The sequence below is a fragment of the Coffea eugenioides genome, chromosome 2, assembly GCF_003713205.1.
Source record: "Coffea eugenioides isolate CCC68of chromosome 2, Ceug_1.0, whole genome shotgun sequence".
NCBI classification, from domain to species: Eukaryota; Viridiplantae; Streptophyta; class Magnoliopsida; order Gentianales; family Rubiaceae; genus Coffea; species Coffea eugenioides.
Genome location: NC_040036.1, coordinates 14630290 through 14747695, shown reverse-complemented (window position 1 = coordinate 14747695; position 117406 = coordinate 14630290). Strand labels below are relative to the sequence as shown.

Sequence of the window (117406 nt, the reverse complement as noted above, 5' to 3'; positions counted from 1 at the left end):
GAAGGAACACATCCATCTTGCCAGTCCTCACAAGCAAGAATCAAGGCAAGATGACCATTAATTAAGGAACCAGAGGTTGACTTGAACTGTTGCTTCGCTGGTCAGCTCTTAGAAAATCATTCAAATCTCTAAACCAAGATTTCTAGGACAAAGAAAGTATTCTAATTAGTGCATTTCCAACTTGCCGCCAGATTCTTGCCAATTGTTTGCAATAATAGGCAAAGCCCGCAAACACTCAACCATAGAATATAATGTGGAATTCAGTGAATTAAAGCACTGTATTAGTTGTTTCTGGCTTAATCTCTAAGCTGATGACATCAGTTGACCTTGAAACAGCATAACCTTTTCGTCAGACAACCTTAATTAAACAGGTCAGTTTAATATACTAGTTGAAAAGTTGTTCAATGAAGTTTGGGTTTTGGTCCCCTTTCAAAAATTGAGCTATCACATTTACACCTTCACGAACGGTCATAATCACATTTAATTTCAATGTTTTATAAGAGACCATAAGCTCCATTGATATACAAAATGGATGGCATAAAAGCAAAAGGTCTTTGGCAAGAAGTGTAATAAAGTGACCTTAATCAACGAAAGTTGGTATCTTGGATTAGGAAATATCTGCAATTAAATTGACCTTCATGGTTAAAAATCCTCCTACTAATTCGAGTTTTCCAACGGAATCTGACAAACTGAGCTTCTCTCTCTCTCTCGCTATACTTTGATGGAGCAAATTTTAGTTTTTTTTTTTTTTTTTTCTGGTAGAAGGCAAATTTTAGTTGATAAAAATCAATATGCTCATAAGTGAACCTAATTTTCCAGTTTATGCTTTCCAGCTGTGTTAGATGATAAGATTGTAGTAGGATGACCTTCATTGATCCTACTCAGTTCTCATCCTTCGGCAGAAACAGCCATATGATGATGCAGCGGATTCCTAATAAAATGAGTGTGGATTTGGATGAGTTTTCGAGGTGATCCCTAAAGCAATCGATTAGGCTTTAACAAATTGCAAATCTTGGTGCACCATTAAATATATAATTGTACCTAATACAGATAATCAGGCTGCCAAATGTGCAAGATTATCCGATCCTGTCATTTTATCATCTGACTAGAATAGAACAAGACAATAAGAACAATTGTATGGTCGTCTTCTCGAACTAATATGAACCCACTTTGTCCTTGCCTTTGCAACCGCATTGTACGAAAGATAATCCTTTTCTTTTTTCTCCCGTAAGTTTTATAGAATAGCAAGGCAGTTCAGAATTCAGATGCATGGATGTGGATCAGATTGAGTAGTGCTATTACTCTACTATTGAGGGAGCCACTATGACCATTTGACGTAAATATGTAAACACAAAAGTCTTCTGCGAATCATCCAACAGTTAAAATAGATCTCTTTTTTTGGCAGAACAGTTAAAATAGGTGCCTTGGTCTTTGAAAAGATTTAATGCTTTGCCAATTGTCGCACAACCATTGATCTTTTGGTTTTTTTTTGGGGGTTTGATAGGTCTAAGTTTCCAACGTAATCATAAATTGAATGTAACGTGTTCACCAAAATGTGCGAGTTAAAGTTAGAAAATATATCGAGGTGGGGGCAAATACACACTCCTTTACGCTATAATGCACACCTATTGCAGTCATTAGAGGTCAATACCTTAATTAGCTCTTACAATTTGGCAATTGCTTTACATGGTATATGTTAAAAAATATATATATACATCTACAAAATAAAAAAAAAGGAGCAATAATTTATTTCCTAAAGAAACTTATGTACACCCTAATTTCCTTGTTTATTTTCTATAGAAATTGCTTTACATGTTTGTTGCATTCAAAAAGCCAAATTACACTGAACATAAACATAATCAGATGATTTACTTGTCCTAATTCTTTTAAAACACTAGTCTACACATAATCAAATAGCAAATCTTTTTAAGAACATATTTACCTTATTTCCATCATAAATACCGCTTGGAATCTAATTTTATAGTCTTGTGCTTTTTCACGTTACCCTCCTATAGTTTAGAAATTTATACGTACATAACCCTTGTACTTAGAATTGAAGTGTCAAGATGACAAAACCCATTCTTTGTCATGGATCATGATGTTAATTTACACATCCCTTCTACTTTATTGCATTTTATTTTTCATTTTTTTTTATTTGTATGGCTTCATAATTAGTCGGAAGGTGTGTAAAAGCTAAAAATGGTACGTGAATATAAATTTTCCTATGAAATATCAAGCAAAATGATATTATTGTAACTATAGGATGCATGGACTTAGACATTGAGAGCAGTCCTATTCTAAGTCGTTTTGGGTCTATTGGTTCTAAGTTTCCTATCTCAATTGATTGAAACAACCACGTTTAAACAAGTTAATTAACAAATAAGATAAAGAAGATCGACTTTCTACTTTATTTTGATCAATTAAAAGCAACTTGATGATTATCCACAGCTGCAGGGAACATGCTCACTAAACCTTTCCAACACATCCATTATGCTTTAGGGTAATTTAATAATAATAATGTTCTTTGTTGGGACACAATATAGTAATGTTGTTCTTAACAAGATATTTTGCAAACCTATTAGAGCACCCAATATAAGTAATAAGGCCGTCATGGAATTTCAACTAGAATTGGTATCTCCACAAGTGACTCAATCCCAAATTGTAAAGTGAAAGAAGAATCATCCATTAAACGAGAACCTCATTGGTCAATACTTGTTTTTGGTTTCACCATTCAGTTTAAATCTCTAGAAGATGAAACTTTGGTCTAATAACATGATAGATGCAATAATAAAAGATTTTAAAGTAACCATACTTTTTCTACTCAGACACTATTTCATGGAAAGTCATATTTATTAGCTACTCTAATCGTATCATTTTTTTTTATAATTACATACATTGAAATTTGAATTGCTTATTCGAACCACTCTTTTTTTGTTTTGTTTTTGTTTTTCTGACCGACCACGAAACTTGATCCACCAAGTCTTATTTCAATGATATTCTCATCATGAAACTTGATCGGCTATGGTTCTGATTTGGTGCTTTGATCGATTATTACCTGTTTCAAAAACTTTATAAGCAACAAAGAGTAATGAATTCAAGATTTACACAAGAATCATTTCCAAATTTGATAAGTTTGATCTTGCAATAATTATATAAGCTACGTAAACAGTACGTTGTACACTAATCAGTTGAGAAAGAACCGCAGTTTCTCTTGAAATCTTATTCATTATAGACGACATTTACTGTGGAAAACAGCCATGGACTAGGGTTCCGTTCTTAATCTTATCACCAGGACCGTACGCAGTTCTATAAATATAAAACAAATCAGGCAGCTAAGGTGGGGCTTCCCATTCCCAGACCCAAGAGCCAAGGAACCAGCAGCCTAAATGCATCCATATCAGGTTAAGTCCACTTTTCTCTGTTGCTTTTATGCACTTAAATATCTTATTATGAAGACTGACTATAAAGTAACCTAAAGATAAAGCATATGTCTTTCCAACTAAAGAACTAAAATGCTTGTTAATTGCCATAGTGGCAAAAAGCCATTGTAAATGAGGCTGCTTTATTGCTAAATCAAATAAAAAGTGACACTTTATTAAAGTAAATCTCATATCAAACTCTCTACTTTGATTGCAATATTGCGACTGAAAGCTACCCGGGCCACAACATACAATTTTAAGTGGTGAAAAGGTAACAACAAAGTCCTCATCAAATCCATAGATGCTCTAAAAGAGAAGACTTGAAGCCAAAAGGAATAGCATTACCATAACAAGCATCCAACTATTGGGATCGATTCTCCCTTTCTTTGTCAATAATAATATTAAACTGTCGCATATCACATTTGCATCACTGCCCTTTATTCCATTCATAAGTCATTATACATATATACATACATATAAGCTTTTTGTTGAGGACCAAAAGCTAGCTAGCCAAATATAATATCAAATAACACTTAATAAAAACACTCAAAAAAAATAAAAAAAAATGTCACGTCTTTTTCCCCCCGCCCACCACCACCATCATCACTCCCCTCCTCCTCTTTCCTCTTCGCTTCTCTCTCCTCCTTCCCCGCTGCCACCCTTCCCTTCTCTCTTCGAAACCACCGTCGATGCTTCCACTGGCCCAACCTCCACCGCCTACACTTCCCTCTCCTCCCTCTTCTTCTTTCCCCTCCCTCCCCTCCCCTCCCCTCTACCCCTTCCCCTTCTTGTACCCGACCAGATTTGATGGGGAGTGGAGGTGGGGGTGGGGCGGTGCTCCAGCTTGCTAGTGGTGGCTAGGAGAGGGAATGAGAGAGAGGGTGGTAAGTGGTCGTGATAGAGAAGCAAGCGAAAATATTAAAAATACCTAATAAATTTTTAAATATTAAAAATACCCCAATATACATCTACAGCGAAAGTTTTTAATATATAAAGTTATAGTAAAATTTAATTGAAAAAATACCTCTAAAAAATCTGACTCATAAGAACCTTTAATTTTCTTTCCTCTGCATTTTGTGTTACCAATGGATTCAAACGAGAGCTTACATAAGGAAACGCATAAATAGGGAATTAGCTGTGGAAAAAATATTGCATTTGAAAAGTAAAAAGTTAATTGGATGATTGCTACTCAACCAGCAATGAGAATCCAACATAATGAGATAACCTCTAAAATGTAGAAATATGGTCTACCTCAAGCGGACTTTTGCTTTCTCACCAAGTAAGGTGTTAATTAAATAAAGTATTAAAAATTTCTTATTCTTTTTTTATTATTTAATTTCTCACGCAAAGGAAAAACGATTTTGCCGAAATGTCTACTATCACTTTACCTTACCTTTTCGTGAAATAAAGATAGAAGTACGTTAATAAAGCATTCGTTCTTTTTCCCTTCTGGTTGGTAAAATGACACTTTCCGTCAAACAGTAACGTTTACTTTTTCCGTTTTCCTATGTGATTGCAAATTCAAGAAGGCAAAAGTACAAGATTTTAGGCATTTGTTGAACTTTACATTTGAAAGTTCCAGTTTGCAATTATAACATGGTAAAATTACATTTTCTCGCCCTGAAAACTAATGAAAACCAAAAAGCCACCCCTATAAATTACTCTTACAAGTTTACCCCCATAAACTTTCAAAGTCCTGAAAAAAAGAAATAAAACTTTCAAATCCCTGTTTTGCCACACATAAGCACAACCATATTCGTTGGATATACACTGAAATCCCTAACAAATCAAGGCGGACGTAGGAAGTAGGAAGTAGGAAGTAGGAAGTAGGAAGAGGGAGGAGGGATGGCGAGAAAGAGAGAGACAGAGATAGAGCTCAAATCAATCTACACAAATTCATGCCAAGATCCAGCAAAGTGTTACCTAAAAAAAATAGAAGAACAAAAGGAAAAGAAAAAGAAGATGTCAAATTCCAAAAACTATTAAACAATGAAAATTCTTGTACAGTTGGATTGTTTCAACATGCTTATCTAAAAAGCTAACAAAAAGTGCAAGATGGAAAAAAAGAAGAAGAAGAAGCCCAAGTCAATTTCTATCATTCCAGCCAAGGCAGAAACTATTGTGGGTCTTCCTCAATATGCCCTATATAATAATTCAAAGTGAAACAAGTGCTGTTGTTCCATCTATTTAATATTCATACAAAGAAGAATCAGGCTTTTTTTTTTTTTTTTTTTCAGAAAAGAATCCGTGCTTCTGCACCATGCACATGTAAATATTTCATTTTCCAATCCTTCTTCATGTTCTTGGAGCTTCATGGTTAAGTTTAAAAGTTCATGACGGTGATGCGTCGACACAATCTTAATCTTGATCATCTATACAAAGCCAAACCAAACCAAATTGTACTTCTTATATACACATACATATATATATATGGATAAATATGTGTTAGCGTATAATTGTGTGGATAATCAATTAAATTAATCAAATCGAATGAACTTTGAACTTTGAACTTTTAGCTTTACCTCTTTTATCTTTATGCTCCCACTTTCAGATACTTTTAGACACAACCTAACCCGGGTGCGCGGCCCACCTGGAGAGACTTTCAACAAAACAAGATGATGACGTGGACAAAAAGGCTCAGCATCAACTTTTTTCCGCCCGGCCCCACTTTGGTTTCTTCTGGCGGCTCTCATTATCTGTACATGAATTTTTACGTTTCCTTTGGTCTATTTATGAACTTTTCGATCCGTAAATAATAATACATTAAAATAAAATACCAAGCTCCATCAAAGTCGGGATAGGACAATATGTAGTTTTGATTTATGTGGTATAAGATAATTTTGGGAGTTTAATATTAGATTTACCTTCTTGCATTTGACGAGATTAATTGTTGTGATGTCTTATAACACGAAAATTAATGAAAAACATAAACCACTAGGTTAATCAATAATTGGATATTTAACTATTCAATATCACAACTTTTTTTTTTCTTTTTGAGCAAAGAGAGTACTTTTTCTATACATGTATATATATATATATATGGCTCATTGAGCCTCCACTACTTATTCCCATCAACCCAAAAATTTACTCGCTCTATCCTGCAGACAAGTAGAAAAAACCAACCCCAACCCATCAACCTCCCTCTTGTAAATTGTGTGCCTGTTTGTCTATGGCATACAATACAGATACATGTACATAATGTCACATAATACATATATACGTCTCTCTATGTGTGCATGTATACTCTACTAAAAATGTCTTTTCAAGTATACGTGGAGTTTTATGGTCTTGTATTACCCTTTTGATCTGTCTCTCCTTATTTGAATTCCATGACATCCTTCACTTTTTGCTTTTTTGAGAGCATATCTTTTTGTAGATTACATGAACCATCTATATATGCAATCTCCGAACTCCCTCACCCCTCAAACCTAAGTGATTGTTCCTTTGTCCTAGACAAAAAACATAGGACATACCATCTAACTCTCCACCTCTTCCTCTAACTCTCTCTCTCTCTCTCATCTCTCCCTTCTCATCCCTCTTACATCTCTCTCTCTCTCATACACACTCGCTGAATCACACACACACACACAAACATTCATATGGCTGAGAGCGGTGGTGGGATCAAGCTATTTGGAGCAACAATTGCAGTGCAAGTTAGACAAGCCAAAGATGAAGGAAACAAAGGAGAAGAACAACAAACGGTAGAAAAAAGGCCAGACAAGATCATACCATGTCCTAGATGCAAAAGCATGGAAACCAAGTTTTGTTATTTCAACAATTACAATGTTAACCAGCCAAGACACTTTTGCAAGAATTGCCAGAGGTATTGGACGGCTGGCGGGGCCCTTCGAAACGTGCCCGTTGGTGCCGGTCGCCGGAAGTCTAAGCCTCCGGGCCGTGGATTCGTGGCTGGTTTATCAGATGGTTGCAGCTTGTTTGATGATGCTTCTGGGGTGCACCAGTTTGAGTTTGATCATCATCATGGGGTGGTGGAGGAGTGGCACGTGGCATCAGAGCACGGCGACTTTCAGCACATTTTTCCGGCGAAGAGGAGGAGGAGCAGTACATCATCAAATAGTCAACCTTGTTCATCTTCTACTTTGTCTTGTAGTTGAATTATCCTCCAAGAAAATAAGAAAATGATAGAAACACAACAAAAAAGGAAAAAAATATTTGCTAGTTGCTTAGCTTCTTGTCGATACAAGCTGTCTTTACTTTTTTAATAATTCAGCAATCGTACTTAGTTGAAATGTTCCACAACGCTATCCAATATTCCAAATTAATTTTTTAGGTCAGTACTGCCAAAAATTGGACTAATCAGTGATCTAATCCTCCAAAAATAACATGAAAACAAAACATCGTTGTCATCTAATTAAAGGGTTTCATAGGAAAAAAACAGTGAAGGAAAGCAAAAGAGAACATATAAATATTGACACACTACCACTCTGACAAAACTTGCATTAAATAACTGAAATTTGCTCATGGTTTCAACAGATTGGAAGATAAACTAAGGAGCTCTAATTAATGAATTGTAGCAAGTTGACAATCAACAGTACTATGGGTAGATGGTATTAATTTTCCTGACCTAAGTGTTTCCTTTCTTGTTCTTTCCTTGCCATGGTCTGATTAGAAAATGTTAAAACTATGCAACTTTGATTTTGATTGGTATTAAATGTCTCACACATCCTTACATAACTTTTAGTTAATACAGTTTATAGTATATTTAAAATTCTAATTAGGGGGATGCAAGATTATAACACATCTTGCTTTGTTCCTTTGTTCTTGAACTAGATCAGTTTAGGTAACAGGTTTTCTTTGTTCATTCAAAATTTTCTATTAACAAAGATAGAACTGTAGTGCTCATGCCAAACTTCCCACTTGGATTACAAGAAAAAACAAAGATATATACCCATAAAATACCAAAACAACAAGAGTATGTTAGATAGATGTGTAATCCATTTAGTCTTTCTTTATCCTTTGCCAAAGAGAAAATTTTTTTTGCAACTAATGGGGGCTAGATATGATGACTTGCTGCTATTAGGTGCAATTTGACGTAACAACTTAACTCTTTTTGTGACTGGATACATGATTGTTCAAATTACCGTTGGGAAAAAGCTTTGACCTCGATAAACGAATTAAAGTTGTTGTCTTTTGAAAAATTAAAAAGTTACCTAATAGAGTCGTACCAAACAGGTCTTTGTAAGTACCAAAAAAGGTTTTTATAAGTACTAAAAAACTGACCTAGTATTTACTCCAATTTTTAGTGTATACTATTTGCTCAATCAATTTGAGTTATTTAATTTATACGTTTTTATTCCAGTTTCAATCCATTCCAGTCTTTGATTTTATGACGACATAGAGAGAGTATATATAGGAGCTAGGTTAAAGGGTTCATTGCGGCTGGCTTATCAAATTAAATTAATGTTTATAATATGCCACTATAAGACCTCAATTTGAACCTCCTCATGATTGTGTACAAAACCATAGATAAAAAGGGAGAGAAAGTTTTCCTTTTCTAAAGCGTTTTACCTATCTTCATAGGGGAAAAATGAATGTGTCTTTCTAATACGTATGCTTTTGCTGCTAAAAAAAAAAAAAACCTGTCTCATTTAATTTCGTTTTGTTACTCTCCAAATTAATCAACAAGAAAATCAGCAATTGCGAATGAATTAAAAAAAAATGGAAATGGTAATATGCTCTTTCTACACTTTAAAGTCCCACCCCTTACCTCACCAAAAAAAAAATAAAAAAATAATAATAATGGAAAAAGAAGAAAGAAAATAACATTGTGAGATCTTTTTAGTCATGAACTTTATCTTTATAGGTATTAACCATTTGGTGCAATGATGTGAGGGAGAGGAAGGAAAGGGACAAAGAACCAAAAAAGAGTGCATGTCGAGTTAAAAGCCATAATTCTTTCCTCAATATTGAACGGCTAGGACCACACCTTGAGATTATTCGAAATGTAATCAAAGAATTTTGCTATAAAATAATTGCAGTTTGTGGAGTCGTCTCCCAATCTTTATTTGGTTGCAATTTAAGACTTGAAAGAAAGCATATTAACGGAATCTGATCCAAGAGCACACACTCAGAGAATTCTCACAAGGATTCTCGTGCTGAACACATGCACTTTAGTATCAAATTTTCTTGTAGAATATGTTTACATCACTACAAAAACTGAGGACTTGAGAGCAATATTGATCTGATAACTAATACAATGGGGAGTGTCCCTTTTTTTTTTTTTTCTAATCTCTCTTTTTTCAAATTTTTTTTTTTTTTTTTGGAAACAAGAGAGGGGTTAGACTTAAGAAGTGGAAAGGGGATGGAAAAGTTGAATTTGAAACTTTTAATTCTTAAAATCTCAATCTTAATTGTTAGATCAAGACCTCCTTGATAAAATATCTCTTTCCTAAGCTAACAAGAAGCTAGTGTCTAACTTTATCAAATGCCTTTTGCTTTCGTGAAAAGTGTCCTTCTTCACACTTTCGTGAAAATTTTCTCCCAACCACTCAACTTTCCACCTTTACGCTCTTTTGGTCGACGTGTTATATAGGGGCACAGATCATTCGTTGAGTATAGCATATTTTGGACGAGTGATCCGGGTAGGTTTACGATATGCATGATATTATTTTTTTTTTCAATGAAAAGGAAGATTAATTGATCAGTTTAATATGTCTAAACGCTTACCCTAATCATGCTTCGAAGTACGTAAAAATTATCTTATTATGTAAGTGGTCAATTAGTTAATAAGTTGATAAAGCTTAAAGAAGTTTCCTTCATTTCAGAATTTGTCAGTCATTAGTTAGAGGCAAAAGTTTAAATAGAGATCACCATGCTAAAGGGTCCTGCCGCTGCACATCATAGGATTAGTATGAGTAGCTGCTTTTTTTTTGGGGAGGAGGGGGGGGGGGGTTAAGATATATATAAGCAGCTTTAGTATGTTTATTTCTAAAACACAGCAAATACTAGTGTGCTTAAATAATAGTTGGTACATATGATATGACAGTTTAATGCAGATCTTTTTAAGAAGAATGGAAAGATGGCTGCCTCAATTCTTAACAAGAAATATTCGGCATGCTGAATGAGAAGACTCTATTGGTGCATGCTAATGTTTAAGAAAGAAATTATTACCTTAATTTAGAGCTGAAAATTTTCATGGCTTTTGGTGTAGATTAAAAACTTCACTCTTGTTACATACAGAAAAGAGCTAGATTATACTAAAAATGAATTGATCCCGACTCCTACAATCAGATAATTAGCAGGTATTCCACTTCAAAACAGAGAATATTAATTCATCCATCGATAGCTAGATTTCAGACATTTGCTACCTTAACCATTTTGCCAAAAAAAAAAAAAAACCACTCAGGCATGCTACAAAATCCATGTGTATCTCTCTTACGATTTCATTAATGTCAAGATCAAGAAAGGGAAAAATGGTTGGGAATAAGCAAAAAATGTGGTTCAAGTTTAACATTTCAACCATTCCAAGTTGCTTTTCCCCTTCAAGATAGCTCCTCGGGAAGGATATTGAGTTCCTTATAGACAATTGGGGCAGCGAACCTAATCAGCGATGCCATTGTTGGATGTAAGGCTAATTCTTGAGCTGGCTTGCGCCAACCCTTGTTAAGGAATCTCACTACAATCAGGCTCGTTGCTTTTCACAAGTACATCTTCACAGATTTCATCTTCATGATCTCCTTCTACTTCTAGGCTGTATATAGTGGATGCTTCAGTTTGTCCTTCCAAGCTGTATGTCAGGTGCCGTTCTTGAGGGTCTTGGCATTCCAGTCATACTGTGGCACCTGCATGCATGGGGCAACAAGCTTAGATGAGATGTTCTACTGCACCAACAGAAAGTAAAGGCTCCGGTGAGTTAAAAAAATAGTTTAAGTCTGTTTGGATTGTAGATTGTATGAACATTTTTTTTGTTTATGATACAACTTATCATGATGTGATATATACTTGTGACACAAAAAGATTGTTCAAAAAAAAAAATGTAGTTAAAGAATTTAACATTTCTTTTTTTTGAATAATGTCTGTCCGGACAAATTTAGTGTTTTTTATTGACCAATATTTTGACAAATCTACGTTAAATGTCAGAACATTGTACATTTTTATTCTACATTATCAATTCTCTCAACAATCATATGACAAAACAATTTTGATTGGATAAAAAGTAAGATGTCCACTTTCCAATAACGATTTGTATATTTTAGGAACAGAAGAAAAATAGTAGTATTTCTTTAATTCTGAAAAAAAAAATTATCTATGTATATAACTGAAATCACCAAAAATAATTCCAATTCCCTACCCATACAAGGGCAATTCTAATAGACATGCATCCTGCAACTCAAATGATTTGGTGAAACCCAATCATGATTGTACTTTGTTTCCGAAGCAACTTTAATCATGTGATGATCAATTTCTAAATTGAAAAGCAAAAATGGTTCACATGGCATGGAAAATGGCGCAAGAGGTTCAAGATATATGAAGTGAGATATATGGCAAAAATTCTTTTATTGGATCTGCAAAAAATTCAGCGTCTGGCTTCGGCTATATATGAGGAAAGTTTTGTAGAATCTTGTTAATGTTGTCTTACCATGCCTACTTTGCAGTTAGGAAAAATAACTTTCTCCCACCGTTTCACTTTAATAGTATTGTTTTCCATCTGTCCCAAATTATAGTTCACTATTCAATTGAATAATTTAGTTAACTTTTAATTTATCTAAAATACCCTTATTTAATGTACTTTGTTATCAATGAATATAACTTGACTTATTCATTAATTTCTTTGATTCATATTTTGAATGGTGCAAGTTTTCATCAATATTGTTATTGCAATTAATGTAAAGGTATAATGGTCAGATATACTACTAATATTAATGTAAGAATATTTTAGAAAAATAATAGGTTAGGTTTACTTTTCCAATAAAGTTAACTAATTTTTTTTTTAACTGTGTGGGAAAACAAATCAAACTATCAAAGTGAGAGGACGGAGGGAGTAGCTCTCTTTTTGCTCTTTGAGCATATGTAAAACCATACGTAATTCTCTCTCCTATTCTTATTTCCTTTCCTGTATGTGTGTATTTAGGGTGCTTTCACCACGATTTTAAAGAAAACACCTTTTTTTCTTAAGCATTACTAATATTATTATTTTGGAGAGATAATGAGTAAAATGAGACAATTAGGTTTATGAAAAAAGAAAAAAGAAATCAAATAGGTTACAAGAATACAAAAGAACAAAAGCTATGGGCATTCATAAAAATTTAAATATTAGTTTTTTTGGTGTAAAATTAATGAGTAAAATGCAACAGTACCGCCTTTATAGGCTTTTTAAGAAATCAAATGGGTAACCAAAAAAAAAAAGTAGTAAGAAGAAGAGAGGCATTATTTGAATAAGAGTTCACGATATGTCTAAACAATATATACAAATACAGGAATCTCTAAAATTAAGGAAATGAACCATCATTTAATTTATATCTATCTTACAAGTTATACCTCACTTAGAGTAGAATTTTTCATTTGAATAATTTTACTTCTAGCACATGTTTACTTTATTTTATTTTATTTTATTTTTTGCCTTTCATAAGACAAGATTAGAAATGTCAAATACTTTTTTTTGTCTTTCAAAAGAAAAGAAATGTCAAAGTTGGAGAGACGAATGTTATGGTATGAGGTGATAATCAATCCTCTTTCTAAAATGACAAACTATATAATCCTTAACTACTACATTCCCAAACGCGAAATCTGTAATCCTTAACGGCTACAGTGTAGTATCTGATTTTCGAGTTACAACCAATATCTTTTCAAATGACTCGTAATGCATATTAACCAATACTAGTGCTCAATACACACCCAATGTGTGTGCAATTAGAAAAATGCATAATATTTATGATCATATATTTTAAATAAAATTTTTATTACTGAAGCAAACTTCAATCTTTTAAATATTTTTCATAAAAAAATTTTATATTAGTAGTTATAATATTTGCTGATAGTTATGTTGAAAACTCATATACTTAAATAGTTAAAAGTAAAAATACTCATATGTAGTTATAAGTAGTTAAAGTAAAAATAGTTTTTATAAGGGTAAAAAAAATTCATAAAATGACGACTAATGTTAACTCCAAACTCCTTCTTTAAACTTTATATAGAGTATAGATAAGATACAAATCCTGTAAAATTTGCAATACAAAAAGAGTTCTACCTTTAAAAGGAGATGTACGTCGGTGTAATCAATATTTTAAGTGCAACCTCATTTCCTATCCTACAAGGAAATTGGACAGATATTTTGGACCGAAGATCCCGAGCCCCAACTAGAGCAGGATTAACTCTGACCAAACACACATATATAAGCACAGTACACTTTCACGTCCAACATATATCCGATGACAATGTGAACTTTCACGGTTTTATGCGTCTAGGACAACAACCATCCCTGCAAAGTGAGTCCAAAGAAAACAAAAATGGTGGACTATTTGTCAATAATTTTACTACAAACAGCATATACAAAAGTTATGTACAAAAGCTTATTCTAATTTGTGGCACAAATAATTACCACTTTACAACAAAGCGGTGCTCATGGGATTTGCAAAAAGATGTTCTCGGTAAATTAATTTTGATTTCTTTGTGCAGCTCCCTAAAAGGCTACGCAGAATTGCAGGAGGCTCCGGACATGTGGTCTGGTGCACCCTGCGCACTATTATATGCTTGTCCAGAATCAGTTTCTCTAGCAATTTTCTGCAGCTCTGGAAAACAGTAAAACATATTGTCAAAGATCCACCAGTACAAGCACTCGTATTTCATGGAAGCATACCAGATAGAAATGTAAGCATGTTTATGCCGTTTCAAAACTTTTAAAAAAAAATAAAAAACTTCATCAATAAAGCTACAAGAGCTCAGGCAAAATATTAAATGACTGAGTTTTTTCTGTTAAATTATATGCAAATTTAGTGGCCAAATTTTTTAGGAAACTATAGTAGAAACGTAATCAGTGGAGTAATAACAAAAACACTTTTCACACCAATCACTTTTGAGTGATAAATTGATTTCAATGGCTCTCCATTTCCCCCCTTCTTTCACAGACAGTAAACAAAGAGGGAAGGGGAAACAGAAAATGAAAACCAAGCTTATCAAAATTCTGTATATCCTTCCAGATTCTTGGCAAACATAAACATCTCTTTGCATTAGAATTGAACCCTAAAACCTTCCAAAACCAATTAATTATTTTTGGATCTTCCTAGGGAAATAGAAGTGCAACAAAAGGCACAGGAATATTTGCTTCACCACAACATTAACAACGTACCTGAGGATTTAATGCACCCATTTGCTTTATTATATCATCCTGCAACAGACAAAAAAGGATGACATTCAAAAACCAAGTTACAGCAGTTTTGCATGTGTATGGAGATACGTAATAGCTATTACACATGAACGACGATCGTGATCCCTAAGACTATATGAACAGTTGATAATCACCATGACGAGCATTTAAAAGATCTCTTGGCCTTAAAGTACTTTCTGAATACCTAAAAACCAATAAAACATGTATTTACAATTTCCTGCCACCATCGGTCAACAATTTTAAAGTTGTCACATAGCATAGAGCAATTGGAGGTTGACTCCACCAAACCTGAATTATCATCCCCATTCACCTTTCCAATAACAACAAAGATAAAAAAACAGATTTCTACCCAATTGATGTTACATAAGACAGAAAAAATGTGTTAATCTCCTGCCTATATGTTCTGGATCCACTGCAGAAGTAGATACCACTTCATGAATGCAAATTACCTGAAACCTATTCCAGGCAGCGAACTTATATAATTCCAACAGAATGTACATTAACCAACACAAGTTAGACAGTTTTCTAACCAGAGACAGCAACAAGGAGTTGAACATTGTAGAAATCATGCTTTGAACAAGCATTTACAATTCATATTGCAAAACACTTACTCTTAAAATCCCTGGATTTTGCATCACGATACCAAGAATGCGACGTACAAGCCCCTTGTAGACAAGTTCATTGATGGTCCCATCTCCATTAATCCAAGGAAGAATAGGATATACAAAAGGATCACAAGATCGAACCTCAAACGTGTCGACTCTTGGATTCACTTCAGCAGAAATTACTTCAGAATGTGCACGGTCTTCTACTTCATTGGATCTCTGAATTACACTTAAAGGTTCCGTTAACTCTTTAGGATGATTAAGAATTGTAATTTTGTGGACATCATCAGTGTCTGTGCTTATCTCATCTTGTAAGCCAACATCATCTTCTTGACTTCCCACATTAATGAGCTTACGCTCCTCATCACTTGTTCCTTTGGAATCTACCAAAGAAGTTGCTTGAGGATTTTGATTAGATTCAGCCACAGAGGCCAAAAAGTACTTGGATCGGTACAGAGAATCAACAACATGGATGGCATCATAAGCACTGACCTATATCAACACCATGAATTGTCAGTTATTAACAAGTCTTTCTTTCTAGCTTTAATTGTTATACTCTATCAGTAATCCATTCGGTTCCCTCCATGCTAAAGTTGAATATACAGAAGAGTGAAGACAGATAAAAAAAAAAACATAAAAATAAGAACCTGTGGAATATGGGGGTTTTCAAGAAAAGGAAGCAGTTTGATCATACTTGTCAATGTATATGTTTTTTAAGTTTGTAAACTAATAAATTATTCTCCTCACTAACAGCTTCGACTAGGAGCATGATTTCCCTATGGGTTATTTTACTACTAGAAGCATCTCCAGTGTATAAACTTAACATATATATACTACAAAACAAAAATCAACAACATTTTCCTTGCAAACAAAATGTCGTCCAGCCATAGAACTTTTATTAGCCTAAAGTTGGGGTGTAACCAGATCCTAAACATGGCAAATCCACAGCCTTCTCTAAGATCTGGACACAAAATACAACTATTGTCTAATCCACGATAAGCTGTTCACCAAACGGCATGGCCTTTGCAATTGGTGGAAATAAAGCACATAAATGCTTTTTATTATAATTCTCCAATAATCCTAAAATACAAAAACTGTTGAAGCGTAAAACATCTTGACTTAAAATAAAATGCAATTATACCCCAGCAAAAAAATGAAAAAAAAGTTAGATAAGGTTTGAATAAAAGTAGAATGTGGCAGAAAGAATAAAATCAATTAAACGAACCTTAAAAGCTCGTCCAAATGCTTCAAGCACATCAACAACAATTTCTAACTCCTTTTCCCCTAAACATAAACATGTTGTTCTGATTAATTTCGAAATGATATACAACTTTAACACTTCTGTAAGTTTAAATTCAAACATACAAACAATCAAGCAATTACCTGCTATGTTCAAAACATTGGCAATTTCTTCCATGCTCAAACCTTGGTCACCAGACTTCTGAATGGCAGAACAAATAGTTCTAAATAGCTCTGCATGAAAAGGAGAATTTTCCCCATCATGAAACGAAGAAACTAGATGATCAGCATAGCTTGTCATAGATTCCCAAGGTGACTTATGGGCAGCTGTAGCAGTGCAGTTGATTCCCAAATCATATTTTGCCTCATTCAGAAAGGTACATTCATCAGAGAGAAATGAGGTGCCACCACTTTGTGGGCGTGGGGAATTACTTTGATCCTTGTCACAGAAAAGTGAGACCCCAATGCTGTCCTTGTCTTTAAACAATTCTAAAAAGCACATTCTTGGAACTGTCACACGACTCAAGGATAACCTTATTCCAGGAAAACCTTTTTCTCGCCGGCATATAATCTCACCCTCGCCAGGCATTGATGTTTTTAGTCTCTTAGACTTGTCACCACAATATTCACTTGTATCATTTTTACGTTTAGAAGTTCTGGAGTCCTCAGCCTCTCCAATACCATCCTCTGGCAAGCATGGTGTTATTGACAGTTCGCCTAGAGAGATTAAAGCGCACAAATGAAAGATGTCTCCACATTGTAAATCTGCAGGAAGTTGAACTTCCTCTTCCATCAAATCCTTCTCCCTTTTGTCAAGCCAGCTAGCAAACTTGGAAGCTCTTTTGCCAGCATTTGGTGGAAATGGAGACAAAGATATGCTGTGCAAGAAGTGCTGAGAAAGTGCAAATGGACTTGTAGCATTGCCACCAATCTGCCAATTGGAAATAAATAGCTCATTTAGAAAACACACACAACATTCCAAAGTAGCTTGTAGAATAATGAGGCATAAATATCAATAGGACCAAGTATACTCTAAATGACCACTGGAAGAAGCAAATAGCTGCTTTTAGCTTTTCCTCCTTCAGCTTTGGTCCAAGAGTGCATAAGCATGCCCTACCACCTCTTGACACAAAACACAGAACCCTTACCTCAATTAAAAAAATTCCAAGCTGAACACAGTTACAAGGATGCAAAAGAATATATAAATGAACATTTTATTCCATTTGAAAAGCCCAAAAAGAAAAAAATAGGAAGAAAGACCACAAATTTTATCTTAAAAGCCAGGACTTTTGAAAGCACATTAAACCAATAGAAAAGTGCTAATAAAAAGTAGCTTTAACTTTGGCACATTGAAGCAGTTGAGAACATATAACAAGACGGAATTTGCCAAAACAAGCTTCTTTCACAGTGGATATTAAATTGGACACTAAATTGACACTATTAGCACAATAGATATCTTAATTGCCGGATTTTGTATTTGACAGGAAATTACATACAGATTTTATGTCCTTTAGTATAGCATTATTGCTAATACAAAATAAGCATGGAAGAAGAATACCATAATCTTCTTTTCCCTGAGGGAGCTAAAAGCAGCAAAAAGATCATGCTGAGAATAGCGCCTCAATGTCTCAGCCAGCAATATTGAAGCCTGTGGAGTAATTGAGGTGCTCAGAAAAATGAGCTTAAATAATTCTGCAGCATTAGAAACTGCAACTGATCCATATATTCGTCTACTAGTAGTATTGCCCTCGTTTAAAAGCTTGTTATACTTTTGAACAATACGATAAGAACTTGATCTTTGAGCAGAATTTGTACTTCTTCCACCACAAATCTGACCCTCTTGACAGACTTTATCAGTATTAAAGGGGTCCTGCAAGCATAACAGTAAAATTGTGAACTTGATTTGCTGAAGATTTCAATGGCTAGTGCCTATAACAATAGATTATTTTAGGCAATGCTAAAGCAAGACACTTTGTTACAGACTTCAATTCAGACAAATTTTTTTTTTTTTTGGCCTGAAGGAGAGGGGGGGGTTAAGTTTCACAACGCCAACAAGAGATGAGAAGGCTTACTCATGTAACATTAAGAATCTTAGCACAGTCACCTAAAAATTTCTAGTAGTTTTCCTATTTGACTTGAATATCATTGGTTACTCACTCAAAAGCTCAAATTACTTAAATATACTCAAAACAAATCCTGCAATTAATGTCTCTAAATATATACTGAAGAAGCTCAACTGCAAAAGAATCTGCAACTTACCTGTCCATGAGACCATTCATAAGAATCAACTCGCTTGGAGGTGTTCGATTTAGCTATCGTCTTGTATCGTAGAACATCATCCAGGGCTATCTTTATATTACAGTCATCAAAATTATCCCAACGTGTGTGAGACTTTAACTCTTTATCATGTTCAGAGCAATCAAAAAGGTTCTCGTTACGGTCCCCTACCATCATGGCTTCCCGAACCAGTGGTCTTCCATCAACCAAGTTTAATGAGTTCTTTTGGTATTTCTCTAGGCACTTTTCATATCTCTCTGCAAGCATATTGCACAGTCTAAGGACAGCTTTCCTGAACTGTGGAGTACTATTCAACATCGCCATTCTTCTTCTGCAGGTCTCAGGAGGTGCAGGCAGATTTGAAAGAGAACCCCAATCTGTGCGATGATATTTTGCCCCCAGCAAAGCACGATTCCTCACATAATCGATCACTAATTGCCTATAATCAACCAAAAAACTTTACCATGTCAAAGATCCAGATGGCAAGAAATATCAGTATCAGAATACAAGCTGTAGTCCACAGCAAAAAAAATCATCAACCACATATTGACCAATACAGCTAACCTCAGAATAGAATGCTAAGAAGCTACAGAAAATCAAAATAGATATTCCCCGGTATCATTAGCTCTCAACTGTTAAAGGAGTACCACTAAAAAAAAATGCTTATTTACTCCATCAAGCAGACTGGTTTGGGCTTTGCATGTGGAATTGTCACTCTTTACCTGTCAGCTTCTTCTGTCCATGAAAATCTATTCTGGCGTCCTGTTTTCAGCTTCGATAGAGCATATTTGTGAATAAAGAATTGATCATGCTCATTTTCTTCATTTGATTCTTGCTGTTCTACAGCTTGCATCTGATCATTAATATGCTCTTGCAGCAAATGACTTCCATAATCTCCCAAGGAAGTTATGAAAGTATCTTCTCTTTCTGTGTCAGATATTTGTGCAAGCCTGCCCTTACTCCAATATCCTCCCTTGGTTTCAGACTTGGCATGCTTTGGGGACTTCCCTTTAGAAGATCTTTTCCTTTTGCGTGCAGAAGAACTAGATGTATGTCTCAGTGGATCAAATTCATCGCCTTGAGCATAAGAATCTCCTCCAAAACTGGTGAAGCGCTTTTGTCTCTTACCTTGATAGACACGAAGCACCTGAAAGTAGCAGTTCTTACTTGATGTTCGCAAATGAATTGAACAATGCATCATCTAAAGCCTTCAAAAAACAGATGGTGGAACCATGTAAAGAATGAATAATGACTTGCTTTTATGCATTGATAGAAAACCCAAGTTTTATTTTTCAATCTTCTGTGAGTCCTAGCTATAAAATCTCACCTGTCTCCAAGTAGGTCCCAAAGAGGATCCAGTCAAAGTAACTACCCCTTACCCCCGCCCCCAATGCACAACAACCTGAGAAAGGAATACAGAATTGTCATCTTTGCATTAGATCTAAGCTACTAACTCTTTTGCATACCAAAGCATCATGACTTGATTCATTCAGGCAAGCAGTAACAGGCAGCAACTAGAACCAACTAAATCAAGCATGTGGGGAGCTCAAAATTACAGCTAAAAGATCAATGAGTTATGTACATAATTATCTGACAAAAAATTATAACAAAGCCGAAATGAAGCAAAAAAACAAGACCAAACAAGGGAGGAGGTTTTATAATGTAAACAAATAGGTTGGTTTGCAGCAGATTTCACAACAAAATGGACATGTTCATGAAAGATAATGACAAAATGGATCACTGGGGGGAAAAAAAGCAACGCAGTTTAACTAGGTGATGCTATTAGGCAGATTTAGCCAAAAGGTTTTATGACAGTTGATAGATAGTGCAGGATAGTGGGTCACGCCCAAAAAAAAAATGAAAAGCAGACAAACCTGCTCAACGGTCAAATTAAGATCATTGGCAATCTCCCGACATTCTCCGTATGACAGTTTTTTATGTGGTTCATCAGTTACAACACGCTTGAGGAGCTCAGCACGCTGATCAACTGTCATAACCCGAGCTGAGGCCCATGATCGGGGGAAGAATATCTGACAAATTTAATTTCAGTTTAAAGGAGAGAAACGAAGTAAAGGCTGGGAAAGCAAAGTTTGTAGAGAAAAACATGAAACCATACAATTTATTATGTCCACTCATTATTTTACAATAATGATTTGCTAGGAAAGGAAACAATAGTACAGAAACTTCACTACAAAATGTCTACCGAAAGGAAAGCTTGATTAGTGCTACAAAACCAAAAAAACCCAAAGGAAAGCTTGACTAGTGCTACAAAAAAAAAAGGAAGCCAACTAAAGGAACCTGATTATAAACTGAGTTAATAAATCACCGATTTAAATCTAGGACGTCTCTTTTGCATTGCCTAAGAGAACTAACTTCTCCAGCCCTAATAAAACAAACAAAATAAAGTAACACTTCCAATGTGTAAGGTGCACTGTACAAAGTATTAAAGAAGTCAAACAAACTACTCTAACCTATCATTTCAATCATACACCTAATCCAACAAACTGAAAATGAAAATGCCGAGGTGAAACAAGGAAAAACAGAATCTGTGAATTCTCCGAGATACCAAGTATCTTAATCTTTATATACACAAGAACACATTAAACTGGCATATTCAGTAAGGAACCACAATTATTCCACCACAGCACATCAATAGATTTATAGCTAATTCACTGCAAAAGGTAGTTAGGCTAAACAGAAACTCAAGAGAACCATACATGTTTCCTGCTATAACCACCAGAAACTGGTAATGCAAATCAGACATCAACAAGAACCAAAAAATGGAGACAATACCTCATGAACAGCAGATCCAGGGAATGCATGTAAAGCAGCTTTTGAGTCAGCAGCTGAATAACAGTACTCTAAAGTGTTCCAGTACTCATCCACAACTTTTCTAGTCGAGAGAACAAAATCATGCCGGACATGAGGGCGAAGATCAGGAAAAATGAAACCACAAGTTGAGGCTACTATTGATACTGGTTCCTCAATGTAGGGTTTAAGTTCCAATGCATGGACAAGGGTGGTGATATCCTGAACTTTGGCTTCACCATCAGAATGCCCCGCTCTTACAAGGCGAATCAACTACCCAAGAAATTCTTAAAGTTAGGAATAAATCGTAGAATATAACAAAACAGGAAAGCTAATAGAATCCTTCGGGAGAAAAGTTACCATGCTTTTTCTAAAGGAAGACTCAAACACAATGCCAAAGAAACAGTTTGTAAATGTCATCCATTTAACTGGGGGCAAAAAAAGATGATCACTCTAAAAATTAAATCAACTAGGAAAAAGGAAAAACACACAAGAAATTCCATATCTGGTGTAGCTCCTTGTTAATTGAACCAGAATTATGGGTAATAAGGTTTTAGATTCCACCACAGATGCATCATAGTCAATAGAATAAAGAACAGATTGAAGCCAAAATCCAACAACTTCAACACTTTGTCTCTAAACACATGCATCAAGCAGATAATTCCATATGTCTGGTAAAAGCATCGGAAGGTGTAAACATTTGACATTCTTCTTAGCCCCTCCCCAAAAATCAAGCCCTTGAGTTAAGTAAACTCATCAAAGGAAAAGGATAAGCAATGAAGCACCCATAAAACTTCTCTTTCTTCATTTAACTGCTACTCAACCACCTGCAATAATTTGAAATTTTTGATCTTCCAGCACTCCAATTAGTACCATTCAACATTATTATAAGGCAAAGCTCCTATTAAATATTCAATTGAAAGCTTAAGCAGAATTTTATACTTAATTTAAAGTTGCCAGGATCTGTTAAAAACCATTCTCCATGTCAAACTTCCACCCCTTCCAAGCACATTGATGTAGTACCTTGAAAGAATTTATAAAAGGGAGAAGAATGAATTTCCAAGTTTTTTACATGTTAGACTCCTTCAATAGAAGCATCCTTGTGTAGTCTATTGAGTAGCATTAATTTCTCAACACATTTAACAGATACGAACCAGCATTTATACACAATAAGCATTACAACCCAGACTAAGCAAAAGATTTTTTTGTTATCACGTATTACAGACTATACCTTCAAGCGTAGCAAAATGTCAATCAACCTTGATAGGCGCCCTGTTGCTTGAGTATCCATCAGACACCTATACTCTTCCACTGGAAGATCAGAAAGGCGCAGACCCATCCTACATTTCTCAATCAAATTCTCGAACTTTTGGGTTGAACCCACAACCTGTAAGAACAGCTCAAGAGGCATGGCCTTGATGGCAGCATCTAGACCAAACATTTTGCTAGTGCTATGAGGATTTCTCATGTCATGCCCATTTTTTTCGATGGATAAAGGATCATTCCAACCATGTGAACCCCTGAGGTAGTTCCACAGAAAGATGTGAAGCAGCTTTGTACGTACCATCTTTGCCAGTACATATCCATTAGCAAGCCTTGCTTCAGCTTGCTCAGCTTGAGTATCCGAATGTACAATCGTCTGAATCCTCTGGACACTATCCAATACAGGAGTTGACTGTCCTTTCTTCATCCGAGAATAGCATTGGCGGCGTATTTGAATCTCAAATAACCTGTGTCTTTCTTGAATTTGACTCAATACTTGATCAGACAAGTTAGAAATAGAAGGGTGCAGGACCACCTCTATAGTACGACTGGCACTACAGTTTGAGATGGCAGGCATATGAATAGGAACGCATCTACACTGACCTTCTTCCTGAAGCTTATTTAAACTACGTGCTAAAGTCCTCCTGTCCATCATTGAGCTCTTTTCCTTCTCTAGATTCTCAATCTCAAGCCTTCTATGCAGTTCAGCTTTTATTAAGAACTTCTCTTCCTGCTCCAAATAGAAAGAGAAAAGACTCATTTAAGGTAAATGTAAAGAATACCTAGGCCAGTCAACTTAAGAAAAAGAGAGTTGATACATAAGTAGAAAACCTTCAACAGCTGAAGAATCCGCTGCTCCCTCAGTGCACTGGCTGCACCTAAGGCAAGACAAGGATACTTCTGGTATGAGCGGCGTCTCATGGGCACTGGCACAGGAGGTGAAATATTGTTTTGAATACCATTTGATGCAGTTGTATTCACAATTCCTAGCTCCATAGCAGGAACCCTTCCACTAGCCTCAGAGGCTGGGCTCTGTGGATTGTTCAGTGTAAGCAGCATTAAGTTATCCTCTGCATTAGCTGTTGAATTATAACAAACTTCTGGCTCATTTACAGTGGCATCATCTGCAACATCTTTGGAAGTGGAGGAATCTACCTCTTGAATGGTTGGAATGAAGCTGTCATCAGTTTCCCAAACCACTGGCTGAGGAACACTTTCAATATTTTCATGCATTACCATTGCTGTATCACAAGGGATGATATTAGATGCTTCAGAATTGAAGTTACGAGATGTCCAAAACCGATATACATAACTCCTTTTACAGCTTTCTGCCTGCAAATGCATCCCAAACCTAGGGTACATATCAAGAAGGCGATCATAGTACTGCTTATTGCATATACCTAGCCGTCTGCATACCTGTTCACAACATCACAAATCCCATTAAAATTAAAGATAGGCATTATTATTAAGAGTCAACACTTATAGTGCCCAAACTCATAGAAAAGGCACTTCAACACCTGTCACCACAAAAAGTATACGAAAATGCATCAGCTACATTTTTTCCTCATATTTGATGAAAATTAACAGTCCAATATCTAGTTCCTAGTTTGATTTTGGCAAATACAACCGCCAAAATGGACCATTGCCCATAAACCTGTATAAAGTTCATGAAATCCTAGCAAGAGTGTAAAGATTAAGCACCTCATGCATTATCAACTCAGGAAACAAATTGCAAGAAAGGAAAGTTGGATGACAATATTGGCCAGGACATAACTCACTCCATCAAAGGGTTTGATATAAATGAATGGTTATCTACTAGTCCAAGCTCCTACAAATATCTATAAAATGATACACTCTAGAAGACTTTTATGGTGCAAGTTATGACTTAAATCCAAATGCTTAAAGCTCATTTTGATGATCTAATGCCAATATATAACCTCAAACAAGACTAAATCAATGAGAACATTAGTATTGGATGAGATTAGATGAAGATCACTACTTAATATTCAACAAAAAACAACCACTAGGTCTACAGCGCTTCAGAATTTCCTTGAAGATAAAACTTGTTCAAAAGGATGTGAAATGCAGAATGCAAAAACAAAACCACACCAGCGTACAAGTATTAACTTAAGAGCTTTTCAATAAAGAAATGGACGCACTTCAGTGAATGTCAGCCCTTTGGAGCCTTCAGCATCAATCATATCGTAAATTTGATGATCAATAGGAAGTTCTACAAGCTGATCTGTGATTTGACCCCTCTTTCCTAATTTTGTTGTTTGTTCCACATCAATCTCATCATAACCTTGTCTAGATAATTTTGGTTCAAAATGTTTCGGTGAAAACTTCTTCAACAACCGCAAACACTTGACTTCCTGCAGAACACACACAACATAGTAAAAGTGACAACCTACATGAACATTTATTATATAGAACAATCATAACTGATGGACTTTTCTTCTATAATATATTATTTCATGAATTAACTTGTAGACATCTCCACAGGGTAGTTGCTTAATTATTAGAAGTTGTGCAAGTAAAATGCCACAATAAAGAGCCCCAGACCCTCTGAATAGAAAATAAATATATAATACTCAAGAAAGGACAAAGGACTCATGGATCCAAACCACTGAAAGTAACACAATGTACTCAAGACATGTAAAATATTTCCCTTACCAGTTACCACTTTCCAGAAGAACTAATCAGGCAACCATCTGAAGCTATCCCTCAACTATTTGCCTACATGCATACAACCATAGGTCCTTAAAAATGCTAATACAAAAAATGTTTCAAATGAATTGAAACCGGGGGGGGGGGGGGGCAAATTTTTTTTTTTTCTAACAACCAAGATATGCAGTTCTCCTCTCTGTCTTGGAAGAGGTTCTTTCATATCAATGACTAACTCCAAACAAATAAAAGTAAACTTGTCTGCAAGGAGGAATTGAAAAACAATGACAACAGTAAAAGGTATGCCTGATGTTAACTTGTACCAAAAATTAAAATACACCGACTTGTTTAGATTAATCCTCTATTTCTGATTCTCATCCAAATTTGGGTAAATGTCAAAGTTTGAATTGAAAACAGAATTAATAAAACAGAAAAAAGTAACTTGTATGGAGTTTTCTGTCCACAAAGCACGTAGAAGAATCCACAGAGATGTCAAACTTCTGAACCAAAGATGAACGGCAGTTAAGAACCATGATTAATCAGATGATTTTGTTTTAATCTCCAAGAAAATCACTCCCTCCCAATCCTCCATCGAAAATGTAACCAAATTAGTGATCATTCAAACATCCTACACAATTTTGACATGTAGAGATGTTAAAACAAATAACAGCACATCAAGGGAAACAAATTCCAATCAGCCAAAAGCAACATCTTGACCAACTTACAAGTAATTTTAAATCATCAAACAAGCACTTAATACAGCTACAAAAGCGTGCCCAACATCGTTAAAACCATAAAAATTGGGAAAAACATTGATGTGCATCACATTATCCAAAACCTGTGTAGCCCATTTACAAGTACTAAAATAACAGTCTGAATATTAACAACTTGAATATCTTCAAGTTGATCTCTTTTAAGCTTTCAACCGACAAGCAACATTCGAACTTTGTACAAACTCCTTTAACAGCTCGAGAGAAGCCTCATGATACTCTAACACAAGCTACGCCATTATCACCTTGTTAAAGGATGTGACAACCAATATTACAAGGAATCCAACATAAAATTCTAACAGAGGGCCAAAAGAAGAATGTATAAAATGTTACCAACAGAAAAAGTGATTCCGTGAAATAAAAGTTAACTCTGAAGCTAAGTGATGATATTTCATGCTAATGAATTAACTGGAACTCAATCTTCACACTAAATGCACAAATCTACTTACTTTGTTTTTCACTTTAGTAAAACATTCCTCCACAACACCAGCATCTTTCAACCTGGGACATATCTAACAACAGTTGGAAAGAATGATGCAATTAGAATGAACAAATATACTCTTATAAAAACAAGCAAAAGAGCAGTTGAAAGAAAAAGGCAATAAGACCATACATTTCTCCAAGCTCTATGCCCAGAAGTTCCCCGATAACCAAGGTCCTGCTTAAGATCTGACACGACAAGAACCTGGAAAGGCAACAGTCGGATCACAGTCATGCTGCACAAGAGAACATATAGAAGGATGAACATCTCAATTTAAATATGCTTGACCTTTCCATCAGCCTGTTCAAGTTTATCACAAATAGCTTTTAGTGCTGGTAGATAGTCTTTTACATTCACATCCTCTTTAACAAGTCCTTTGGGAAAGCCAGCACTGTTTGCAGCAGTTACATCTGCAACATCACTGTCAACTAAAGGTATATTCTCTTTAATGATTTCAAGCCTCTGTTGATATCCCAATTGCTTTCCATAACGGTATAAGTGCAGCATGTTGGTTGCCACATTCGAAATTGTTTTTTTCTGCCCTTCATCACATGCTTCTTTAGTCTTCACCACCGTTGTCTGCTTCAAAATCAATCCTCGGCATTCCAGTGCCTTCAATATGTAAAAAATGTCCTTTCCTTTGATACCAAATTCCTTAGCAAGTTCACTTTGTGTAACTCCACTAGTTCTGCAAATGCACTAAATATCACTACCTGTTTTTGATTTGATCTGACATTGTACAGCGGTCCAAAATCTTAACTTCACTTATACAAATTAAGCAATTTGGTCCCACATTTTCTAAATTAATGTCTCTAGATCTCTATAGCTTAGAGCAAATTGTTAAGGGCCCAACAGCACTTCATAAAAAGACATACACGATTAAAGAAATACTTGCAAAGTTCATTGCAATACCAAGCAAAGACCACTCACATTCTGATACAATTCTAGCAATGGGTAACTGTTCAAATCTAGGGTACCTAGATTTGTGATTGTTCTGGAACATAAGACTTTAGCTATCACGACCTATGATCGCAGGCACTAGGGTTAGGGTTCTTTCAAGTATTCGCAAGGTATGAAGATGGAACTTATCTTCCGGGACCATGTAAAGCACCATCAAACATGATATTTTCCCATGCCATTAAAGAACAAATATCTTACATTCTTTAAAGACTTATATGGGACACCAAAAGTTGCGTGGCAATCCATGTTTCAATTCATTCTACCCAATTCTGAATTTGCAAGCACTACAGTTGTTTCCACTAAAAATTTCAACTTTTAAATAATCAAAATTAAATTAACAAAACAGCAACAATTTCAAGGGCTCAAAAATTCAATTTTTTTATCCATTTTAAAACACAAAAACATTGCCACTGCGGCTTTGGTCCTTCAGCTAAACAACTGCCCCAGGAGAAAGCGGTTAAAGTCTCACTTCAGTGTATGAATGCTATTAGCATGTGAACTGACACATCACTCTCTTCACATTATAAATTCTCTTCTTGCATACATGGCATGCATCCAAACTCGGTAGTGTAACAAAATTTTAAACTGATACTGTAGCAAACATTTGTCCTTTGTTTCATGTACACAAATGGTTAAAACAAAGTATTAATGTCGTCATGGATTCTATTCTTTATTCTTCTAGTACCCCATTTAGGAGAATAACAATAAAAGTGTAAACCAAATCCTATAAAAAGGGCTTAATCTCAACTGATGCTGAATTTTGTAAAAGCTTATTTCTGAAAAGCCAAAATCAGAATTCGAAAAGCAGGTTTCTTCTAGCTTTGATTCTGGAGAAGAAAGAAAAAGCGTTGAGAACAGGTCGAATATACACCGATAGCACCAAAATCAATTGAGAACAGGTCGAAGATACGCCGATAGCACCAAAAAAGCAAGAAAGCAACATTTTAAAAAAAAAATTAATGAAATAGTGGAATTCCCAAATTCCTATTTCTCCTTACCGAGCAATGGCAAGGCGTTCGAGAGTCCGGCGGTGCTTTTCATTGATTTTAGAATCAGAGGCCTCGATATCAGTAATTCCGATAAAATTACTCCGAAGCCGTTCGGAAGCGACGATTTTCATATTCATCTGCTCACATTTTTCAAGAGAATTGATTAAAGCATCTTGACAATCATACGCGTCGCCTTCGACCTCGAATCGGAGGCCGGGAACGTTGAGGAGGTTCGACCACAGGGCAGCCTTGACGTTTGGACAAAGAGGGAGGCCGTGGGCGGAGAGAGATTGGTGGAGCCTCGGCCATAGATTTAGGAGGCTCAGCCCACCGCCACCTTGCGAACATATCTCCTCTATTGCTGAGTGGACAACGGAATCCATTGGAATATAGGTATTAAACCATGTGAAATTCTCGGTGGCGTTGGACGGTGAAGGCAGGAATAGAAGGCGGGAAAGGGGCGGCCGGGCGGCGGAAGTATTGTGTATTTTTTGTTGGGATTTTTGCTGCTTACGCGATTCGAAACTTCAATCAGTGACCTACTTAGTTATCTGGGGAAATAGCACAAGTAGTCCCTAGCGTTTTCGACATTAACTTTTTCCGATGCCTTAAATATGAATAATACATTTTGGACTCCCCAAAAGGTATAGGTGGCAAATCAACCTATTTAATTAAATTTATCTATACCCCGTCCATGAATAGATGGATATGTGTATCTTAATAAGTTTATATCCATGAATAGATGTATATAAATGGGTTAGCCCCTTATAATAAGTTTATACATGATTGGTTCAACTGCCTATACTAATTAGTGGCAGTTCGACTGCGACCTACTTCCTAACTCTTATGCTTTCCCCCTCTTAATTATTATTTACTTTCCTGGTTGAAGGGGATAACATATATATTATTGGATAACCCATCAAACCCAATTAATTCATTTAGAATTGTCTTTCCCCAAATCTCCTCTCTTTCCCCACCCTTTTTTTTCTCCAAATTTTTCATTTTGTCATGATGTTAACTATTTTTATTTTATTATTTGTTGGTTTTATCTTATCATTTTATTTTCTCTTAGTTTGTTAACTTGCTCATTTTTCAGCATTACCAATTTATGATAAGTTTTAACCTCTTTTCCTATCTTTCCAAAATAAATTTTAAATTTATACATGAAAAAATGTTAAGGGTTCAAAATTTTTTGATTAAGTTTTTATGTTAGCTTTTATAGTACTTAGTTCAAATTTTTATATTCTTATTATTCAATTATTAAATAGCATGTAATTTTGCAACATAAAAGTACGGATATGAAAAAAATTGATAATTAGGCTTATTGAATATTATAAGTAAATATTTAAAACTAATGATGGGTGCAAAAGGCGGTATAAATTGATAACTTAGTTTACAAAAATGAATTTAAATGAGTTTACAAAAATTAAAATAAATGGGTAATTAGGTTATCCAATTCATTTTTTGACTTACCCATTTATACTCATCTAATTAAATGGATATAAATGAGTTGACTTATTTATACCTATTACCCATTTTACCTAATCCAAACCCGTCCAAATCATCCATTTTGCCACCTCTACCAAAAAGGCAAAAGGTCAAAAATAACGAAATAGTTTATCATTTTCTAATGCCTTAAATATGAGTAATAATACATTTTGGACTCCCAAAAGGGCAAAAGACCAAAAGAAGATATAGTTTGGTCCCAAATTCTACTTTTGGATCACATTTTCGCATGGAAGAATTGTGTTCTTTGCTAGTAGCTACTTGCTAGGCAGCTGCAGGCTTCTTTTTCTTTTTTCTTTTTTTTTTTTGTATAGAAAAAAGATTTGAAGAGGTTCGGCTTGGGACATGCCCTATAGGGTTTATTTACAGGGTCTATTACAGATCGCTTGTCAAGCACTTACATCGGCGCTCCGAATTGATTACAGAAATTTTTACACATTGTCCACCAAAATAACCCTTATATCAACAGTCTCGAGACTATAGATAGCTTATAAGACTTCTTGCAAATCATCCATCAATACAATTTTTACATTTATAACGAAAACACAACTCGCGCATTAGCATTACATTGACAACGAACTCCAAACACAATCTTTTGTGAGGTAATAATTTGTCCTTATTAATTGAACTAACATGCAGTTAAAGACTTCTCCTTAACATTGCAAGTAAACGCGCACATTGGCACTCAAATCTCGATCCAGATGACAAAACACCAGATACTTTTACATATGCATTTTTTTTTAATCTCCTTATTTAAAGCACTCAGCCACCCTTGGAGTTGGAGAAGGGTTTTAGTTCTGCTTTCGAAATGCCTTTGACAACCAGATAATAGCACTAAAGACTCTAAAATCTAAATCCAATACAAAGCATTTTTGAATATGTACAATAAATAAGAAGTTTCTATTTAATTATTAGTAGTTTTATTGGAGTCAGATTTTTGGTAGTTTTTTAATCCAAGAATTTATGTTTTATTTGATAATTTCTTCACATAGTTGTTTTTTATTTTACAAGTCTAGTAAGTTATAAATAAAGTATTTGATTAAATATTTTCTCTGTAAAACATAACAACTCAAGTTGACAGAAGAGTTAGAATTTTATGTTTTAATTAGTTGGAGAGTTAAAACTTATCAGTTAATAGTTAAAGGGTCAAAAACTGAATTTCGTAATAGTTTGCGAGTCATTGAGGCATTTTGTGCCCGAAAAATATGATCTCCGAAGTTATGCAACACTAAACAGTAAGCACTCATAGATAAAATCACACTTACCTTGTCATATCTTAATAGACAATGGAAAATACAATTATTAAAAAAAGAAAAAAAAAAAAACCCCATGATACATGGAGAAGTATCACCAATTTGAATGAGCAAGAGAGGCATGCAAGATTCTTCTTCAAGTGCTTCAACTAGCGAGATCAAGCTTTGAGTTCAAATGGCTACTTGACAGTATATGATCCAGCCAAAAGGCAATCTGATTGTCCTGTTTCTCAAGACAGGCGGGGTTGTGCGTGGCCCCTCCGGTGTAACTCATTTCCCTTTAGCATCTCCAAAATAGCCATGGCTGCTTTTTTTTCTGCTGCATCCTTGTTTGCCGCAGATTGCTGACATGTGTGAGTAGCACCATTTGCATCAACTTCAAGCTCGACGGATATCTCACCATTGTCATATCTGACAGCCTCCTTCATGACAAATTTTCCCTTTGCACACAATTCCTCCAGTTCCCTCACAGGTTGGAGCTTTAAAGTCTCAGGGGTAACCAGAGGCTCGAGAAGCGGCTTTATGCTTCTAAATACAACCTCTTTGTCATATCCAGAATCAACGTATATTGCCCCGGCAAGAGATTCTATAATGTCTGCAAGAATCTGAAAAATACGAGGCTGTTAGCAACTAATTACTCAAAGAAATATCAAGAATTAGCTCATGATATCATCATAAGCAACACTGTGCAACAGCTAAAATACTAAAGATACCTTGATTACTGGCTCTGACTCCCACCCAAAAGTCGAGTCTTGTGATGATTGCTCAAAATTTTCAACAATTGCAAGAATGCGCCGCCGCTGGGCTTGTGAACCATGTAGAATGTGCTTATGAAGCCCAGCTTTAATTGCAGTTCGTGCATAGCAGTCATTGTTCACAGAAGCTGACCTTAAATCTGTTAATAATCCAGAAGACAGATTGGGATGCTCATTGTGGAGATGCATGGTGATGAGATAGTCCAGCACTGCATCCCCAAGAAATTCCAGACGCTGCAAATTCCATTGAAACGGAAACATATGTAAACATGAAAGATCCACAATAATATCTTTACTAGAAGGCATGCCAGTGATATCTGCAGTTTGGAACTATTGGCAAATTCAAACTAGTGCATGATATAAGGATCATGCAAGCAATCTAGCTATTGAAGAACCAAAACATGCAAACCCCTCCTATGTAATATCTAGTTTTGCACCTTATCGATTAGTCATGCGTGGAGAAGCATATATCTCCAGGGCTATGATCAACTAAACAAGTAATAATATGACTCCCCCTCTTAAAGTGGTAGTCAATTCAGATTTCATCTGGTGGCTCCAAAATATAAATGGTAATTCAAATAGACTTGAATGATCTAGCAAATCTGTAGATAGCTAATCAACTCCACCTTAAAATACATCTAATGATACTACTTTAAGTATGAAATATGGCACTAAATGTCACCACACCCATCAAAGAGATTCTGTTTGATGCAATATATATATCTTGAACCACTAAATTCAATACCGAGGAAAAACACTAAAGCCAGATGAGGAACATTTTGCAGATATTTCAGCAGCCGAGAATTAAGTGCTTCACGCTTTTGCAGGAACATTTGACACACCGAAATGACATGCCTATGCACAATCAAATCAAGTTGAGATAACAAGACAGAGGAAACAATGAAGACATCTCCAACAAGATCATGAATTCGTCAAAAAACAATTAGAACGGGTTACCTTCAAAACAACATGAGAAAAAGGAAGGGAAAAGATTACCTTATAGGATGTGGGGCTCTCGGGTCGCACGTAAGAACCATGAGTAAGTGCTTCAACAAGGAGAGAAGCATCACGGAATGAGTATTGATTCAATAGAGACTTGAAAAATCTGAGATCAACCAGCTTCTCTGGATTTGCAGCGACTGGCCTTTTGTACTGAACATAAACGAAGTCAACTTCAAAACCCATCCATTTCATAAACGCTAAGGCTGCTCTTTCACTTGTCGTACAAATGAATACACCAATAAGGGCCTCAATTACATCAGCAACCGTCTTAATTTTAATCATCCTTTTCTCCCTGCCATAAACAATTATTCTAGTTGAAAGCACTTCTTCCCGCAGTGTATAGGTTTGAGAGTTATCACCAGGAATTCTCCATGTTTTAGGGTCAAAACATTCATTGCGGATAAACCCCTGAAGTTTAAAACTGAAATCAGATGAGAAAAAAAGCAAGGATTGTATGTATTGTTCAATGCAATAATTAGCAGAGCAAGTCAATATAGTGGATAACGAATGTAACCATGAAGAGGCGGAGATAGAACACTATTGGTGATGCTCAAAAGATAATTAACAATCTGACACTCAAAAGTCATAGAACAAAAAACAAGTGTTACTATAAGCTGAAAGAACTACACGGGACTAAACTCAATTGATCAAATACATATAGGAAATTGAGTTCACTAAGTCGGTTATTACCCTGATCTAAACCGGAAAAACTTGAAACGACAGTTTTCAGAAGAACTCATATTTCAAACCGAAGTAAACGTAGATAACTCTGCTTTGTGGTACTCTCGTGGAAAAGTTTAAATATTGTAATGATGCAACTACAATATGCCACCAACCTTCCCTCCTACTTTTCATCTATCCAAACTATTCAAGTTCTTAGTATAATCCCTTTTTCATTTTAGACAGCTTGAAATTAATTGCAGTTCAACTCAATTTCTTAATTTCACCACAAACCAGACTGCATATCTCTTCCTTGTGTAGACTTTTCTTTACACCTTTCTTCCTGAGTCCTGACAGTCTCTCTTATGAAAAATTCATAGTGGACACTATAATACAACAGTAACTTAAAAAAGGAAATTTTACCGATATCTTCTTATCGCATCCCAGCTTGCATAGTGCGAGGTTGGAGACGATTTTTGTTCTCTCCTCAGTAAGAAGACCATTGTTGTGATTTTGATGTGTCTTGAATAGTTGTTGACTTGTAGCATATTTCAAGAAGGAGTCTCCAATGGTTGCCAATGATGTCAAATGAAAATTCTCTCGGCAATTTTTAGTCGTAATTGCCTCTAAGACCTAAAAGCAGAAAAACATATTAGCACTGGGAAAATCTATTGAAATTCTCTTCAATGGTGAAAGTCTTATCAGATTTGTCAGGAATATTTGACTATAAAATGCAGGGTAGAATAGTTCCAAAAGGAACAATATGGACGTAAATGTACGTATGTCAATTTCAAAATATTCATATGGCAACTCCTAGCTACTAGTTTCGACTTTGGTCCTTAGCAAACAAGCCTATTAATCACCAAAAAAAAAAAAAAAATTAATGAATGCTTATTGCAAATATTCAAGGGCAAATTACATTTTACCCCCTATGATTTAGTATTTTTTATACATAACCCCTCTATGGTTTCAAAAGATATACCTAACTCCCTCATGATTTGGATTAAAGTGTTAAAATGACGGAAATGATCATTCGTAACGAACTTTTAAAAATATCTAAAATGTTAAAGTGACCAAAATATATAAACATAATATATATGACGCATTAACCCCGTATGATTTTATGTTTTACCACATAACCCCCTTATAGTTTAATATTTTATCATATAATCCCCTTATAATTTTCAAAATATACACATAACTCCCATGTGATTAATAAATAATTTTCAACTTTTCATGGGGGTATTTTTGACATTTTAGGTGACTCCATTATGGATTGCAAATTCTGTTACTTTGACGCTTTTTAATCCAAACCATGAAGAGGTTATGCATAGCTTTTGAAATCATAGAAGAGTTGTGTACAAAAAACACTAAACCATAGGGGGGTAAAGTGTAATTTGCCCTTTATTAAACATTTAAACTGAACTTCTGGCTTTTATTATCTCCCAGTTTGCTTTAGCTTACAAGTTACAACCAATCCTAGTATGCAGACAAAATTATGCAGCTTTGATCAACAACTAACCTCATCCTGTTTGGTGAAACTGTTCATTTGCTAGTGCAGTTTATGTCCTTATATAAAGGTACTTGTGCTTTGCAATAATGAATTGCAATGATTTCCAAAATATTGCTCATCAAATTCGTTTGCCATTGAGCTAAAAAGGCTGGCTTTAGCTGCAACAGTATATGAATAATGCAGAGCTAGGAATCATGTATTATTCTAGCCTATAGTTTGTTCACCTGTGTTTATAGTTAACAAGGAATTGTATCAGCCTTAACAAGAAACATTGAAACTGGTATTAGAATGGAGGAATTCCAAACAGCTGTTCCCCAGTAATTTTTATTGGAAATGAAGATATTGTTTCCCACAGAGATAGCTAGCATATGTGCAATGTATGTTAGAGAGCCGTGTTCTCTGCAACTCAATTGCAACATGCTAATAAAAGTTTCTACATACCGCCTAAAAGAAAGATCGATGAAATTTATTGTAAGTACACAAACTATACCCTTTGCTATTGTTATTCTCAGTAGATTTTCAAAGCCACAGTTAGGGGGATGAACCTTGATGGTCGGAATCATATCATTGAGCATGCAGTCGGCCATTAGCATCCTTTTCAAGTTGCCAGCTATTAATAAGGACTCTATCCGTTGTATGATGGATGGAGCATATGAGAAGGAAGATACTGAACCAATGGATATAGGAGACATGATCACTTCACAAATTTCTGGAGGCAACTCAACTGATGCATTAGTCGGGACTACAAGGGTAGTAGTACAAGAAAAAGAGAAAAAGGTCAGCAACCATAAGAAACTGCAATTTTGCGCAATCTGTTATGCATAATTGTAGAAATATAAATCCAAAGAGTAAACTCGGACAATGAACCCTTTGTAACGTACAGACATATCACACAATCCTTTTAAGAGTGTGAACAATCAAACAGAGAACTCAAATGGGGAGCAACTTAGAGCTGTGCAGCTGGTCTGGTCAAAATATGGTTGCAATAGTAGGCAATTCTATCATACTTCAACTACGTATCAAGATATTCTGCATAAAGGTCATCCTATCTAAAATCAAGCTTATCTTATTTGTCACTATTTTCCTTTTGTTTATACTAGTATCACACTAGAAACAGCATGTTGCTGCTCCATCATCGCAGTCAGATGCTTTTAGCCAGTTAAACTCGTCATCCATCAACAGGGTAGAAGCCTGGAACATCAAAACTATAAAGATAAGGAGATGTCTAACAGCAGGGGATGTTGAACTTCTCAATGAAATTCATAGCTCAATTAAAATTGAATGAAAGAATATTCTTTAGGTCCACAGCAAGCAACATCTGCAAATGAAGCAACAAAAAGAAGCTTGGTTCCAAATTCTCTCAAGCTGGAGTAGGCATTAAGTTTTGATAGCCGTGAACAGGCTAATTGCCTTATTTAACCCTTAGTGTTGAGATTATAGACTACAAAATTTGTGCTTTACAAGTTCCTTTGAGGCACTTCAATAAACATAAAACAAGTACAGACGTAGAGCAAAATCTAAATTGTAGCTAAATGATTCACTAACCTTTTGTCTTTTGATTCCTACATCCCAGAAGAAAGTTCTGCACCATAAACAGATGTTTTCCTTTAATAAATGGTTCTCCGTCGAAGCACAATGTGATGCCATGCCTGCAGTGACATTATCACACTTAACCTTGACTTTAAACTACAAAATTTGCATATGAAAATTTAGTTGTTACATACTGTTTCGCAAAGTATGCTTTATAAGTAACAGATCCCCCTTTTCTCAGCATTAGCAACGAATTGCTGTTCAAATCATCCAAAGTATCAGTAGTGCAATATATGATACCGTTATGAGGAGTCACTACCAAAGAATTCTGCAATTTGCAGCAGCAGATCAAGCCATTTTTTGTGTGCACATAACGGCCTTGAACTCTATTAGAACAACAATCCATATGCTTATCTGATATGGTTTCCTGAGGATATAGAACAGATCTGACACACGTCCAATCAATTGATGGATTTTCACGCGAGCCTGTAGATGGAATCAGAAGATAATCAAGGAAAGCATGTTCAATGTTCTCGTTTGATCCGCTCAATGCTTCTTGCAGCTTGTTCTGATTTTGATCAATAAGCAGCCTAAAAAGTGTGACTTGGAACTTCTGACAAAGAAGAACCTGGCAAAGGATAAAGATGTTTCATGATCAAAATAGGACTGATTATTTGTCTTTTTAGTTAATATGTGATAGGAATAATTATTTTGGCATTGTCATTTTATATATTTACCTCTTCAGACGTTAGTTTAATATGTCTAACATATTTCATTCGTATCTTTAAGCTGCCTCTGGGCACGTCTAACTCAAAATCCAGAGTCTCATCATCAAATTCAAGCCTTGCCCTTGTAGCAAGCAAAATATCGCGAGGCATGGTGTTGCAACTAAAATCAGGCTGAAGAGCAATTAGGTAGCAATGATACAATATCTCAGAATCATTCCCAGGACGACCAACCAATTCCGGAGGGACATACTGCATCTGTTCCTCCTCATATGCTTGATCACCTATTCATTCAGATGAAACCAATTATTAAAAAAAAAAAAAATTGGAATTGGTAACAACTATAAAACTAGAAGGAAAAACAAAAAAAGAGCAGTTCGATTTTTTCTTTTTATATTGGTGTAAATCAATGAGAACAAAAGATACTCAAAACTTACACTGCTCTGGAGCCTCTACGTTGTCATCAGCTACAATATTAATTGATTCCATTAGCTTCTTTTGTTCTCTGTATTTCAAGAAAACATTATTTAGTCAGAACCCTGAACAGAATCTAAGTAAAAAAGAATTTGATTTCAACAATTGAGAATAAAAAACAGCTGCTTTTGCTTGAACAGTAAAAGTGACTAATCAAACTTACACCATGATTTCTGATATGTTATTGTCACACCTTATTCTATGAACAACAAAGATATATATATGTATATATATATATACACACACACACATACATCCCTTAATAAGACTAAAGGAAAAACTAAACAGATTCATCTTTAGATGGAGTAACAAGGATTCAATTTAGAAACTGAAAGAAACTGCTCCCCAAAAAAGAGAGAGAGAGAGAGAGAGAGAGATAGAGACTAGCTATAAGTGCAATGCACATAAATTGATTAACTAGCATCATATCTTTCATGCAGCAAATTATTGAGAGAAGCAAAAGAACTAATAAACTTGATAATGAGGAAAGCTTTACTTACAATAGTACAAAAACCTCAGTGCAGATGCACACAATTCGCACAGATCACAGGGAGAAATGAGGATATATGGGCTTACTTTGCTTTGGCAACAAGGAAGATACAGTTAAAGTAACATTAAAGTGGAACTGAAGTATCACTAATAAGTCCTGTTGTCTTGATGTTGAAAGTGAGAGGGGCACACTTCAGCTCGAATTTTGCGTTTGTCCTGCACTTCAGCTGGTGGACAGGAACTCCAGAGAACATTTCCTAAGGCTGTAAGCGTACGAGATTGTTTGTGTTGTTTTGAGCTCTAGATTCTACCAGAGATTCTCAAACGTCTTTGAGGATGACATGTAACTATGTGCCTAACTGTGAATCCAATGCCAATTAGATTTTCACCACTACACATTTTTGAATTTTCACATTTCTCAAGTACTGCTCCATATTATTACATAGTTGTGTTTCCTTGTCATTTACAAGGGTTGACCCAAGCGCTACTCGCTGGCGTTTTAATATTTATTAAAAAATTTTTCACACTACTGGTAATGAGAGGAGAATTTGTAAAAGAAGTGTAGTTATGCAAGCGTTTCATAGTTAATTTATTGAATTGCATAGCCATATAGACGCAGAATACACGCTGCATAGCAGTTTTAAAAAGAGAATAGCAGTTTTGGTCTCAAATGCTTGGAGTACGAATGCTTTTAGTCCTTAAAATTTGAAAGAAAACAAATATAGAAAACAAATGTTTCAATTTCTAAGTGCATTTAGTTCTATTGATTGATTTTTACAATTGCTACCCGAATCCTGTCATGTGCTATTACGCATTGACAATTAATTTTTTAAAAAGAATTAAAAAACTTGAAAAGAATACTGTTTTGCCATAATTTAATAGTCGAAGAGGACTAGTTACTCACATGATGATCATTTGAGTAAATAGTCTTTAGTCCAAAAATATGAAAATTTGGTTGGTAAAAAAAAAAAATTAGGTTAAAGACTAATTTCTCATGTGACCAACATATGAGTAATTAGTCATTTTTTATCACAGTTTATGGTTAGTATAATATTTTATTAATTTTAAAAAAAAATTAAATAGTTCGTTGTTGCTGGCACATGACTTGATTCTGGTAGCAATTCATAAAAATTAGCGATTAGGACTAAATATACATAGAAACTAAAACATTTGGAGCTATATTCATTTTTATTCAAACTTTAAGAATATTTAAGACCAAAATTGCAATTCTCTCACAGTTTTAAATAGGTAAAGTTCTTTCATGTGTTTTCCTTCTTTGCCCGTAATTTATTATTGGGCTGAAATATAGTAATAATATTCTTTTTTTTTTTTTCCAAACGTAGTAATAATATTCACACAAGACAATTTTCACCCGAGGGCAGTCTAATGTTCAAACTGGATAGATTATTTGTAGAAAATATCGATAGAAGAAAGCATAGGATACTGGTTTTGTGTCTTCAAGTATTGTTCATTAGAAATTAGTCTAGCTTTACATAATTATACTGGTCAAAAACACGAGACAACTATTATCTAAACTTGATTACTGTGCTAACTGAACTTGTGCAGAGGAAAACAACATGTTCTTTAAGTTTTCTAGATCTTTGTGAGGTTGTTGCTGTCTACCTACTGCTTCAGAGGAACTTGCAGGTTTATGGATAACCACAGGCCTTTGCATTGGTGGATAACCAGATGGTCGCGACTAGCTTTTAATTGCGACCGGTTGCGACTAGATATGAATCTCTGGTTGTGGCCCTCTAGTAGTGACCGGTCATGGAGGGGGAGGGGGAGGGGAGGGAAGGGTGGCGGCGGGCAGAGGGAAGGGAGGGTAGGAGAGGGGGGAGAACTGAGAAGGGAGAAGGAGGGGAAGGGGAGAAGGGAGAGAAGGAAGAAGGGGAGAAAGAGAGAGGGAGAGAGAGAGGAGAAAGGCAGAAGGAGAGGATGGTAGCCGCGCGTGGGGGTGGCGAGTGGTATAAATTTTTAAAAAATATTCAAAATAATTTAAAATTTTAAAAAATTTTAAAAACATCCTCAATACATTTATAGTAAAAGTTTTTAAATATAATATTATAATAAATTTTTTGAAAAATACTCTCAAAAATAGCTAATCCTTAGGGGGGGGGGAGAGAGACAGAGAGAGCAAATAAACTAGATCTGCAAACAAATCGAATCAACCCCATTCGTTGATCAAGTCGAAGTCGATCTCAAATTCGAGTTTAAAAATACTAAATTCATTTGCGAGCTCAATTATATATATATATAATATTTTAATAGTAAAATAATATATATATTTCTAATATTTTCTTTTTTAACTAGCGTTTGAACTTGACATTTTGAACTCGTCAAACTCGAGTTCGAGTTTTATAAAATTAAGTTGAAACTCAAATCAATTAAATCAAATCTCGATTCGACTCGACTCGTTTACACTTCTAAAATAAAAGTACCTCCCTAAACAGCTGCACAAATGCAAACTACAATCAGCTGAACCAACAATCTTCAGTCTTAATAACTTCCATTATTGTATCCAAAAGAAACTGCCCAAAAAAAATGCAAAAGAACTCGAAGGCGACTTCAGTTACATTTGTAACGGCCAAGAAAACTAAAATTCTTCACCTATTACACGAGTTTATTTTCACAATGACCTTCTCCTTCGAAATTATTGCATTTTCAAAATTTATTCCCTTGTTAATTTACTTGTTGCCATGATTCACGTTGTCGTCTTATGTTCTTTCTTTATGATAGTCACAATCCGCATCGATTGTTAATGACATTTCAACGGTTTGAATTTTACTACTTATGACAATCTCAAAGGTAAATAAAGTTATTTCTCCATTGTTATGAAACAATTCAAAGTGTGGATGTTCCTTTGTATTCTCAAGAGGATTAATTCATGATTTATGACTACATTATGTATAGAAGTTACAATCCATAATTCTATTCATGTAGTGGAAAAACTGTTTCACAGGTTTCTTCATATTCTTGTAGTAGTGGGTGTTTAATAGGATTGATGTACTTTTAATCTTGTAGTACCTATAGAGGTACATTAACACCCTTTGGAAAGACTTTTGATTAGTTGGAACAATAAGAATATCACTCTCCATTTCTCTACTTCTTTCTCCAATATTTCACTTGATATTGTAGTAGTTTATTTTATTAGTTTTACAACATCCATCTATTAGTGAGTTAATTAGTATTTTCTCACATTAGATTGGCTCATTTAATAGTGTGTTAACTTGGGTACTAATAATGACCTAGTTATATTCTATTTTCTCTCTTTTTTTGAAATGGTTTTTGTTATGAGTCCAAAAATTGTAAGAGAATTTTTTGTTAATTTTCTTTTCCCCCTCCAGTGGAATTTTTGCAGTTCACAAAAACTATGATCATCATATATCTTGAAATGCTTACTCATGTGTCAAACAATTTGAATTTGTACAAACTTCTTAAAATGTGCAAAGTTAGGAGACCGCGATATATAACATTGCATGTTACAAGAAAAAAGATAGGAACTTGTAATATAATGATAAAAAAATAATACTAAGGAGGAATAATGGTAGGGAAAAAAAAGTTCCTCTGCAAATTTGCAATTTAGGAGGTGATCGATAATTTTAAAGCACTAATTGTAAATCCACTTTCCTGTTTCAATTTGCTTATGTAATGTCCCTAGGGCACCAAACAAAGAAAAATCATGTAATATATGGAAGAAAAGATCTACAAGTGATTCTTTTCCTTTGATAAGGAGCCTATGTGGCAATAACTAGATTAACAAGGGAATAAAAACTGAAAGAGCATTACTTTGGATTATTTTTTGAAAAGTAGGTTATTTTAGCCAAAAACTCCCTATTACACATTAAAATTGTCTTAAACATGATTCAATTATTGATTTGAATGAGACCTATTATTTCAATGAGTTTTATTAGACATTACGGGTTTCCAATGATTTTTAAACTGATGGGCTGCCTCTTTTCTGCTAATGAAAAAATTAATGGTTACATTAGAGGATAAGCTAGTCATTTTGCCTCCATAAACACTATTTAAGATGCTGATGCACCACGCACCAATTACATAAAAAGAGGGTAGTACAAATGTTATGCTGAAGCCCCGTTACGGCTAGGACGCGGGGCTGGAGCGGTTGTCAGAACAACCGCTGCAGAAGGTGTAACACCATTTGTACATGGTGTAACATCATCTATACAAGGTGTAATAATAGAACAACAGCGAGTAACACTAGAACAACATTTTTGTGGGTCCCACACGGCGTGAAAATCGAGTTACAAAACGTGATGTGAGCCGCATAAATTTTTGAGGCCTCATCCAGGCCGTTGTCCAAGCCCCTCGTCCTTAGGGCTATAGATGAATCGAACCCTTAACGAATAGTTCGGCCTCGATTCCAATTCGATTGTCAACAAACTCGAGGTTGAATGCGAATAAGAATTAAGATTTATTTATAGTATCAAATCGAGTTCGAACTTATAGATACTCGACTCAGTAAGGCTCGATTTAATTCGAATAATTTTTAATATTTTTATTTAAAATATCAATATTAGTAATAATTTAATATTAAAATTGAAGAAGTATATAAATTTCCGAGCCCTTGAATTGAGCTTTAACCCATTAAATATTAAATCAAATTGATCTCGAGCTTAGATTTTGAGCTTGTATAGGATTTGAGTTCGAATTCAAAACTTTAAATCGAACTCGAACTATGAAAAGTTTGATTCGATTCGTGTATAGCCTTAGCTCCTATCACAAAATTGTAAAATAGTTCAACTTGTTGAACCAACGTACTTGCCATTCCTTAACTATCCTTAAAAGTAACATCCAAACTCCATTTATATATGCATACGAATAAAAGACTTTGGCTAACGGGTGACCCGGGCCAATCAAGAGGGTTTCATGTGATAATTTTTTAGTAAAAATGAATTAATTTGAGAAAGTGTAATATATGCAGGGGTATAATTAGTGTGAGTGTATGTATTTGCATCACATCTTTCTCGAATTTCAATTGTACCTTTATTTTCCTTACTGCAAATGGTTGCTCTTCTCATGCTTGGTATTTTCATATTTGATGTAAATTGAGACTCAATTTTATGGTTTCTTGGACTCTATTTTGGGCAGTGATATTATTCTGGAAGACCATGACTAGAGTCTCTTTTTTTTTTTTTTTTTTTTTTTTTTTTTTTTTTTTGCTCTTTGGGTTTAAACCTGGACGAGTTCTTCTCTGATAGCAATTTGTACTGAATCAACCCATTTTTAGTAAATTCTCGACTTGCCAAAATAATTGGCTAAAACATGAGAGGTCATTCGACATTGTCATGAATTATTTCACCGAATGAGTGGTTCCTATTAACGCCATCATACGGTGCCAAAGTAGTTGTCTTGGGTCTAATTTAATTTTGCTTTTCTTTTCAATCATAACCACCAAGAACATGACCAAAAAAGAAAAAACTCTTGCCGGGAACAAGTACCCTCTGCCTCTCAAGTTTTCCACTGAAATCCTTTGTCATCATTAATTTCAGAGGTTTCAATTGCAATTAGTCACATTCAAAATTCTTGATTTTGCTTGCAAAAATTTGTTCCAAAGTATAATTTACCAGTGCCGTTACAGAATACAATGATGGAAACCGTGAAGGCGGCAAAAACACCAACAATCTGAATCACCTTTCCGATGATGATCATGATGATAAGCAAGTTTTTAAATTTTTTTTGGAATAAAAACATCATCAGGATCTTATATGATCCAGCCAAAAGGCTATCTGACTTGTTTGATTTCACAAGACAGGCAGGGTTGTATGTGGCTCTCCCCGGTGTAACCAATTTTTCTTTGGCTTCGCCAGAATATCCATGGATGCTGTTTTTTTGGCTGTCTTCTTGTTTGCGGCAGTTAGTGTACGAGCATAAGGGAAACCATTTGCATTAACCTGAAGCTTGCCATCCTCCTCCTCCTTGACAAATTTTTCCTTTGCACACAATTCCTTCGGTTCCCTCACAGGTTGGAGCTTTTAAGTCTCAGGGGTAGGCAGAGGCTCAAGAAGTGGCTTTATGCTTTGAAGTCTCAGGGGTAGGCAGAGGCTCAAGAAGTGGCTTTATGCTTTGAAGTACAACCCCTTTGTCATATCTAGAATCAACGTATATTGCCCCCGCAAGAGATTTTATGGTATCTGCAAGAATCTGAAAAATATGAGGTTGTTAGCAACTAAATACTCAAAAGAAACATAAAAAATAAGCAACACTGTGCTACAGCTAAAATAATAAAGATTGTTTTTTTAATTTTACATCAAAGATGGAGGATTACCTTTACTGGTTCCGGCTCCGGCCCCGGCTCCCACCCGAAAGTCGAGTCGTGTGATGATTGCTCAAAATTTTCAACAATTGCGAGAAAGTGCCGCTGCAGGTCACGTGAATCATGTAGAATGTGCTTATGAAGCCCAGCTCTAATTGCAGTTCGTGCACAGCGGGCATTGTTCACAGAAGCTGACCTTAAATCTGTTAATAATCCAGAAGACAGATTGGTATACTTATTGTGGAAGTGCACGGTGATGAGATAGTCCAGCACTGCATCCCCAAGAAATTCCAGACGCTGCAAATTCCATTGAAATGGGAACGTAGGTAAACATGAAAGATCCACAATAACATCTTTACTAGAAGGCATGCCATTGGTAGCTGCAGTATGGAACGATTGACAAATTCAAACTAGTGCATGATATAAGGATCATGCAAGCAATCTAGCTATTGAAGAACCAGAACGTGCAAAACCCTCCTATGTAAATTTTCCCAACAAACATATAGTTTTGCACTTATCAACTAAACAAGTAATAATATGACTTTTCCCCCTTAAAGCGGTAGCTAATTCTGATTTCATCTGGTGGCTCGAATGATCTAGCAAACCTGTAAATAACTAATCAACTCGACCTAAAAAGCACAACTAATAACACTGCTTGTAGTATGAAATATGGCACTAGACTTCAAAAAGCTAATCTCTGCAAGCAAATAACATCAGCATACACATCAAACAGCTTCTCTTTTGGTGCGATATCTATCCTGAACCACTAAACTGAATACTGAGGAAAAATACTAAAGCCAGACGAGCAACCAAAAAGATATTTCAGTAGATGAGATTTAAGTGCTTCACAATTTTCCAGGAAATCAAAGTTTGACATAACAAAAAAACATGCCTATGCACAATCAAGTTGAGAAAATAAAACAGAGGAAATACTGAAGACATTCCCAACAAGATCATAAATTGTTCAAAAAACAACTAGAATGGCTTACCTTCATAACAACATGAGAAAAAGCAAGGGCAAAGATTACCTTGAAGCATCTGCAGTTCTCAGGTCGAGTGTAAGAACCATGAGTAAGTGCTTCAACAAGAAGAGAAGCATCATGGAATGAGTATTGATTCAATAGCATCTCGAAAAATCTGAGATCAACCAGCTTCTCTGGATTTGCAGGGACTGGCCTTATGCAAGGCACATAAATGAAGTCAACTTCCAAACCCATCCATTTCATAAACGCTAAGGCTGCTCTTTCACTTGTTGTACAAATGAATACACCAATAAGGGCCTCAAATACATCAGCAACCTGCTTAATTTTAGTCGTCCTTTTCTCCCTGTCATAAACAATTCTTCCAGTTGAAAGCACTTCTTTCTGCAGTGTGTAGGTTTGAGAGTTATCACCAGGTATGATCCATGTTTTAGGATCAAAACGATCAATGCGGATAAAGCCCTAAAGTCGAAAACTGAAATCCGATGAGCAAATAGAACAGTTTGTGTATATTGCTCAAGGCAATAACTAGCAGTGCAATTCAATACAGTAAATGATGAAGTAAACCATGAAGACGCAGAGATAGAACACCATTGATGATGATCAAAACATGATTGACCATCATATGCATCAATGGAGTAGCCAAATACAAAATCCAATACTCAAGTCATAAAGCAAAACAAAAATTACTGTGAGCTGAAGAAACTTCACGAGACTAAACTGAATTGATCAAGCATGTATAATAAATTGAGTTGACTGTTGAGGTCGTCTTGGTCTAGTACCGAAGGTTGAGACCCACGAATTAAGGGCCTTGGGTTCAATTCCCGTCTTCCCCCTCCCCGCTTCGCAAATTCCACCCCTCTCCTACTGAAAAAAATTGAGTTGACTAATTTGGCAATTCTCTGGTCTAAACAGGGAAAATTTTGAAAAGACAGTTTTCAGCTGGACAAAAATTTCAAACCAAAATTAAATGAAGATAACTCTGTTTTGTGGTGCTCTCCATGAAAAAGTTTAAATACACCAATTGTGATGTTTTGATGATGCAATTACAATATGCCTCCAACCTTCAATCCCCACTTTTGATCTATCCCAACTATTCAAGTTCTCAGTATAGTTTCTTTTTCTTTTAGACAGTCCGAAAGTAAGTGCAGTTATTATTCAATTTCTTAATCTACCTAAAATTTCTCAACAGCCTAGACTGCATGTCTCTTCCTTGTCTAGACTTTCGTTTACGCCTCTCTTCCTGAGAGTCTCTCTTGCGAAAAGTTCATAATGGACACTACAATAAAACAGTAACTTAAAAAAAGAAAAAAGTTACCCGTATCTTCTTATGGCATCCTAGATTGTATAGTGCTTTGTTGGAGATAATTTTTTTCCTGTCCTCCGTAAGAAGATCTATGTTGTGATTTTGATGTCGCTTGAATAGTTGTTGACTCACAGCATATTTCAAAAAGGAGTCTCCAAGGGTTGCCAATAGTGTCAAATTAAAATTCTCTTGACAATTTTTAGTCGTAATTGCCTCCAAGACCTAGAAGCAGAAAGACATTAGCACAGAGAAATCTGTTGAAATTCTCTTCAATAGTGCGAGTCTACCAGATTTGTCAAGAATATTTTACTATAAAATGGACGGTAAATTAGTTCCAAAACAAAAAATATAGACATAAATGTGCATATGTTAGTTTCAAAATATTTATGAGGCAACTCCTAGCCACTACTTTCAACTTTGGGTCCTTTGAAGACAAGCCAATGAAGAAAAAAGAAAAAAAAAAAAAAAGAAGGTAAGAATGCTTTGCATACAGATTGAGATATTCAAACTGGCCTTCAGGTTTTAAAGTATCTACCAACTTGCTTTACCTTACAACTAATGCTAGTACACTCACATATTTATGTAGGTTTGATCGACAAATAACCTCATCTTGTTCTGTCACCTTTGACAAGCTAGGCTGTGCATAGCTTATGGTTAAAATTAAAAAGCCTGCTGTAATGCAATATAGATTCTACCTATAAGATCAAACCTTTGACATTTCATTCTAACAGCTGTTTTTGGTAGCAGTTTTCTAAAATAAGCTTATGCCTATCCGCGTGTAACTAGTTAGAGGATTTATGAATCTATATCCAGTACAAAAAAAATAACCATAGTACTATTTTTTGAATCACATTGAAGCAAGCTTGCAACACAGTTGTGTTTTACTATGATTAAGTTATAGGAAGATGGGAACAGAGAACAAGAAAGGAAATGACAAGGAAACTTTTCATTTTTTGGCTTGAGTGAAGAACAAAGTAAATAAAAAGAGTGCAGAAACCAAATTCTTCTCCCTTTGGGCCCCAACCACAGTTACACAGTCCAGCCATGAGCAAAGCAGATCAAAGTTTGGTGAAACTGTTCCCTTGCTAGTGCAGTCTATGTTTCTTATATAGAGGCTCTTATGCTTTGCAGCAACGAATTAATGGTTTTGCAGAAACGTCGCTTCGAATTCGTTTGAAAAGGTTGGATTTAGCTGCAATTGTATACGAGTAATGCAGAGCAAGGAATTATGTACTATTCTAGGCTATAATTTGTTCACCTATGTTTATACTTAATCTGTAGTCCATAATGTGAGACACATGGTGGCTTCATGGAGGAATGTCATCCTTTCATCCTTAACAAGGAAAATTGGGACTGGTATTGGAATGAAGGAATTCCAAACAGCTGTTTTCTGGTAATTTTTACTGGGTTTTATATTGGAAATGAAGATACTCCTTCACAGATAGATAGCTAGCATATCTAAAATGTATGTTAGACAGCTATGTTCTCTGCAACTCATTTGCAACATATTAATACATGTTTCTATGTATCGCCCGAAAAAAAAAAAGGATTCGTGAATCCCTTTGCTATTGTTATTAGTCTTCTCCAGTTAAAAGGGGAGGAAATGAGGCTTAAACCCTCATTATTATATGATGTAAAGCTCTAACCAACTCAGCTTGTTCACTGCATGACAGAAAACCTTTCTTTGTTCAAGCATGGAAGGATCTCAATGCAAGTCTTTCACTAGTCCTAGTTTGACAAGCACACAAGAAAAAAAATAAAATAAAATGAGAGACCATCATAGTATACTTTCTAAGCCACAGTTGGAGGATAAACCTTGATGGTCGGAATCATATCATTTAGAGTGTAGTCGGCCATTAGCATCCTTTTCAAGTTGCCAGCTATTAACAAGGACTCTATCCGTTGTATGATGGATGGAGCATATGCGAAGGAAGATACTGAACCAATGGATATAGGAGACATGATCACTTTACAAAGTTCTGGAGGCAACTCAACTGATGCCTCTCTTGAGCCTACAAGGGTTGTAAAGGAAAAAAAAGAAAATGGTCACCAACCATAAGAAATTGCAACTTTGAGCAATTTGTTATGCATAATTGTAGCAACATAAAGGGAAAAAGAGAACCAAGATACTGAACCGCTGGTAAATAGCAGATGGACTATACCACATATAATCTTTGTGAGTATGAACAATTAAACAGAGAACTCAAACGTCCTCTGAATCAGTAGTTTAAACCCAAATATGGTTGCAATGATGGATGGTTAGCCAAGTGAACCAATCAAATCAATTACACCCAAAAATCAAAGTGCACCTCTGACTCAGTAGATTAATGGGTTTCTATCCAATATTCACAATCATTTTTGACAAAATATTTACTCCAGTCTCCACAGTTAAAAAACAATAGGAAGTGATACATCTTTGATGATTGTGAATATAATTAGATTCCGTACCAGACAATTCTATGACAATTCATCTGAATCAACCATATATCTAGATATTCTGCATAATGATCATCCTATCTAAAAGCAAGCTTGTCTTATTTATCCTATTTTCCATTTCTTTATACTTTCACACAAGAAAATTATATGATTATCCAACCAGTTGAACTACCCTATCATTGTAGTCAGATGCTCTTAGCCAGTTGAACTAGTATCCAAGAACGGGGTAGAAGCCCCCGAGAACATCAAAACAATAAAGAAAAGGAGCTGTATAACACCAGGGGATATTCAACTTTCTTAGTCATATCAATGCAAGTATAACAGATTTAGGGTGAGAAAACTAAGAATTTAATCTATAAAATTGAGATACAAAAACAAAAGCCTTGACGAACTTGAATGAAAGAATGTTCCTTAGGAAATCAGTAACATCTTTAATCCTCAACAAGCACCATCTCCACCTGCTAATGGAGTAACAAAAAGAAGTCGGGTTCCAAATTCTCTTTATTGCAGTAAGTTTTGAAAGATGTATGCAGGCTAATAGCCTTTACTTAACCCATAGATTGAGATTTTAGACTACAAAATTTGTGCTTTACAAGTTCCTTTAAGGTACTTCAGTAAACCTAAAACAAGTACAAATGTAGAGCCAAATCTAAAACGCAGCTAAATGATTCACCAACCTTTTTTCTTTCGATTCCTGCATCCCAGAAGATAGTTCTGCACCTTAAACGGACGCTGTCCCCTAAGAAATGGTTCTCCCTCGAAACGCAATGTGATCCCATGCCTACAATGACATTTTATCACACACAGCCTTGACTTCAACCTACAATATTTGCATAAGAAATTTTTTTACATACCGTTTTGCCAAGTTTGCTTTATAAGTAATAGATCCTCTTCTTTTCCGCTTTACAATGCCAGTAGTGCAATACATGATACCATCATGAGGAGTTACAACCAAAGAATTCTGCAATTTGCAGCAGCAGATCAATCCATTGATTGTGTGCACGCAACGACCTTGAACTCTGCTAGAACAAGCATCCATATGCTTATCTGACATGCTTTCCTGAGGAAATAGAACAGAACTAACACACGTCCAATCAATTGATGGATTTTCATGCGGGCCCATAGATGGAATCAGAAGATAATCAAAGACATCACGTTGACCGTTTCGATTTAGTCCACTCAATGCTTCCTTTAGCTTATTCTGATTGTGATCAAGGAGCAGCCTTAAAAGTGTAACTTGAAATTTCTGGCAAAGAAGAACCTAGCAAAAGAGATGTTGCATGATCAAAATAGGACTAAATTCTTTGTCTAATACTTAATATGTGAGATGAATAATTTTTTTGGCATTGTCATTTTATATATTTACCACTTCAGACGTTAATTTAATACGTCTAACATATTTCATTCGTATCTTTAAGTTGCCTCTGGGCACGTCTAACTCAAAATCCAGAGTCTCATCATCAAATTCAAGCCTAGCTCTTGTAGCAAGCAAAATATCGTGAGGCATGGTATCACAACTAAAATCAGGCTGAAGAGCAATTAGGTAGCAATGATACAATGTCTCAGAATCATTCCCAGGACAACCAACCAATTCCGAAGGGACATACTGCATATGTTCCTCCTCATGTGCTTGATCACCTATTCATTCAGATGAAGCGAATTATTAAAAGAAAAAAAAAACTGGCAACAACCATAAAACTAGAAAAAAAAAAAAGAACTGTTATTCCTTTTTTTAGGTAAATCAATAAGAAGGAAAGGTACTCAAAACTTACACTGCTCTAGAGCCTCTACATTGTCCTCAACTCCGTTTGGATTCGCCTGTTTTTCAAATATTCTAAAAATTTGTAAAAAGTACTCTAAAATTTTTTTTATTTTTAAAAGACACCCCAAAATACATTCCAAAAACACCTTCAAAAACATCACAAAAAGTGTCACAAAAACCATCACAAAATACGTCCCCAAAATATATTTCAAAAACACCTTCAAAAGCGTCACAGAAAACATCTTTGGTAAAAATTTTTAAAAAATGCTGCTATAGTAAAATAATGCAAAAACACCTTTAAAAATAGCTAATCCAAACGGAATCACCAATTCCGTTAGCTTCTTTTGTTCTCTCTATTTCAAAAAAAAAAAAAGATTGTGTCAGAACCCTGAACGGAATTTAAGTAAAAAAGAATTTGATTTCAACAATTGAGAATCAAAAACAACTGCTCTTGCCTGAACAGTAAAAGGGACTAATCAAACTTACACCATGATTTCTAATATGTTATTTTCACACCCTATTCTAAGAACAACAAAGATATAAACATCCCTTAATACGACTAAAGGATAAAGATATGAATATCCCTTAATACAACTAAGCTGAGACATCTTTCGATAGAGTAACAAGGATTCAATTTAGAAACTCAGAGAAACTACACAAAAGAAAGGGTACAAGTATAAAGCAGAAAAATTGATTAACTAATATCATATCTTTCATGCAGCAAATTATTAAGAGAAGCAAAAGAACTAATAAACTTGGTAATAAGGAAAGCTTTACTTACAGTAGTACAAAAACCTCAGTGCAGATACACAATTCGCAATGATGAGAGCCAGAGGGAGAAATGAAAGGATTTATGGGCTTGTTTTGCTTTGGCAGCAAGGAAGATACCGTGAGAGTAATACTAAACAGTGGGACTGAAATACCACTAATAAAAAGTCTCGAAAGTGAAAGGTGGAGACTTCAGCTTCACTTTTGCATTTGTCTAGCACTTCAGCTCGTGGAGAGGAACTTCTCAGGACACTTTTCCAAATGTGAATTGTAACTATGTGCCTTCTTTTCCAAAAAAAAAAAAATTCCCATGTGCCTAACTTTTTTTTTTTTTTTTCCTTCCCCCTCCCCTAATCCCTCAGGCAGGTTTGCATGGCTGTGTTCTATTATTATTTAATCAAACCATTCGGTTAACCGGTGTCCCGTGTCAATTGAGAGGGTTTCATGTATTAATTTTTTTAAACAAATCTGAATTAATTTAAGAAAGTATTTTAAATACAAGTATATAATAAATAGGGTGTGTGTATTTTTACATGATAACCTCAATATATAATTTAAATATACTAACGAGTGCTTTGGAGCACTCGCTGAAAAAAGATCCTTAAATTAAAAAATTAGACTTGGGTTGAATGGAATTAGCCTTTCTCCCATGTTCCTCGACCACTTTTTTGAGCGGTGATATTTTTCCTGGAGGAGCATGACTGGATTCCATTTTTAGGTCAAACGCGGACGAGCTCTTCTCCAACTGCAATTTGTACTGAATCAACCCTTTCTTAATAAATTCTCGACTTGCCAAAATAATTTGGCTAAAACTCGATCGAGAGTTTATATGATGATATTGTCATGAATAATTTCACCGAATAAGTAAAAATGGTTCCTATTAACACCATCGTACGTACGTTGCCAAATTAGTTCTCTTAAGTCTAATTTAGTTTTGCCTTTCTTTTTTAATCGTAATCACCAAAAAACGATCAAAAAAGAAAATTTCTCTGTGGAATATATAATACTCTCTGCCTCGATCTCACGTTTTCCACTGAAATTCTTTCTTTATCATCATTAATTTTTTGAGGTTTGCAATTAGTAACATTTTGTTCCAAAGTGGTATGATTTACCAATGTTGTTACAAAATACAATCATGGAAAATCATGAAGGCGACGTATAAACACCAACAGATCTGAATCTCCTTGGCAGATATACATCCTCGTTTGAAAAGTAATTTTTTTTAAAAAAAAATTTTATATTTTTCATAAATATATTTTTATCTCATACACATCGCAGAGAACCGGGAGGGGAGACGAGGACCTATGGGTTTGTTTTGCTTCAGCAGCAAGGAAGATAAAGCGAAAGTAACATAATAATACTAAAGCAGGGCTAAAATACCACTAATGAGTCCTTTTGAGTTTTGTCTTGATCTTGAAAGTGAGAGGAAGAGACTTTAGCTTGGCTTTTGCTTTTGTCGGGCACTTCAGCAAGTGGAGAGGAACTTCAGAGGACATCATATCCATTTCCGAAGGCGGTAGTGGTACGAGAGTGTCCGTGTTCGTTTGACGTCTAGATTCCCAAACATTTTGAGGATTTTCACATTCGCGGATTACGTGTGATGTAACTACGTGCCCAACTGTGAATCCAATGTCAATAATAAAGATTTTCACATTTTAGGATTTTTCATAGCTCTTAAGTACTGCTCCATGTAATTACATAGTTGCGTGTTTCATTGTTATTTAATCAAAGGGTTTGGCAAATGAGTGGAGAGGGTTTCATGTGTTAATTTTTTGGCAAAAAATGAATTAATTTGAGAGAGTGTTTAAATGTAGAGATATAATAAATGTAACGCTGTAGTTTCATTTATTGTTGCATGACCCTCTAACGTCTCAAAATATCCACTTTATCCCTTATAATTTTATGTAAAATGGGATCTTGACGGAAAATAATCTATGCAACGTCGTCAATTGAAATACCAATAGTGTCTTTACTTAAATGATAAATCAATCAATAGGTTAATTCCCTTCCCTTGCATGAAAGTATACGGGGATTACGTGGATAACTAAAAAAAATCACGAGAAGGTAAAGTAGATATTTATATAAATTATAAGAGAGTTACATAAATATCAAGATTTTATTGCACGTGCTTTTAGAGTGCATTTGATATAAATGCTATAACTGATTGTGCATTCCGTTCTTTTTTTTACTTTACATAAAATCATAAGAGAGTTATGTGGCTATTTTGAAAATTTAGGGGATTCATTTGGCATTACATAAAATTAGAGGGGTTAGAAGCAATTTACCCTTAGGATAACGGTTGATTCCAATAAACCTCTCAAAAAATCTCTCTCACATCACACCCCTGAATGTTTAATTCAATCAATCGACTCTTGTATAAAATAATTTTTTTTTGTCTTTCATTTTAAAACGTTAACTTTACGTCCTTACAAATTCAATTTAGCAAATTTTAGTCTTAACTTAGGTTTTCGACCACTTTTTAGTTTAAAATTACCATGTGACTCACATGTAATTATTTTTTATGTACAAAAAGGTCATATCTCATTTTCTAATGACAAAATGAATATGGATTGGATCCCACTTGCGTGGGTGAAAGAACGGATATGATTCAAATTAGATTTTACTTTTTTAGGAACAAAAATGAATATAAATCAAATTATTTATTTAATTACAAATGGTATCTAAACCTTTTTGCTCCTAAGAAAATAACTATGTGTGAGTCACATGATAGATGTAAGGTAAAACATGATCAAAAATTTATATTGGGATCAAATTTTACTAATTTGATTTTATAAGAGACGTAAATTTACTATTTTAAAAATGAATGACGAAAAAATTCATTTGATAAAATGTAAGAAACATTTTTAATGATTTTCCCAAAAAGAAAAAGGTATTAACATCTTAAAGGCCATTATGCGTAAATACCTCCAAGAACCATTAGGCATTCGAAAGCATAGAATTGGCATTATTATTTTAAGATTTATGGCCTGTGAAAAAAGAAATATGAAAATTGGATAAATTATTGTACTAATTAGTCCGGCTATGTTTACTGTTGAATGGAACCTTCACATGGAGACATAACGAGGTTGCGAATGAGGGATCGCTATCCACTCCTGTACCTAATACTCCATAAACCATATGGTTTGATTCTTGAGATGTCAATCAATCCTACTGCGTTGAGGGAATTCAATGAGTGAAGGGTCCGAAATGACGAGGAGTATAACAGACGGACTACGGCTTCGATAATTTGCCTCCAAGACTTTCGATGCCCAGGTGTTGGAACGATCTTATTAGGGCCTATGCAACGTCCAAGGGAGGTTTGCAAAGAGAGGCCCTACGGGTTTTCCTGTCAATGCGGCGTTCTGGAGCTTTGCCCAATGAATACACCTTCCCGTTCCTATTCAAGGCGTGTGCTTCCGTCTTAGGCCTCTATGATGGGAGGCAGATCCACGCTGATGTCAAGAAGCGTGGTTTGGATGCAAATGTGTACGTCCAGAATACTTTGATTCACTTTTATGGGAGCTGTAGGAAAATTGTTGATGCGCACAAGGTGTTTGATGAAATGTCCTACAGGACTGTAGTATCTTGGAATTCAATTCTTTCTGCTTTCGTTGAAAATTCATGGTTCAGAGAGGCAATTGAGGTTTTTTTAAGCATGAGGAGTTCTGAGTTGGAGCCGGATGAGACTACCATGGTGATTCTCCTCTCAACTTGTGCAGAGATGGGCAACTTGAGTTTGGGAAAATGGATACATTCTCAAGTTATTGTTACAGCTATGGTTGTTAATTGTCAGTTGGGCACAGCTCTCGTTGACATGTATGGAAAATGCGGCATTGTGGATTATGCAAGACTTGTTTTCAATGGGATGAGCGACCGAAATGTCTGGACTTGGAGTGCCATGATTATGGGATCAGCTCAGCATGGTTTTGCTTTTCAAGCCCTTCAGTTCTTCAAGGCTATGAAGAACAACAGTTTGATTGAACCTAATTATGTAACCTATCTGGGGGTCCTTTGCGCTTGTAGCCATGCTGGACTGGTGGATTATGGGCGTCGCTTCTTTTACGAAATGGAACACATTCATGGGATCAAACCCATGATGGTACATTGTGCAGTCATGGTAGACATCTTAGGCCGCGCTGGACATCTTGAGGAAGCTTATAATTTCATTTTAAGTATGCCGACTATGGCTGATGCAACTATATGGAGGACGTTGCTTAGCGCCTGCAACATTCATGACATTAATGATCGTACTGGGCTGGCAGAAAAGGTTAGACAAAAGTTGCTTGAATTAGAACCAAGGAGGAGTGGCAATCTTGTAATGGTAGCGAACAAGTACGCTGAAGTTGGCATGTGGGAGAAAGCAGAAAGCCTACGAAGAAGTATGAGGAACGTAGGACTAAAGAAGACGGCTGGGGAGAGTTGTATAGAGATCGGTGGTTCTATCTTTAGATTCTTTTCTGGGAATGATTTTTATGTTGCTAATAGGGAAATCTTGTTGTTAATAGACCGACTGAATTTGCATACGAGAATGATGGTTAACTGTCACAAATGACTCTTAGGAGAGAAAAAAAAAAAAAAAACCACCAGTGAAGCTCACAATGATGACCCTTTTTGTAGCTAAATCTTGCACTGGTCCTCGCATCAAATACAGTCGAGTAACATGGATCCCGATTATTGTCATTGTAAGCCGCTGCGTACTCCTTAACGTTTACCATGAACCAAGCTTCTGATTTAAGGTAAAAAGAATTGAAACATTTTTTTGAGGGGCTACCAAGTGACATCTAGGTTTAGTTTAGAATAAAAATAATAATTTCTTGAAAAGTAAAATTCTTACATATGGGGAGAAATTTTCATTAATTTTAAGAAGGAGATGCATATAGAAGTGTGAAATTTTGTAAATTTCTCAAGTGCCAATTCGGATTAAAAAATTTTTTGAATGGAGGGGCAATAGTGTACTTTTATAAAATTCATGGGGGTGTAAATATGGTGAAAATTAGAAAATTTTAAACCTTTTACACAATTTTCTAAAACTTGAGGAGGGCCAATTGCCTAATCTCAAGTATATGTGGTTCCACTTCCACCGCGACACCATTGCTGATCTGCAAGAATCCACAACCCCATTTTGGCAAGTGAGTTTTTTGGGTGTTTGTCTAAAACTTTACTGTAACTTATTGTAGAAGTTTTTTAAAATTTTTTTGAAATATGTAAATTTTTGAATATTTTGAAGTGTATAGTTTAAAAAGTTTGAAAAGTTTTTTGACATTACTGTAGTTAAAATTTTTTAAAAACTTGGCAAAAACTTGCCTGGCAAACAAGGCGGTTTCCATCTTCTCCTCCTCCATGTCACTTGTTTAGCTAAGTTTGGTTTTGTACGAAACAAAGCAAGAAAAAGGAAACCAAAACCCGAGGCCCAGGAAGGCGGAAGAGACTTTTGTTGAGTGACCTTTCTAACTGATCCCTTGCACAAAATTACGGCAGTGAGGCCTTTAGATGGATTGACCATACAATCCTATGACTGAAAAAATTACATCGAAGTAACAATGGGAGAGCCCCCAACGATGCGGTTCGCTGGTAATTATATGCGGTAGTGTCCCGTATGTCACCAATTTGAAACCGCCGTCATATCGCGTTTGCATTCTTGAGCCCTTACAGATTATTTGAAGGTCAAATGAGAGAGTTAAAATCCATCTAATTAATGTCCATACCACCTAAATTGGTCATTAGGGCCCTTACAGAGTATTTGTCCATACCACCTAAATTGGTCATTAGGACCTTTACAGATTATTTGCCCTTCCTAATCGTGATAGACACCCAGACAACAAAACAGCAAAACATACTTGAAGTGTGTATCACAGAAAGCATGACAGCATATGTGCAGCCCATAGTATCACAAGACGGTCCAAAGGATCGAAGGCCTCACAGGTTGTGTTTTGTACAATTTTACCCGAGTTTGTCCCCAGTGTGAATCAGAAGAATTTCGGTATAAATCATCTTAGGTATCCAAAAATTAGAGATTAGTGTTAATAAATTGGATTTGAGTGTAAACAATTTGAATTTGGGAATAAATTAGGTACAATTGATTTGTCATCATCCAAAGTTCTGGATTCTAATCTCCCTTTCTCTTTCCGCCTCATAAATCCCTTCTCTCCTTCGCTAGAATTTTTTTTTTTTTTTTTAAAAGTAGAATTTGGTGTACCTTTTACTAATTTACCTCCAAATGGCACCAAATTGAACCTGCGAGCCCGCCCCAGTCCAAAAGCGGCCCGAGTCAGTATAGAATATTCATCAACATATTAATTAAGGTTGCTAGCGAGGCAGCGATGGTTACAAGACTCTACTAACTACGAATCGAGGATAGGTGCGGCTATAGACGTTTGGTGTAATTATCCAGTTGCTGCACTTCTCATGCATATAATATGGCATGCATGCTCTTAACTATATATACATCCAATGTCATTTTGAGATGTAAAAAGCTGCTCAACTGCAGGAATTCATTCGGCAAAGCTCAACCCTCTTGCCACTGCAATCTTCCGTCACATTATAGAACAACCATGAGCATTTTCATCGCTAAACATGTCCCTGGTCCTATCATCGATCACAGTCGAGAAAGGTGGTTTGTGATAGTAACCATGATCATGGCCATTGTATCCATGCACCTCATAATTGTATGAAGAGAAAGAATACTTGTCATGTTTGGTGAAAACGGTAGCCTCAGAGGCGAAATAATTCTCCGGATTAACGCTGAAGTTGGTTGCCGGATTTCTGTAGTAGTGACTGTAGTATGCATAGTTGAAATCATGATATTCAGGGTTGTATGGAAATGGCCATAGCTCAGCTAGTCTTCCGGTTTTTCTCACAGTTTTGAGAACCTTTTCTTGGTCTGCATAGCCAGTGACTGTCACCTTTTGCATGCCCATGTCCACATCAACGTTATCAACCCCTGATTATACAAATTCAAGTGAGTTTTCCAGGAACACTCATGGCTCCAAGTTCATGAATTTTCCGTTCTTTTCTTTTACTATGCTCTTTCACTATTGATTACTTTTGTATCCAAAAAAATTCACCTTGTAATATTGGAAAAGGAGTTTGTCGGTCATGGCGTTGTACTATTACTATTATTATGATGTTGAAAACTCCAAGTTAAGACAATAGGACAACAGGGGGTGCTTACTGTGGCCTATTAGCTACAAAATAATGAATATGCGCAAGCCACATTTTTATTGAACTTCTGTCCTTAACATAAAAGCCAGAACATCTAGGTGATGATCCACGAACAAGACAATTTGTTTGCTTTTGAGTTGTGATCGACGTACTATATAAACAATTTATGTTGGATTGGCTAGCTAGCAAGATTGCCAAAAACAGGAGCTAAGTTATTTAGTTTGAACACTTCAAAATACTATTTCAAAGCAAGCTGGCTGCCTAGAGAACAAGAGTCAAATCTAAGCAAAAAATTGTTTAGGAATATGTAAGGTAGCTTAACTTCCGTACTTAAATCTTTGCTCGAAGGATCAAAAGCAATTAGCCAGTTAAATAATCTGTTCTAAACAAGTAACAAGCACATCAAAATCCAGTAAAAAAAATTGATTGTACAGAACAAAAATAAAAAAAAAAAAAATCAGAGAAATGTTTTTATTGTTTAAGGGGGTTTTGATACCATCAAGTTTCCGTAGAGCTTTCTTGATCTTGCTTTCACATCCAGGACAGTCCATGTGCACTCTCATCTCCACAATCTAAACCAAAATCGAAAAAAACTTCATATATATTCACTTCAATGATAGACAATTTTTTTTTTCTTTAAAAATATTTGATTGAACAAAAAATTATTACTTCATCCTTTTCAAACATACATATATAGCTGGCGTGGAGTTTTGACAAAGGCCCAAAGCAACTATATTATGATGTATTATTGGCTACTAACTAGATAATTAATGACCCCACTATTGACATGATTACTTATAACCAATATAAATATATTTTTTGTAAACTCGGACAAGAATTTTCACCAAATGACATCATAAAGGAGGGTCTTGTAGGCACTTAATAATTTAGTTGAACAAAATTATTAATTCGATTCCAAAGCACAAGGGCAAGATTTGGAGGAGCCAATTATTGTTTTCTGCTATTTTGGAAACTTTACGAACTAAAATTAGCAGAGGCGAAAAATTGGTTCAGTTAGATGATCAAAACGAATGATCATTTAATCACATAATTCCTAAGGGTAAGACTTTGAGTTCTCTATACCAAAAATAATAATTATAACTATAAGATTCAGACCCCGTTAAATGTTTATTTTCCCATTGGTAAAATTTTATTTGTTTCTAATTAAATCGCTTTTATGTTCTTATTCTATTTAAATTTCATGCATAAATCATGAAGACTTGTACTACAATACTGCATGAAACGAATCAATTACTTGTAATCGTTATAATCCAAACGAAATACTGCATCAAGACAGTTTATCAATTCTAAGCATCGATCAGAAAAAGCAAACACAACATCAAAGAGACTGTGTGTGCAAATATTGGCCGATCGAAGAGACCTTGGTTTAGTTACTAAGGTTGAGATTCCAAAAATTAGAGATTTTGCATTCTAATTTCCTTGCTTCTTTTTATTATTTTTTTAAAATTTCATCCGTCCCCCCTGTTAGGAAAAAAAAATTAAAAAAAAAAATGGTTGCAAATATTGTCAAGCGTACGTGAGCTAGTCCACTTTTGACCGACTGTTCCTTAGCGTAGACTTCTAAACCCTCGTCTGATGGAAACAATAAATTGTGCTCCAAGGAATTTCAACCTAGCCCTCCATCTTTAATCTATTTATTTCTGTAGAAGAAACGTTTTCTCTCATCAAGCTGATATCAGTACTGCACGCACAGAGTTTCATTTATCAACTAATTAATATCCATCCAATATATGGTGGTTCTCAAAGAAATTTGACTACTAAATTTAACAGTTTTCTGAGCTATGGCAATTGACTATCAGATCGAGTTAAACTTTTTACTTTCACCCTTCAATATATATAAGAAGAACGGATTCATTTCTTCACCAACTCATCCACATTTTTACCTGAGGGGGGATAGGTTTATGATGCTTATGATCCATATTTTCAAGGCTACTTTGTACATGAACTCGAATGCGAAACCTCACAGATTCTCAAATCTGTGGATTTATAATAAGCCCTTAGAAGTGATGAAAGAAATGCTTCAGCCTCCACACGACACAGTAAAAATTGAAAACGCAGAAAACATAAAAAAGAAAACAAAATCGAATATGTACGTACAGCTTGCTCTTTAATTCTCTCTGTTGCGACGACTGATATAATGTTAATCCATAAACTGTAAAAACTTCACATGACGTATAATGCTAATATGAATTTTGCATGCAGGGACGATAAGCCATAAAAATTCACCAGAATCAAGTGGATTTGTAAAAGCGCATGCATAGCCATAATCATGCACGAAAGTTGTTCATTTTACAATCTCACACACGAAATTTCACTAGATTTGTATACTATTATTACTAAATCAGGTCATTCGTCAGTTGAAGTTTCCTATTTCAAATAGAGATCATTCACAGTTTTAAAAAAAAATGGTTAGTGTGGATGCCACGAGTATGGGTTACATATAATGTTATCAAAGAAAAGACTTTTAGTGGTGTCACGGACAAGCTTAATTCCATCATTTCACTGAATAAACATACGCATGAATAATGCAACACAAAAACAAACATGCATGTTAAGAAACACTAGTCTAAAATTTGAAACCATTCGATTCTGCGTCGACTTAACAGGTGAATGGATAAATACACAAGCTCTTGCATAGACACATGTTTTTTAGTATGATAAAATGCAAAACAGAAATTGGAGTTAATTAGAGGAAAATCTGACCGTCATCTTGAGGCTTGAGGCTTACTCAATCTAGAGGAGAGATATCTGAAGCTTTCTTTGCTGAAATACTGTAAGGGATGATGAAAAGGGCAATGTGGAAGCAGATCCTATTTATACAGCTTTAGAGAAGCATACATGTATTAATTATAATGCAAGTTGTAACAAGGGATAGAAAGAAGTATAAGATAGAATAATATTCAATGGTCCGACCCGCTATTTCTTACACTTTTCCTTTGGCTTGCTTCTTAGAGACAATTCTTGTGGAGGGACCTGTGAGAAAGCTCACTGAAATTCTCTCAAATAAGTCCACTCTGTTGCTATCTTTACAGTTACAGTATCCTCTAAATGGTCCACCGAAACAATACAATGCAGAAATTCTATTCTATAGCTAGAGACGAAGAAGATAATTGATCAATTGATGTGTCACCAACGTATGTCTTTGATCTACCATTTTACCTCTAAACTATGGCTTTAAGTTCAGAAAATTAAGTCGAAAGAATTTCTTATATATAAGCTGGTTATCAACCCTAATTTAACCGTTAAATAATTTCATGCAAACACAAAAAGATTAGTACAAATTCTACATTATTTCTAAAATTAGTTTGCCTTTCCTGATTGGCTGAACCCACAAGATGGTTTTGCCCATGCATGCCAATGACACCGTTTTATATTGGCAGCAACTAGCCTGACAATTGACAGTGTCAAAACGTTGAAAACAGGTTATTTTCTAGGTAATTAACATGATAGCGATCCTCCTAATTTTTAAATCAGAGCATCCAATAAAATTCATATTTATGGTTGTGAATTATTCAAATTTTTGTGTTGTCATTTGACCACCTTTTTCGAACAATGTCATCAAATTACGCAGAAACTTCAAACTTGTATGATGAGAAAAAAATATATGTATAAAAATATTACTTAAAGTGTAATTTTTCCCCTGCGTCATCTCAGACTTAGGCTTCTTTTAAGACTTCAAAAGTCGTCGAAAATGCATTGTAAATTACTGGATGGTGACTTGCCTAAGCAGTTTCCCTTTCGGCGTTACAAGTTGTAACCTACCAAGAATTTTCTCATGGGATTTGTTCTGAAAGTCGTCAAAGGTAGAAAAGCAGAGTGTGAAAGAGATAGTTTGGAAAATACCTTAAATGGCAAAAAAGGATTCAAAAAGCAAGGAAACTTTTATTGCATATCTTGTGAATATCTGAAAAAAAAAAAATCTTCAACTTGATTTATAAGAGGACTATATCAATTATGCGATTGGCCAAGAGGGAATGTTTCTGATCTTCCTTGAGTTAATTTCTTTAATTTATGGCATCATCGTTTTGTGACCAGGTGACCTGTGAATTGAGCCTTGGAACTTTTCTACAGGTCCAAAGTATCTTCTAAGACATTGCCTCTTTATCCCAAAAAGTTGCCATGGTTATTTATTTATTTTTAATTATAGTTTTCGGAACTTATTGGTTACTTAAGATAATTGAAGACTTCTTGTTTCTATAGAGTAATTTATGATCAAAATTTTAAATGACTTTCTCTATTATGTGTCGTAAGGGTACACTAAAATTAGGGGTGGACTCCCTAAGGATTTTAGCATTATTATCTATCATCCATCCCCTAAATTGCTAATATTCTAATGGTTAAATATTTTGTCTTTCGCGGACAAAATAACACCCTGCTTCCATCCAGACATGAAAGGAAAAATGATTTTAAATGTTCATGCAATATCCAGACATTTTTTTTGCAGTAACTACTTGTATAAATTTTTTTTATATGAAAATATTTAGATAGGTTGGACTTCGATTACCATCACACGTCAAGATATACTTTCAAGAATATTAGGTCACTTAAATGGATCTTATAAATCACTCATCCGATGTGTGGGATCTGTTATTGGACAATCTATTAAAAAAACCCTTTAAACAACTTTTGATTTTACAAGTATATTTTGACCTGTAATGATGACCAGAGTGAAATCGATCCTATCTTTATCTCTTAGTAAAAAAATTTGAGCTTGAGAACTATCATGCAGTCTTGCTACACAGTACAAGTGAATGTGAGCCCATGTCTCAGGAATAGTAGTAGGAGCCCTTTTAGATGCTCGCCAAACAGAACACATCTCTGCCTAGATTCCATCTTCAATGGAGAGCCCAATGCACAAGCTAGAGTTGTATGGTAAGTGCAGCACTGCATTAAAATTTAAATTCCTACACAACTCAGATTTCTATTTTTTTTTTTTGGGATAATAAACTCCTTAAACCTTTAAGCACCAAGCAACAAAGCATCCATGGAAAATTACTCTGGATGCATCTTCATTCTTCTCTACCACTTTGCCTCCTTTAGATGCAAATCGCTGTGCAGATGGACTTGCAAAGATAAATTGAGATCTTTTGTAATCGTTTTTACTATTTTATGACGATTGTATAGGATAATTTGTTGCCGAAAACTAAATCGTTTAGCAACTCTCGTTGTAGTATGATTAATTGTGATATTCTATTTTACTACCAAAAGAAACAAATTGTATTTCACTCCTTTCACCTCATCAAAATGATGCCATGTGCTTTTCAATGACAATGCTTTGGTTTACATGAGGTATGACATAATTTTAATTCGTAATGATTGATTAGTAATGTTATAAGTGATGTACGCAGTAGAAAATGCTTAACCTAAATAATATTGCCTATTCAAATGACTTTGAAAGGTCTCTTACTATATATACAACTTCACCAGACAATATTCCATGTGAAAAAAGCGGATTAGATTCAAGTTTTCAATTTGAATTCGTATGGGAGGGGAAAAAATCGGAGCAGTTTCTGAAAATACAAGAAAACAGACCCTGGATTGCTCATGGCTTGAGGAAATTCCAAATGCCTAGAAACAAATACTATCCTCGAAGCCTTGGAGCAACGCGGCAAGCAACACGAATAGATTTTGCAGAAGACAAAACTTTGGATTAAAAAGACACTAAACTACACTGCAATCCATATTCTGATGGTTGATACAAAGTTGCGAACTTCGTTTATTTCACCAAACCTGTCTCGAAAATGTCATTATTCATCACTATAAATAGAAAGCTTTCGTGGGCTTTAAATCAAGCTACACTAAATCAAATTAAAAGCGCAGATTTCAGAACCCGAATCAACAATAATGGGGGAGAAGGAAGGAGGAGTTGTCAAGAAGGGTCATGAAGAGGGGCTGAAAATGGCCGTTTCACTTCTTGAAGAGTTTGAACTTCCATTGGGACTTCTCCCAATTGCTGATGTGATTGAAGTAGGTTTTGTGAGGAGCAGCGGGTACATGTGGATAGCGCAGAAGAAAAAGGTTGAGCACAACTTCAAGATGATCAGCAAGTTGGTGAGCTATGGCACTGAGATCACCGGTTACATTCAGAAGAAGAAGATCAAGAAGCTCAAGGGAGTGAAGGCTAAGGAGTTCATGCTATGGCCTCCAGTCGGTGAGATAACTACTGATGATCCGCCCACAGGAAAGATTCATTTCAAGAGCCTTGCTGGGATCACAAAGACTTTCCCTGTCGAGGCATTTGCTGCAGGCCAGTGAGCAAAAAGGCCTACTAAAATCATGCATGATCTATGAGTTACTGCACTTTTCCCTACTTGCTGTTTTTTTGCAGCATTGTCTTTTTGTTGTAGCGTGTAATTCTTCAGGAATTAACAGCAGAATGCAGTAGAGAATAAATGTTTCATGCACAATTAAACTCTTAAAGATGATCTGCTGATCATGGATTACACAAGAAAATCTGTTGGGTTTTTGAAGAGTTGAATTATCCATTTACCTGGGAGTTTAGACCAACATAGCAACCTAAAAGAATACAGCATGATTGAAATGCAGGAAGAGATTTTTTTGCATACTCGTGCGAGACCGATTGTCCAAAAGCTCACCTAAATGCATAGGCACCTTCCTTGGAGGGTGTTCGCGATTGGATCGAAGGAAACAGTTTCATAATTATGTTGCACAAGAACAGGCGCCCAAATGCATAGACGCTTTTCTTAATTGGTGCTGTCTCAAAAACAAACAAGGATTTGAAAAAAAAAATCAACTCCATCGACTGATGACCTTTGTTAATACTTCCTATACGTTACGTGTTTGGATAGGACATTAGCTGAAATATTAGTTGAAATAATTACTATATCATATTTTGCGATGTTATATATATGATATTATATATATGAGATAAAAAGATGATTGAAAAAATAAAAAATTTGTGTTGAAAAATATATTTATGATGCAAGCTAATAATTTTTGACCAAATAAATGCTATCCAAACACAATTTAAAAGTGCATAATCTTAATCTCTTTACAATTTAACCCTCCGTCATGAATGAAGAACACACTTTCTAAAAGAATACCCATCAAGTTTCTTATGCGATGAATGCTTTTTCTCTTCTTCCCTCCAATTCCACTACATATCAAACAACCAAAGTTATCGCTCGTGCTTCTGTTTAAAGGCGTGCTTTGCAACCTGCTGCTCTCCCCTTCCCCAATGCGCCAAAGCTTGAGCTTCTAATGGCAGTTTCTGAGGTCAGCCACATCTAAATTGATTGAGGCAAATTATCCCCTCCTGTAAAAACAGTCCTCTTTGACAAGATAAATTCAAACAAAGAAAGTATAGATCGCTGTGATGATCATCATCTTCATTGTCAACACCTAAAATGCTCTCAGTGGCACAACTCCTTTCAAATCTGCTGCTTTTAAGGATCTAATGCATTGCTGGGAGCGGTGAAACTTCACCTGAAATGTAACTCGTTCAGAAAAACTCACAAAAATTCCACATATACAAAATTTGATGTTTAAATTCAAATTCAGATGATGTGAGATTCATCTAACCCTGTTAGTGTATACATTGACAGTGTAGGAAAGATTAATCCTTAATAAAATAGATGAAAATTTTCAACTTCAATGTCTTGTCAACACTAAGCTCCACTTTATATAAGCAATAGTTGCATAGGGGTGACAGATACACAAGTTTTAGGTTTACAAGCTGTTTTAATAATTGACTATTCGAGAAACATATTTCTTCATAAAGCATACTTGTATAACATCCACTTTACGCTTGAGATTGTTGATAAACCCCAGATGGTACTTGCATTTGGAGTTTCAAGAGTAGTGCAGTTCTGGTAGAAGGTTTTGCCGAAGCACATGATTGGCTTACAGGGAACCTGGGGTAAGAAAAGCAATGCTAAAGAAAGTTCGGATGATTCTACGAAGTTACTCACCTTGATGCTGCCACAGTATGTCTTTTTCATGTCATCGATCACTATAAATTGAAACCTTACAAAGCTCAACTTGACTCATTTGCTGGTATAGAACTTCAGAACTCAGGTAAGCGCCATGAAGGATCAAGTCTGAAGAAGGATCACAAAGAGGGGATGAGACGGCCATTTCACTTCTCAATAGTTTTTAACTCCATTAGACTCCTCCCCCTTTGCTGATGTGAGTGAAGTTGGCCTTGTAAGGAGCACTGGCTACATCAGGATACTTCAGAAAAAGATGATTGAGCACAGCTTCAAGATGATCTGCAAGCTTGTTAGTTATTACACTGATATCACTGACTACATTGACAAGAAGAGGATCAAAAAGCTTGAGTGAAGGATAATGTACTCATCCAATGGCAAACTCTAACTAAGATAATTGCAGATGATGCATCCCACTGAAAAGAATCGCTTCAAAAGCCTTGCTAGAGTAACAGAAACCATCCAGTGTTGAGGCATTCGCTACTGACAAGTAAAGAAAAAGTCTATTCCAGTTATCCACATTCCAATTGTTCATGGATCAGCTAGTTTTGCTCACATATTCATCTCAACCCTCAGTTCCATCTGGTTCTTGATCAAATGGAATAAGTTATAAGATAATTACAATGTGACTAAGAAAAAACTCTGTCTCTGAGCATTAGTAGAAAAGAAACAGTAATACATAGATCTTGTTACAGCTCTTTTGGCTGTGAAAGAAACGTACTCCACTGCCGTACCTGTCCCTGAACACCAAAACAAGCAAACAGACAGAAAGGCTGTTGAGCACAGCTATTTCAGAAATTACCATTGTAGAGGACGCACAACTTCCAGCAACCTAAAAGTCAATATTGAGCATTACCTTCTAAAGTGCTAGAAAGCATGTATGTCTTCAAATTTGAAAAATCCTTGAATATAACAATGGCAGCGGCCAGAAAGCTTGTTCTACATCCCGACATTGACTGTAACCCCAATTTGCAGGTGTATTATAACTATGGTACCATCTTGTTCATGCCTTTTTATCTTTAGCCATCAGCCAAAATGCCCACACAAATGACACTTCTGTGTTGTTCTTACAAACATTGAGCTTAACTAATTAAAGGGTAATACTCAACTTCAACGGAAAACTACATAAATCAAGATGAAAAGGCATTGTTTGAGGCCCTAACTGCAAAAGCATTTCAAATTTAATTCTTATCGATCGATATCAATAAGTCAATAACTCAGTATTAGCATTACAAGCATCGATTCTATTCTGAAGAAAGATTCTGCAGCTAAGAAATGAAGCAGAGATCAGAAAATAGCTAGAAATCCCAGTTATGTAGTTAACACTGATAAGTACCATTGATCACATATCTCAGAAGAACGTACCCAATTTGTCAATTATGAGTAGCATGAAAAGTGCTGAACATTCTAAATGGACCCTGCTTTCCAAAGATATGATTCTTATATTTCTTAAACAGAAAATAACTCATATTGGTGCAGTCAGTGAACTATATTCGTAAGCATCTGCAACATAACACTTCATACTAATGTATCTGCAAAACTACAGTTCAAAACTCTCCAAATAATTTTGTACAGTAATTAATCCTATTACTCAATTCATTATGCAGCTTTACACATTTTTTATCTTCATCTCCACATAAAAAGTTTAAACACTGAAGTGTCAGCTCTTTATCTTGATTAATTTCATAAAGAGTAACAACTTGCTGGTTTTGTAGCCTCTTGTTGGCTTAAAATTAAAAGTTTATTCTCATGGACATGAAACAAATTCCTAATTAACAATAGCAAGCAGACAAACTTTTTATTGTGATAAAATAAGAGGTACATGACTAGATAGAACTATTGTACTTCTGTACTAATAATAAAGATAACTAATTCCTCAATCAGGCACTTAGCCCAATAGCAAACAGAGGAGCTTCCTAGAAATATGGTCAGTGAAACATACTGAACAAAAGTCCATAAGTTAGGTTTAAGTCCCAACAACGTAACGTCCCAACCTCTCCCATGCACTCCAGCGAATTCTAAGGATAATGAACCCATACATAGAGAACAAACCAAGATTAATTACATCATTATGTCCCCTTACGTCCATGGAATGTTAGAGTTACAAAAACAGGCAAAAGGAACAACAGAAACCACTACCAAACAAAATTAAGACTTCTGTATTAGGCTGACATGCATTAAAACCAAACATATTTCAGAAAAATACGCATGGAGTTTAAAAGTTTGAGCGGAAGAAAGAGGTAACCAAGGGGTAAAAAAGGCAATACAAATGTAGTGCACAAAATAGACCTTAATGTGATCTCATGAAATACACTAAAGGTGCATTATGCAAACTCAAATTAGCCATTAAACCCATCATTTCCCATGTACATATACAAGACACTCTTTCTTCGTCAACATTAATGATCAGTGCCCAAACTAAAAAGATAGGACAAGTGCCAAAGGTGGCATGACAAAGATATATATATATATATAACAAATTAGCATACACAACAATACTTAACCAAAAACCTGTTTAGGAAAGACAAAAAAGAAAAGGCCATCTTGCTGAACTGTTCAGGACTTGGAATATCCTACAACTGTCAAAATGATACATTGTATTCTGCTTCATTATGAATCTAAAACATTTCATACTTCAGAGATTAAATACATGCAAGTCCAACAAGGCATTGTAATACCCCTTCTCTATCTCCTCCTCTCTCACTTGATGAAGGAGAAGTGTTTCGATAATCAAATCTTCCCAGTCAACATCAACTTGTATTTTCCTTTTATTGTTAGCACTTATACATTGTGCAAGACATAGATCCTTTCCATCACCAAAGCCAGCTTCAGATGGATGCAAAATCCTCTGAATGCGTGATTTAGCAGCATTTATCTTTTCTCTCCTCCTTTGATATGTCAAGTTTCCTCTATCAAAAGACGGAGGGTTTGCATTCAATCCAACATCTTTCTCAATAATTTGCTTCAGCAAAAGTTTCTTGCTCATTTCTGATTTGCCTGTCCACCACTCTCTACAAGTGTAAATGTCATATCCCTTCTCCTGTTTTGTCCAATCTGCCTCTTCTATTTCTGCAGAAGACTTAATCAATGGTAAGTTATCTAAGAAATTTGAATAAATCATGGCCAAGCATTCATGCGAAATCTGGAGATTATTTGTTCCTTCTATTCTCAAAGTTGGAGAATTCTCCACCTCAAAATACTGCAAGTCCTTTTCCACATCACAAGTATCATACCTGTACCCGATTTCTTTGTTCAAACAGTCAGCGACTAAATCATCCAAATCAAAACCGACATGATCAAAACGATTCTTTCCACCGCACCTTGATGACGACTTCAACTCCATGTACTGAATTACTGAAGAAGCATTCCTGATAATATTCTTGACAGTAACATCTTTCCCCCAAGGTAAGAGTTGTGCAACTTTTACAAGTCTTTCCAACAGCTCCTTATACCTCTTCTTAGACGTTCGCACTGCCACATACAACTCCTTTGCAACCTCTTCAATCTTCACGTGAACCTGATTCAACTCTGCAACAAACACCAAAATGGCAGCCACAATGGGCATTGGTCTTCTCCCTGTAGTCAAATACCACTTCATCGAGCACTGCACCAAGAACACCCCTTGCTTCAACATCCTTCCAACAATTTCCTCCTCAACCCCACTAAAGCTCGGACAACTCCTAATTGCACGTTCAAATGAGCTAACAATATCAAACTCAGGCAACTTCAGATCAAGAAAATCCACAACCCGATGCACCATTCTTCCCAACTCACTAATATCACAACCGACCACATTCGCCACTTCAACAATCGGCAAGCTTTTCTTATCCTTCCTCATTACAACATAAGCACAAGCCCCAACAAAAATTGGAAACCATCTCCCCTGACCATATTCACCCTCTGTTATCCTCTCAACCATGGCCTTAACTTCATCATACCGTGAGGCCGCTAATCCTAACTTAAATATCAAATCTTCTATCAGTTTTTGAGCTTGATAAACTTTAGTTTGCTTGTAGCTATACACACTACCGGAGCCCGCCGTGCCTACGCGGACAAAGGTGCCAGCAGGACCAGTAATACCGCCAATGTGGGCTTGAAAATTCTCAAAATCCTGAACAACCCCACATGATGAACACACCAAGTTGCCAGTATCACCATCTACTACGAGGGTTCTCTTGCTGCAATTCTTGCAGGATCCAGAACTCTCCATCTTTCAATCAAATAACTGTAAATTAAATTAGCCTCAAAAAACCCCAATTCTATATTATTTGGTTAATGTCGGAATCTCATTATTAGGGATTTTTAGGGGGCTATGTCTTGATGGTAAGACAAGATGGAATTTTAAAATTTCAAGAATTGGGTATCGCTAGATTCTGGACAAATAGTAAAATACCAAAAATTAAGTTCAAGAAAAGTGAATACGTTTGTGTGCACCTAATTTTCTGCAACTTTTGTCCATGAAGATTACAGCAATCAGCACCAGAAGATTTGAGAAGGCCTGAAATACAGCTGGGGTCTAATTTTAATTTATAAACAGAGATCAGTGGGAGTGGAGAAAAGTCAGAAAACGACTCACCGTCTCTAGGATGATTTGGTTGCCTTTAGCCGGGAGTACTGAAGCTGATGGTACGATGAATGACACATTTAGATGACTCTCCATATATATTCTACGGAAATCCTATATTTGGATGGAAAAAAGGGGTACTTAAAATTCGACTACAACTGAGTGAGGTAAATAGAATAAAGATAAGAATTACTCCCTCCGCCCATTGAAAGTGTCATGCTTTCCTTTTTGGTCTGTCCCAAAATTAATATCACTTGCTATAATTGGCAATAAAACTTTCCCTTATTTCCATCTCATGCCCTTAAATATACCAGATTCCTTTTAAGTTTTTGATGGATCCCATAAAACTACAAGAGTTGCTCTAATATGCGTGAGTCTCACCGCAAATGCAAACAATGGCCGTGCAAGCTACTTTCTAAAAAAAAAAAGGCTGGACACATTTTTAAAGTATGGTCCCACACATCTTGCCATCCCTTCTTTTTCTTTCTGCCACTCAATGGAGTAATGCACGGAAGGGGTAGCGCTGGAACTTAGACCAAAATGCGACACTGTTGAAAAGAAGCTCAAGACCCGAAGTGCGACATTCATTTCGTGACGGAGGGAGTAATATTTTATATACTAACAAAGTATACTGTTATAGTTGGATACATGATAATTCATTTAAATCTAAATTTAAATATTGTCACAGTTGAATGCATAATAATTTATCTAAATTTAAATTTAAATTTCAAATTTTACTCATATGTCATACATTCAACCGTGATAATATATACACCATCAGTATATATAACATTTACTCAAAAGATAAACAGAAAGATGCCCACTTTATAATTGTCCCTATTTTTTCTTTTTCTTCTGCAGATAAAGTTAACCCTAAGTCCCATATCATTTACTTTAGAATTTGGTGTTAATGTTCACTTAATGTATCAATGTTGTGTTTGGATTCTTGAAACAATACACCAATTCTAAAGAAACAAAAAAGAAAAATTAAAAAGATACAATAAAGCCTGTTTACGGTTGATAGAGTTGATTGAAATTTACTTCATCTAAAGTTTTTAATAAAAACGCTTATTAAATATTTAAGTACTTTTTAAGTATATTGTTTGGGTACATATTTCAATTAGTTAAATGAGTACTTATTGTATTAGAAAATGTGTAATTTAAAATTTTTTAAATGTATTTATCTCGTTATTCATTTCGTAATATAGGATAATTAAAACACTTATAAGTGTTTTTAAGTACATTGTTTGGATACATATTTCAATTAGTTAAACAAGTACTTATTGTATAAGATAGCGTGTAATTTAAAATTTTTTTAATGTATTTATCTCGTTATTTAATTCGTAATATAAGATAAAATGATTATATTTAATATTTATTTTTTAAAATAGAAAAGCTATTCTAAAAATAACAAGTTTGAGTTTTTGTTAGAAGTGCTTGTAACACCAAAAATTCCACTCCAATTTGATACGATGATGTTTATCAAATGCTTCAAAAGTATTTTAAACACTCAAAAGTGCATTTTTATCAAAATCATCGCAATCCAATCCCAGACGGTCCCTAAATAGTGTAGAATGTACTGGTGCAGAGGCAGGTGTTGGCGATGGATGGAATTGGTGGGAGGGAAAAGAGGTTGTTTTAGAAGATGACGGGTGTTTTTTGGTATTTTAGACAAACAACCATATTTATGAAAATTCCGACTCATTGGTGCACATAGAAATTAGAAATCAAGGATCTTTGATGATATTTTCACCTAAATATCACTTCTCGTGACAACCTTCAGGCCTTCAATTTGCCCTCCAAATTCTTTAGCAGAATCCTCTGCAGATTTGCTACAGTAGTGCACCTCAAGTAGTGAGAGGGTAGGAAGTTCCCCAATACCGTAAGGGATCTCCTCTAAGGATTTGCAAGACCTCAGAAGCAGGTGTTCAAGGCATGGAAAATGATCAGTGCTTGTGGCCTCCCAGTGTACTAGATCTGTACTTTCTATTAGCAACGACTTTAGACAACCAAATACCCCTTCATTCAGTTCCCATCTTGGTCCTTGAAAAGCAAAGTTTTTCAGTTTGAGTACTGTAAGGTGGCCTAAATTGGCAAAAATGGCCATATCCCCCCATGGAAGATAGCTCCAACTTAGAGTCAGATTTTTGAGCTTGTAGGGTAAAGAAAACCGACATAAATCCCGCGTTTTACTTGTTTCTCTGAAAAATGAACACTTGAGAGTATCCAGTTTACACAACAAGTGCAGATTGGCTAGGCATTCAGATGAAACACCTGTAATGTAGTCCTTTTCTGTTTCACAGGTGCCTAGCTTCTTCAGTTGGGGCATGCTGTTGAAAACCTCCCGCGTGCAAGAAGAGAAGCTTATCGTGGAGAGACTAAGCAGATATTCTGGGGCAAACAGTCGGTCAAAGCTCTTCCTACCAATTGTGGGTTTCTTCAAGTGACTAACTACACTACAGTGAAAATGCCTCAAGGATGGCATACTCCAATATTCCAAAGACAGAATGGGGCTTTCCCATGGACCACGAATGAGTATGGTTTGGAGATTTCTAAGCTGGGACATTGACGGTGGAAGCTCATAAGTAACATTAAATGCGATATACCTCAAATGAACCATTTCCAGTACCTGGATGGGGAAATGATCAAAATGAAGAAAGTATATGTCTAATACTCTGAGCAATTTAAGCTGTAATTCCAACAATAGGAGATCTGGCGAAAAACCATAACCCAAACTAAAGCACATAAATGATATGGCATGTCTAAATGATGGCACCGAATAATCAGTGATAGAGTCAAAGTGGATACTGAGCCGATACATATCCCGTATGCCTGTTCGAAAACCTTGGGCACCTCTTGGTGTGACATACATGAACTTCTCTTTCTCAGCTTCTCCCACGCATAGTTCCCGCAAGAAATCATGGAGGCGACATGTTTTGACTTTCCCATCAAAATTTCTCTTACCCACCGAAACCAAGTTTCTGCCAATTAGGTCGTCTAAATAATCCTCTGCAACCTGTTCCATGTCTGCTATGGGTTCTGGATCCAAGAAACCTTCAGCAACCCAAAGATGAACGAGTTTCTGAACTTCAATATCACAGTCTTCAGGGAAAGCCCCCAAGTACAACCAACAGGCTTTCAGGCGATTGGGCAACTTCTTGTAACTCAAAGCAAGTATGTCCAGGCAATTTGTAGGATCATTGCGCATAAGTGACCTTACACTATCCGCAATGTCTTGCCAGCAGTCTAGTCTTCTCGTAGTTCGCAAGAGAAGACCAGCAACAACAACAATCGCCAGGGGTAGTCCCTGACATTTATCAGCGATTTGCTTTCCGACATCCACCAATTCATGTGGGCAACTTTTTCTTCCAAATACCACCTTTTCCAGCAATTCCCAACTGTGATCTCTATCCAGAAGTCTCATGAAATGGTAAGGTTTCTCCTCGGGTTTCAACTCAGTAATAATGGACCGACTAGTCAATATTATACGACTTCCTTTTCTGTCATCTGGAAGATATCCCTGGACAGCATTCCAGGCCTCGATACTCCACAAATCGTCCATGACAATCAAATATGTTCTACCCTTCAGTTTTCTATAAAGCTCTTCACCTATATCTTCTTTACTCTTTTCATGCTTTTCATAAGTGGGTTCTGAAACTGAGCACAAGAGGCTGAAGAGCAAATCTTTAACTTCATAAACTTGGGATACAGTGACCCATGCACGACAATGAAAGTGCAAAACAATTGAACAATGACCAAAAACTTTTCTAGCAAGAGTGGTTTTGCCAATGCCGCCCATACCCACAATTGTCAGAATTTCTAGTTGAAATGGTGGTGGTCTAGTAAGCTTTTCTGTGATTCTCCTCATATCGTCATCAAGACCCACCACAGCATCCTCCCGATTTGTACTGCCTTGGGCTTGATGTGAACCATCAAGTGAAGCAGACCCCAATTGCAAATCTTCAACAGTAAGCTCCTCAGAATTGATTTCTTTGATGTTGTTCTTAATAGAACGAACATTTTCTAATGTCTTCCGCAAAAATTTGCCAGCATTTGCACCGAAAAGACAGTTGACCCTCTCTTCAAGACCGAAAATCCTGTTGACCCTCTCTTCAAAAGAACTTTTCCCTTCTGGATCTCCTTTCCTAACCCTTAAACAGTATGTCAAGGCAGGCTCAACTTGATTTTCTATTATGCGTAGGTCAAAAATGTCTCTGGCTCTATATGCAACATCTTGGATACTTTTCAATATATCATGGCATTTATTTGAAGGATTGTCAAGAATGATCAGCAAGGACTGAAGCTCCTTGCACAAATTTGTTGTGTCCCTGGTCACTTTGTAAAAATAAACTATTTTCTTTTTGAGTTGGTCACTTCCCAGACGCTGTTCTCCTACCAGCGTACGAACAAGTTGCCAAAGAAAATAGTTTCTTGTATCTCCCCTAATGATGTGAGGACCGGTTACACCAAAAAATACATTCAAGCCTGCCTGAAATGAATCAATCTCTTCCAAAATGTTTTTCTTTTGTTCCTCCATTTCCAGCATTTCCACTGACAGAACTCGCCCTTCTCTTCTTGGCAGCTGGTATTGCGACAGAAGCCATCCACTATCATACTGATACCTAATAGCCCGTTTCCCTTTCAGCGATTCCAACATATCAATAGCTTGCTCCAGATGATATTCCGACTCGTTTGATGTTGCTTCCAAAAGCTTTATGACTTCAGCAGCTCTTTTATTGTAAACTTCGGCACGCTTTATCTTGATTTGGAAAACCAAATGTGAAAATTTCAACACGTACTCTAGCGTTTGGACAAGAGAAGCCACAGCAGCAAAAGCCATCTATCTCTCCCACAATATAGGTCTGCAGTTCTCACACAAGCTGCAGGTCAAGAAATATTTTGATTTGACATATCAAGATGACAAATCAATTATCATCAAACAGCAGTAAAACAACTTCTTCAATAAAATGAAGAAAAAAAAAAAGAACTCCATCCATCAAGAATCAAATATCTTCCTTACATTTTTAATCTGCCCCAAATTAAATGTCTCTTCCTCACATTTTTTTAGCCCGTCCCAAACTACATGTTTCATACAGATTTCTCAAACTATTGCTTCCAACATTTGCAATTTGTGCTAGGCAGATACCGAGTAAGAAATTCAATTTGGGATGAACTGAGAAGCAAGCATAATCTGTTATCCCCAAAAGAAGACGGATTAACTACCAAATAGCATTAAAAAAAAAAAGGCATCAGCATCGTGAGACAAAATAGAGCGCAAAATACAGAATGTTAATAAAACCGATCAAACAGTTGAATAACAGAATTAAATTGCAAAATGTAGAACTTTTAGCTAGATTGCGAAATACAGAATTTAGTGAGACAAGTGGGCATAAACCAGAAAATTGAAAGAAGAGCACACGGATGCACTAAAAAATGAAAGTGGAAAGCTACAAGGCGATCAGAAGGGGATGAGAAGAACGATTCTTACTGATATTGATCGCAATCACAAGCGAAAAGTGCCAGCGAGGGTGGTTTCACTGGTAACTAACTGATCAACACTATCTTGAATGATTTCCTGCTTTCTAATTCTGCACAAGATTCCTTTTGGAGTGAGAAGAATTTAGGCCTAGTTTGGGAGAGAGAAAAAGAGAATCAGAAAGCGTGATTTTTAATTGGGAGAGGAAGAAACAAAAAGAGGAAAGGATTATTGATGGGGATGTATCCGTAGCATCAAGTATCACGCTTGACTGACTTGGTCAAACGCGGCCTCATGTCAAGGAATTCTTTCAGTTCTGCTTGAAATGAACTTATCTCTTCCAATATCTTTTCCTTTTCTTCCTTCATATTTGATGCTCTACCAATACAAGATCCCACTTGGAGTGACTCTAGATGAAAAGGATTCTCTCTTCTTAATGGCTGATATTGTAACAGAAGCCATTCAGGATCGTACTTGACAGTTCTAATATAATGTATGATCCCACTCGTTTTCTCCTAGTTCCAAAAGCTGTATGACTTCATCCACATTTTTATTGAAACCTTTGGCCTAAATTATTTTACTTTCGAAAAGAATACAGGGGAATTTCTCCAGATGTACAAGGGTTTGAATTAGAGAGGTCACTTCAGCATAAGCCGTCGTTTTCTTCCTCCCTATCCCTCACATTAAGAAATTTTCAGAATTTCCTCAAATTAGGTATGATCCAATACCAACCAAAATAGATATCACGATTACATAAAGTTCTCAACTTTTGGCATCAGCAGAAGGATTTTATTGATCAGATTGCAAAGTTCAGTAATTGGTTAGAGTGATAGGTAATAACAGAAAATTGAAAGAGAAGCTTGAATAAGATAAAATGCAAAAAGAACAAAGAAATCAGAAGAATCAGTCGCACTGTTCTTGATGGGAATGGCAAGAGAAGCAAGCTGGAGAGGGGACTTTGAAGCCAGGCAGCAGAAGAACATGTCAACTGAACTGTGCAGGCTTCGGTGGTGAAATGAAATGCGAGATGGTTAGAATGAAAGGTCAACGGTGAGACACAATGCAAATCGTAGATAGTCAGCTACAATTACATCCTAAAGTGTTACAATTTTAAAAAATATTTGTAAAACTACCATCTTGCTACATTGGAAAATTGTGTAGCAAGAGTTCTTTCTCTTTTTTTTTTTGGCTGACATGATAGTATCTTCTTTGCTGATGCCTGTTGCAGAATTCTGTTGACAGTAATGTAGCGAAGAAATGACGACCGTTTTTATCATTTTGTAACAAGGGAGTCATTGGCATGGTAACTTTGAGTATGTACTCTCCATGGAGTATGCAAGTGCAGTATGCCACTTAATTTTGACCATCTTCCCAGATTGTAATTTGTTGATCTGGTGAGATCGAACATTATCTCCGTCATATAGGAGTACAAATGCACCTGTTCTCGCAACATTGTGTCCTATGAATTTAGAACACGTGAGATTACTAAATTTACATACAAGGTAGCTCTGTTCTAAACGCTCAGTAAATCAGAAGTTAGTATCAAAAAACATCTCCACAACATGCTTCTCTCTGAATTTCAGCTAATAGCAGTTCCGTCTTTTGGTATACAAGTAAACTTAGTCGTGTTGACTCCCACCTGCTAGATTACATGACATGCAAAAGTGCGACCAACTTACTGATTTACAAGATACTAGCGGGCTTCATCAGAAACATTAAACCAGGAGAGAAGTGTATGATGGACTCTCAAGCATGCTAGACTAAAAGCTTGCCAAATAGAGTACCAACCAACTGCTTTATACTCATGACAATATTGCTAAACTAACAAAAATATGCTATAAGATCCTCGATCATAATTGACATTCATCAATCCGATTTTTGTGCAGCTGAAACGCAGGAGTGATCCACTTCCCACAATTGCACTGCATGCCAGCCCAATTGAAGGATCCCAACCGGGTTTTACAACCCATGCACATAATCTTGTCTTCCACACCACCGTCTTGTACTGACAGCAAATATGAGTTGAACGATGTTAGTGCAAGACAAATATCCGATATTGTGAATAAAAAGCATGAAATCTGCGAATTGACTAACATGATTCCATCCACTTCATGGGCTCTACAAAAATAGATGAGCATTCAGGTGGCTCGTTTTCCACTTGGGTATGACTTCTCTTTTTCCACTTAAAACACTTCTGCCCACCTCCACGTTCATGGGGAACAACCATCTCCTCTGTAGCAACGATTCTTCGACATTTCTTGCAGCGGTACGTGACTTGAGGATTCAAATCAGATCGCAGATCAGACTGATTAGGTGCTTCCATTGCAGCTATTCATAACATGTAACCCAAAAGGGAACAAAAAAAAATGAACATAGAGCACAACCAGGTATTTTAAATGCATGGTCCGATAAAAACTAAAAACGAAAGCAGGCAGTAATCTTGTCAGGCAATATTCCAACACATTGAGATCTCACATATCCTCATAACATAAAAATTGCTCAGAACCTCACATAGAGAGGAAATACACGCAATCACCACTTCAGATTTACTAATTTCTGCAACCACATTCTTCGGTACTAATTAGTTCAAAGTAAAAGAGCCAAGAAGATCTCGTTATCCTAATCAAAATAGATACGAATGAAAAAATAACTACTCAAAAAGGGAGTGATTAGGTCCATAGTCACATGCATATCTATAGACATATCATTATCTAATTAGAACATCAAAAAGGAGCCATTAGACCCTCAATTATCTTATCTCAGAAACAATTCCCTCCACACAAAAACAATAAGGGATTTTACAAGTCAAATCTTTTAAGCAAACACAAAAGAAGCTTAGATGGGCACGAGAACAGAACAGAGCTCTAAATAAACATGGCAGGGCTGCTGTACTATCAGGGCTTTGGAGTCTGTCTGGCGGCGCTCTGTTGATAATGGTAAGAAAGGTGGGTTTTTTAGGATACATCATAAGTTAGTAAAATATTACTAAGACTTTTCTGATAAATCGAAGTACAACGAAGGGGAGTGTGATTTTGTGTGTACCTAATTTTCAGGAATTCGTTCTCGCCACAATCCGCATCAGCTGTGAAGATGAAGATTTGAGAAGGCAGCATGGAGAGGACAGAGAGTTCCTTGCAATATCGATTCTTAGTTTTCGCGTTCATTTCAAGAAACGGGTTACCGGATCCTGGGTCGGTTCGGGTTGCCTATTTGCTGTCCAATCCAAAGAAGAGATCCATAGGAATCCAAACAATGCTACAAAAAAACACTACTGCTTGCCCCAAGATCCTGCAAAATTAGGCCACTTGGTGGCCCATAGACTGTTCTATGGGCCGATAAATTCTTGGTGCCCAACCCCACAAAGTAGTCGTATTGTCAATGCCTCTAATTCCATCCAAGGCCCATCGCATTTTTTTTGTATCAAGCAATTATCTCTTGCAATTTGTGTCAAAGTTCATGCATCTGATAAACGGATTGTTAATGCAAATGGGAGGTCACAATTTTGACTCGCACATTGAAAATCTTGGGTTAGGTTTTCACTTCCGAGTAAGAATCGAACTGAGCGTGCACGCCTCGAGTCGAATCCGGATTAGTCTCACTGAAAGTAGGAATACCGGGTGCTCAAAGAAAAAGAAAATTTTTATGTATCAAGATTTACTTCTTGATGCCTATCTTTATCTTATGTATCATGCAACTGTAGGAACCTACCTTGTACGCGGATGGTTTTAGCATAAAAACTTTGTTGAGTGGTTCATGAAATTTTCTATTTTTCTGTCAATTCCAGTCTGATTAATCAAAGTTAAACTAAAGAACATTAGATAATTGGAGTATGGTCAAAGTATCTTTCTTCATCGACTTGAAAACTTCATTCGAAAGGACAAGGAACAAATAACATTTTCTCAATTAGTTGGGACGTTTTCATCGAGCAGCTAGCTTCTTGGTCATTGCAAGGGCAAAGAAGTAGAGGTAGTGATGTAGACCTTCCGACCTTGGGATCCCTAGAGAAGGCAATTAGAATATCTTATGGACATGTCAATAAGTAATGTTTCAATTAAAGCTGCTTTTCTTTTCTTGGTTTTTTCTTTGAGAAAGATTCAAGCTAGCTTGCTACCAATAACAAGAACCTATAAGTTTGATTGACTTTCATTTTCTTATTTTAAATCAGCTGGGGAGTGTAATTTTCTTTGGCTTAATTGGCAACCATGGTCATGTAAGAAGACAAATTGTGCTTCGTTACTTAGATACTTCTGCTGATATAGGCTTGCAAAATGTCTACAGCCAGATAGAATGGTTGAAAATTTGTCCTTAAGGTGGTTAATTGAGTGAGATCAACAATGAGAAAATGTCAACTTCGAGTTACCATTCTTCTTTGCAAATATATATTGTTACAATGCCATAGATGTAACAGGATGAGGTAATAGTTTTATGCGACTACGTCCAGTTATTGTACTTCTTATAATATTTGATAAACACAAAAAAAAAAATCACGCTTTTAATGTAAAAGAATTGCAAAATTTAGGCGCACAAAAAGAACATATATTTATACAAATACAACAACACCACCAGGGCGATTCCAGATGTGACGTTTCTGTTGAATTTTTGCCAAATAAACATGGCATTTAAAAAAATTTTGTGCGTTTTCTCTTGTAGGTTGTGATAACAACCGCTGTCGGTTTGCTCCTGCAAGGCAAGCCTTTCGCAATCAAATGACGATATAACAAACAATAAAGAGTGTTTGACCAGATTTCCAAACCCCTAAAAGTAAATCGAACAAGAGATAACTAGAAGATTGAATTCCAAACAAGAAATACATGATTTTAGAAAGAAAAAAGTAAAAAAAGAATGAAAGAAAATTCAATGAATAGAATATGTATCCTCATACTCAAAATTTTCAGAGGAAATGGTTATATGCCACATAAGATGTATCGATCAATAATTAAAAGCTATGTGTTAGTCAACCATAGTTTAATCCAACAATTCTACATGATGACCCTCTATTGTATACGTCTGTTACTTTGAAGAAGTTGCAATGGACTAGAATATTTAGGTTTTATCTGTTATTATTGGTGAAGAAAATGATGAGATACAGAATCTCTTTGCATCTTTCCCAACAAAAATTAGCCAACTGCACATAGAAGTTGAAGAACAAGATACCGAAAGGCACTCAGCACCCACCTAGCAAATTGAAGTGTGCCAAAAAAAATGTAGGCACACCACACTGTTTCTAGCAATTTTGATGAAATTGTTATAAGTTGGGCGAGGAATGAGTTGAGTGGTAGAAGAGGAGGGAATGTAAGTGAGAGTTTCCGGATTCAGGATCTTCTGCTTACATTAAAACAATAAATAAATAAATAAAAATTATCATTTCTGTGAGCTTAGAACACCAAACATTTGATTTGTTTTAGTAATTTCCCTGATGAAAGTTTCAAGATGTTTTATGGATTCTTTTTAATTTCTATGTGGCATTTTTCTTGGTAAGTACTAGCATGGATCCGGAATATATGCAAATGCCTACACAAGTAATATCATTGGATAATTATGTGCTTAGTTTGTAGAACTTATAACTTGTTTTAGTTTGCTTCTTTATCCTTTTCCTCAGATCATTCACTAGAAGTGTTGGTTCAAATTGCTTTAAAAGAAATAAGAAAAGAAAAAGAAAACAAAAGATGCATGGAGGGTTTTTGACACCGTGCCTTTCCAAGGAGATTAATATTTACTTATGTAGTATTTTACTCATTTATGTTTTCAAAGCTGAGGTATTCAGTTGTTTATGATGTAATGGAGCTATAATGCTCTTTATATAAGTCTACTCGTTTTTTTCACAGAAAATCTTTGAAATTTGATCAAAGGGAAAAAGAATTATTTATCAACATTTTCGCTTTTAAAGTAGAAAAGAAGTATTTACCAACATTTTTCTAACACCTACACCAAAAGCAGAAATGTTTATTCATGCTGCAATACACCTCCAAAATTTGCATTTACCAAGTCAGTGGTGAAATCTGATTAATGATATTCCATCTCTAAAATAAGGTCCCATTAGAAAAGTTCACCAAATATGTTGTTATAGCCTTCATTTTTAACGTAAAGTAATAGAATAATCATTTTTGAGATCAGGTCTATCCAAATTTTTGCCTTCATTTTAATGTAAAGTAGTAGAATAATCATATGCAAAAGGTCCACACTTGACTAGGTTGATAACATTTTGTTTATTTGTTATAGCAGTTGGTACGGCATTGTTTAAGATTCTGGATTTTTAAAGAATAATGCAATTAGAAAATTTTTTGAAAAAAAAGTACAAAATCAAAGGTATAAACCAGAAAAGATCATGATTCACGAGGTGCGTAATTGATTCCTCTTACTCAAATGATTAATTAGTACCTCAATTAATGTTTGACCTTTAAGCTCAATCAAAGAGCAGAAGAACAAGGAATGTATAAATAAAAGAATTAATCTTATATACACTGTTAGTATACACGTGTCATCTATCCAATCAATTGCAATAGTGTATACACTAATAGTGTACATAAAATTTACTCTAAATAAAATACAAAGTAATAATCATATATACAAGCTACTTTTTTATTGAGCAGACAAATTATTGTACTAAATCAAGGTCGAGAAAAATGGTTCTTGCACAAACATAACAATAATTACAGGTGGTAAACTCGGCCAACATCAAGATACTATATTAGGGTTCAACTCTTATAGCTATTTGTTGTAGTATTCTGTAATTTTTATTCCTTTTTTTTTCTTGTAATCTATTCCTTCCTCTGCAAAAGATTGAATTTGTAACTTGAGACAAAACAAATTTTGGACTCTTATTACAACCTACGGATCCTTCAAAGTTTCAAGAGGTTAATCCTCTTCTGCTCTTTCCAAAATCAGCTTCCTCCAACAACCAAAATCAGAGCTTTGCAACGGTGTCTAATAAAATACAATAGGGAAGTTGCATTGCATCTTGGTCCTTTGCTATTTAGTTTCATCTCAATTTGATATCTCCAAGACTTGTTTGGTAATTGGTTCTTCAATAATTGATTTGCAGGTTCTAAGGGATTACTTTCTCAAGCATATGCATGATACTAGTCGTTAATGCCGGGGACAAAAACAAGAATTGCGAGGGCACGATTGAAAAAATGATCAAAGTCAGAGGGATGAAAATGTAGTTTGGGCCACCACGAGGTCATAAAAGAAAAAAGAAATAAATATATCACTCGTCTTCTTAATTTCCCTTCATGTCAATCTCATAAAAAATCACAATCCTTGTATCAAAAATTTGCGCCTAAACAAAATCGGGGTCATGGCGTCATGGTAGTTGAAGTGGTTGATAAGTTGAAAATCAATGTCGAATAATTCTTTAATGCCCATATTAGAGTTGAAAACTTTTTAAATTACCTGATTGCGTAGCTAATTAATCCATCATTAGTGACTTTGGCACACCGATATGTGTGATTATTACGAAGACATATTTGTTTTCCTATTTTGTTGTTTAAAGAAAGTTAATATATTTTTAACAAATGGATGACACCAAAAGATGACTCTTCCTATCTACATAGTATGTGTATGTGTGTCTATATATATATATATATATATATATATATATATATATATATATCTACATATATAAAGAGGGAATCGCTTGTGAACAGTGTCGATGGTCCGGTTATGCTGTGATTTTTGTGAACCTCAAGGGTGTTGTGGTCTTTTGGTGTTGGGTGGGAGCGATTTTGCTGGAAATTCACTATTCTCCATGTTTTGTTCTTGGATAGAAACAAGTTTGCAATTGAGGGGTATTTTGATCTTTGGGCTGATTTTTGGTGGTCTTTTGGTCTTTTGCCTATCCCACCACTGATCGCAGCCACACGAATAGAGGCCCTATTTGGAACCCAAGTTTTTTTACAAGTTTGTTTGTTACTAGTTTTTTAACAACTTTAACTACAGGAACCCAAAAAAACTTATCAAATTTTTTAATCTACACACTTCAAAATATCTAATACACAAAAAACTTCCTCTTTTCTTCTTCTTTCTCCCCCACCCCGATCCACCACACCTTCATCGCCGGTCACCACCTCCGCCGCCGCTTCCAGCCCGGCCTTCCTTTCCCCCTCTCTCTCTCCCCTTCCCACTTTCCTTCCCTTCCCTCTCTCCCTCCCTGGCCACCTACCCCCTTCCCCTAGCTACGATCTGGTCGCGCGACCAGATCGCAGCCAATCGCAGTACCAGACCGCATCTGCGATCTGGTTACCTAACCAGATTGAGCAAAGGAGGAGGGGAAGGGAAGGAGAGAGGGGGAGAAAAAGCAAAAAAAAAAATTTTGTGCATGCCATGGCTGCTAATTCTCTGGCTTCGGGAGGGAGAGGGGGAGAGGGGAGCAGAGAGGGAGAAGAGGGGAAGAAAAAAAGAAAAAAAAAATTTGGGACCATGGCTGCTGGTTCTTCAACGAGGCAGAGGTGGCGGGGGAGGGAAGAGGGAAGGGGAAGGAAGAAGAAGAAGAATAAGAGAGGAAAGAAAAGAAAAAGGAAAGAAAGAAAAAGAAAAAGAAAGAGAAAAAGAAAGAAAAGAAAAAAAATAGTAGGACCATGGCTGCTAGGAAGGTAGAGGTAAGGGGGGAGGGGGAAGGAAGAAGAAGAAAGGAAAGAAAAAAAAAAGTTTTTCATCTTAAAAATTTTTTCCAAAAATTTCTACAGTATACTATAGTAAAATTTTAGACAAACTTCCAAAAAACTCAAGTTCCAAACGGGGCCAGAGTTCAAGGGAACCTTGCACTCTACTGCAAGCTATTGCCTGATTGTTTTTTGAGTTAAAATGGTAAGAGAGTCCTTCAGTTTTGCAAAAAAATAAAAAAATATAAAAGGATCCCCATGTAAACATTTTTTTTTTTTTTGCAAAAGGATAAACTTTCATCATTAAAAAAAATGCAATTTAAGAAATGGATTATAGTTTTTGAACTTTTACAGTAGGCTCAACTTTTTTCTTTTGAGCATGAAAAAATGATTTACTAAATATGTATTTTCTAACCTTAAACACGAGTTTATTATCCCATTTGTAGAATAGTTCCACCGGTTATTTCTTAGCATTTTATTCTAACCTATCCTTAAACACAAGTTGATTTGGAATTCATCACTTAAAGATTCCAACAATCTCTTGATTTTGAATACCACTTTTATTTAAAAAAAAGAGAAAAAGAGAAACTCACCTATTTTAGCACATGATTTAAGAACACAAAATAACCTATAATTTTGCAGCTTATGATACAGATTACCGAAAAAAAATCATCAACCAAGTAACAGAAAGAATCATCAAATAAGTAAGAATTATAAATCCAAAGAACCTAGAAAGTAGAAAAGAAAATTTTTAAACTCAAGAAATTGTTAGATATTGTGTGTATCTAAGCCATTGTCTTAGTGAAAATTCAAAGAATTTCTTCCATGCTCTTCGTACTCACCACATAAAGTGTTGCCTCCTATACAAATTATCAAAACCAAAATCATCAAAATCTCCACAGAAAAAAAAAAAAACAAAGAGATAGACAGCCAAAAAAAGGGAAGAAAGAAAGAAAAATAAGAAAATATGTATATTCACTCTTACAAGTTAAAGTTGCTCAATATTGAGAGTCCGTGGCTCATTTTCAATAGATGATGTCCTGTCCAAAGAAACCATTATTGCTCCCTCCATTCTTGAACACTTGTAATCTATCGATCAAACAATCATCTAAATTGCAACAAAAAGAATAGGATCCAATATGAAATCTTGATTAGGAGAAATGGTAGTATATATAAACCGAGGTCATGGTGGGCTAGAGTTGAATAAAAATTATGTGTCATGAATCTAGAACTATTAATGTAAAACAAAAAAGCCACTGAATATACAAAAAAGATTAATTCAATTTTACGTTGGTTTGAAAATATTTTTAAATATGTTTGAATGCTAATTCAAGTCTAGCAAACAAAAGAAAATGACAAACCCATTTTATAATTGTCTTTCTTTATTTCTTTCATCTATCAGATTATTAAATGTGAAGTACTAGCAAATAGAAATTGTAAAAAAAAAATGGAAATTGTCAAATTGCTTATCTTAGAGAAATAACGTGACTAATAAGCAAGTCTACACATTACATGAATAGCCATATGCCTTTTAATTCTACCTAATTTTAGGCATTACTTATTGATTAATGCTATATCAAGAATGTTAGATAATCATGCCTCTTAGTTCTACCTAATTTTAGGCATTACTCACTGATTAATGCTATATTAAGGATGTTAGATAACCTGATTTCAAGGTCATGTTTATCTGTGTAATTAGGAAAAAACACATACTCACACACATAACTACTATATCTAACAAAGAAAAAATATACAAACATAACAGCAAAATAACGAGTCTCAGCTATGTGTCTCGCCATGACCTCAGGGATGAAAAACTATTTATATAATGCCATCCGTACTTAGAAATTGGTCGTACCGTTGGTTCCGTCCCCAAATTTAACTCTTCTTCTCACCACCTAGTCTCATAGCCTAACATCATTACTAGAAGGCTCATTAAATTAAAAAGGGGTTATAATTTGAAATTTTGGAGTATATCCAACAAAGCATTGGATGCCATTTAAATTAACTTTGTCAAGAATGGTAACTAGTTCGACATTTGGTAATGATAGTAAGAAGGAAAAAAGAAGAAAAAAATTCTAAGACTCATTCTTGATGTAAGAATACCAAATTAGGGATTTCATTATAATGTCAAATCTAGTATTATAATTTAAAGGGACAAGGGAGGTTAGTGTACATTTTGAAGCTTCAAGAGTGCTCAATAAATTTGTTAGAAATTTCAGGAGAAATTTCTAAAATTATCTCATCATTTTAATAGAATTATAACCATCACCATTAATCTTCTATATACTAATAGTGTATATACTTTCATTAAATGCATGACATATAATTCGAATTTGAATTTGAACATCAAATTTTACATATGTATCGTATATCCAATCGTAATAATATATACACCGTCGATGTATATAAAATTTACTCATGTTTTAATAATGTATGTGAATATAAGTTGCTTAATGAAGACAATAATCTATTTTTCAATTCTTGAAAGCTATTGAAGGAGTTTTAACTTTTAAAGCCCACCGTGGCTCACATGCCTAACGAGCAAGTTTGTTTATTTTTGGGTAGGAGGACTAGATTGCGCGGTAAAGTGAAAAGAATTATAAATAAAAAATTCTCGATTCAAAACTTTTCACTTAAAAAAAAAGAGTTTGTTTATTTTCTCACATCTTTTACCTCTTTTTTTCTTTTTCTTTTTCTTTTAACCAATCATCACCTTAATCGTGTGGCAATATTTTACATATGCAGCATAAATACATGAAACATAACTTGTATTCCAATTTGAAAACCTTCTTCCTTTTCTTTTACCCTCGTATATATGCACAGACTTAGAACCTATCACCTAAACAAATATTTGACAAGTCAAAATTGAAAAAAAAATAATCTTTTGTCAAGAATTCATTTTTCTATTTTTGGATAAAAAGGCAACTCTAAAGCCTTTTAAGAAAAAGAGGGATGAAAATTTGAAAGTTAAACTAATGATCTTGTACTCTTTAATTAATATCTCGACTAATCGAGTTGGGTTTAAGGGAGTGGAGACAATACAATTTTCTTGTGCCTTTTTTGTTCGATTATTATACGTATTATATATTTTTTTGTACATTATATTATATTAGTATATTAAATATACGTAAAAAAATATTTTATTCACCTACATTAACTTTTTGCCCAGCCTGAATTCGTAACACAATAATTTATGAAAATAAAACAACCGCTCTGACCTTCCCCATCTATAAATTACCCTTTTCCCAACTCTCCACAAACTAACTACTTCTACGAAGTAGACTACAAATCCGTTGGATTTGTCTCTTCATATACACGTGGTATACTCTACTTTGGGTAGAAAATTCTGGGTTGAGTTTGTTGGTTTTGGATTCTTTTCTTTGTATTTTCATCGATTCTCTCAACTGGGTCATAAACATTCAAACAAAAAAGTTCATCGAAATGCTCCAATTCAAGATCATAAAGAAGAAAATGTGGATGTTTCCTTGCTGCTGATATATTATCTATTTTACCCCAAAACTCAGCCCCCCACAAATTTGTCTTCTTCTTTCTCCTAGATGGAAGTTATGATTTTAACATTGGACTCAGGTTCAGGCTCAACTACCAGCTGCCGCAGCTTCTCCCGAGTGCTTTCTCTCTGGTTTGCTCCTCCCACTCGCCCTCCTGGCCTTGATCCTTAGATATTAGTTTTAGTACGTCAATCACCCAAAAACACACACAAGAACACACAATTGTTGTAACTTTGTGTTGTTAGGAGGTGAAATCCAAAAGGGTTGGTGAATAGATGAGAAGTCGATGCTAGTGATATACAATTCTTCTTGTTGTAGAAGAAAAGATTGATATTTGTTCATTTTGTTGGAATTCCAAAAACTGAATCTTGGAATTTGATCAAAATAAGGCCTTGCTGTTGAAATCATATATTAGCACACACACTGGTTTGTGTAGTTTCTTGTGCGTTTCTTGAACCAAATAGCTCAAAGTTCTGGTTTTTTGAGGCAGAAATTATATATTTCACTAGCATATACGCCTATCTAGTGCTTGTGCTGGGAGTAGACTTTAGAGCATGAGCTTGTATTCTGAAGCTCCAGTTAAAAGAAGTACTATTGGTGAAGATTGTGCAAGGCAGTTTGATCAGTTTCCAGGAGATATAGGTGGGATTGGTGGGAATTTGGGAAGTAAGTCTATGTCGGGATCACAATCCTTGGTGTTGGATGGTGAGAGAGGGGAGTTAGTGAAGTCCTGTGAGAGAGTAGGGAAGAAAGGTGAGACATCGGAAGCTAAAACTATCGCAGCTTTGAAAAGCCACAGTGAGGCAGAAAGGCGGAGAAGAGAGAGGATTAACGCTCATCTGGCAACGCTTCGTGGCCTTGTCCCTCCTAATGAAAAGGTTAGCACCAGTTCTTTCGCAATATACTTTTGAATAATGGTTCCAATTGGTCTTTAATTTATGATATTTTCGTTTGGTTTTGAAATAAGCAGCTTGGATGATGTCTGCATTCCGTTAATATTACCATCAGAAGTTTAAGATTCTATTGTCAGATCTTTTTAGTTCATCTTTACTCTGCTTAATATTCACAGATCGATGATATTGGTAGTTGATTCTGGTTCTTGATTGTTATCATCAGTTTGTTAAGATCATGAACTGATGGCATCATATCTGAAGTTAATTTGCAGACTCTCGTAAATCTTAGTTTGGAAAATCTGACTTCTATGTGTGTATGTGCTTCCATTATGGCCCAATTCCAATCCATCATAGCATGACCTATCCAGTTTGAATACCATCTTCATTTGGTGTTTATTCTCTGCCATAATGTATAGGCAAGTACAGTCATACCTGTAATGTTTTGGTAACTGTTACAACATCCGCAAATACAGAGCAGAGAAAGTTGACTTTGATGAAACTAGTCGGTTAATCATGCTTCTCAGTTAGAAAAAATAATTATGATGATAACAGTCTTTAACCAGAATTTATAAATGTTAGACAGCGATGTTTGAGATTATGCAAGGTTGTGGCCAAAATTTATCTCCTTTTCTCAGATCTTTTTTAGAAAACGAATTGTGAAATTGTTAGCGCCTTGAACTACCAAGGGCTGTCTGGGAAGGGCCTTTCCTTAGCAGGAAGATAAGTTCTTATGTACAGCTTTTATAAGCTGTAGAAGTTCTCTAAATATTGTTGTGCCTAACTGAAAAATATATAGCGTTTTTTAATATCAAACTTTAAGTTAGGCAGCTGAGTATAAACAAGTATCTGATTGGTTGCTAGGGTGATATCAGCTGGTGTGACATAGTTTCTTGACTAATTTATTTTTGTATGGCTTGCATGCATCTACTTTGACTTCATAAAAGGATAGTTAAATGTATTATGGCAATAATTACTGAACATTGTCATCTTCACGGCTTCAAACCTATTGTCATGTACAAGCAGCTTTCACATTGTCTTTCATAGCTGAAAATTTTGACTTGATAAAGCCGCCTAACTTATTAATTACTTGTTTCATTCAATCATGTCCAGAGAAGTATGGAGCTATTACCTTGCTCTTGTTTACTGCTTCCAAATTTTGTCCATTTGTACAGCTTAGACTAGGTGAAAGACGGTAGATATTAGCTCATCAAATAAGCCAACTAATCAGCTTTTACCTGCTTGCTAATCTTATTTAATGCTCTGTATTTGTTTAATAAGACAAGTTGACTTTTGTAATTTTGAAACATGTGGTGAAATCACATATGTAAACAGGATATTTTCACTATTTCTTGGCTTAATTCTGAAAGAAAACCATAAACTAAAAATACACCGTAGAATTGGCTGAACACAGCAACCCAATATTTTTTGTACTATTGCCAGGGTCGCTATAACCACAAGATACTGAGCTAGATCTCTAATTCCCCCACCTATCGAGGACAAAAGTACCCTCTAGAAAAAAAAAATAAAATAAGAGAATCATATCAATGAAGGTTCTTTCTATTCTTAAGGATCTGGACCCTTCACTTGTAGTCTTGTGTGAATGAAGCTAGTAATGTTTTCAATGTCTATATTGTTGGATTTGGGTACCCTTGAATTGATAAGGATTGAGGATTTTGGTAGAGTTAATACATGAGAAAGATTAAGCTTTTTCAGAAAACACACCAGAACTCAATAAGCAAATCTCTTGTGCGCTCGATTTTGGCTGCTGAGATTGCAAGAATATTCCTTCTGGATATATACCAATCGAATAGAAGCACTAAATTTAAGAATGATCCGGTCCTTGTTAGTTTGTGATTGGCAGTGCTTGTATTCCATTTCTTAGTGTTCCTGCTAATTTGTCCCATCAAGTGTAGTTGTTTTGTATACAAAAGTATTTCTAGCTAAGGTCTGACTTAAATAGTTGGTTTGCAGATGGACAAGGCAACGCTACTGGCCGAAGTTATTAGCCAAGTGAAGCAACTGCAGAAAACAACAACACAAATTAGTCAAAGTTTCTGCATTCCACTGGACTCGGATGAAGTTAGAGTTGAGCAGCTTGATGAGATATCAGTAGAAGGAACTTTTAATTTCAAGGCATCTCTGTGCTGCGATTATAGGCCTGGCCTCCTGTCTGATTTGAAGAAGGCAATTGGATCTCTTCCTCTGACTTTGATGAGGTCAGAAATCTCGACCTTGGGAGGCCGCCTGATGAATGTATTATTCTTCACCAGCAGCAGAAGAGGGGACATTGGCAGTGCAGAGGATCGCAAACAGCTCGTGAACTCTGTCCACCAGGCTTTGAGTTCTATCTTGGATAAGTTTGCTGAATCGACAGACTGTTTGCCGCAAACAATGTACTCGAACAAGAGGCAAAGGGTTTCTTACTTTGTGTCTTCATGCTCATCATCGTGAAAGTTATAATGCTGCTGTGATATTATTACTATTACTGTTAAGCTCATGCTAGCATATGTTGGCCTGATGCTCTATACATACAAGTATACCTTGAGGACCTTTTTTAGCCTTAAGATGTATGTCTATCAGTAGTATAATGCTGGTCTGTTATATACAACACCAGCACCTTAGTGTGTGAGATCCAGCTCAATTGGAAGAGAAAAGAAACGGAAGGAAATAATTTGAGATAAATGTAAAAGAGGACAGGATGAAGAAGAGTTGCTTTTGCTGCTAAGTGTATGATGTAAATACCAATTGCTAATGGAAGTTTACTATAATGGTTTGCACTAAACCTCCTGTATTTAGCTTTCCATCAAACCCTGAATTTATTTTATCATTAATTTGCCTCTGAAGACTGATAATTAACAATCATGATTAACTTCTCCATTTGAGAATATGGATGAAAGAAAGAAACATATCTTTCCTGCACAAGAGGATTGCTTGAACCAATTTGCTTCTGTTCTTTTCTCCATTTTCTTCTCCATGCTAATGCGCAGCACTTCCTTGTTCAACTGCCTGTGCACTGAAAAGAAAAATCAATTTGTTCCACCGAAAGAAGTGTGAAATTTTAACTAAAAAAAATAGTAAAATGCTAAACAATCTGTGGTTTTGCAACCAAATTCATAATACAGGCTACAAGTACTCTCTGTAATAAAATATTTTATTAAGAAATAAACTAAAGGAAAATCATAGCCGTGTCTAAGTTTCAAGAAATATTGCATATTAGATACTTATATTTAGCCACCAACTAATTTCATCAAAGTTTCTTCAAAATAGGAGATTCATTGTAGTATGAAACAAATTTATTACATTGTCCATTTTATGAAAGACACTTACAAACATGACGCACCAGTGGTCTAGTGGTAGAATAGTACCCTGCCACGGTACAGACCCGGGTTCGATTCCCGGCTGGTGCATGTCTTTTTGGGTTTAGGGCCTCTGGCTTATTCTTCTTCTTTGCCTCTGCTGGGTTATATTTCTACTCTCTTTTGCAAGAAACAAGGGGCTGCGAACCTACATTACTGATACTTACCCACATGAAGCACCAGTGGTCTAGTGGTAGAATAGTACCCTGCCACGGTACAGACCCGGGTTCGATTCCCGGCTGGTGCATGTCTTTTTGGGCTTAGGGCCTCTGGCTTATTCTTCTTCTTTGTCTCTGCTGGGTTATATTTCTACTCTCTTTTGCAAGAAACAAGGAGCTCCGATCTACAATAATGATACTAACCCACATGAAGCACCAGTGGTCTAGTGGTAGAATAGTACCCTGCCACGGTACAGACCCGGGTTCGATTCCCGGCTAGTGCATGTCTTTTTGGGCGTCGGGCCTCTGGCTTGTTCTTCGTCTATGCTGGGTTATATTGCTAGTCTCCTTTGCAAGAAACAAGGGGCTCCGAACCTACTGACATGAACTCTCACTACTTGGGTATGAGATCTGAATTTGATACCTTTGACCTATGGCTATGAGTCATCATCCTTCTCTCATATTGTTTTTAGAGCTTTTATACAAATCCTGATTTACTAAAATAGTTCGGTTATCAGGAATTTCCAAGAAAATAAATTCTGCAAATGCACCCTCAAATATTTGATTTATGAAGAGAGAGGAATTATGGGTTATTCACACCTCGTATTTGTTTTATTTGAGTACACCAAATAATACTTTTCGGATTTCAATAAGAATCATTAAAATTTAAAAGTGTTCCTCATAACAAATAAACGAAATTGAGCCATTTCTATACATCATGGCCCTAATCGCACTCCTTTCTTTCTTTCTTTATTCTTTCTTTTTACTAGATTTTTCATTCTGAAATGTATAGAAATTTCACAGCTTTAAAATTTAAAGTCCTAAAGCATTTGATGAATTGGATGGTACGAGAGAAAAGAATATAAATGAGAGGTCCCGAACTCCCGAATTTAGACTTCCTGCTTACACTTAAAAAAATATATCCTAAGGCACTCTTGTGGGGGAAAAGGGATCAACCCCTAGATGGTTGCCACTCGCCATGCATGGAGGTATGAGACGAGCCATTGGGTTTGTTTAGATAGAGTATTATTTAAAATATTATTTAGAATAATTACTGTATCACTTTTTATGATGTGATGTATGCGAGATAAAAAGATGATTGAAAATATAAAAAGGTAGGTTGAGAAATGTATTTATAATACAAGTAAAATATTTTTTGAGATAATTTGCTATCTAAACATACCCACTGTGGCTTTGAGAACGCAAGTACCCATATTAGAAACTCTCAGTTGGGTCATATAGCATTAACTTGGGAGGGCTAGCCTTTGATTTTCAAAGTCCAGGTCAAACACGAACTCTGGTTGATCATCTACTACAACTAATCCATTTGCATGAAAACTGAGAAGACATCTTTCACACTTTCCTCTTCTCTGTGCCAGTTTTGTGGATGTCTAATCTGAAGGGCTTTTCATGATTGTCATGTCTCTATTCCAACTTTCAAACTCTCCCAATTTCTCTTCCCTTTGTAACATTCGAAGTTTCTCTTCAACTGAGAATTATTAAAAAGTATGGAGCTACACGAGTAATTTCCAGTGCATTAGCACTTTCTTTATTTCTCTTTTTTTTTTTTCAAGTTCATTAACACGGTATGTAGAAGATAGTATATTCGTTCTTGCATGATAGTTTTAAACTTATGTCTTCCAATAAGGTTTTTTCCCCTTTCCTCAAAGATTAAATGCAGAATTTCAAGCTCACTAACATAGTATTTAGAAGATGAAATCTTTGTTCTTGCACGATAGTTCTAAACTTATTTCTTCGAACAAAGTAATTTACGGTTCTTTTTTTTTTTTTTTTGGGGTTTATGAGATTTAATACATAAGTTGATTGCACTAATAGCATAACCAAGTACTAACATTTTCCCTTGTACGATAAAACGCAGTCCATGTACCCTATCTCTCCACCAACCATAACGATATCAACGCACTCAAAATTCTAGTAAACAAGGAATTTTCTAGCCACTACAATAGTTAAAGAATTTCAATGATTGAAATTTAAGAAATAATTGTATACACTAACAACAAATAGGAAAAATTCATAAAACATCATTTTCAATTGCAAAAGTGGCTCCTTCCATCCAATTAAAATTATACGCTCCATGTTGGTAATGCTAAGGTTAGTTGTGGAGGTTAAAGCGTAAGCCTCTAATCCAAACATGTCAACTTCGCCTAGAGTGTCTAGTGGAGGGTCCAATTTGAGTTCCTTTTTCATACGCTAGCATTGCGTTTTTCAGACCATACCATAGGTAGCTTTAAGGATCAAGGGCACCTGTGATTGCCATTTTGTAGCTCAGATTGAGCGACATCAGGTGGTCTGATTCGATTTGAGTCGTTCATTTTAAATTTTTAATTGTTAAAAGAAAAATTTTATTTTCGTTTTAACATTTGCAAATCCAAATATTGACCCTTTGGTCCAATTTAGGCCATCAATTGTTCCACGCGATTGCCAAAAAAAAACTGCTCCTCAGGTTTAGCACTACGTGTCAAAATTTTGGTGACATAACTTTAGATGTGAGACCAAATGAACTGCCAATGGAAAGATCTGTAGGGTTATCTGGCCACGCTGGAAATTTGTACAGTACAGCAGCATTTCCCCCCTACAGGGAAACTACTTGAAGATTGATATTGCAGTCCCTCAAAAGGGAAAAGAAAGGAATGATATAAAACTTTATAAACTATTTAATTATTAGTTCTTCACAACTTATATATGTGTACGTTTATATTTACGTATATGTGTACTGCAATACAATACAAAAATAATCTTGTCCTGAATTGTTTTTTTTTTTTTACCTAATTGATATCTTATAAAAAATGGATGAACAAGTTGGTTGAAGTAATTCCTCAATATAAATAAAACAGCAATTTCATTATTCTTCATCTTATTTTTTTTTTTATTTTCCTTTTTATCTCTTAGTGATCTCAACTGTCCCTTTATTTTATGGCTTTCCCTCTCTCAACTCCCTACCCAACGACCACAAAACCATAAAGGGCAAAAAAAAGTTAGAATCCGAGAATAGGATTATGAAACAATATAGCCTCCAACAATCGCGTATTTTGATAACAATAGACCATGAATAGTAATAGATAATTGTACGTTACTAAATTAATTTGATTTACCTCTGACAATAAAACACAAATGAAAATTATCAATGATCAGGTGGGTTTGGATCAAGACTCCTTAATAATTGGCTGTTCTGATATCCCATTAGGCCAATCTTCTATTTGTGGAAGTACACCTCGAAAAAGCACCAAGTACCACATGTGTTATCATCAACCACAAACCATATGGTAGATGAGGCACGCCAGCAGGCAACTATTCTAATTTCTACATGTGGAAGAATTAGACCCGACGGCTGAAAATGGAAAGAAAGGCATGATTGAGTGGAAATCCAAGATGGAAATTACCAGCCATTAGATATAGGAAAGGCCATCAAATTGCAGTTCCACTGAAAATTATCAACAAATTGGAATAGAGTCATTCTTAGTGATCGAGTAGTGCATCATATATGGTGCTCTTTGATGTCCTGTGATAGGCATGGCTGGTCAATTAAATGCTAAGGATGAGGTTAACTTCTCTGTTATCGACTTTCCGAGGTTGTTTCCTAGGAACAAGAATGGAATTTGTTGGATAGTGCTGAAAATAGCTATGTAATGCTGTTCTGAATTTTAGCAATATAGCAAGTGATTTCTTTTTCCGCTTTAATGCTTAGATTGCATAACTTTTTCTAGCTGCAAAGAAGCATATTCAACAAACGTGTTTGAAGCAGGAAAAGAAGAGAAGCATGAGCGTATATGGTCAGTTAACATGTTTGAAAAAACTAGAGAAATGTCAAGAGGCATAATTGCTCCTTTTCAAATGTAAGAATTAGAATAAGACTTTGCTTAATAATGCTTTAGGGAATTCATTTAAAGAAGCCCAAAGTTTTACCTTCAAAAGTTTGTAGCAAACAGTTTTATGTTTTGTACCCCTAGCTGGTTGTTTTCTTTGAGAAAGGCAAATAACCCTTACCAAAGATATGTCACTTTAATAAAAGAGGTTATTCTGAACCCTAACCTAAGTGATTTTTGCGCTAATTTTCACAGACCTTCAAACTACTTAACCATTATATTGATTAAAAAACCGTTAAGAAATTAGAATCAAACTAGAAAAGGTTTCGGAACCCTTAACAACGGAATTACTACTAGCTAATAGGTCATCCCCCAGTTCTCATTACATTTTTTTTATTTGTGCTATTCAAATTACAGAGTTCGTAGAACAAATAAAAACAAGGGAACATCAAAGTACTTGACATAAATGGTTTGCCACTTGAATCAGGAGCAAATTTGTTCCATTCTCCTTTATATATATTTCATGTTCGAACACGTATGGTCATGTTTCTGCTGCGTCATTGTAATACGATGCAAGTTTTTTTTTTTCCGGTTTCTGCTCCTTTTGTCTGTTCTAAAATCTATACTCTACATATGTGAGACAAATTGATTCAGTAGTTAATTAATGAGCTTTAAATGTATCAACTATTTCATGTACAGATGGTAGAGAGAACATGTATTTTTCTACTTTTGCAATGTTTCTCTCGATTTGAATGCTTTTCCTAGTTCGAATTACTCATTAGTCATGCAGCCGGAACGTTTTCTTGTCCAAGGACTAAGGATGGTATCTTTAGATGCTGCAAAAAAAAAAAAAAAGGATGATCTTATTGAGAGTTTGTTTGGAAGATAGTGGTCCATTTGGATGGGAGATTACTTGAAAAAAGTATGTATTTATCATGTAAGCAGAACAAAATTTGATAATTTTTTTTTTGCAAATCTTGATAACCAAACAGACTCGGTGAAACTGTGGAACGACACAGTAATTCAGTTCAGAATGAGTTTTTTCTACCCGGGTATTTGACAACTTTTAGGTTTCTTTCATTTGTCAATTACTAGGAGGAGAGGAATGAAAGGAGAAATTGAGAAGGAAAAAGGATAAAAGTAAACTTCTATTACGAATGAGGGGCAAATACTCTTTACAGCACGTCATGTGGACTTCTATAGAGAAGGGAGGTTATGTAAGAAAGTAGTGTGAAAGAAAGTGAAGCAAAAGAAAGAAAAAATTGCACTTTCTTGTTTGTGTTATTTGACAAGAAAACTTTGTTGAAAAATTTATGGTCTAACTAATAACTTTTTATTCAAAATCTTGTAAATATTGCAAAACACGAATACTAGAAAATGAGAAAAAGTGCTAGAACAATTTTCAACTGTCTAGCTAAACAAACAAACACAAAGGAAAAAAATGACCAATTTATCATCATTTTCTCTCACTTTTCTTTACAAACCAACACTCTCAAGGTTTTAGAGTATGCGAAGCAAAACATGGCACAAAGTAAACCCTAGAAGCATTCGTAGGTAAAGTCTAAATAACCCTTGAGTATAATTCTTCCCATTAATGCAACTAGGCTTCGAGAGATTTACCAGGGTACCTTTGAGAACTACCATAAACAATGCACAGGGAAAATCTATACTTCAATCGAGCTATTATATCAAGCCTGAATTTCACAACATAAGTCTCTCCCAACACATTAAAGTACAATCCCAAGATTTCACACTTGTCTGAATCCAGCAATGTGGAAGGTCGGCTACCGGCACTAATTACTTGAAATTATACACCGAATTTCTAGGAACATAGAACAAGATGCACCCTGCAGATTCCATCTTGCAATCAATGTTCATCAAAGCAATAGATAGACCTATCTGATCAACAACTAAGATTCAAGATTCACAAATCTTGGTTTGTGATTGAGGAACAACCATGGTGGGGTGCCCTTCAACTTAGGGAGACAATTCAGGAATAGTCCACAAATACTGCATTAAAATGTACTATTACTTAAATTAATTGCCAAAATGAACAGTTAGGTATTTATCCTATCCTTAGCTTCCGTCTACATCTGTATACCATGGTCCCAAAAGTTAGGTTCCCCTCCAAATAACTGAATTAACAACCATTTATTCATTAGCCTTCATTTGAGAGTTGAAAACTTGGCATCTAACTTCCATAGAGTATTTTAGGTCATCCCTCACTAATTCCCCTAGGAAAATTTTCACATAAGCATGCTTCATATCCACACAAGCTTTAACTAATTGTGCCATGCCATGATATTCACTAATTCCCCTAAGAATTTCCTGATACTGTTCTAAGATTGAATCAGCGATAGTAATAACATGTTATCGTATTTGATAGTATAAAGGAAACACTACTGTCACACTTTATCCCTACTCTATTATTCGCATTTTAGACAAAGGTGGAATTGTGACGTTGGAACCTTACATTAAAATGGGTGATAGTTTAATAGGTAAATTAATGATCTAGATGGTGAAAATTCGTCTCATGTCTTGAAAAATATGTATTTGTTAGTTGTCATAACTGATATTTAGGTATTTGCGTCAAAAGAAACTTGTAAAAGATTACCTGTAGGCAATAAGGGTTAGGTTATTGACGTCAGATGGGTCCAGAGAAAAAAAAAAGGAACAAATAAAGAAGGATAAACATACACACACATTGGAGAAACCAAATGGAAAAATCAACAAAAACACTAGGGCAATTTTGGGATATCAAGAAACTAAGACCAAGGATAGGGGCGGTTGAAAATTTTGGTACAATTATCTGCTTGTTGTATTATTTATTATACAATATGGTGTATTTTTATATACTTTTATTGTACTTATAAATTTTAGACCTGCACACTAACTCAAATGTACGAATATAATTGTTTGTGTGAGCGGGCATCAAATTATGGACAATATATAATAACTGTACCTAAATGTAATTAACTCAACTATATCTGCCCCAATTCCAAGAAACTAGTCTTTTATTTTCGATACAATCAATGGACCTCTAAAATTCTCGATTTTAATTAAAAAAAACCTTTCACCATGCATTTAAGGGACAGTTTTGTGAGTCTGCATGTGCTCTCAACTCTAGTCTGCTCTCTTTGTTTTCACCTGCAAAGTCCTCTTCTTCTTTGTCTTGATTCCATTCTTTTTTAGCCTCCAAAGTCAGACATCAATACCTTATTCAAAACAAGGTTGATAAGCCCCACATAAGTTTCACTCAATCCCACTGCGATTCTTTCTAACTCATATATCATACGTCTCCTTCACAAAAACCAAACATGTCTGATCAATCTTCAACAACTAGTTGGTTCTTTACCTACACAAAGATACGTTTCTTCACCAAAATCAGACGATTCCTCCTCCTCAGAACTGCCAAGAAACAGTATAAAGCACCGGATCACTCAGAAAAATTGAGGGATTTAAGTAGCGCGAGTAAGAAAGAAGGGATGGAGAAAGAGAATGACCAAGATGGTTGGGTGGTTTTGCAAAGGTCTGTAAAGGGACTTCATTTTGGGAGGTGGGAAGAAAAAGAGTTGGCAGCTAAGGAGATTAAGAGAATAGCAAAAGAAGATTTGAAGACAAGGAAATCAATGGGTGAGCTTGGAATTATACAGCCTTTGGTTGCTATGATCGAATCAGAGGTGGTGGAGAGGCAGAGATTAGCAGTTCAAGCCTTAATTGAGCTAGCAAATGGCTCTTTCACGTAAGTTGAATAATCAGTCAAAAATTCTGATATTGCCATTTGTGTTTTAATTATGGTTTTAGTTTCTCGAATTTTGATAAGAAAATCTAATTTCATTTTTGGTATTCTGCCCTTTTTTTTTTGGGTTGTGTTAGGCGTGGCTCGTTAAGGGGCATTTTAATCTGCATAATCTGTTTTATGCCATTTGTGGTGTTTTAGATATAGTGAAAGACAAAAAAAACCGAAACCTTGAAAGCTATATTAACTAAACTGCATAACTTACTCCTTTTGTACTTAAACGGAAAAAACAATATACAGCTGCAGGAATGAACTAGATATGCCTGCTGTCTAAGTTTCAGCAATATAGCCATCTCGATCTAGGCCATATTTTTTTTTGGTTTTCTATTGGTACTTTGCAGTTTTTTTTTTTTTTTTTGGTTCCATTAAAATCACGGACCAAAACAGAGTTCGAGCCAAAATTTCTCCCAAATTTAGTCAAAGGTATTGCGCAAGAATTTGATTGCAAATCAAAATGTTGGCCCCCACCGTGCACAAATCTTTTACAAACATACTATTCCTTTTGCACCACTAAGTCCAAAGTCATACGAGTAAACGCATTTTGTATTATGGTTGATTTTCAACCACATTGAGTATTAACTAGTGATGCTTTAACTATTTTTCGAGATATGGATAGATGCAATATGGAAATTTCATCAAGATGGAAAATAGGTTTTAGTTGGTATAGTACTTGCCCGTGATCTTTCAGCTTAAGGCAGGGAATCACTAAAACAAACAAAATATACTAATTACTTGTATTAGGAATGGACTCATGCCAACCACATAAACCTGCCCTCTTTTCTGTCACTTCAATTTTTTCATTTGGTTCTTAATTCAATTGTCCCATTGGTTTTCAAAGTGATTGTGACAAGTTAGGTGTTAAAGTTAGTGAACATAGATTCTATAATACAGAGTGTGTTTGAATAGGAATTATTTGTACAAAAATTATTTACTTGTATCGTAAACAAATTTTTTAATATATTTTTTATCTCTCAAATGTCACAATGTAAAAAAAGTGTTATATTAATTATTTTAAATAATCTCGTATTAGAGATCGTATCTTGTGTTTGACAATTTGGGGTAAGAAGGGTGTTGGGAATTTGATGGATATAAGAAAAAAATAATAAAAAAAAAACATTGTGCAGCCAAAATTGAAATCAGATAAGCTAGTGGACATATTGTGGCAAGAGATCATTGGAGGAGGAACTGCCTCAATATAAAAGGTGTCGAACCAACATGGAGCCCAGTGCCCAATTTTGACCATACAGATTGCTCGTGGAAACTTGAGGGTGGTTTTGGCTGAAATGGCTAGAATCATAGAGAAGTCTTGGGTGGCCATTAGATCAGTCTTCTGCCAAAAAACGAATTCATTTGTTAGTTTGTGTGTCCGGTGTCCACTATCTTGCAACTTGCTATATTCTTCTCCAAATTCTCATCCTAAAGAAACGAAAGAAAAACAGAACTCTTTCCAATAATGATCATTTCACAATTCCCAAGTAGTCCAAGTCCAAGCCTTCTCATGTTGACCATAAAAATCCTCCTCACAAAATCCCTCTATTTTCAGTTACTCAATATCTATCTATTTCTGCTTTTTAAGTCAAGTAAGAGTTAGTATTCATGTGATTCATTGGTGACTCTTGAGTTATGCAGTCATGACTTCCAATTTCTTGGCCAACTTTCCTATGACAATGCCCGCAGGAGAACTAATTACCCATCACAAAAGAAGAAGAAGCTGATTTATAACCACTTCTTGTTAGTAGGTAATCGATTTTAACTTAAGCAATGAATTATGAAGCTGCAAGATGCTGATTGCTTCCCACTGGCTACTGCACAACAAATTCCACAGTGCGCACTAGTAGAAAAAAAGTTGGAAATGCAAATAATTCCTTCCCCAGAGAACTTAGATATAATCCTATCTGTGTAGGGAATATAATAACTCTGCTTTTATTGACCTGATTTCCAAGGCTCAGATGTGCATTGAAGAATCCTAACCTCATTGACTTCTAGACTGCCACATACCAATTGATATTTTTTCTTCTGGTTGTTGAATTTGGACCCCAACTCCACACTATAGAAAGACCCCACAAATATGTAGTTTTGTTGTGACCCCATTCCCCAGCCCCATTTTCCTATTTGTTTTGCAAGCAGTTTTTCAAAGTGATGACGCCTTGAACAATCCTCCAAAATCAAGCTATTTTATTTCTTAAAGGTTTTGAAAGTTACACTGGACAGAAATCGGAGGTTGTTGCAGTATTTAATTCATCAACTTTGTCTGTTCTGATTTTCAGGAACAAGTTGCTCATGGTGGAGTCAGGAATCTTATCAAAACTGCCCAAAAAAATAGACCTATTAGATGAATCAGCATTTCAAGATTTTGCACATTTGCTCTCGTCTTTGTCATCCCTATCAAGCATTCAATTCCCTGTCTCTTCAGCAAGAATTATTCCTTTTGTAGTCTCCATTCTTGATTCATGTTCAAGTATCGAGACAAAAATATCATGCTTGGGGACCTTGTACAATCTGTCCTCAGTACTAGACAATGCTGGCAATTTAGTAGCAAGTGGGGTGGTTAATACTCTGCTGAGGCTGTCTTCAGTAGGTGAAGCGTCAGAAAAATCCCTTGCAACATTAGGAAATTTGGTGGTGACTTCGACCGGGAGGAAGGCATTGGAAAGCAGTCCGATGGTGCCAGAAAATTTGATTGAAATTCTGGCATGGGAGGAGAAACCAAAATGTCAAGAGTTATCGGCATACGTTTTGATGATTTTAGCCCATCAGAGCTCCGTGCAAAGACAGAAAATGGCCAGGGCAGGAATAGTACCTGTCCTTCTTGAAGTAGCTTTGTTAGGGAGCCCTTTGGCTCAGAAAAGAGCTCTGAAGCTATTGCAGTGGTTCAAGGATGAGAGGCAAAAGAGAATGGGGCCTCATTCAGGGCCACAGGTGGGAAGATTGTCGATTGGATCGCCTGTAAATAAAAGGGGTGTTGATGAAGGGAAGAAATTCATGAAGAATATTGTCAAAGAAAGCTTGTACAAAAATATGGAGACGATCACTCGAAGAGCCAATGGTGCTGGAAATTCTTCAGGGTTAAAGGCCTTGGTATTAAGTTCGAGTTCTAAAAGCTTGCCTTATTAAGGGGTTTATGCAAAGGTCGATTATTGTTTTCCTTCCGCTAGGATAGTATACTGTTATCAGCAATTCCCCCAAGAATGGGACATGAGGGAACTTTTCTAAGAGAAGAAAAGGATAAAGCATCAGCTCAGCTCCCATGAGAATACACTCTTTTGAGAAGAGCTTCAGTCTCTTTTTGCCTGTAGATAAGCAACCTGAGGATGTTAGCCTTTCGTCTTTAAAAGATTCCAACTTTGAACAGGAAAAATGTGCTCGAGTTCGATACGTACACCATTGCGTTTATACATGTGCACTAAGCAAAACTCTCTACACCATAAGATTTGCACAAATTGGTTTGAGTCAGAGAAAATTCAACTCGTGAGACCCTGATTTTAGGGTCGAAAAGACTTTCCTTCATATTATAGAAATACGAAACCTAATTTCAGTGTTCTAACTTTATTCCATCACAACAGATAAAGTACCTTTCCTATCCAAAATCATTATAAAAAAATGAGCACTGTGTTGAACGGCTTGCATCCGTCACCACCAGTGTTCTAAAATTCTCACGAGAAATTAAGATGAATTAGAAGTTTATTTTTGGTTTAATCGGTTCATTCAATCTCATTTAGAGTTAAGTGAAAAGAAATGGTAAAAAGGATTAAATGATTTTCTGAGTATCCTTGCCATTTTCTAATTTTATTCCCATTTAGTCTACATGACGACGATAAAATAAAATACTCAATTCATTTCGAGCTAATTTATGCTGGGCTAAAGCTCGAACACCAGTTTTTGGGCATGTAGGGGTCCATGATTGATTTGGATCTGCAACTAATCTGGGCTGACAAAGCCCAATTCACCAGCCCAGTTATTGTGGACAAGCACCGTTTGTAATTTGCAGCATCATCTATTTATTTCTTTTCTTGGTTCCAAATTGAATGGTAGAATTTCATTAAGAAACTAATAATCACTTGAAAAATAATCTCATCCATATATATACATATATATATATATATATATATATATATATGGAGAGAGAGAGAGAAATCAAATTAAAATAAGTTACAACATTGCAACAATGTAGTATCAATTCCACGCAAAAACAAATTCTATTATCGGAGTAATTTAAAAAAAAATTATGTCAAAGCTAAATCAACCACACAATCATTATTGCGTACATAGCTTGGTTGAGATATAGAGAAAACAAAATGTTGTTTTTGGTCCTCCCAAAAAAAGTAGTATATAATTTGGAATGTGAAGCCTAGATATCATGGACAGTAGATCCAACAAGCTTTGTTAATACCATAAAAAGTACTTGTAAATTCTTCGTTAATGAATTTTTGGTATCTTTTCTCATGTCTTGTTCTTGTTGTTTTAAATTTTACAAAATTTGATTACACAGAGTGATCATAGAATTTAATCAGAATGAGTTAAAACAACTTTTTTTTTTGGTAAATTATGTATTTTAACTTTTTTTGGCTATTAAAAAATCTATATTCTAAAAACAAAAGCAAATAAGAATATAATCTATATTCTAAATACAAAAGCAAAAAAGAATATAAAAAAATTGGTTATCCAAAATCAGAATCTTTAATCAATCAAAATAATCAATTGGGAAAAAACCATTAGCAATCTTACTTATACCATAAAAACGTACTTTTTTTTTGAAACAATAAAAACGTACTTATAAATTCTCCATAAATGACTTTTTTGCTATCTTTTCCTGGCGTGTTTTAGCAATTTTAAATCCAAATGGTCATTAGTGTCACTGTGAAAAATTAAGTGCCATTAATATTCCTTTATTTTATTTTATTTTTTAAAAAAGAGGGAATCCTCTTCGTTTAAGGTTTTCTAATTTGTTTCTGAAGGTGAAATATCTCTCTATTTATTACGGACTAGTAGCTATTGCTGCCTCTGAAAACTGTTACCAACCGAAGGGGTTTCTCTCAAGCCAAACCCTGCTCTCGCTTTCTCTCTCTAGGGTTTACTTTCTCCCACTTAGGGTTTTATCCATGTCTCTCAACCTCATGGATCTCTCCAAGAAACGCAAAACGGAAGAGAACGGCGGTTACCCTGCGCCGACTTCCCTCATCGCCGACCCGAATGCAACCCTACCACCTTTCCCGAGCCCGTTATCGCCGGAAGACGTCAGCAAAATCCTGGACCCTTTCACTAAGGAACAACTCCTTCCCATCATCCGTGCTGCCATCGTCCGCCACCCCGATGTCTTGGAAGCCGTGCGTTCTGTCGCCGACTCCGACCCGGCCCAAAGGAAACTCTTCGTTCGCGGTCTCGGTTGGGAAACCAACACCGAGAAGCTCCGTGCTGTTTTCTCAACTTACGGCGAATTGGATGAAGCTATCGTCATCAGCGATAAGAACACCGGGAAGTCGAAGGGGTATGGATTTGTTACCTTTAAGCATATTGATGCTGCTATTTTAGCGCTTAAAGAACCCAATAAGAAAATCGATGGGAGAATTACGGTTACGCAGCTCGCTGCAGCGGGTAATTCAGGGAATTCACAATCAGCTGATGTGTCTTTGAGGAAGATTTATGTTGGCAATATTCCTTTTGAGATATCCTCTGAGAGGCTGTTGAGCCATTTTGCAATGTATGGGGAGATTGAGGAGGGCCCGCTTGGATTTGATAAGCAGACTGGAAAGGTCAAAGGTTTTGCCTTTTTTGTTTATAAGACGGAAGAAGGAGCGAGAGCTTCATTGATGGAGCCAAACAGGGTTATTGATGGGCATGTCGTGGTGTGTAAATTGGCTACTGATAATAAAAAGATGAAGCAGCCCCAAAATGTTGGGCCTGGAGGCGGAATGCCGGGGATGCCGAATGCTGGTCCTGGAGGAATTCCCAGTGATGGGACTTATGGGGTTCATGGTGGTGGATATGGGCCATATGGAGGGTATTCTGGTCCTGGATTGCAGCAGCCGCCACAGCCTCAGCAACAGCCAGGGATGATTCAGGCTCCACAGCTGAATGCTGGGGTTGGCGGGCCTGGGGGTTTTGGGCAAGGGACTGGCTTTGGGGGATATGGGCAGGGTGGTGGACAGTATGGTGGTGGTGGAGGAGCAGGGTCTGGGGAGTATGGTGGTGTTGGTGGATTGAATAACCCTGGTGGTGGGTACAGGATGCCTCCCACCTCAGGTGGGATGCCAACATCTGGAGGGTATGCTGATGGAGGGAATTATGCTTTATCATCAACTTACCCATCACAGATAAACCCGCAAGGAGGAGGACCTAGGGTTCCACCAGGTGGGATGTACCAGGGCATGCCACCGTACTATTGAGGTAACTCTTTGTTATGATATTTCCTTTTAGTTTATTGGTTTCATTTAGTTATTCGTCTTTGCTAAGTGTTTGCTGTTTTCCCTTAGTGTTGTAGTTTGTTATGAAGGATAATCATTGAGCATATGTTTTGTAGTTTTCCTCTGTCTTTGCTTTTCCTCCAGTGTTTGGTGTTGCACTTGTTCCTTTCCTTTTCACGTGTGTTTTGTTCTTTATTTGGTGCTTCTTGTTTTATTGTGTTGCTTCATGCTTCTTGTTGGTTTCTATTCCTCAGCTACATCTTTTAAGCTTTCCTGTTTAACTGATCCCATGGCTTATTATGATTGATTACGGGTCATTTAGATTTGAAATGTGGTACTATCTGGGTCACCTTGAATTCGATCATGTAACGTCTGGACTGGTTTTTTGGGGACTTTTGAGCTTTTCTCCCGTCTTTCTAAGATTTTTCCCCATCTCTTTTTTATGCATGTTTGAGTGATTGCTTGTGCTAGTACTTTTGCATGTATGATGTAACTGTTATTTTATTAGTTCACGAAATACTCCTGCTTTGCCTGTGCTTAGCAGGGCACAACAACTACCCTCCTGCCTTACCTATAGTTGATTGTTTAGGTTGCAAAAGTAAAGCTTGTAGCTGCTTTTGGAATCTCCATGTGGTTGAAGATTAGTGACTTGCATTCCAATTCTTTCTAGGGAATCTAAGTTATTTCTTTCATAACCTTCCGTCATTAGTTTGGACAGCACGTGATATTTTGACTTGTTGAAGAATGAGCTCACTCTATTTTTCAGTTATTATCGGCATGTCTTTGTAGTTTAATTGCAATAAAAAAAATCATCAAATTACTTGTGAAGTAGTTTTGATTTTCATTCTGCTCCACCTTTTTGAGCTTTGAGATTGGTCATTTTATGTGCTGACTGTCTTGCTGTTTGCATGTAGTTTTCCCTTGTTGGAGTCCCATGTCTGGCAAGGTGAGTGAATATGCCTCACATGAAATTATATTTTCTTTGCACAAACAAGCCCTGTACTAAGAAAAACTCATTTTTAATTTGCAAGGGGCCTTTTGTCAACAGCTCATAATAAGGTATAAGCACATTTTTTTGGGGAACGAGATCTAATTTTGAAAGCAGGCATTGGGTTGCTTTTTTTTATATAGCCTTGAGCTTTTCAAAACATAGAGAGTTTTTTAGATTTCAACGATTTTATAAGATTAACTTCTTTAACAATTTCAAAGGAGCTGCTTGTAGTGTATTTTAAGTGTTGAAAATGAGCCTTGAATCTCACCTTTACTTCTGTTGATGTCTTCTCTCTAACCTTTGTGGATATATAAGTTCATTTGCACATGTGCTATATTTTTTCCTTTTTTTTGTAGATTATGTCTGCAAACTTGTTTATGTTGAAATTCTATTAATGGATTGAGTTGATGCATGGGTATCTGTTCAGGTGTTTGAGAGCTTGGGCGCAAATGCTTTATATGGTTGTGGTGATTTCAGTGATTGCGGACAATGATATCTTTGGTTGATAAATGGACTGCTGTACATCTGTTGCTGCTTCACTCTATCTGCTCCTTGTGGAAATGTGGCCATTACTTGATATTTGCTAGAGTTAGGCTAGTTCATGGTTTTACTTGAAGAAGTTGCTGTATTATGTGACTTTACTGGATTGTGGAATGTTTCTTGTAGTAGTGTTCTTCTCTAATATAATTATAGTTGTTACTGGTATTTTTATTGTCTGTTATTGAAATTAAAAAAAAGCTGAGATTTGTGCTTCTTCATATCATTTTATCTTATTCTTTTTCTTTTGTTTTGGTGCTCTTTTTGAACTGTTAAATTTGATATGAAATTGAGTCGTTAATCTGTTATTAATCTGCTTCCCCTTAACACTAAATGCCTAAGTTTTTGTGATGTGGTAGATGTTGGCTTTTGCAACTATGTTGAGATTGCATTTGCCAGTGCTACTTCTTTTCTCTTCCTTGACTACCATTTCCTACTCCATCTGTGAAACAAGTTATTATTAATTGAATACGCATATCTCAGTGTCCTTTCTACACCTAAATTGGATGCGTCAACAGAATGGCTGTTGACTAGGGAGTTAAAACGAAGGTTTAAAATTTCGTCAATAATCGTTGTTTTGACTTGATAGAAAACTTTTGATAAGACTTGTAGCAACATATGATCCAACAGTCCAGCAAATCTTATATATTCCTACCTGCCTGTCACTGTCAATTGGTTTTATTATTGCCCTTCCTCTACCACTTTCCTGACCTTTCCATTGCTGCCATTCCAAAGTCCCCATTCACAACTATCAGCACCTTTCTTTTCTCTCTTGTATTGAGAGCCACTAATACCTCGTCAACCTTGATAGTGGCATCAAGGTATCTGATCCACATAAAAGATCTCAGCTTCCACTAATTTTGCTTCTCTGTCACGCTGCCAGTAAATTTATCCAACCTGCCACATCTTTATTATGTTCTGTTGCGTGTCCTACTACCACCAGCATGTGTTCCATTCTTATATCATTTTCCTTTTGTTATCCTCAGCTGACCACTGGTTTCCATCAACTTGCTCTCATTCTTCATCCCATCTGGTATAACCAACAGTTTGTTTTCCACTCTTATTTTGCAGTCATCTCTAGCTCTGATCTCCTTTTGTTGAGCTTGTATCAGCAGTTCATAATGTTTCTTTGGATCTATTTTAGGAAAATAAGAGGAAGAGAGAGATGGTATAAAGGAGGAATTTAGGAGGTTCTCATTAATCTGCTTTTTGAGTTTTTTTTTTTAATTGTGTTTTAATTTTTTAATAACAACCACAATACATTAATTCAACTAGGCTGAAAGGTCACTTGTGTATATCTTTCAATAAGCTCTGCTAATGTCATGATGGTAGGTGGCTGTTTTGTTTGACCTCTTCGTCAAAAGGGTTACATATATTTGGGAAACTAAAAGGGGCTAAATGTAGTACACTGTCTCTAGTATCTTTTTCTTTGGTTATAAATTTTGGTGTTTCTTTCTTACTAGCATTTTGTTAAGATCAGATATAACTATGTGTGACCCTCTTTGCCGAGGAAAATTATGATTTAGTTAAGTGTTTTTTGTTGGATAATACAAAAGGGGCTCCTTCCTGATTAGTTTTTAGAGCAGTGGGAATTGGAAATGTGAAAGTTAGGTGAAGAATGCGTTGTTCTTATACAAATGCACATATTTATGGTGACGTTTTTATTGTGTCTGTACAGATGCATAAGTTCACATGAAGTAGATGAATATTCCTTTGTGACTTGACTTGATGATATCTAATGTGAATTGCTTTGGTGCCACATGCTGTTGGAGCATGCTCGTTTTGACGACTGGTGTTAATAGTTCAAAACCTTATTTTTATTGAGAAAATTTTAATGGATAGATGTCAATCCTGACTTTTTGTTCTTTTACTTTGCATCATTGGCTATGCCTTGCGTATTCAATACATTCTCTAACTCACCTTATCTTCCATAATCTGACTTGTGGCCTTTAATTTGTACTGGATCTGTTAATGAATCTGAATGTTTGCAACATAGGTGTTACTTTGTTTCTTTCGCTTGTGTTTGGCAGTCTTATGTTTTAGTGTGTGAATACTGTGTGATTACGGATGAGAGTCCAGGCATGCTTTATTGCACTGCTCCTTGGATTTTAATGGTCATGTCTTTGAAACAACTACAAGAATGGGGAAGTGTTGATGTTCCTTTTGTAGTTATGCTTGCATCCCCACAGACGAATTCACTTGAACATTTATACGTTGGTAGCTGTGTTTTCTTGGGCCAAGGCTTTATAAGTGGATGTTGTATCTGAGCTCTTTCCATTTTATTTCTAGTTTTTTGATAGATGTGTCTAACAGGGTTGTCAAGGTAGGTCAGACTTAAATCCTTGGTCTGAAAAGTGCCTATGCATGACCAGCTTTACTGAGTGCTAAAGCAATTATAACAGCGTCTTCTGTTGTAATACACTTAGCTGTCTGCTTGTGAACATTTGGAAAGGAACAATGTCCAAGTTTTCTTTAATGTGGATGGGGCCACGCATTTCAATTGTTTGCTTTCCCTCCATGTAATATAGTGAATTCTATTTATATCTGAGTACATTCAAGTTCGAAGCTATACCATACGCAGGCAGAGATGCTTACACCTGAACTCGATGCCTCTGGATATTTCCTATTTTTGGCTGGGGGACTGGTGCCATGAGAGTGTTGGTAGTTTGTGGAGCTACTAGACACCAAAATGCCTGTGGTACCTGCAAACGGAAAACTTGTAATCCTTCCGCCTTGCCAAAATTGTTGCCCGTGCAGCTAATGAATTGAAGCCCGTCACATTCTGACACACTTATGAGCGGGACTCCAGCCATAGATAGAAATGCCTGTGATACCTGCAAAAGGGGAACTTTGTAATCGTTTCTGCCTTTGCCAAAATTGACGCCCCTGCAGCTAATGAATTGAAGCCCGGTCACTTTCGATGAGACTTATGAGCAGGATTCAAGCATAGATAGAAACGTATGGCTGTGGTTCTTGCTCGGTGAAATTTTGATTGCCCTTCAGTTCATAAAAGAACAGTTGTGTTGTAACATTTCAAGTACTACTGTGTACTTGGTCAGTGTAAAAACATCTTGCCATTGACGATTAGATGTATGTGGAAGCAGAAGCTGTATAAGTTGCTCATAGCAGCTTATAGGTTTTAGGCAAAGACTGAATATGTAACTTGTACAAAATCCTCGAGTAAATTATGGAACAAAGTTAGCAATTTGGGAGGAATTGACTACTCGTACTTTTCTTGGCCATTTAGTGTTTTTGCATGTTAAGGATGCATTTTGTAGCAATAGTTCTTTGGGATTCTTTAAGGCCTGACGGTCGTGCAAATTAATTCCTCGACTTGATGTTGTCAACTTGTCCTTCGAGACTGAAGTCACGCTGTGAGAGGTTAGAACCTTCGGCATATGAAATAGTTGCCTCGGAGGTCTCTTCAGTTAGCGGGTTGTTTTACATGATCTCATGATTATAATCCTGTTTTTATTTTTCTGGACACCAAAAGGGCAAAGAACATGTGATACGTATACCCTGCTCATAGCAACAATACGGTGGCAGCAATTTAGTGCTGTGTGAACACTTGCTTGTCCGAGCATGCTGCAATCTAATACTTACAGAAGCATGTGTGAACCAAAGAGGGTATGCTACTTGCCTACTTCCTAATGGTTCGACAAGTTGTACCACTAAGGATGCATCCAGATGAAAATATTACACCCACCCAAAAAATCTGATTACTTGTGATTGTTGTTTGTGTCCATTTGTTCTTAAATTCAATCTGCAAGAAAGACAACTTTTATTTTTCGGAGTTCATTTAAAGCACCTCTTGCGTCTATGCGCTGCTCTGGTGATTCAGCACTGCACCTCAAGGCCAATTCCATGACCGATAATGCACATTGAACCTTTTTGTTTGAATTTTCGTCCGTCACAGTAATTAGGTTGCTATCAATGAAATGGTTTGCTGAATTTTGTAGCGCATCCATCACCCAGTCCTTCAATCCGCAATCTTCGCCAAACATTTCATCAGTTGGCCTCTTTCTTGTAAAGGTTTCCATCAAAAGAATACCAAAGCTGTAGAGATCACACCTTGTGGATACTACACCCTCAAATCCATACTCTACATTAAAAAAAAAAATAAAAAATCGAAGTCGTATCATCTTTGTCAACCAGAGCAGTTAAGACTTAGGGACATGAACAGAACTACAATAAGAGCAAGAACTTCCAGATTAGGATAGTAAAGGTGCATAAGTCTAAGTTCTATTGGCAGAAGTTTTAGTTACCTGGTGCAATATAGCCAATTGTTGCGAGTGTCTTTGTTTGTGCTGTAATTTCACCTCCACCAAGTAACTTGGAAATTCCAAAGTCGCCCAGGTGACCTGTCATATCCTCATCTAGCAAAACATTGCTAGGCTTTAGATCACAATGCACAACTGGAGATGAATAACCATGATGCAGATAATCCAATGCAGAAGCTACATCGATCATTATATCTAGTCTTTGCAAGAAATCTAAGAAACAGTCGTGAGAATACAACCATTCCTCTAGGCTCCCATTGGGCATATACTCTAAGATTAAAGCTTTGAAATCTGGGTTAGAGCAGCTACTGATGACTTTAACAAGATTTCTGTGCCGAAGATTGCGAAGAACTTCACATTCTGTGTCAAAACTTTTGAATCCTCCTTCTAACTGCAAATTGAAAACCTTTACTGCGAATGGTGCCCCATCCTCCAGAACCCCTTTGTAAACTGAACCATAACCCCCCATTGCAATCAAATTGCTTTCGCTGAAGTCATTAGTTGCCTGCTGGAGTTCACGGTAAGATACCCTTTCATGCATAATCGTGGGGAATAACTCCACTCCAGAGATATTTGCCCTTTTGCTCCTCTTCTTCAAGATAGCCAACAAAATGGTGATGAGGATAATCATCAATGCTGATGGTATCAGAGTGTATACCACTAGACGCAACCTTTTCTTCTTTGATCCACGTCGTGAATGGACGGTGCAAGGAGGGAAGTGCAATGAAGGAGGACCACCACATAATGCTTTGTTTGACATAAAAGATTCATATGTGAAGTTGGCGAAAGAACCATTTAATGGAATCCTTCCCTGTAGCTCATTGAATGACACATTGAAATGTTTTAACTGCAAAAGCGATTCCAATGATGTAGGTATTTCGCCTGTGAGGTTGTTATTAGATAGATCTAATAATTGCAAACTTAACAGGTTGCTGAATGTCTCTGGGATAGGACCTTGTAATTCATTATGTGCCAATGAGAGACTGATCAAGTTCTGGAGACCTCCTAGTGTTGTTGGAATGTTACCTGAAAATTCGTTCTCTGCCAAGGCAATGGCTAATGCAGCCTTCAGATTCCCAACTTCGGGTGGTATTTTGAGCTGATCTCTAAATATAACAAGTCTTTCAGCCTTCCAAGGCTTGCTGGGAATGTGGAGTTCAGTCTGTTGGAGTGCAAATAAAGTTCTCTTAGAGAAGTTATATTTCCAAAGCAATCTGGCACCTGACCACTGAATTGATTTCTGCTCAACTGTACTATAGCTAAATGCCTCAAAGTGCACAGATGGTTCGGAATGGACCCTGATATTCTGTTATCTTGAAGATCTAATCCTTGAAGATTTGATAACCCTTTGAGTGTATCTGGAAGTGGTCCAGTCAAGCTGTTGTTATCAAGATTCAACAGTAACAGACTGCTAAGGTTACCAATTTCATGTGGAATATTGCCCTTAATTCCACATAATGTTGCATAAAAGTTTTGAAAAGAGCTACTAAAATTGCCTATGGTAGGAGGAAGTTCCCCACTTAAGGGGTTTTCTGATATGCTTAGAACCCTTAAATTCCTGCAATTTGTCAAAGATGTAAGAAAGCTGAATTCTGAAGGAGAATCAGAAGTGAAATGGTTTTGAAGAATACTAAGATACTCAAGGAACCTCAAACTGCCAAGTGATGTAGGAATTGAACCAGTAAATTGGTTCTGTCCGAGTTCCAACTGACTTAATTTTGTAAGATTTGAGATCGAGTCAAGAATAACTCCACTTAGTTTATTAACTCCAAGCAATAACTCTTCAAGGTTCGGCAGCTGTTGGCCTATATTAGGTGGAATACTCCCTGAAAGGTTATTCAGAGTAAATGAGATACTTGTCAAGGTTGACATGTTAAATAAAGATTTGGGAATGGGACCACTTAAGAAATTCGTAGTGAAGTCCAAAGCCTGTAATTTCTGAAGATTGCCAATTTCTGCTGGAACTGGGCCTGCCAAAATTTGAGGATACACAAAAATTAGTTTAAGCAAATGCGGGCTGCAACTGAGTGTTTGTCTCGAGCGTAACTCAGTAATATTCTTCCATGGAGGAAAAAGCCAAAAAGGAGGTCATTATACCATCATGGCAACAACTATGGAACCAGGAACGTTTTCTGCATGATTCAATGCTTATGAAATCGCAAGCATGAAAGGCTAGATATATTGGAAAAAGTATGGCTGATACCCCGCCCCAACAGTTATTATCTCTTTTTGACAATGCATAATACTTGTTTGAGTTAAACTTCAAGAGAAACTATGGACATTGCGAGCTTATATACATTCAGAATGAGTTAATAAAACGCAGCTGACTCTCATGAAGACACGTACCTTCAAACATGTTATATCCACAACTCAATACGCTTAGCATTGTCAAGTTTCCAACCTCTCTTGGTATTTGTCCACTGAAATTATTGATGGACAGTGAGAGAATTTGAAGCTCCGTGCAATTCTTGAATCGTGAATGAATCTGGCCTGATAATAGGTTGCGTGGTAGATAAATTCCTTGAAGCTTTGGAAGCTTAGTGCAAATATTCATGGGAAGAGTACCGCTTAAGCTGTTGTCGCTCAAAGAAATTACTTGCAACGACGAAATATTGAAAAGGTTCCGGGGTATAGACCCCATAAGCTCGTTATTTTGCAAATCTAAGATCTTCAAATTGCCAAGATTACCAATTTCTTCAGCTATAATACCTTCCAATTGATTGTAAGTAATTCTCATGTCCTCCAATTTGGAAGCGTTGAACAGGGAACTTGGAAGAATACCTGTGAAACTGTTATTTGCCAAATATAAGTATTGAAGATTAGGCAGAAAACCAAGCCATGAAGGAACCCCTCCACTGAACTTGTTGAAGCTGAAATTGATATAACTGAGTCTCTGCAGATGTACCAGCTCCTCAGGCAAGTTGCCTTGGAAATCATTGCCACTGATGTCGATTGAATTGAGAAAAGAGAGGTTTGCGACTTGTGGAGGAATGTTACCTTGAAGGCCCAGATGAGAAATGTTCAAGGCCACTACTCTTTGGTGGAGAGACGAGCATTTCACTCCAGTCCAGTTGCACACTGGGATTTGGTTTATCCAGCTTCTTGACAACACATCTGATGGATCAAATGTAACATGGGATTTTAAGGCACGAAGTGCAGATTGGTCAGTTGTGATGTTCTTGGTTCGTGCTATGGAAGTCCTAAGGAGACATAATATTACCACAAGATGAAAAACCAAGCAGGTCCTGTCCATGTTAACTGGCAAGTTGACAACACGTAAGTTTCTAGGACTCATGATATATCTATTATTTGCATATATTTGCGTTTGATTTGAGAAGATATGGAGCAGAATAGAGCATATTGTGGTCGAAATTCATCAGAGATGTGTTTGGATATACCATCAGAGACTCTCTGGCGCCCTCCGCTGCTCTGTTCACAGGAAGAAATCCAAGGGTTGGCCGAAAGACAAAAAAAAAAAAAAAAGGATGTCGCCAGCAAGTGCTGCCGACAATAGAGCAAAATAATTGAGGTCTCGGGTCGCCAGACTCTCTGGCGACCATGGTCAAACATGGTTGGCCAAGTCTAACCATGGGTCCCATCCAATAAAATAAATAAATAAATAAATAATA

The 117406-nt window shown here is 35.9% G+C and overlaps 14 protein-coding genes and 3 non-coding genes across 21 annotated transcripts; 9 read left to right on the top strand and 8 right to left on the bottom strand.

The window, feature by feature from the left end:
- The first annotated feature begins 6873 nt into the window (after positions 1-6873).
- On the top strand, positions 6874-7601 carry LOC113764005 (cyclic dof factor 4). The gene has a single exon (XM_027308033.1). It carries the CDS (start codon positions 7019-7021, stop codon positions 7532-7534), a length of 516 nt encoding a protein of 171 aa, XP_027163834.1. The 5' UTR covers positions 6874-7018; the 3' UTR covers positions 7535-7601.
- A 6200-nt stretch (positions 7602-13801) lies between these two features.
- On the bottom strand, positions 13802-29282 carry LOC113763355. 2 transcript variants are annotated; one of them, XM_027307126.1, is made up of 18 exons: positions 28829-29282; positions 27159-27558; positions 27003-27074; positions 26839-26901; positions 25115-25327; positions 24111-24371; positions 23787-23987; positions 22924-23685; positions 21678-21965; positions 20759-20914; positions 19607-20031; positions 18867-19323; positions 18166-18477; positions 16752-17538; positions 16594-16652; positions 15375-15860; positions 14725-14763; positions 13802-14167 (listed from the first exon to the last, which is right to left on the bottom strand). In XM_027307126.1, the coding sequence occupies exons 1-18, from the start codon at positions 29200-29202 to the stop codon at positions 13982-13984; spliced, it is 5541 nt and encodes a 1846-aa protein (XP_027162927.1). In that variant the 5' UTR covers positions 29203-29282; the 3' UTR covers positions 13802-13981. The 2 variants fall into 2 exon arrangements, with proteins under 2 accessions (XP_027162927.1, XP_027162926.1); XM_027307125.1 differs by having other exon boundaries at positions 23787-24371.
- A 2291-nt stretch (positions 29283-31573) lies between these two features.
- LOC113762904 (endoribonuclease Dicer homolog 2-like) lies at positions 31574-38749 on the bottom strand. Its single transcript, XM_027306535.1, has 10 exons — positions 38738-38749; positions 38201-38268; positions 37776-38047; positions 37233-37666; positions 37054-37157; positions 36054-36250; positions 34419-34628; positions 33330-33743; positions 32292-32567; positions 31574-32183 (listed from the first exon to the last, which is right to left on the bottom strand). Exons 2-10 carry the CDS (start codon positions 38250-38252, stop codon positions 31809-31811), a joined length of 2334 nt encoding a protein of 777 aa, XP_027162336.1. The 5' UTR covers positions 38253-38268; positions 38738-38749; the 3' UTR covers positions 31574-31808.
- Positions 38750-44373: 5624 nt separating this feature from the next.
- Positions 44374-52353, bottom strand: LOC113762905 (endoribonuclease Dicer homolog 2-like). Of its 2 annotated transcripts, none has more exons than XM_027306536.1 (10): positions 52269-52353; positions 51498-51840; positions 51092-51363; positions 50580-50986; positions 50403-50506; positions 49105-49301; positions 47302-47511; positions 46032-46445; positions 45016-45300; positions 44374-44891 (listed from the first exon to the last, which is right to left on the bottom strand). In XM_027306536.1, the coding sequence occupies exons 2-10, from the start codon at positions 51727-51729 to the stop codon at positions 44748-44750; spliced, it is 2265 nt and encodes a 754-aa protein (XP_027162337.1). In that variant the 5' UTR covers positions 51730-51840; positions 52269-52353; the 3' UTR covers positions 44374-44747. The 2 variants fall into 2 exon arrangements, with proteins under 2 accessions (XP_027162337.1, XP_027162338.1); XM_027306537.1 differs by having other exon boundaries at positions 44795-44881.
- Positions 52354-55392: 3039 nt separating this feature from the next.
- Positions 55393-56848, top strand: LOC113763618 (pentatricopeptide repeat-containing protein At2g36730). The gene has a single exon (XM_027307489.1). It carries the CDS (start codon positions 55521-55523, stop codon positions 56805-56807), a length of 1287 nt encoding a protein of 428 aa, XP_027163290.1. The 5' UTR covers positions 55393-55520; the 3' UTR covers positions 56808-56848.
- Positions 56849-58788: 1940 nt separating this feature from the next.
- Positions 58789-59988, bottom strand: LOC113760497 (heavy metal-associated isoprenylated plant protein 29-like). The gene is made up of 2 exons (XM_027303097.1): positions 59913-59988; positions 58789-59195 (listed from the first exon to the last, which is right to left on the bottom strand). Exons 1-2 carry the CDS (start codon positions 59977-59979, stop codon positions 58789-58791), a joined length of 474 nt encoding a protein of 157 aa, XP_027158898.1. The 5' UTR covers positions 59980-59988.
- Positions 59989-65281: 5293 nt separating this feature from the next.
- Positions 65282-65692, top strand: LOC113757329. Its single transcript, XM_027300686.1, has one exon. It carries the CDS (start codon positions 65282-65284, stop codon positions 65690-65692), a length of 411 nt encoding a protein of 136 aa, XP_027156487.1.
- Positions 65693-69836: 4144 nt separating this feature from the next.
- On the bottom strand, positions 69837-71917 carry LOC113762417 (plant-specific TFIIB-related protein PTF2). The gene has a single exon (XM_027305866.1). The coding sequence runs from the start codon at positions 71594-71596 to the stop codon at positions 70022-70024; it is 1575 nt and encodes a 524-aa protein (XP_027161667.1). The 5' UTR covers positions 71597-71917; the 3' UTR covers positions 69837-70021.
- A 1786-nt stretch (positions 71918-73703) lies between these two features.
- Positions 73704-76790, bottom strand: LOC113757319 (putative late blight resistance protein homolog R1B-17). The gene has a single exon (XM_027300678.1). It carries the CDS (start codon positions 76788-76790, stop codon positions 73704-73706), a length of 3087 nt encoding a protein of 1028 aa, XP_027156479.1.
- A 2172-nt stretch (positions 76791-78962) lies between these two features.
- On the bottom strand, positions 78963-80552 carry LOC113762205 (probable inactive dual specificity protein phosphatase-like At4g18593). The gene is made up of 3 exons (XM_027305542.1): positions 80469-80552; positions 79521-79754; positions 78963-79431 (listed from the first exon to the last, which is right to left on the bottom strand). Exons 2-3 carry the CDS (start codon positions 79747-79749, stop codon positions 79277-79279), a joined length of 384 nt encoding a protein of 127 aa, XP_027161343.1. The 5' UTR covers positions 79750-79754; positions 80469-80552; the 3' UTR covers positions 78963-79276.
- Positions 80553-89329: 8777 nt separating this feature from the next.
- Positions 89330-93203, top strand: LOC113762595 (transcription factor bHLH30-like). Its single transcript, XM_027306110.1, has 2 exons — positions 89330-90416; positions 92403-93203. Exons 1-2 carry the CDS (start codon positions 90093-90095, stop codon positions 92880-92882), a joined length of 804 nt encoding a protein of 267 aa, XP_027161911.1. The 5' UTR covers positions 89330-90092; the 3' UTR covers positions 92883-93203.
- A 564-nt stretch (positions 93204-93767) lies between these two features.
- Positions 93768-93838, top strand: TRNAG-GCC. The gene has a single exon. It is a non-coding gene; the product is annotated as a tRNA-Gly (tRNA).
- Positions 93839-93963: 125 nt separating this feature from the next.
- TRNAG-GCC lies at positions 93964-94034 on the top strand. Its single transcript has one exon. It is a non-coding gene; the product is annotated as a tRNA-Gly (tRNA).
- A 124-nt stretch (positions 94035-94158) lies between these two features.
- Positions 94159-94229, top strand: TRNAG-GCC. Its single transcript has one exon. It is a non-coding gene; the product is annotated as a tRNA-Gly (tRNA).
- Positions 94230-100925: 6696 nt separating this feature from the next.
- LOC113763326 (U-box domain-containing protein 7-like) lies at positions 100926-104783 on the top strand. Its single transcript, XM_027307096.1, has 2 exons — positions 100926-101511; positions 103836-104783. Exons 1-2 carry the CDS (start codon positions 101087-101089, stop codon positions 104680-104682), a joined length of 1272 nt encoding a protein of 423 aa, XP_027162897.1. The 5' UTR covers positions 100926-101086; the 3' UTR covers positions 104683-104783.
- A 1799-nt stretch (positions 104784-106582) lies between these two features.
- Positions 106583-112720, top strand: LOC113760481 (UBP1-associated protein 2C-like). 3 transcript variants are annotated; one of them, XM_027303068.1, is made up of 3 exons: positions 106583-107952; positions 108884-108915; positions 109388-109718. In XM_027303068.1, the coding sequence occupies exon 1, from the start codon at positions 106668-106670 to the stop codon at positions 107949-107951; it is 1284 nt and encodes a 427-aa protein (XP_027158869.1). In that variant the 5' UTR covers positions 106583-106667; the 3' UTR covers position 107952; positions 108884-108915; positions 109388-109718. The 3 variants fall into 3 exon arrangements, with proteins under 3 accessions (XP_027158869.1, XP_027158871.1, XP_027158870.1); XM_027303070.1 differs by lacking the exons at positions 108884-108915; positions 109388-109718 and adding an exon at positions 112079-112720; XM_027303069.1 differs by lacking the exon at positions 108884-108915.
- A 465-nt stretch (positions 112721-113185) lies between these two features.
- Positions 113186-117072, bottom strand: LOC113757310 (putative receptor-like protein kinase At3g47110). The gene is made up of 4 exons (XM_027300671.1): positions 116124-117072; positions 114999-115747; positions 113763-114939; positions 113186-113599 (listed from the first exon to the last, which is right to left on the bottom strand). Exons 1-4 carry the CDS (start codon positions 117070-117072, stop codon positions 113256-113258), a joined length of 3219 nt encoding a protein of 1072 aa, XP_027156472.1. The 3' UTR covers positions 113186-113255.
- Positions 117073-117406: the final 334 nt, after the last annotated feature.

Coding starts and splice junctions, on each gene's coding strand:
- LOC113762904 (XM_027306535.1), bottom strand. CDS start 38,252: ATGGAATCAATTAATATTGTAGCTGATGACAACGTAGAGGCTCCAGAG. Junction 38,048..38,200: donor CGTAGAGGCTCCAGAGCAGT/GTAAGTTTTGAG, acceptor CTGAATGAATAG/GTGATCAAGCATATGAGGAG. Junction 33,744..34,418: donor GATGCGATAAGAAGATATCG/GTAAAATTTCCT, acceptor TTTAAACTTCAG/GGGTTTATCCGCAATGAATG.
- LOC113762417 (XM_027305866.1), bottom strand. CDS start 71,596: ATGGAGAGTTCTGGATCCTGCAAGAATTGCAGCAAGAGAACCCTCGTA.
- LOC113757310 (XM_027300671.1), bottom strand. CDS start 117,072: ATGAGTCCTAGAAACTTACGTGTTGTCAACTTGCCAGTTAACATGGAC. Junction 114,940..114,998: donor GAAATCAATTCAGTGGTCAG/GTGCCAGATTGC, acceptor GCACTCCAACAG/ACTGAACTCCACATTCCCAG. Junction 113,600..113,762: donor AATTGGCTATATTGCACCAG/GTAACTAAAACT, acceptor TTTTTAATGTAG/AGTATGGATTTGAGGGTGTA.
- LOC113763326 (XM_027307096.1), top strand. CDS start 101,087: ATGTCTGATCAATCTTCAACAACTAGTTGGTTCTTTACCTACACAAAG. Junction 101,512..103,835: donor CTAGCAAATGGCTCTTTCAC/GTAAGTTGAATA, acceptor TCTGATTTTCAG/GAACAAGTTGCTCATGGTGG.
- LOC113757329 (XM_027300686.1), top strand. CDS start 65,282: ATGGGGGAGAAGGAAGGAGGAGTTGTCAAGAAGGGTCATGAAGAGGGG.
- LOC113760481 (XM_027303070.1), top strand. CDS start 106,668: ATGTCTCTCAACCTCATGGATCTCTCCAAGAAACGCAAAACGGAAGAG.
- LOC113763618 (XM_027307489.1), top strand. CDS start 55,521: ATGCCCAGGTGTTGGAACGATCTTATTAGGGCCTATGCAACGTCCAAG.
- LOC113764005 (XM_027308033.1), top strand. CDS start 7,019: ATGGCTGAGAGCGGTGGTGGGATCAAGCTATTTGGAGCAACAATTGCA.
- LOC113762205 (XM_027305542.1), bottom strand. CDS start 79,749: ATGGAAGCACCTAATCAGTCTGATCTGCGATCTGATTTGAATCCTCAA. Junction 79,432..79,520: donor CATGAAGTGGATGGAATCAT/GTTAGTCAATTC, acceptor ATTTGCTGTCAG/TACAAGACGGTGGTGTGGAA.
- LOC113760497 (XM_027303097.1), bottom strand. CDS start 59,979: ATGAGAGTGCACATGGACTGTCCTGGATGTGAAAGCAAGATCAAGAAA. Junction 59,196..59,912: donor AGCTCTACGGAAACTTGATG/GTATCAAAACCC, acceptor TTGTATAATCAG/GGGTTGATAACGTTGATGTG.
- LOC113762905 (XM_027306536.1), bottom strand. CDS start 51,729: ATGTTTTCTGTGACGCTTTTGAAGGTGTTTTTGAAATATATTTTGGGG. Junction 50,987..51,091: donor TTAAATTAACGTCTGAAGTG/GTAAATATATAA, acceptor CTCTTTTGCTAG/GTTCTTCTTTGCCAGAAATT. Junction 50,507..50,579: donor AAAGCAAACTTGGCAAAACG/GTATGTAAAAAA, acceptor ATGTCATTGTAG/GCATGGGATCACATTGCGTT.
- LOC113757319 (XM_027300678.1), bottom strand. CDS start 76,790: ATGGCTTTTGCTGCTGTGGCTTCTCTTGTCCAAACGCTAGAGTACGTG.
- LOC113762595 (XM_027306110.1), top strand. CDS start 90,093: ATGAGCTTGTATTCTGAAGCTCCAGTTAAAAGAAGTACTATTGGTGAA. Junction 90,417..92,402: donor TTGTCCCTCCTAATGAAAAG/GTTAGCACCAGT, acceptor GTTGGTTTGCAG/ATGGACAAGGCAACGCTACT.
- LOC113763355 (XM_027307125.1), bottom strand. CDS start 29,202: ATGGATTCCGTTGTCCACTCAGCAATAGAGGAGATATGTTCGCAAGGT. Junction 25,328..26,838: donor TTACTAAAGTGAAAAACAAA/GTAAGTAGATTT, acceptor TGTGTTCTGCAG/GAAGTCAAGTGTTTGCGGTT. Junction 19,324..19,606: donor TGGACAGAAGAAGCTGACAG/GTAAAGAGTGAC, acceptor GGTTGATTATAG/GCAATTAGTGATCGATTATG.